This window comes from Somniosus microcephalus, chromosome 16 (assembly GCF_052327205.1).
Source record: "Somniosus microcephalus isolate GS21.2 chromosome 16, FLI_Smic_1.0, whole genome shotgun sequence".
NCBI lineage: Eukaryota > Metazoa > Chordata > Chondrichthyes > Squaliformes > Somniosidae > Somniosus > Somniosus microcephalus.
The window spans coordinates 44,687,772-44,831,950 of record NC_141002.1 but is presented as its reverse complement, the minus strand read 5'-3'; the positions used below and the strand labels follow the sequence as shown (position 1 = coordinate 44,831,950).

At 45.4% G+C, this 144,179-nt stretch overlaps 1 protein-coding gene across 2 annotated transcripts; it reads right to left on the bottom strand.

Annotated features, from left to right (window-relative positions):
- Positions 1–33,049: 33,049 nt before the first annotated feature.
- On the bottom strand, positions 33,050–139,553 carry LOC147106115 (adiponectin receptor protein 2-like). Of its 2 annotated transcripts, none has more exons than XM_086008896.1 (8): positions 139,267–139,553; positions 127,971–128,208; positions 65,817–65,930; positions 60,375–60,546; positions 54,333–54,519; positions 50,741–50,928; positions 36,681–36,874; positions 33,050–36,086 (listed from the first exon to the last, which is right to left on the bottom strand). In XM_086008896.1, the coding sequence occupies exons 2-8, from the start codon at positions 128,058–128,060 to the stop codon at positions 35,958–35,960; spliced, it is 1,074 nt and encodes a 357-aa protein (XP_085865022.1). In that variant the 5' UTR covers positions 128,061–128,208; positions 139,267–139,553; the 3' UTR covers positions 33,050–35,957. The 2 variants fall into 2 exon arrangements, with proteins under 2 accessions (XP_085865022.1, XP_085865023.1); XM_086008897.1 differs by lacking the exon at positions 139,267–139,553 and adding an exon at positions 138,946–139,246.
- Between the last annotated feature and the right edge of the window lie 4,626 nt (positions 139,554–144,179).

Genomic DNA, 144,179 nt, shown 5'->3' with positions numbered 1-144,179 from the left:
GATGTAAGAAAAAGGAGACTTACCATCAAGTAACTTTAAAGTAAGCTTTAAGTAACTTATAAACACACTATATACACAAGAGAGGTCTTTACCATGCCTCTGGTAGAAGCCTCTTACAATACTGAACAGACCAGTATTTATACCAGTCCAACAGGAAGTGACATATGACAGGAAGTGAGGTATGTACACAGTTCATAGTTCATAGTTCATAGTTCACAGGAAGTGATGACATAACTTCCCGGAAGTTATCATTTTTATCACAAACCTCATCAAGCTAGTGCTATCATTGACAGCACCAGTTGAGAAGCAGACAGTCATGGAGGAGTTTGCTGACGTTTTCAAAGGAATTGCATTATTCCCAGGTGAATGCACTATTCACCTTGACCCAGCAGCAACCCCTGTGGTTTGCCCACTGAGAAGGATACCCCTTGCTCTATGTAGTCACCTGAAGGAGGAGCTGCAGAGCATGGAGAATACAGAAATCATCATCCAGGAAACAGAACCGACAGAGTGGGTCAACGCGTTAGTAATGGTTGAGAAACCATGTACAGGCAAGCTCAGAGTCTGTCTCGACCCCAGAGATTTGAACAAGGCTATCAAACGCCCTCACTACCCTCTACCAATGCTAGATGACATCACACCCAAGCTAGTGGGAGCATGTTACTTCGGTGTAATGGACGCACGATCAGAATACTGGACTATCAAGCTCACGGAAGAGTCATCTAAGCTAACAACGTTCAACACACCATTTGGACGCTACCGATTTCTGTATTTACCATTTGGTCTTATCTCAGCTCAGGATGAATTCCAGCGGAAGATCGACGAAACCTATGAAGGCCTCGATGGAGTAGTCGCAATCGTAGACGACATCCTCATCTATGGCAGGAATAGAGAGGAACATGACAGGAACCTCCGTGCGATGCTACAAAGATCACGGGAGAAAGGTATCCAGCTCAACCCCGAGAAAAGCATAATCGGGTCCACCGAGATCAGTTATTTCGGGCATCGCCTCTCAACTGATGGCATTAAGCAGGATCCAGAGAAAATCTCCGCCATCAAGAAGATGGAGCCGCCAAAGAACCGTGCAGAGCTAGAGACAGTACTAGGCATGGTTAACTGCTTAGCCAAGTTTGCCCCGAGCCTCTCCGAAATCAACGCACCTATGCGTCAATTGCTCAAACAATCCAATGAGTTCCTGTGGGACAAACAACATGACACAGCATTTCAGAAAATGAAAGACCTAATCACCAGAGAACCAGGACCAGTTCTTGCCTACTCCGACCCCAACAAAGAGCTCAGACTACAAGTGGACGCGTCAAAGTACGGACTAGGCGCAGTATTACTGCAAGAAGGAAAGCCCATCGGCTACGCTTCCAGATCACTCACAGACAGTGAAATCAACTATGCTCAAATCGAGAAAGAGCTATATGCAATTCTGTTTGGATGAAAGCGTTTCCACCAGTACGTCTATGGCCGACAAGTCATTGTGGAATCCGACCACAAGCCCCTCGAGTCAATCATGAGGAAACCACTAGCCGCAGCCCCACCAAGGCTACAGAGAATGATCCTTCAGCTGCAGAAGTACGACTTCACAATCATTCACCGTCCAGGCAAAGACATTCCTGTCACAGACACGCTCTCCAGAAAGTCTCTTAGCTACCAAGACAGCAGCCTCAGTGAAGGCAAGGATGTGCAGGTGCACATGGTGTACAACAGCTTACCTGTGAGTGACTCAAAACTGAAGGAGATCCGAGCAGGAACAGAGAAAGGTGCACAACTCACATTGCTGAGCAAAGTCATACATGAAGGATGGCCTGAGGAAAGGAGGAAATGCCCTCAGAGCATATCTGAATTCTGAAACCACAGAGACGAACTGTCACAAATCAACAGAATCGTCTTCAAAGGGGAGAAAATCATTATTCCTACCAGTCTCAGAGAAGAGATGTTGACAAAAATTCATGCTGGACATATAGGCATGGAAAAATGCAAACAAAGAGCACGTGACATTATGTTTTGGCCCGGAATGTGCAACACATTGAGGACATTGTCGGAAAATGTTCCATTTATCTAGAACGCCGCCCATCAAATGTCAAAGAGCCCATGATACCTCACCGTATCCCAGACAGGCCCTGGCAGGTTGTGGCAACGGATCTGTTCACATGGAACAACGAGGACTACATAGTGACTGTTGATTACTACAGCAGATTTTTTGAAATGGACAAGCTTCACAGCACCACATCTGCAGCTGTGATCCATAAGTTAAAGGCAGCCTTTGCCAGGCATGGCATGGTAGAGACTTTAGTCTCAGACAATGGCCCCCAATACAAATCAAAAGAGTTCGAGTCGTTTGCCAAGGCATGGGATTTCACACATGTCACACCAAGCCCACATTACCCTCAAAGTAATGGCCTTGCTGAAAAAACTGTCCAGATTGCAAAAACACTCAGGGACAAAGCCAAAGCGGACAAAAGAGACCCCTACATCAGTCTCCTTGAGTACCGCAACACTCCGGTTGACAACTTCAAGTCACCAGCACAGTTGTTGATGAGCCGCAGACTTCGCTCAATCCTTCCAAGCACCAACCAGCAGCTGCAGCCAGAGGTCGTCAGCTGCAAGCAAGTGCATGCAAAACGTGTACAGAGACAGCAACACCAGAAGAGATACTATGACAGGTCAGCTAGACTACTGCCGCCGCTGCACAATGGAGAATCCGTCAGAATCCAAGAGCATGACTACTGGAAGCCAGCAGTCGTCATCCAGCCAGCTGACACTGAGCGATCGTATCACGTCTGCACCCCAGAAGGACAGGTGTACCGCCGCAATCGCAGGCACCTCCTGAACACCAAGGAACAACACCGTCATTCCGACGAGAGGATCAGTTCAACAGAGTGTGATGAACAGAGCAATACACAAAACACATCATACTTAACTGAACCTAAACCTGAACCTGAATTGTTGACTGATTCAGGAGCATGCTCAGTTCCATACCACACAAGGTCGGGACGAGAGGTCAAGCCTAGAGTTATCCTTGACTTATGAACTGTCAAAGGGTGTAGGCGGATCGCTGCCCTAAAAAAAAACTGTACATCGTTATTGAAACATTGAGATGTTTTCAGTGCTAGTTAAATGCTGAGTTTACTTATATGTTATGCTACCGAGAACATTATGTAGAAGAAAGGTTTAAAAGTAATGCATAACATTTTTCTTTTAAAAGAAAGGGGATGTAACATTTGCATATTGAATTATCATTGGCCCGCAGGCATCTGTAAGGAATACCTATTATATTCACATGTGATCACATGCTGAGTTGCCATTGGCCTGCAGGCATCTGTAAGGGCTACTATTGTTTTGAAGACCCAGGCTAGGGGTCCTAACGCCATGTTTTTCCCCCTGGAGCTGTATGAGTAAGATCAGACCTAATGCTTAATAAAAGAGTTTAAACTGTAATACTCCGTTGTCCTGCAAGTTATTATTTTTGTACAAAGTGTGCAAAACAAGACACATTCCAAGGAAAAATCTTAACTCAAACACATCCTGTGGCTTTGGAGCATTGATAACAGCATCAACCTTTTCCTTCACTGGTTGCAAGCCATTTGCATCAACTTTCAGACCAAGGTACACAACCTTGGGCTGCACAAAAGCACATTTGCTCCTTTTCAATTTGACGTTGTGAGAATTTAACCTTTGAAGGACTAAATCTAACACTTCTAGATTTCCTTCCTCACTGCTTGTTGCAATCAGCACATCGTCTTGATTGCATAAGCAATTTGGAACTCCTTGTAAAATATTATCCATCGTTACCTGGAAGATTTTGGGGGAGGACTTTACACCATATGGCAGCTTATCTGGTTATTTAATATACAGATAATTATTTTTATAGCACCATACAGCAGCTTGGTGTATGAGTACAGTCCCTTGTGTGTGTTGATGGTGAGATACTGTTGACTCTCTTTGTCAACATTCAGCTGAGCGTAAGTGTGCGACAGGTCAAGCTTGGAGAAAACCTTTGACCCAGAGAGTGCTGCATACAAATCTTGTGATGTAGGTAATGGGCACTGCTCATCGTCAACTGCTTGGTTGATAGTAAGTTTGTAGTCACCACACAAGTGTACAGTTTTGTCTGCTTTGGACACTACCACAATCGGGGTAGCCCATTCACTTTTATCAGTTTTTACTAGCACTCCGTTCTCTCTCAGCTTCACTAGCTCTTCCTCAACTTGACTTTTCAATGCATAGGGGACCAGCCTTGCCTTACAATAGACAGGCTTCGCGTTGAACTTCATGCGGATATGTGCGCCATACCAAGTGATGCCCTCATAACTGTCTGTGAACATGCTTTCGTACTTGTTCAGCATTGTGTTATAGGCAGCTTTACTGACTGGCCATTGTGTTGAACTGTACATTCCATTTGTCCACATGTCTCTAGGATTTCTCTGGAGTAGGTTTTTAACTCTACGGTACTCTTTGTAAGTGGTATTTGATTAAACTTACTCTCATATGTGTCCTTACTCATGATAGAGCAGTCCGCAACTGTGTCGATACATATATCAATATATTGCTCGTTGATCAAAAGTTTTGTACAGAAGTCTTTCTCACGACTGCTAGCGTTGCTGCTAATGGCATAGATACTGTAGATGCCTAGTTCTTCAACATCAGGTGTGTTCACTTCAATATTGTGAATTCCTCCCTTTTGTTGTCGCTGCTTTGCATTGCCACTAGAATGGTTCTTACCTCCTGCTTTCAATCTAGCTCTACAAGCTGTTGAAATATGGCCTTGCTTCTGGCAGTGAAAACACTTCGCATTTCTGTACTGGCAGGACTGTAGTGAGTGATTTTCATTGCAGCGATAACAATTCACTGAACTGCTCTCACTGACATGCTTTTGAGTCGGTCTCACAGCTTTAGATTCAGTGTTGGCTTTGTGACAGTAGACCTCAGTTGCACTAGTCACTTGAGTTGGACGGAGCTCCCTAGCATTCTTAGACGCCATCTCCATAGATGGGGCAATTTTGCATGCTTTGTCAAACATTAGATTTGGAGTGTTCAGTAATTTGGGCTGTGTGCGCTCATCCACCAGTCCACACACAAACTTATCTCACAACGTACAATCCAAAAATGTGCCGCAGTTACAATGTAAAGACAGGTTCTTAAGAGCTACAATATACTCACTGATGGTTTCAGTTTGTTTTTGGTATCTGGTACCAAACTTATAGCTCTCTGCTATTTCTAATGGCTTTGGGTTGAAATGGTCCTCGAGTTTCTCGACAATGTCTTCAAATGATGCATCCTTCGCTTTCCCTGGCGCGAGTAGGTTTGCCAACGTTCAGAGCAAAAAATAACTAAAAGATTAATTAAGAAAGGGAAGATAGATTATGAAAGTAAACTAGCAAAAAATATAAAAACAGATAGCAAGAGTTTCTACAGTTATATAAAAAGAAAAAGGGTGGCTAAAGTGAAAGTTGGTCCTTTAGAGGACGAGACCGGGAAATTAGTGGTGGGGAACATGGAGATGGCAAAAACGCTGAACAAATATTTTGTATCAGTCTTTACAGTAGAGGACACTAAAAATATCCCAACACTGGACAAACAGGGGGCTATAGTGGGGGAGGAGCTAAACATGATTAAAATCACTAAGGAGGTGGTACTCGGTAAGATAATGGGACTAAAGGTGGATAAATCCGCTGGACCTGATGGCTTACATCCTAGGGTCTTGAGAGAAGTAGCGGTAGGGATTGTGGATGCATTAGTGGTAATTTTCCAAAACTCCCTGGATTCAGGAAAGGTCCCAGCGGATTGGAAAACTGCTAATGTAACGCACTTATTTAAAAAGGGAAGTAGACAAAAGGCTGGAAACTATAGACCAGTTAGCCTAACATCTGTGGTTGGTAAAATGTTGGAGTCCATTATTAAGGAAGCAGTAACAGGACATTTGGATAAGCATAATTTAATCGGACAGAGTCAGCATGGTTTTATGAAGGGGAAGTCATGTTTGACAAATTTGCTCGAATTCTTTGAGGACGTAACAAACAGGGTGGATAAAGGGGAACCAGTGGATGTGGTGTATTTGGACTTCCAAAAGGCATTTGACAAGGTGCCACACAAAAGATTACTGCACAAGATAAAAAATCACGGGATTGGGGGTAATATACTGGCATGGGTGAAAGATTGGCTATCTAACAGAAAACAGAGAGTTGGGCTAAATGGTTCATTCTTGGGTTGGCAATCAGTGACTAGTGGTGTTCCGCAGGGGTCAGTGCTGGGACCCCAACTCTTTACAATCTATATTAACGATTTGGAGGAAGGGACCGAGTGCAACGTATCCAAGTTTGCCGATGATACAAAGATGGGAGGGAAAGCAGTGAGTGAGGAGGACATAAAAAACCTGCAAAAGGACATAGACAGGCTAAGTGAGTGGGCAGAAAAATGGAATATAATGTTGGAAAGTGTGAGGTTATGCACTTTGGCAGAAAAAATCAAAGAGCAAGTTATTATCTAAATGGAGAGAAGCTGCAAAATGCTACAGTACAAAGGGATCTGGGGGTCCTGGTGCATGAAACACAAAAAGTTAGTATGCAGGTACAGCAGGTGATCAGGAAGGCCAATGGAATCTTGGCTTTTATTGCAAGGGGGATGGAGTATAAAAGCAGGGAAGTCTTGCTTCAGTTATACAGGGTACTGGTGAGGCCACACCTGGAATACTGCGTACAGTTTTGGTTTCCATATTTAAGAAAAGATATACTTGCTCTCAAGGCAGTTCAGAGAAGGTTCACTTGGTTGATTCCGGAGATGAGGGGGTTGACTTATGAGGAAAGGTTGAGTAGGTTGGGCCTCTACTCATTGGAATTCAGAAGAATGAGAGGCGATCTTATCGAAACATATAAGATTGTGAGGGGGCTTGATCGGGTGGATGCGGTGAGGATGTTTCCACTGATGGGTGAGACTAGAACTAGGGGGCATAATCTTAGAATAAGGGGCTGCCCTTTCAAAACTGAGATGAGGAGAAACTTCTTCACTCAGCGGGTAGTAAATCTATGGAATTTGCTACCTCAGAGAGCTGTGGAAGCTGCGACATTAAATAAATTTAAAACGGAGATAGAGTTTCCTAGCTGATAAGGGAATTCGGGGTTACGGGGAGCGGGCAGGCAAGTGGAGGTGAGTCTAGGTTCGGATCAGCCATGATCCTATTGAATGGCGGAGCAGGCCCGAAGGGCCGTATGGCCTCCTCCTGCTCCTACTTCTTATGTTCTTATGTTATGTTCTTATCTGGTCCAATCTTTCTTAGAAAAATTGCTTTTTTCCATTCATGAATTATTTTATTTTGAGCTTGAACATTCTCATCTGCACCTTTGGTCTCAATAATGTTATTGGCCTTAAAAAAATCTCCATCCGCTCAGTGTAAGAACTGAATGGTTCGCGAGCTCGGTCATATATGCCGAGGCTTCCGATGAATCCCGTAGGCGTGGCCATGATTGTCCCGATCCCGTCGAACAGTGACTCAGCATGCTACCTGTGTACCTGTGAGAATCAGCGCCGCTGTTGCTGTGTATACATACACACGAAGGTGAAGCACAGACGATTCTGCATCAGCATTAACGGTGAAACATCGCAAAAATTTAGATTAGGAGTCACAAATTCACCTTAAACTTGTCCACTTGAAGGTTGAACACTGTGTCCTTCCATGATCCCTAAAAATGGCTTTGGGATCCCATTCTCATCGCCAAAATGTAGTATTTGTGGGTAGAACAAATGAAGGACAGAGACACGATGAGTTGCTAGTCCATGTGCTTGTTTACTAGGCCAGAGCAAACTGAGCATGCTCATACTAAACCATGTGACAAACAACATGTGACAAACCATGTGATAATAAATTACAGTCCCCACCGCTTACAGCTGGTGTGTTTGTGCAAACACGATTTGTCAACTATATGCGATGGCTGGGGTAATGTGGTACAATTACAGTTCACTCTCCTGTTATACCACCTTTCAATTTAACTATCTCCTTAACTGTATATTGAAACCGCCGTTTAAAAAAAATTGTTGTTGGTCACCCTGGTCTGTTACTTGGATTGTCTATCCAAGGTGAAACAAGAGCTGAGGCTGCCGAGCATTTAACGGAACAAATACCAGATAAGTCCCCTTCGTTGAGTGTTCAGTTTCTCAGCATTAACATTCCTCACATTGCTGCTCACAAATCAGAAGGGAAGTGAAATACAGAGGGTAGACTACTTCAACGTTATTAGGCACAGCTATTTCTACCTGAAATAAATAAAGCACTTAAGATGCTATAACCGGCAATTTTGAAATTGACGTTAATATAAATGGCTAATGGTTGTTGTCTTTTGGCCGATATAAGCGACTGCCCATTTTAAACGTGTAAATTTTGAGTGGTAGGGACTGTAATGATCTACATTGCATTACTGAATCAACACGCATCCCAGAAGTGGTAATATGTGTGTTTATCACAGCAACTCTCCTTTCAGGAGTTCCCGATGTCAGTCTCGCCCTAGGAAGGGAAGGGGGTAGAGTTAGCAAGAAAATAATTGTGCACCACCTTGTGAGTACTTGCCTCAAGACAAACAATAGCAAAGAGACCTAGGCCTAGACATTGTGTCACATACCGCCACGATCCAGTCGAAAAATGGCGGCCACCACTCCAGCGCCCTTCTCTGACACGGGATAGCAGCGCTGGAAATGTAAATGAGGAGAGAGTGACGTCAGTCAGTGTGCAACATCAGCTTAACATCACCTCAGCGAGCTTCAACCTTAGCGCTGAGTTCAACACTGGGTCCTAAGCTCGCCATGAAAACCCAGCATTCAGCAAACCGACAGAGATGCTCTCAACAGCTCTTAAAGGGAGACACACATCTTTCAGGTAAGTTTGCATTAAGCTTTTGGACTGGAATTTTTTTATTTTATTGTAGTGGCTTGGTGCAATATGTGTTCATAGTTTTTTTAAGAGTACAGGGAGCACTGTTGGATGCTTACAAGGCCTCGGATGATAAAGGAAGGCCACTGAGAAGACAGAAAATGCTGAAAATACTCAGCCGGTCAGGCAGCATCTATGGAAAGAGAAACAGAGTTCACATCTCAGGTTGAGATGCAGCCTGACCTGCTGAATATTTCCAGCATTTTATGCTTTTATTTCAGATTTACAACATCTGCTCGCAGACAGAAGAAGAAGACACAGCAGAGGAAAACACAGCAGGGGAAGACGTGGAAGAGGTGGAAGCAGAAAAGGAAAATGCAGAAGAAGAAGAAGCAGAAGAAGGAGACGCTGATGAGGAGGAAGGAGAAGAGGAGGAAGCAGAAGGAAGGATGCAAACCACACAGCCTCTTTCTGGAATCATCTGCCTGCGGTACCAGTTCCCCAATTCCTCTTTCAGCATTTGTCCCACACCTTACTTTCCCTCTGTCACTGATCATCACAGCATCCTCTTGGTCATAATGCTGAAATAAAAGCCACCACAAAGCAAACTTTCCAATTCAACTTTATATATCTATCCATCCAATATGACATCAAGAAATCAACTCACCACCCTTATGCATTCTCTTAGTGACTGTCTTGTGTGTGCCTTTGTCACTTGTAAGATTTTGTATCACAGGTCACACACAGATTACCCAAAGGGTCTTAGGAGTCATAGGTCATTTTATTAACGAGCGGCAGTTTAAATATAGTTAAATCAGGATAGACATAATAGACATACAACCCGTAACAGATGAGAACGGTTTACCGGCCCCGGAACGGACGGACGGGCAGATGCACGGAGGTTGAGGCTGAATGGTAGTCTCGGATCCCTGCAGCCTGCGGCAGCAGTCTCTTCCTCTTTGGTCGTCTCCCGAGCTGGTGGAGGTGTTAGGCCAAAGCTAGCATAAGATCTACCTCAGAGGAAGCTCTCCCACTCTCTCCCTCCCTGGGGAAGCTCTCCCGTTCTCTCCCTCCCCGGGGAAGCTCTCCCGCTCTCTCCCTCCCCGGGAAAGCTCTCCCGCTCTCTCCCTCCCCGGGGAAGCTCTCCCGCTCTCTCCCTCCCCGGGGAAGCTCTCCCGCTCTCTCCCTCCCCGGGAAAGCTCTCCCGCTCTCTCCCTCCCCGGGGAAGCTTTCCCCCTCTCTCCCTCCCCGGGGAAGCTCTCCCCCTCTCTCCCTCCCCGGGGAAGCTCTCCCGCTCTCTCCCTCCCCGGGGAAGCTCTCCCGCTCTCTCCCTCCCCGGGAAAGCTCTCCCGCTCTCTCCCTCCCCGGGAAAGCTCTCCCGCTCTCTCCCTCCCCGGGGAAGCTCTCCCGCTCTCTCCCTCCCCGGGGAAGCTCTCCCCCTCTCTCCCTCCCCGGGGAAGCTCTCCCGCTCTCTCCCTCCCCGGGGAAGCTCTCCCGCTCTCTCCCTCCCCGGGGAAGCTCTCCCGCTCTCTCCCTCCCCGGGAAAGCTCTCCCGCTCTCTCCCTCCCCGGGGAAGCTTTCCCCCTCTCTCCCTCCCCGGGGAAGTTCTCCCCCTCTCTCCCTCCCCGGGGAAGCTCTCCCGCTCTCTCCCTCCCCGGGGAGGCTCTCCCGCTCTCTCCCTCCCCGGGAAAGCTCTCCCGCTCTCTCCCTCCCCGGGGAAGCTCTCCCGCTCTCTCCCTCCCCGGGGAAGCTTTCCACCTCTCTCCCTCCCTGGGGAAGCTCTCCCCCTCTCTCCCTCCCCGGGGAAGTTCTTCCGCTCTCTCCCTCCCCGGGGAAGCTCTCCCGCTCTCTCCCTCCCCGGGAAAGCTCTCCTGCTCTCTCCCTCCCCGGGGAAGCTCTCCCGCTCTCTCTCTCCCCGGGGGAAGCTCTCCCCCTCTCTCCCTCCCCGGGGAAGCTCTCCCGCTCTCTCCCTCCCCGGGGAAGCTCTCCCGCTCTCTCCCTCCTCGGGGAAGCTCTCCCGCTCTCTCCCTCCCCGGGGAAGCTCTCCCGCTCTCTCCCTCCCCGGGGAAGCTCTCCCGCTCTCTCCCTCCCCGGGGAAGCTCTCCCGCTCTCTCCCTCCCCGGGGAAGCTCTCCCGCTCTCTCCCTCCCCGGGGAAGCTCTTGTGATGAAATATTCCATTCATCACTCATCAGTATTTCTCTGCCTGTGACTGTGGTTGGTTTCAGTTTCATTTCCATTGTATTGTACTGTGTGTAGGGCTCCGACCATACCTGGCTCCTATGTAAGCTGGCCCAGCCTGCAGCACATCCAGTACGGCAGACCTCTGGATGGAAGATACATTCTCCTCTGTGTGTTACCTTCTAAGTCAATAAAAGCCTTGTTTTGTTTCGCTAACATCGAGTCTCGGATTTATTGAAGCACATCAATTTTATTGACTTAATTTTCAACACAATGGATCAACTCTTGAAACCCGAACGTTTGGATTTGGACCAGCATGCTTCGGACGCATCGGCACGCTTCGGACACTGGTTTATGTGTATGGAATTCTTCCTGGACAATTCCGCAGCCGTCAAAGACGCTACGGACGCTGCGAGTATGAAACACGGAATTCTGCGGAATTGGGTAAGCCACCGGGTTTACCCCCTCATCCAAGACGCCGACACGTACCCGGCCGCCTGCGACATCTTAAAGGCGCATTACCAGCAGCCTACGAATGAGGCGTATGCTAGGCATCTGCTCGCTACTCGCGCACAGCGACCTGGGGAATCGGTGGAGGAGTTCCTAGGCACCCTGAAAACGCTTGGCAAAGACTGCAAGTGCCAAGATGTAAAAGCCGCAGTGTACACTGACGAGCTTGTTCGTGATGCCTTTATCACAGGCCTCAGCTCCACTTACATCCGGCAGAGACTGCTGGAAAAAACGGGATTGGACCTGAAACAGGCTGCAGACACAGCACGATCCCTGGATGTGGGCCAGAGAAACTAGGACGGCTACTCTTCAGCCCGCGCCGTCCACGCCGCCACGTGTGCACCAAGGGCGCCGCCATCTTGGAAGGCATCTTCCCCGCCCGGCAGCCCGACACCGTCGGGGCCCCGCTCTCCCCCCAGAAGCCCTACGACAGCCGCGATGCGTCGGGGACCCAACTGCTACTTCTGCGGGCAGCCGAAGCACACCAGAAACCTGTGCCCGGCGAAAGGCACCACCTGCTTTAAGTGCGGTAAGAAGGGGCACTTCGGGAAGGTGTGCAGAGGGAACCCCGCCGGAAAACCCGCCACCGCCGCATGTGCGCCGTGGGAGCGGCCATCTTGGACGCCATCTTGCCCGACCTCGTGGGGTCCGCCATCTTGTGAGCAGACAGCGTGGACGCCATCTTGTCTCAATCAGGGCCCTACAGTGGCATCGGTCACAGTGGACCAGACCAGGCCGCACCCGCTATCCAAATCAATGGTGGACATCGAGGTAAACGGGTGCAGGGTTAAATGTTTAATTGACAGTGGAAGCACGGAGAGTTTTATCCACCCTGAACTGGTACAACAACTCTCCCTAAAGGTGGTCCCTACTCGGGGTACCATCTCTATGGCTGATAAAACCCAGACATCGACCATTATGGGTTACTGCATGGTACAATTGTCCTTTAACGGAACTGTATACGATAATTTTAAAGTATTAATCATGAAGAATCTATGTGCGAGCGTGATCTTGGGCCTGGATTTCCAGTGCTACCACCAAAGCATCACGCTCAATTACGGTGGGTCCCAGCCGCCCCTCACAGTGTGCGGTCTGGCTACCCTGAAGGTAAAGCCGCCATCGCTATTCGCGAACCTTACCCCTAACTGCCGGCCAATAGTGACCAAAAGCAGGAGGTACAGCTGGGAGGACAGGCGGTTTATCGCGACCGAGGTAGACAGGCTCCTGAAAGAGCGCATTATTGAACGCAGCAATAGCCCGTGGCGCGCCCAAGTGGTGGTGGTAAGGGGTAGCGAGAAGAAACGGATGGTGATCGACTATAGCCAAACGATCAACAGGTACACCCAACTAGACACCTACCCGCTACCCCGCATATCAGAAATGGTGAACCAAATCGCCCAATACCGGGTGTTCTCCACCATCGACCTCAAGTCAGCATACCACCAGCTCCCTATCAGACCAGAGGACCGCCCGTACACCGCCTTCGAGGCGAACGGACGCCTCTACCAATTCCTCAGAGTCCCCTTTGGGGTGACGAATGGGGTCTCGGTCTTCCAGAGGGAGATGGACCGCATGGTCGATGACCACCACTTGCAGGCAACCTTCCCCTACCTCGACAACGTCACCATCTGCGGTCACAACCAGCAGGATCATGACTCGAACCTCGAGAGGTTCCTGAAAACCGCACAAAAACTCAACCTCACCTACAACGAGGACAAGTGCGTTTACAACACCACGCGCCTCTGCATACTAGGCAGCGTGGTGGAGAATGGGGAAATCGGACCAGACCCCGACCGATTGCGCCCCCTACGGGAGCTGCCCCTGCCCAACACTCCCAAAGCCCTGAAAAGGTGCCTGGGGTTATTTTCTTAATATTCCCAATGGGTCCCCAACTACTCCGACAAAGCCCGCCCCCTCTTGAAAGCATCCTCTTTTCCGCTCTCTGCTGAGGCCCATGCCACCTTCAAAAGCATTAAGCAGGATATTGAGTGGGCCACGCTACAGGCAGTGGACGAGAACACTCCCTTTCAAGTGGAAAGTGATGCGTCTGACTTTGCCTTGGCGGCCACCCTCAACCAGGCGGGGCGGCCCGTAGCTTTCTTCTCGAGGACCCTCCAAGGGCCCGAGATCAGACACTCCTCCTTAGAAAAGGAGGCCCAAGCCATCGTGGAGGCAGTGCGCCACTGGCGCCACTACCTAGCCGGCAAATGCTTCACCCTACTTACCGACCAGCGGTCGGTAGCGTTTATGTTCAATAATAAACAGAGGGGGAAGATTAAAAATGATAAGATTCTTAGGTGGCGGATCGAGCTCTCCACCTTCGATTATGACATCATTTACCGGCCAGGGGCCCTTAACGAATCCCCTGACGCCCTCTCACGAGGGATGTGTGCCAGCGCCACCGGGGATCGGCTACAGACCCTCCACGATGACCTCTGCCACCCAGGGGTCACGCGGCTGTTCCAGTTCATAAAGTCCCGCAACTTACGCTACTCGATTGAGGAAGTTCGGTCCCTGACCAGGAACTGTCGCACTTGCGCTGAGTGCAAGCCTCGGTTCTACCGCCCAGATAGAGCCCACTTAATCAAAGCTACACGGCCCTTTGAGCGGCTCAGCTTAGATTTCAAGGGCCCCCTCCCGTCCGTCGACCGCAATGTTTACTTCCTGAACATTGTGGACGAATACTCTCGTTTCCCATTCGCCTTCCCCTGCCCAGACATGAACAGCGCCACGGTCATTAAATGCCTCAACAGCCTGTTCTGCCTGTTCGGTATGCCGAGCTACATCCATACGGATAGGGGGGCGTCCTTCATGAGTGAAGAGCTACGCCAGTACATGCTGTCCAGGGGGATCGCCACGAGCCGTACCACCAGCTACAACCCCCGGGGTAACGGTCAAGTGGAGCGAGAGAACGTGACAGTATGGAAAGCAGTCACTCTAGCTCTAAGGACCAAAGGCCTCCCGAGACTCGATGTTAGCGAAACAAAGCAAGGCTTTTATTAACTTAGAAAGTAACACATAAGAGAGAGAGGTATCTTCCTTCTGGAGACTGAGGCCAGACTGAGCTCGCTTACAAAAGGGGCCAGGTATGGGCGGAGCCCTACACACACAGCACATTCCAGCACATTCCAATAAACAATACAATGAGGACTGGGGGAAGGGAAATGACACTGAAACCGACCACAGTCACAGGCAGTGATGAATGGAATATTTCATCACATTCACCCCTTCTATAGATTTAGTCTGTTCGGGGGTTTGATAGTCCTCTGCGACCGACGTGGCTGTTGTGGTGCCGCGGGTGTCGGCTGGGTGTCCCCGGTAGTCTCCTGGGTCTCTGCCGGGGGTGCCGCCAGGGTTGTTGAAGGGGTAGTTGGTGGGGGTGCCGTTGGTCGATGTTCTTCCGGGGGTGATGAAAGAGTAGTGGGTGGGTAAGAGTTGCTGTGATCGTTGTTGCTGCTATTGCCGTGGTTGTTGTCGATGCCGGCTGGGGCGACGTCTTTTATGGACACGGTGTCCTCCCTTCCGTCGGCGTGCCGGACATATGCGTATTGGGGGTTGGCGTGGAGTAGGTGTACTGGCTCCACGAGAGGGTCCGTCTTGTGGCCCCTCACATGCCTTCGCACGAGTACCGGACCTGGGGTGGAGAGCCATGACGGCATGGATACGCCTGAGGTGGATTTCCGGGAAAAGACAAACATTCGTTCATGAGGCGTGGCATTAGTGGCCGTACACAATAGCGACCGTATCGAATGGAGCACATCCGAGAGGACTTCCTGCCAGCGGGAGATAGGGAGGCCCTTGGTCCTTAGAGCTAGAGTGACTGCTTTCCATACTGTCCCGTTCTCTCGCTCCACTTGGCCGTTACCCCGGGGGTTGTAGCTGGTGGTACGGCTCGTGGCGATCCCCTTGGACAGCATGTACTGGCGTAGCTCTTCACTCATGAAGGACGCCCCCCTATCCGTATGGATGTAGCTCGGCATACCGAACAGGCAGAACAGGCTGTTGAGGCATTTAATGACCGTGGCGCTGGTCATGTCTGGGCAGGGGAAGGCGAATGGGAACCGGGAGTATTCGTCCACAATGTTCAGGAAGTAAACATTGCGGTCGACGGACGGGAGGGGGCCCTTGAAATCTAAGCTGAGCCGCTCAAAGGGCCGTGTAGCTTTGATTAAGTGGGCTCTATCTGGGCAGTAGAACCGAGGCTTGCACTCAGCGCAAGTGCGGCAGTTCCTGGTCAGAGACCGAACTTCCTCAATCGAGTAGGGTAAGTTACGGGACTTTATGAAGTGGAACAGCCGCGTGACCCCTGGGTGGCAGAGGTCGTTGTGGAGGGTCTGTAGCCGATCCCGGTGGCGCTGGCACACATCCCTCGTGAGAGGGCGTCAGGGGATTCGTTAAGGGCCCCTGGCCGGTAAATGATGTCGTACTCGAAGGTGGAGAGCTCGATCCACCACCTAAGAATCTTATCATTTTTAATCTTCCCCCTCTGTTTATTATTGAACATAAACGCTACCGACCGCTGGTCGGTAAGTAGGGTGAAGCGTTTGCCGGCTAGGTAGTGGCGCCAGTGGCGCACTGCCTCCATGATGGCTTGGGCCTCCTTCTCCACGGAGGAGTGTCTGATCTCGGGCCCTTGGAGGGTCCTCGAGAAGAAAGCTACGGGCCGCCCCGCCTGGTTGAGGGTGGCCGCCAAGGCGAAGTCAGACGCATCACTTTCCACTTGAAATGGAGTGTTCTCGTCCACTGCCTGTAGCGTGGCCCGCTCAATATCCTGCTTAATGCTTTTGAAGGCGGCGTGGGCCTCAGCAGAGAGCGGAAAAGAGGATGCTTTCAAGAGGGGGCGGGCTTTGTCGGAGTAGTTGGGGACCCATTGGGAATAATAAGAAAATAACCCCAGGCACCTTTTCAGGGCTTTGGGAGTGTTGGGCAGGGGCAGCTCCCGTAGGGGACGCAATCGGTCGGGGTCTGGTCCGATTTCCCCATTCTCCACCACGCTGCCTAGTATGCAGAGGCGCGTGGTGTTGAAAACGCACTTGTCCTCGTTGTGGGTGAGGTTGAGTTTTTGTGCGGTTTCCAGGAACCTCTCGAGGTTCGAGTCATGATCCTGCTGATTGTGGCCGCAGATGGTGACGTTGTCGAGGTAGGGGAAGGTTGCCTGCAAGTGGTGGTCATCGACCATGCGGTCCATCTCCCTCTGAAAAACCGAGACCCCATTCGTCACCCCAAAGGGGACTCTGAGGAATTGGTAGAGGCGTCCGTTCGCCTCGAAGGCGGTGTACGGGCGGTCCTCTGGTCTGATAGGGAGCTGGTGGTACGCTGACTTGAGGTCGATGGTGGAGAACACCCAGTATTGGGCGATTTGGTTCACCATTTCTGATATGCGGGGTAGCGGGTAGGCGTCTAGTTGGGTGTACCTGTTGATCGTTTGACTATAGTCGATCACCATCCGTTTCTTCTCGCTACCCCTTACCACTACCACTTGGGTGCGCCACGGGCTGTTGCTGCGTTCAATAATGCGCTCTTTCAGGAGCCTGTCTACCTCGGTCGCGATAAACCGCCTGTCCTCCCAGCTGTACCTCCTGCTTTTGGTCGCTATTGGCCGGCAGTTAGGGGTAAGGTTCACGAATAGCGAAGGCGGCTTTACCTTCAGGGTAGCCAGACCGCACACTGTGAGGGGCGGCTGGGACCCACCGTACTTGAGCGTGATGCTTTGGTGGTTGCACTGGAAATCCAGGCCCAAGATCACGCTCGCACATAGGTTCTTCATGATTAATACTTTAAAATTATCGTATACAGTTCCGTTAACGCCCAATTGTACCGTGCAGTAACCCAGAATGGTCGATGTCTGGGTTTTATCAGCCATAGAGATGGTACCCTGAGCAGGGACCACCTTTAGGGAGAGTTGCTGTGCCAGTTCAGGGTGGATAAAACTCTCCGTGCTTCCACTGTCAATTAAACATTTAACCCGGCACCCGTTTACCTCGATGTCCACCATTGATTTGGATAGCGGGTGCGGCCTGGTCTGGTCCACTGTGACCGATGCCACTGTAGGGCCCTGATCGATACAAGATGGCGTCCACGCTGTCTGCTCATAAGATGGCGGACCCCACGAGGTCGGGCAAGATGGCGTCCAAGATGGCCGCTCCCACGGCGCACACGCGGCGGTGGCAGGTTTTCCGGCAGTTGGTTTTCCGGCGGGGTTCCCTCTGCACACCTTCCCGAAGTGCCCCTTCTTACCGCACTTAAAGCAGGTGGTGCCTTTCGCCGGGCACAGGTTTCTGGTGTGTTTTGGCTGCCCGCAGAAGTAGCAGTTGGGTCCCTGACGCGTCGCGGCTGTCTTAGGGCTTCTGGGGGGAGAGCGGGGCCCCGCCGGTGTCGGGCTGCCAGGCGGGGAAGATGCCTTCCAAGATGGCGGCGCCCTCGGTGCACACGTGGCGGCATGGATGGCGCGGGCTGAAGAGTAGGCGTCCGAGTTTCTCTGGGCCACATCCAGGGATCGCGCGGTGTCCGCAGCCTGTTTCAGGTCCAACCCCGTTTTTTCCAGCAGTCTTTGCCGGATGTAAGTGGAGCTGAGGCCTGTGATAAAGGCATCGCGAACAAGCTCGTCGTGTACACTGCGGCTTTTACATCTCGGCACTTGCAGTCTTTGCCAAGCATTTTCAGGGTGCTTCGGAACTCCTCCACCGATTCCCCAGGTCGCTGTGCGCGAGTAGCGAGCAGATGCCTAGCATACGCCTCATTCGTAGGCTGCTGGTAATGCGCCTTTAAGATGTCGCAGGCGGCCAGGTACGTATCGGCGTCTTGGATGAGGGGGTAAACCCGGTGGCTTACCCAATTCCGCAGAATTCCGAGTCTCATCCTCGCAGCGTCCGTAGCGTCTTTGACGGCTGCGGAATTGTCCAGGAAGAATTCCATACACTCAAACCAGTGTCCGAAGCGTGCTGATGCGTCCGGAGCATGTTGATCCAAATCCAAACGTTCGGGTTTCAGGAGTTGATCCATAGTGTTGAAAAATAAGTTAATAAAATTGATGTGCCTCAATAATTCCGAGACTCGATGTTAGCGAAACAAAACAAGGCTTTTATTAACTTAGAAAGTAACACATAAGAGAGAGAGGTATCTTCCTTCTGGAGACTGAGGCCAGACTGAGCTAGCTTACAAAAGGGGCCAGGTATGGGCGGCGCCCTACACACACAGCACATTCCAGCACATTCCAATAAACAATACAATGAGGACTGGGGGAAGGGAAATGACACTGAAACCGACCACAGTCACAGGCAGTGATGAATGGAATATTTCATCACACTCCCTATCTCCCGCTGGCAGGAAGTCCTCCCAGATGTGCTCCATTCGATACGGTCACTATTGTGTACTGCCACTAATGCCACGCCTCACGAGCGAACGTTTGTCTTTCCCCGGAAATCCACCTCAGGCGTATCCATGCCGTCATGGCTCTCCACCCCAGGTCCGGTATTCGTGTGAAGGCATGTGAGGGGCCACAAGACGGACCCTCTCGTGGAGTCAGTGCACCTACTCCACGCCAACCCCCAATACGCGTATGTCCGGCACGCCGACGGAAGGGAGGACACCGTGTCCATAAAAGACGTCGCCCCAGCCGGTAAAGACAACAACCACGACAACAGCAGCAACAACGACCACAGCAACTCTTACCCACCCACTACTCTTTCATCACCCCCGGAAGAACATCGACCAATGATACCCCCACCAACTACCCCTTCAACAACCCTGGCGGCACCCCCGGCAGAGACCCAGGAGGCCACCGGGGACACCCAGCCGACACCCGCGGCACCACAACAGCCACGTCGGTCGCAGAGGACTATCAAACCCCCGAACAGACTAAATCTATAGAAGGGGTGAATGTGATGAAATATTCCATTCATCACTCATCAGTATTTCTCAGCCTGTGACTGTGGTTGGTTTCAGTTTCATTTCCATTGTATTGTACTGTGTGTAGGGCTCCGCCCATACCTGGCTCCTATGTAAGCTGGCCCAGCCTGCAGCACATCCAGTACGGCAGACCTCTGGATGGAAGATACATTCTCCTCTGTGTGCTACCTTCTAAGTCAATAAAAGCCTTGTTTTGTTTCGCTAACATCGAGTCTCGGATTTATTGAGGCACATCAGCTCTCCCGCTCTCTCCCTCCTCGGGGAAGCTCTCCCGCTCTCTCCCTCCCCGGGGAAGCTCTCCCCCTCTCTCCCTCCCCGGGGAAGCTCTCCCGCTCTCTCCCTCCCCGGGGAAGCTCTCCCGCTCTCTCCCTCCCCGGGGAAGCTGTCCCCCTCTCTGCCTGTTTTTCCGTTTCGGCTGCCCGTTTAAATACCTTATTTCAGGAGGCCGGTGGGTACCTTACATCAATCATTTGTTACCCATTCAAATGCCCAATTACAGGGGAATAGGTACCTATGACAAATGTTGCCTGTCCTCATGAGATCATTCCTCCGCTTATCTCTTGTTTGAATATGTTGCACTTTCTCCTAGACACTTTGTTTATCATAAGTTTTACTCAACCCCTTATCAGCACTTGAAGGCCTGTTTTGTGTTATGACCTTGCAACGACCTCAGCTCTTTGTACAACTCCCTATCTGGGGTGATTGGAATTTTTCTGTATCAGCAGCTTATCCTGACTGCTCAGATCAGATGAGCTTATTTGTTTTATAAAGCCATGGGACTCGATTTTGCAAGTGTGGGCGGGCTGGGACGTGTCAGGTGTTTTTAGAGTCCTGACCTCGACTCCAGTGTGATGTGGGGAGAAAGAGAGATTTTCCCCTAATTGGGCAATTGATTTCCAGAGTGTGGGAACCCCTGGCCCAATTAGTCTTTCCATCCTGAAAGTTGCCTCCGATGACGTCATCAGTGCTGCTGGATTTAAGGCCTGCAAGCAGCCTTGCTTCTTCTGCAGACTGGAAACGTTTTGGACATTGTATGAAAGATTTCATTTACCGACCATGTCCACCAGCAAGCAAAAGTGTGCACCTCGCTTTGACGAGCCCTTCCTCCAAGCTCTGGTGGAGGGAGCAAGATCTAATAAGGAGGTGCTCCTCCCTTCCTCAGGGAGAAAAAAGCCACCACAACAAACTAAAGCTGTGTGGCTGCAAGTGGCCAGGGAGGTCAATGCCATCTCTATGTTCCGCAGAACCTGGCTGCAGTGCAGGAAGAGGTTTCATGACCTTCTGCACACTGGAAAAGTGAGTATGACTTTCCCATCACCCTCAATCAGATCCCCATCGCCTCTCCTCACCAGCACTCTGCTTTGCCAACCGCTTCCTCCACATCCCACTTGACACTTACATCCCTGCACCCTTACCCATTCCCTCTCTCTCTATGGTCACATTCACTTAACTATTTGACCATGCAGCCCTCACACTCTCTATCACTGTGATGCAATGACAACTTACAACACACAGGGAGGGCCCTTTGTCTCCTTCTAAGCATCTATGCTATGGAATCTCTACACTCACTCCTTCATTCTCACTCAAACTCCACTTGTGTCCCTCATTGCAGGAAAAGAGAGCCCACAATAAGAGGGAAAGAGCAAGGACAGGAGGAGGGCCACCCTCAGTAGCCCAGCTCACCACCTCGGAGGAGGCGGCCCTGGAAATTGCCGGGATCAAGGACGATTCCCAAGTGGGGGACAGACAGGCAGGCGCATCACAGCAAGCTGGTGACAGAATAGTTTGGCATCTCTCTCATTGACATTGCATGAGTCACTGATAATGAATCTGATGCTCTAACAGATTGACTTATGATCATCTGCACAATTCAATGTGCATGTAACCTTGACCTCACATCTCTAACTCTTTCCTTTACTCCCCCACAGGACCATCGACAACCCCCGTCCCCACTGTCCTGGAGGAAGAGCCTGAGCTTCCAGACTCCTCAGAGGAAGCTGCAACCTCTGAGGGCGCTGCGCCAGCAGAATTAAGCACACACATCACCAGCGCAGACACTCACACCTTGGTAGGACCTTTGGGACCTAGAGTAGAGCTGTCACCTGGTGTATCACAGCTCACAAGTGGGCATCAGCAGATGGTGGAGACAGGGACAGCAGTGGAGAGTCCTCGTCGGAGGGCGCAGGACGCTCCCAGCTCAGCTCCGCTGCATGTCGACCCTGTGCCTCCAGGTCCATCCAGAAGGAGAGCGGTGCTGGAACTCCAGGAACAGGTGCAGGAGTCTCTGGCAGGTTGTCTCTCCAGGGTTGCTGCGAGTGTGGAGCGAATGGAGGAGTCCATCGCTAACATGAGCAGAGCCTTTGTGGAGGCGTTGGCGCATGAACGCATCACCACGGAAAGGATGGCAACCTCTGTGGAAAGGATGGCTACCGTAGAGGAGAGGATGGCTACGGCCATGGATGAGCTTAGTCGCCAGGGTCGTGAAAACATGGTCATTGTTCAGAATAGGCTGACATCTCTTGAGGAGCGATGGTCAGCTATTGAGCATACAAACCAGACATTCATGCAAGTCCTCGGGAGTAGGACTTCCAGTACAGAAATGGGTCCTCATGGCCCCCCTGAAGTGCAGCAAGGTGATGTCAAGCCACTTGCTAGCTCTGAAGTGGGGCTGACCCATGAGAGGGATGTTGGTGGCAGACAGCAAGGAAGTGGGGGCTCCTCTCCAATCGCTCACATGACCATGCCACTGCAAAGCCCTCGGTCAGAGCCCCGCCAGAGTCCCCACCCAACTGAGATCGGCATCTCAACCCCTGCACAGCCGCAGGAGCAGCAGACTGTTGCCGAGCCCTCACAGGTTCGCAACCCCAGAGGACGCCCGCCAAAGGTGTCGAGACAGGAGTAGCAGGAAAGTGAGCAAGGGGCCTCCACATCTGCTGAAGCCACAGGGGAAGCACCATGTAGGAGCATGCGTAAGAGGAAGATAATGCACAAGTAGTCACAAGGGTAGTCACTTGGGTGTAATGTTATGTTTAATGTTGAAAAGCCATCAGATGCTTATTGCCATTAAAAATTCTGATGGCAAACTGTTGCAGTTGTGGTGTGTGTCATATCGCTAATGGGACTTCCACATTGAGGGCTTAGGATTACTTGCAATTGTCAGTATGGTGGTCAGAGTGATAGGAATCCACAGGTTCTTGGCCATTGTCGAGGTTCTGATAAGAATGTGCGAGGCAAAAGTGTTTGATTGTGCAGGCTAAGCAAATCTGGCCAAGATGAGTGCGTGCCTTGCATCCCGGGCAGCAATGTGCTTGCATGCTGCTGCCGCTGGTTGATGTGCCTCTGCAAGCTGTTCATTGTTGCTCTCCTCCTCCTCAGCTGAGGAGGCTGTGATGAGCCATTTGTTCCTCAGGCATCTGCAAGCCACGATGCTGTGCCATGTTGTGAAGTGCACAGCAAACCACAACCATTCTGGAGACCCTGGCTGCTGAGTACTGTAGGGCTCCACCTGATCTATCAAGGCATCTGAAGCATATCTTCAGCAAGCCGATGGTTTGCTCTATTATGGATCTGGTGGACATGTGGCTGGAGTTGTAGCGCTCCTCTGCTTCGTTGGAAGGGCTCCTCAACGGCGTCATTAGCCGCGTCTTCAGGGGATAGCCCTTGTCTCCAAGTAGCCATCCGCAAAGTTGGTCTGGCGGACTGAAGAGTGGAGGCACACTAGACTGGCGCAGGATGAAGGAGTCGTGGCAACTGCCAGGGTATTTGGCACAAACATGCAAAATTTCCTTCTTGTGGTCACACACCAGCTGCACGTTGAGGGGGTGGAATCCCTTGCGGTTGATAAAAATACTTGGATTGTGATGGGGTGCCTTAAGGGCCACGTGTGCAGTCAACGACGCCATGCATCCTTGGAAAGCCTGCCAGATTGTCAAACCCAATCATTCGCGCAGTTACACTGGCTTGATCCTTGGAAAAATTGATGTGATTGTGCGCGATGGCAAAAAGGGCATCGGTTACCTGCGTGATGCAAGTGTGTGCAGCCACCTGGGAGACGCCGCTGATGTCTGCTGCTGATCCCTGGAATGAGCCTGAAGTGTGGTGGTGACTTTGACGGCCACTGATAAGGGGTGTCCACCTGCTCCTCTGGGCTCCAGGTCTTGCTGCAGCATTGCGCAGATGTCACCCACTACCTCTCGTGAAAGTCTGAGCCTCCTTTGGCACTGCTGCTCAGTTATGTTGAGGTAGCTCATCCTCTGCCTGTAGACCCTTTTTGGGGGGTATCTCCTGCACCGACGAGCTTCCATGCGCTGACGCCTTCTGGCCTGTGCAGCTTCAGGTGGGTGAGCAGCAGCTTGGAGCTCCTGCTGTTGCTCCTGCAGTTGGTGCTGCTGTTGGTCAGGGTTCTGCTGCTGCCGCGGCTGGTCCTCGTTCGAATCTGATGTCCAGGAGGAAAGGAAATAAATAGTTCCCATTCTTCTGGTATATACCTCAGTTGAGGAAGCGCTCAGTCAAGGTGGGGAGAGGGATTTCCCAGGAGGTCACACTGGAGATGGGCGTCAGGCTCCAAACTTCCAGAACAATGAGTATGCCTGCTAAAAGTTCCCCCAGACATGAGACAACAAAGTTCTACCACCTGCAAATGATGATTGGTGAAAACTCCTTTATAATGGTGGCGCTGCAGCTGTTAGTAAGCAGTCCACTTGTGAAGTCGCCAGGATTCACTGGCGTGTTCCAGAGGGGGCGTGCAGAACGTGGGAAAAGGGTTAAAATCGGAAAGGCCTCTCAAAATGGGATTATAGAGGCAATTAAGTGGTTGTTAAGGGCCTTAAGGGCCTATCCTGCTTCTTGGAGGTGGGATGGAGACGGGGTCAGAAAACTCGCATGTGGGATAATTGCTTGGAGGCGGGATCGGGCCCCCCGCCATTTTTTGCGATTTTAACACCTCACACACCTCCAATCTTGCCTCCTCGGGCCTGGCAAAATCAAGCCCATTATTTCTTATAATTCACAATTTCTTACACTATCCTACTGAGGTCATGCAGTGCTACCCCAGTGGCTGCAGCATTGCTGGTGGAAGGCTGCTGACTTTCAGTGGGGGACACTGCAAATGGCCTTGCTGGTCAACCTTGAGGAGCTGGTGGCTGGGAGTGTGAAATCGAGTGATGGTCTTTCTTCTTCTTCTTCACTCTCCTCTCCCTCTTTTTAGTCACCCACTGGCTGGGCGGGCTGCATTTCTTGGGTATGTGAAATGAGGAAGGCACAAAGGTGGACTTGTGGTGAGAGGAGGGCGGGAAAGCAAGACGCGCATGCACGAAGGAGGATAACGTATGGGGATGACAGTATCTTGTATCCTTTCAGCCCCACCACTGGCCAAGGGCTCAGCCCTGCCAAGAATGGCCAGCACTATCTCCTCCAAGGGATGAGGTGTAGCTAGGAATGGGAGATGTGCCTTGTGTTTGTTACAGATTGTTGGTAGGTGATTGATTGTGGGGGAGGGGGAGTGGTACATTGAGCAGTGTGCAAGGCTAGTGGTGCAGTTGGTAGGAGACGACTTTTGAAGATGCATTCAATGACCTTGACCACTGGTCTGAGGTCATGAGGCTTCTTTGGGCACTAGAGCCAAGTCATGGAGGCGACAGTGACAGCCTCGATGATGTGGTTCCACATCATTCTTTCTGAAGGGCCTCCTGGCCCCTGTGGGTAGAGGACCTTTCTTGCAGTGTTGACCCCCTGCACAAAGCTGGAGTGCTGCGAGCGAGACCCTGGGGACCCTTCCCTGGTTTGCTGAGCCAGAGCCATTTGTGTTAATACAGGTAGACTACCCTTTATCCGGACTTCCGAAAACCGAAACCCTCTAAAAACCGAAGGTTTTTTCGTTCAGCGTAAGTCGTGCGTACGACTTACGCTGAACGAAAAAAACCTTCGGTTTTTAGAGGGTTCCGGTTTCGGAAGTTCGGATAAAGGGTAAGTCGTGCGCACGACCCCCCGCCGACCCCCCCGCCGGCCCCGACTCCCACCGACTTACGCTGAGCGTCAGCGTAAGTCGTGCGCATGACCCCCCGCGGACCCCGCCGGCCCCGACCCCCCCGCGGACCCCCCCGGCCCCGACAACCGCCAACCCCCCCCCCGCCGACCCCCCCGTGGACCCCGCCGGCCCCGACCCCCGCCGACCCCCCCGCGGACCCCGCGAACCGCCGACCCCCCCGCAGACCCCGCCAGCCCCGACAGCCGCCGACCCCCCCGCGGACCCCCGCCGACCCCCCCCCGCGGATCCCGCCGGCCCCGACAACCGCCGACCCCCCCGCGGACCCCCGCCGACCCACCTTCCGAAATCCAAAATTCTCCGAAAACCGAAACTCGGCTGGTCCCGAGGTTTTCGGATAAAGGATAGTCTACCTGTACTGAAGCACTTTTCTCATTTTTTTTTTTAGGTGCGGAATGCGGAAGGGAATTCAGCTTTAAGAGTTCTTTTTAATGTTAATTTTTTTTCCAGAAGGCAGCTGAGCTGTAAGGGCTAAAAACTGCCTATTTTTACATCATTTTTATGTTTTTCATTTCCGAAGTCATTGCCCCTTTAAGAAAATGACAATGCTTTCTGAAATCACAGCCTTGCTTTCAGAGAGGCTGTTCTAGCTGCAACAACGCTAGGGCTATGCTACATTGGAGCCTCCTGCTGCAACCAACGCTACCAGGGTGACGTTGCACTGTGAGTTAAGCGCTGGGCTGACGTTAATTAGTCCCCAGCGCCAATTTTTCGGTCCTGCCAGCACCACCATTTTCGGCGACCATTAACACCCGGCCGCGGTGGCACAACAGCTTTTGTGGCGGCCACGAATTTCTAGGCCCTAGAATCATAAAGTACGTGATGAGTTGATTTATTGATGTCATATTGGATGGATCGATGTAGAAAGTTGGATTGGGAAGTTTGCTTTGTGGTGGCTTTTATTTCAGCATTGTGGCCAAAAGGATGCTGTGATTGTCAATAACAGAGGGAAGGTAAGGTGTAAGACAAATGTTGAAAGGGGAATTGGGGTTGTGTTCACTGGTACCGCAGATGGATGTTTCCATCCCAAATATCCTGGCCAGAAAGGAGCTGTCTGGGTTGCATTCTTTCTGCTTCATCTTCCTCTTCTGTCTGCGAGCAGATACTGTGAATCTGAAATAAAAGCATAAAATGCTGGAAATACTCAGCAGGTCAGGCAACATCTCACCCTGAGACGTGAACTCTGTTTCTCTTTCCACGAATGCTGCTTCACCTGCTGAGTATTTCCAGCATTTTCTGTCTTCTCAGAGGCTTTCCTTTACCATCCGAGGCCTTACAAGCATCCAACAGCATGCCCTGCACTCATTAAAAAAAACTTTTAGCATATATTGCACCAAGCAATAAAATGTTTAAAAATCCAGTCCAAAAGCTTAAATGCAAACTTACCTGAAAGATGTGTCTCCTTTTAAAAGGTGCTGACAGCATCTATCAGTCTGCTGAATGCTGGGTTTTCATGGTGAGCTTAGGTCCCAGCGCTAAGGTTGAAGTTTGCTGAGGTGACATTAAGTCGGTGTGCAACGTCATCCTTTCCTCATCTACACTTCCAGGGCCAACGCTGCTATCGGCAGTGCTAAGGCCCTCACCAAAATGGCAGCTGCCGAGTCCCAGACCAGAGAAGGTGGTAGAGTGGCAGCTGCCATTTTTCGGCCGTATTGCGGCAGTAACTCATGGTGGTAAGTGGCCCAATTTCTAGGCCAATGAATCTTACTGCACAGCAGGAGGCCATTTGACCAGTTGTGCCTGTGCTGGCTCTTTGAAAGAGCTGTCCAATTTAGTCCCACACCCCAGCTTTTTCCCCATAATGCTGCAAATTAGTCCTCTTCAAGTACATGTCCAATTGCCTTTTGAAAGTTACTATGGAATCTACTTCTACCACCCTTTCATGTGGTGCATTCCAGATCTTAACCAACTGTGTAAAAAAAATTCTCATTTTCCCTCTAGTTCTTTTGCCAATTATTTTAAATCTATGACTTCTGGTTCCTGACCCACTTGCCAGAGGAAACAGTTTCTCACTACTTTCTCAATCAAAACCCATCATAGTTTGAATTAGGTCTCCCCATAACCATGGTTCTGTCTTCACAAAGGAGGACACAAATAACCTCCCAGAGATGTCGGGGAACATAGGGTCTAATGAAAGGGAGGAACTGATAGAAATCAGTATTTGTAGGGAAATGCTGTTAGAGAAATTGACGGGATTGAAGGCCGATAAATCCCCAGGGCCTGATAATCTACATCCTAGGGTACTTAAGGAAGTGGCCCTAGAAATAGCAGATGCATTGCTGGTCATCTTCCAAAATTCGATAGACTCTGGAACAGTACCCATGGATTGACGGGTAGCTAATGTTACCCCACTGTTCAAAAAAGGTGGTAGAGAGAAAACAGAGAATTACAGACCGGTAAGCCGGACATCGGTAGTGGGGAAAATGCTAGAGTCCATTATAAAAGATGTAATAGCAGAGCACTTGGAAAACAGTGACAGGATCGGACAAAGTCAACATGGATTTACAAAAGGTAAATCGTGCTTGACTAATCATCTGGAATTTTTTGAGGATGTAACTGGTAAAATAGATAAGGGAGAACCAGTGGATGTGGTGTATTTGGACTTTCAAAAGGCTTTCGATAAGGTCCCGCATAAGAGATTAGCGTGTAAAGTTAAGGCACATGGGATTGGATAGAGAACTGGTTGGCAGACAGAAAGCAAAGAGTTGGAATAAACGGTTCTTTTTCCAAGTGGCAGGCAGTGACTAATGGGGTACTGCAGGGATCGGTCCTTGGATCCCAGCTATTCACAATATATATTAATGATCTGGACGAGGGAACTAGATGTAATATCTCCAAGTTTGCAGACGACACAAAGCTGGGTGGGCGTGTGTGCTGTGAGGAGGATGCCGAGAAACTCCAGTATGATTTGGACAGATTGGGTGATTGGGCAGAAGCATGGCAGATGCAATATAACGTGGATAAATGCGAGGTTATCCACTTTGGTGTCAAAAACAAGAAGGGAGATTATCTGAATGGCAATAGATTGGGAGAAGGGGAAGTGCAACGAGACCTGGGCGTCCTTGTGCACCAGTCGCTGAAGGTAAGCATGCAGGTGCAGCAGGCGGTTAAGAAGGCAAATGGTATGTTGGCCTTCGTAGCGAGAGGGTTTGAGTACAGGAACAAGGATGTCTTGCTGCAGTTGTACAGGGCCTTGGTGAGACCACATCTTGAGTATTGTGTGCAGTTTTGGTCGCCTTATCTGAGGAAGGATGTTCTTGCCATGGAAGGAGTGCAGCGAAGATTCACCAGGCTGATACCTGGAATGGCAGGAATGACGTATGAAGAGAGATTGGGTCGATTGGGCTTATACTCGCTGGAGTTTAGAAGAATGAGAGGGAACCCCATTGAAACTTATAAAATTCTAACAGGACTAGATAGACTAGATGCAGGAAGGATGTTCCCGATGGTCGGGGAGTCCAGAACCAGGGGTCACAGTCTAAGGATAAGGGGTAAGCCATTTAGGACAGAGATGAGGAGGAATTTCTTCACCCAGAGAGTGGTGAACCTGTGGAATTCTCTCCCACAGAAGGCAGTAGAGGCCAATTCATTAAATATATTCAAGAAGGAGTTGAATATATTTCTTAAGGCTAAAGGGATCAAGGGATATGGGGAGAAAGCAGGGACAGGGTATTGAATTTGGATGATCAGCCATGATCGCATTGAATGGCGGAGCAGGCTCAAGGGGCCGAATGGCCTACTCCTGTTCCTATCACAGAATCACAGAAATCACAGAAACCCCACAGTGCAGATAGAGGCCATTTCGGCCCATCGAGCCTGCACCGACACATATCCCACCCAATCCCCGTAACCCCTACACCAACACATATCCCACCCTATCCCCGTAACCCCACGTATTTAATCCCCCTAACACTAAGGGTCAATTTATCATAGCCAATCAACCTAACCCGCACATCTTTGGACCCACACAACATATCTTCTATGTTTAACCCTCTCTGCTCGAAGGAGAACAATCTCAGCTTCTTCAATCTCTCCACATAACTGAAGTCCCTTATCCCTGGTATAATCCTAGTAAACCTCCTCTGTACTCACTCCATAGCCTTGACATCTTTCCTAAAGTGTGGTACCCAGAACTGTACACAATACTCCACCTGAGGCCTAACCAGTGATTTTTAAAATTTAGCATGACTTCCTTGTTTTTGTATTCAATGCCCCATTTACAAAGCCAAGTATCCCATATAACCGCCTTAGCAACTTGCCCTGCCACCATCAGAAATTTGTGAATATGCAGCCCCCGCAAAATAGTACCATTTAGATTATACTGCCTCTCTATGTTGTTCCTCGCAAAGTGCATCACTTCAGACTTATCCGCATTAAATTGCATCTGCCATTTGTCTGCTCATTTCACCAGTCTATGTTGAAGTCTGCTACTATCTTCTTCACTATTTACTATGTTGCCAAGTTTTGCATCATCCACAAACTTTGAAATTGTACCCCCTATACCAAAGTCCAGGACATTTATATACAAGAAAAGCTAATACTGACTCCTGGGGGATCCCACTGCATATTTCTCTCCAGTCAGAAAAACATCCATTCACCACTATTCTCTGCCTCCTAATTCTTGGTCAATTATGTACCCAATTTGCTGGAAATCCCAAGGAAACTAATATTGAATCAGGGACTCAATAAAATTAATGCAAGTAAAATAACAGTAATGAAGAAAATAATGGCACTAAAGAGTGACAAATCCCCAGGACCAGATGGTTTCCATCCCAGGGTTTTAAAAGAAGTAGGTGAGCACATTACAGATGCCCTAACTATAATCTTCCAAAAAACAACAGAAAATGCTGGAAATACTCAGCAGGCCAGGCAGCATCCGTGGAGAGAGAAACAAGGGTGGAGGTAAAAGGGCATGTGTTGCATCTCCTGCGCTTGCACGGGAAGGTGCCAGGTGAAGGAGCAGGGCTGTTGGGGGTGATTGAGGAGTGGACCAGGGTTTCGCGGAGGGAGCGGTCCCTTCGGAAGGCTGAAAGGGGAGGTGAGGGGAAGATGTGTTTGGTGGTGGAATCACGTTGGAGGTGGCGGAAATGGCGGAGGATGATCCGTTGAATGTGGAGGCTGGTGGGGTGAAAGGTGAGGACAAGGGGAACCCACGGTAGAAGGGAATCCTCGGTTGAGGAAAAAGGAAGACATACTAGTGCTTCTGACGTCCTCCTTTTTCCTCAACCGAGGATTCCCCTCTACCGTGGTTGACACGGCCCTTGACCGTGTCCGTTCTATTTCCCGCACTTCTGCTCTCACCCCTGTCCCTCCCTCCCAGAACCACGATAGGGTTCCCCTTGTCCCTCCGCGAAACCCTGGTCCACTCCTCAAAGCGCAGGAGATGCAACACATGCCCTTTTACCTCCTCCCTTCCCACTGTCCAGGGCCCCAAACACCCCTTCCAGGTGAAACAGCGATTTACTTGTACTTCTTGCAATTTAATATACTGTATTCGCTGCTCACGATGCGGTCTCCTCTACATTGGGGAGACCAAACGCAGATTGGGCGACCGTTTTGCGGAACACCTCCGTTCAGTCCATACGGGTGACCCTGAGCTTCCGGTCGCCTGTCACTTTAATTCACCGCTTCACTCCCACTCTGATCTCTCTGTCCTCGGGCTATTGCATTGTTCCAATGAAGCACAACGTAAGCTCGAGGAACAGCACCTCATCTTTCGATTGGGCACTTTACAGTCTGCCGGACTCAACATTGAGTTCAACAATTTCAGATAATTATCCCTGCCCCCATTTTTCATGTAGTATGATTTTTGCCATTCCCATTTGCAACATTTTATCTTTCCTGCCTCTTACAAAAGTACAGGATGTTCTTTCGACTCCTTCCTCCCCTCCTAACCCCCCCCCCCCCCCACCCCGTCTCTGCACCTGCTTAATATCTGTTACATCTCCAGCTTTTTCCAGTTCTGATGAAGGGTCCCAGACCTGAAACGTTAACTCTGTTTCTCTCTCCATGGATGCGGCCTGGCCTGCTGAGTATTTCCAGCATCCGCAGTATTTTGCAATTATATAATCTTCCAAAGTTCTATCAATTCAGGAACTGTTCCTTTAGATTGGAAAGTTGTGCATGTCATTCAGCAATTTAAGAATGGAGAGGGAAACCAGGGAATTATAGACCAGTTAGCCTAACATCTATTGTCAGGAAATTGCTGGAGTCTATAATTAAGGATAGGGTGACTGAACATCTCAAATTTTCAGTTATCAGAGAGAACCAGCATGGATTTGTGAAAGGTGGGTCATGCCTGACAAACCTGATTGAATTTTTTGAGAAGGTGACTAAAGTAGTGGACAGGGGAATGTCTATGGATGTTATTTATATGGGCTGTTATTCAAAGTAGAAGCCAAAAGAATTGAGGGCAAATTATTGACCTGGTTAGGAAATTTGCTGAGCGGCAGGAGACTCGAATTGGCAGGCTGTGACTAGTGGTGTCCCACAGGGATCTGTGTTGGGACCTCAACTATTCACAATATTTATTAACGACAGATGATGGCATAGAAAGTCATATATCCAAATTTGCCAATGGCACAAAGATAGCTGGCTTTGTAGGCAATGTAGATGAAAGCATAAAATTACAAAAGGATATTGATAAAGTGAATGGGCAAAACTGTGGCAAATGGATTTCAATGTAAGCAAATGTGAGGTCATCCACTTTAGACCTAAAAAAGGACAGAACAGGATACTTTCCAAATGGTGAAAAGCTAAAAACAGTGGAGGTCCAAAGAGACTTGGGGGAGGATCCAGGTACATAGATCATTAAACTGTCATTAACAGGTACAGAAAATAATCAAAAAAGCTAATGGAATGCTGACCTTTATATCTAGAGGACTAGAATACAAGGGGGTAGAAGTTATGCTGCAGCTGTACAAAACCCTGGTTAGACCACACCTGGAGCATTGTGAGCAGTTCTAGGCACCACACCGTAGGAAGGATATATTGGCCTTGGAGGGAGTGCAGTGTAGGTTTACCAGAATGATACCCGGACTTCAAGGGTTAAGTTACAAGGATTACGCTAATTAGGGTTGTATTCCCTAGAATTTAGATGGTTAAGGGGTGATCTGATTGAAGTTTTCAAGATATTAAGGGGAACAGATAGGGTAGATAGAAAGTATTTCAGCTGGTTGGGGATTCTAGGACTCGGGGGGGGGGGGGGGGGGGGTGGGGGGGAAGAGGCAATAGTCTAAAAATTAGAGCCAGACCTTTCAGGAGTGAAATTAGGAAACACTTCTACACACAAAAAATGGTAGAAGTTTGAAGAACTCTTCCACAAACAGCAATTGATGCTAGATCAATTGTTAATTTTAAATCTGAGATTGATAGCTTTTTGTTAATCAAAAGGTATTAAGGGATATGGGTCAAAGGTGGGTATATGGAGTTAGGTCGCAGATTAGCCATGATCTCATTGAATGGCGGAACAAGCTCGAGGGGCTGAATGGCCTACTCTCGTTCCTATCAAGTCAAATCGATGCTGCAAAACCAGACCAAAAAATTATAATTATTATTTTTATTAGTTGAATTAAATGTTACATCAAGTAAAAATCCAATTATGCACCCTCAGCCAATATATACTTAATCTAGAGACACTCAAAACTAAAGCAATGAAAAATAAAATAAACAAGGCCTCCTTTTATTTGAAAATGAAATATTATGGACTATAAAACACTCCTCACAGCAAGCAAAACACTGATCCTAATAAGGCATAGGGCAAACTCTTGGGACATCTTAGCCGAGCTAAGCAGCAAGTGCTGTGCATGTAATACAAGAAAACCAAGTACAGTAGATTATTTTTTTTATTTTTAAACAAGGTTTCTCATCTTGGACAGTTAATTTGTTTCCAGACCGCGTGTGCGTGCGCGCGCATGTATTTTTTTTAAAGTAGTGTTTGACCAAAAGAAAAATTAGGATCTAGTATGATTCCAATCATTCAGATCTGCTCATGTATGTGGCATGACAACATTCCAGCACACCAAAAGTCTAGTATCTGACTATTTCAAATCTACCTATTCTCAGGTAATTCACAGGGGGCAAAGGTACAATTTTTTGGTGCACATGCGAGTGAATCTTGGAGATTGTGAACATTTTTGCGCATCTCTGGATATCTCAGAATAACTCATTTCAAAGCAATTATGTGCAATATAAGCAATTGATCCATCGCATTTAATGCTCAGATTCATGTCAGATCTGCTCTTGCCAAAAACCTGACATCAACTTTTTTCTACCTGTAGGGTAATGGTTTAAAGACTACATTCCAAGTTTGATACTTTCACTAGTATTCATTCTAGCTGCATGACAGGATGATACACTGGTGTCTTTTTTTTTTGGAGGGGAGGGGGAAGGAAACAAAAAGATCAAGTAATATTAAATGCTGTAACCACTATAGCCTTTTATTTTAATTTTATGAACCTGAATGCCTTTAGAAGATGCAAGTTGGACAAGAGTACCTCCAGGTTGAGGGTACTTCATATTGTTGGAGCTACTGAGCGAAGACTTCACTTCTCTTTTTTTCTGTTGCTCTTTTCTTTCTCCCCTTTTACCCATAATTCAACCCTTTAGTCAGTATTGCAGGCTTTTTCATAACTGCAGTCAACATTACCTCATGGTCAGCAGACAGAAACTATGTTTGTTGAATGAGGATAGTCATCGTTCTTTCTCTTGCCTCCTCCACCATGGTAAGCACTCTACTAAGCAGTCCAGTTTGAACTAAGCCAAACACCAGGGTAACTTCAATAATTTGGGAAGAGGTGGAAGAGACGGGGGAAGGGAAGTAGAAGATTACCCATGGTAATCCAGTGCCAAAACAAGCACTAATCACCTTACAATACTGAGTAACTCAACTGTCCTTTATCTGAATAAACATTTTTCCCACCATTTCCACTGAAAACTTCCAACCATAAAAATTGTAATTGCCATTATTACAGCTGTGCAGCTAACATAAGCTGTAGTAACTGAATTCAAAATAGGAGCGTGTAGTGAATGAGTTAAATGGTTTAAAGTGGGCAGATTCAAAGAATTTCAGATTTGTTCAAAACATACATCTTAAGTGGAAACCTTGGTGCTTATCCTCACTACTGTTTTAAGGTGCTCTGGTCAGAAAGTAGGAAAGAAGCAATTTTGCACCATAGTCCTCCAACAATAAAGGAAACTATAAACAGGCCTGCCTATTTATTTATTTTAGATTTGCTGGAACATCCACACAGTAACAAAATAAACTGAAAACATGTTTTAAAGCTGATGATTTCCAATTCTAACTGAACCTGAAAGCAAACTGCATCAGTCCAGTTACATCACGTTACACCAACCATTTACAAACTAACCAACAAATGTAGTGACAAGACCCAACCCCCCCATCCCATGCACAGAACATCACAACAGTCAAAATAAAATTGCTCTTATATATGCATGAATATGTATATAGAACATATGTATACATATATATGCACGTGATTCCTTACAAGTTGAAGTGGGAGCACAATCAATAGAAATTTGCGCACACCTGCTTCAAGTCGATTTCACCGGTCACTGCTATCTATTAACATAGCATACGGCAGGATAGAAAATAAAATTACCAGGCCTCACAGCACACTTAGTGGGCAAGCCATCACAAGGAAGGCTTTTTTGCATTGCTTCTTATACTAGCATCTTTCTACTACCTGAAGTGATGTCTACCAATATTTGTGCAATGTAAGTTAACAGTGTGTGGTACTCTTGCGAATGCTTTCTGTACAAAAGTCTTTTATAATATAAATTTTCTAATTAACTGAAAGTTAGAAATCTTATTTACAAGAATTTTTTTTTGTTATAAGCAGCCAGACCCTGCTCAGAAGTATTAACTCCTTCAAATTATTCTTCCACTTTATATCTTTTCATAGAAATAAATATGGTATTCAGTAAAAGCAGAACTTTGCTTCAGATTCAGCAATTATGTAAATTACATACCAGCTTATAATTTATAATTTACATATTTTAATTGGGATTTTACGACTAGTTGAACGATTGCATTGGTAACCCTTCATTTGCTGACATCGCAACATAGTGGCTTTGTTCTTCTCTACTATAAGAGTTGCTTCCTTTGAACACCCATGATCACCGTGGAAAACATCGTTGTGATGCAGCCGTAGTCCTGTATTCCCGATGAAGCTCAAACTAGTTATTCACCCTTCCAGTTGGTTCGTGTTCATCTGGTTACCATTGGTTTCTAGACGTAGTTGGATATTACAGCATCATCCAAAACAGGTGAGAAAACTGATCACTAGTCGTGAAACACGCAATATTGGACTGATTCACCCAAATTACAACTGTGGTAAGAATTTTGATCAGAACAGGTCTTTCAGTTATTCTATCACAAATTCCAGTAACATTGATCAAAGTTCCACCGCACACCTAATTGGAGATCAGTTTCATAGCAAGTCATTATCTGTGCATCCACCACCAACACCATGACGAATCTCCTGAAGGTTTGAGACTCCATGTAAGTGGACAAATGCACCAGCCACAACCAGAACATGGAACAGCTGATGAGAATGGAACTGTAGAAACAAAAGCAGGATCGACAGTTAAAATCCAAGAACATAAACTAAGTATCAATGTCTATATCCGATCAAGCAGTGCACTAATTTTAAATCTGCAGCTTTTCTACTGTAAGCTAGTTTCTGAACATCTTGAGAGGTCATCTATCTGAATTTTTACATAAACCTAAAAGTTATAAAAAGTGTGATATCTATAGTTACTGCTATATCCACACAGTAACAAATCAACCTTTTTTTCCTGTGTTTTCAATGATAAAACTGAAAGGTCAGAAACATCTATTTTGTCTCTCCAGTGATATCATAAATTGTGATTGATGCACAGAGCTCTCCAGAGCTTCAGGTCATCGTGAAAAGAGGAAAGAGGAGCTATTTAAAGAAAATATCAAACGAAGCAGGGGGAAATTCAGATTTGATTGCTTAGAACTTCAGCAAAAAAGTGTTGAACAGCTTAAAAATGTCTTCTAGAATTAGATAATTCTCTTTCTGTACAATGCCTACCCATTACTTTTCAGCAGAAAATTCTCCAGTATCCCAAAGATTTATAAAGTCACAAATGGAACAAAAGGCTAAGAAGAGTATTCACTAATTACTCACCCAAATGTCACACTTTCCAGGGAAGAAACGCTCAGGGATACGGGCAGCATATAAGGCAGCTCCTGTGATATACAATGCTGCCATTAAGAACAACCAGCCAATCTGTCCAATTGTAGCAGCCCTGAAAAATCCTTCAGCTATCATAAAGTGCAGGGTAGGCACAACTCCACTCAGTCCCAATCCTACAAATACTCCTAGAGGTAAACACAAATAATTGGCAAATGAAGTTCAACACAGATAAATGTGAGGTATTACATTTTGGTAGGAAGAATAGGGAGATCACATCACTTGGACAAATGTAAGAAATCACACAACACCAGGTTATAGTCCAACAGCTTTATTTGAAATCACAAGCTTTCGGAGCGCTGCTCCTTCGTCAGGTGAAGTGGAGAGATGCATAAAAACACAGCTTATATAGTCAGAGAATAATGTCAGATGTTTACAGGTAATCTTTCTAACTGCCATTTATCACACCTCGGCAGAGAGATAATCACAGCAATCAAAGGTGTAAATGGTGTCCAAACAGGTCAGTCAGGAAAACATTACATCAAAGAACAATGAGGTGGGGTCACAAGGGGTCAAATGTTGCAGATGCTGGGGTCTGTATGGAAAACAAAAAAAGACAAAAAACATTTTTTTTGCTGGAAATCACAGCAGGTCCAGCCGCATCTGTGTGGAGAGAACAAGCCAATGACGACTCGAGTCTGGATGACCCTACGTTAGGTGGGGTTACATGATGACGTAGGGTCATCCAGACTCGAGTCGTCGTTGGCTTGTTCTCTCCACACAGATGCGGCCGGGCCTGCTGTGATTTCCAGCAAAAAAAATGTTTTTTGTCTGTTTTTTTGTTTTTCCATACAGACCCCAGCATCTGCAACATTTGACCCCTTGTGACCCCACCTCATTGTTCTTTGACGTAATGTTTTCCTGACTGACTTGTTTGGACACCATTTACACCTTTGATTGCTGTGATTATCTCTCTGCCGAGGTGTGATAAATGGCAGTTAGAAAGATTACCTGTAAACATCTGACATTATTCTCTGACTAATGTTTTTATGCATCTCTCCACTTCACCTGACGAAGGAGCAGCGCTCCGAAAGCTTGTGATTTCAAATAAAGCTGTTGGACTATAACCTGGTGTTGTGTGATTTCTTACATTTGTCCACCCCAGTCCAACACCGGCATCTCCACACCACATCGCTTGGAGGGTGCGAGTCTAGGTGGGGTAGAGGAACAAAGGGATCTAGGAGTGCAAATACACAAATCACTAAAAGTTGCACCACAGGTTAGCAAGGCCATAAAAAAGCAAACCAAGCACTAGTGTTTATTTCTAGAGGGATAGAATTGAAAAGTAGGGAAGTTACGCTAAACCTGTATCGAACTTTGGTTAGACCACACTTAAGAGTACTGCGTGCAGTTCTGGTCGCCATATTATAAAAAGGATATAGAGGCACTGGAGAGGGTGCAGAGAAGATTTACAAGGATGATACCAGAAATGCGAGGGTATACATATCAGGAAAGGATAAACAGTCTGGGTCACTTTTCTCTTGGAAAAAAAGGCTGAGGGGTGACCTAATAGAGGTCTTTAAAATTATGAAAGAGTGGATAGAGAGAGAACGTTTCCACTTGTGGGGAAGAGCATAACTAGAGGCCATCAATATAAGATAGTCACCAAGAAATCCAATAAGGAATTCAGAAGAAACTTCTTTACCCAAAGAGTGGTGAGAATGTGGAACTCGCAACCACAGGAAGTGGGTGAAGCGAATAGTATAGATGAATTTAAGGGGAGGCTAGACAAGCATATGAGGGAGAAGGGAATAGAGGGTTATGCTGATAGATTTAGATGAGGAAAGACGGGAGGAGGCTCGAGTGGAGCATAAACGCCGGCATGGACTGGTTGGGCCGACTGGCCTGTTTCTGTAATCCTATATAAGACATACAATGAGGTAGTCTAAATGCAAAAATGTCAAGCTAGAACAGCTTTATTGTAAAACCACTCACTTCACGTTATTTACTCAAGTGTTGAGCACTACCAATATCAGATGCCTGGCAACTATTCCAGGAATGTTATTTAATTTAAATTAGTGTATTCATGTGTATTTAACAAAGCAGTAGTATCGCAACATGAATTATTATAGAAAACATGCTGGGGGCACAGCAGCGACAATGCTAAGGTACGAAACCAGGGCTCAAATCCCAGTTTTGGAAGGACATTTGGGCTTCCCAGAGGGCAATTTCCAGTATATGCCAGGCACCATCCCAGATTGTTCAAAGGGTCAACCCTTGTTTGTTCTTACAGGTGAATCCTGCTGCCTTTACCTCAAAGTGTCCTAAATAGAGACAGATGACCTCAGAATTAATCTCTTGCTTCCAATTCAGAGTACTTTCTTTTATTTACATAGCTTATTCACATCTACACTGAATGCAAGTTATGATCTTATGAATTTTTCATGACAACAATGCACAAAACTGATCAGTCTATGGGCAAAAGTTAGTTGAAACAAGAACTGAAACATGCTGATTAAGGAAATAATTTTTAAAATATGGCAGTTAAATCAATTTGAACTCAAGCTTGTTGTTCTGACAATATCCCCATCGATAGCTCATGGAATTGAAGGGAAATTGTTGAGCTTGCTAGGAGGTTAGTTAGGTGCTAGAAGACAGTAGGGATTATGGGTATGTACTTCAATTGGAAGGAAGTGATTACTGGTGTCCCACAAGGATCTGTGTTTGGGCCCCAGCTATTCACTATATTTATTAATAACAGATAACACAAGAAAGCCATATATTCAAGTTTTCCGATGACACAAAGTTTGGAGGTATAGTAATTAGTGTAGACGGGAGCATAAAATTACAAAGAGACACTGACAGATTAAGTGAGTGGGCGAAATTGTGGCAGATGGATTTCAATGCAGATAAGAGTGAGGTCATCCATTTTGGACCAAAAAAAGAGATCCGAGTATTATTTAAATGGTGAAAAGCTAGAACAGTGGAGGTCCAAAAAGAGATTTAGGGGTCCATGTACACAGATCACTAAAATGTAGTAGTTGGGTACAAAAAATCATCAAAAAGGCGAATGGAATGTTAGCCTTTATAATTAAAGGGTCAGAATATAAAGGGGAGGAAGTTTTGCTACAGCTATGCAAAGCCCTGGTTAGACCAAATCTGGAGTACTGTGTACAGTTCTGGCCACCACATCTTCTGAGGACATATTGGTCTTGGAAGGAGTGCAGGCACAGATTCACCAGAATGTTACCAGGGATCCAAGGACTAAATTACATAAACTAGCATTCCCTGGAATATCGAAGGTTAAGGAGTGATTTGATTGAGGTTTTTACGACTTTAAAAGGAATGGATAGGAGAGAGAGAGAATCCTTTTCCACTGGTGGGAGAGTCTGGGACAAGGGAGCAGAACCTTGAAATCAAAGCTAGGCCATTCAGGAGAAGTCAGGAAACACTTCTTCATGCAAAAAGTGGTTGAAGTGTGGAACTCTCCCACAAAAAGCAGTAGATGCTAGCTCAATTAAATTAAATCCAGAGATCGACAGATTTTTGCTAGCCAAGGGTATTAAAGGATATGGAGTTAAGATACTGATCAGCCATGATCGCATTGAATGGTGGAACAGCTTGAGGGGCTGAATTGCCTACTCCTGTTCCTATAAGTGGAAATTTGTACTGGGTTATAATTCTGCAGTATCTGAATTCTACCACTGGATGCCAACACCATATATTTACTTTAATACAGTTAAACCAGGATTAGGTCAGGGATCTCAAATGTCTACACTACTGAAATTTTCAGATAGCAATCTGGTGATCACCTGTCAACAAACAGGATTAATGTACTCTGCTGGTTAGATAGATCACTTAAAGTAGGATCAGTATTCATACTGGGGCTCAATAGCTACAATGCTAAATGACTTGAATTCTAATCAGAAACCAGGGAACAGAAGAACATAAGAAATAGGAGCAGGAGTAGGCCATATGGCCCCTTGAGCCTGCTCCGCCATTCAATAAGATCAGGGCTGATCATCGACCTCAACTCCACTTTCCCGCCCGATCTCCATATCCCTTGATTCCCCTAGAGTCCAAAAATCTATCTATCGCAATCTTGAATATACTCAAAGACTCAGCATTCACAGAAAATTCTAAAGATTTACAACCCTCAGTGAAGAAATTCCTCTTCATCTCAGTCTTAAATGGCCTACCCCTTATCCTGAGACTATGTCCCCTAGTTCTAGACACTCCAGCCAGGGGAAACAACCTCTCAGCATCTAACCCTGTCAATCCCCTTCAGAATTTATGTTTCAATGAGATCACCTCTCATTCTTCTAAACTCCAGAGAGTACAGGCCCATTCTACACAATTTCTCATCATGGGACAGCCCTCTCATCCCAGGAATCAATCTAGTGAACCTTCATTGCACCGCCTCCAAGGCAAGTATACCCTTCCTTAGATGAGGAGACCAAAACTGTGCACAGTACTCCAGGTGTGGTCTCACCAAGGCCCTGTACAATTGTAGCAAGACTTCCTTACTCTTATACTCCAACCCCCTTGCAATAAAGGCCAACAAACCATTTGCCTTCCTTATTGCTTGCCGTACCTGCATGCTAGCTTTCTGTGTTTCTTGCACGAGGACACCCAAATCTCTCTGAACATCAACATTTAAAAGTTTCTCACCATTTAAAAAATATTCTGTTTTTCTATTCTTCCTACCAAAGTGAATAACCTCACATTTCCCTACATTATACTCCATCTGCCACCTTGCTTCCCACTCACTTAGTCTATCTATATCCCTTTGTAGACTCTGTGTTCTCCTCACAGCTTACTGTCCCACCTAGCTTTGTATCGTCAGCAAACTTGGATACATTACACTCGGTCCCTTCATCTGGGTCATTGATATAGATTGTAGATAGCTGAGGCCACAACACTGATCCTTGCGGCACCCCACTAGTTACAGCCTGCCAACCTGAAAAAGATCCATTTATCCTTACTCTCCGTTTTCTGTCCGTTAACCAATCCTCTATCCATGCTACTATATTACCCCCAACCCCATGAGCCCTTATGTTGTGTAATAACCTTTTATGTAGCACCTTATCGAATGCCTTTTGGAAATCCAAATATATTACATCCACTGGTTCCCCTTTATCTACCCTGCTAGTTACAATCTCAAAAGCTCTTAATAAATTTGTCAAACACTATTTCCCTTTCATAAAACCATGTTGACTCTGCCTAATCATGTTATGATTTTCTAAGTGCCCTGATACCACTTCCTTAACAATGGATTTAAGCATTTCCCCCGACAACTGAGATCAGGCTAACTAGCCTGTAGTTCCCGGTTTTCTCTCTCCCTCCTTTCTTGAATAGCGGTGTAACATTTGCAACCTTCCAATCCGCTGGGACCATTCTAGAATCTAGGGAATTTTGGAAGATCAAAACCAATGCATCCACTATCTCTTCAGCCACCTTTTTTAGAACGCTTGGATGTAGGCCGGCAGGTCCACGGGATTTGTTGGCTTTTAGTCCCATTAGTTTCTCTGGTACTTTTTCTCTACTTATATTAATTACATTTAAGTTCCTCACCCTCATTCGACCCTTGGTTCCCCCTTTTGCATCTTCTACTGTGAAGAGATACAAAATATCTGTTTAACATCTCCGCCATTTCCTTATTCCCCATAATTTCTCCTGTCTCAGCCTCTAAGGGACCAATGTTTACTTTTGCTATTTTCTTCCTTTTTACATACTTGTAGAAGCTCTTACAATCTGCTTTTATATTTCTTGCCAGTTTTCTCTCATTCTATTTTTTTCCCTTTTTATCAATTTATTTGGTCATCCTTTGCTGGTTTCTGAAACTCTCCCAATCCTCAAGCTGACTACTATTCTTTGCAACATTATAAGCTGCTTTTTCCAATCTAATGCTATCCTTAACTTCTTTAGTTAGCCATGGTTGGATCACTTTTCCCGTGGAGTTTTTGTTTCTCAATGGAATGTATTTTTATTGAGAATTATGAAATATTTCGTTAAATGCCAGCCACTGCTTATCTACCGCCATACCTTTTAATCTATTTTTCCAATCTACCTTAGCCAACTCGCCCCTCCTAACTATGTATTTATTTAAGTTTAAGATTCTAGTTTCGGACTTAGACAAGTCATTCTCAAACTTAATGTGAAATTCTATCATATTATGATCACCCTGCCCCAGAGGATCCTTTACTATGAGATTGCTAATTAACCCTTTCTCATTACACAATAGAGATCTAAAATAGCCTGTTCCCTGGCTGGTTTCATGATGTACTGTTCTTGGACACTGTCCCGAATGCATTCCATGAACTCGTCCTCCAGGCTACCTTTGCCAATTTGAGGGAAGCCACTGCAAACAAAATCCTTCCTAGATATTACAGAATTTAAGCGGATCAAACATAACTTATGCTTTATAGATTTAAGTCCATTACAAAGTAGCTGGTCTGATAAATTTAGAATTGGATTATGGCTTATAGAGACCTAGAGGATCAAATGTTTATAGAGTCACAACGGCACAGAAGGAGGCCATTCGGCCCATCGAGTCCGTGCCAGCTCTCTGTAGAGCAATCCAGTCAGTTCCATTCCCCCGCTCTATCCCCGTAGCCCTGCAAGTTTATTTCCCACAAGTGCCTGTCCAATCTCCCCTTGAAAACATTGAGTGTCTCCACTTCCGTCGGCAGCAAATTCCAGGTCATCACGACTCGCTGTGTAAAAAAGTTTTTCCTCACATCCCCCCTTGTATCTCTTGCCCAAAACCTTAAATCTGTGTCCCCTAGTCCTTGTACCATCAACTAGTGAGAACAGCCCTTCCCCGTCTAGCCTATCCAAACCCGTCATAATCATGTACACCTCTATCAAATCACCCCTCAACCTCCTTTACTCTAATGAAAACAAATCCAGCTTCTCCAAACTGTCCTTGTAGCCAAGATCCCCCATCCCCGGAACCATTCTGGTAAATCCCCTCTGCAGCCTCTCGAGAGCTTTCACATCCTTCCTAAAGTGTGGTGACCAGAACTGGATGCAATACTCCAGTTGTGGCCTAACCAGCACTTTATATAAGGTTCAGCATAACTTCTCTACTTTTGTACTCAATACCTCTATTTATGAAGCCCAAAATCCCATATGCTTTGTTAACCACTCTCTCAATATGTCCTGCCACCTTCAGGGACCTATGCACATTAACTCCCAAGTCCCTCTGTCCCTGCACACGCTTTAAAACTGTGCCATTAAGTGTATATTGCCTCTCCCTGCTCCTTCTGCCAAAATGCATCACCTCACACTTCTCTGTATTCAATTCCATCTGCCACTGTCTGCCCATTCTGCTAGCCTTTCTATGTCTTGTTGCAGTCGATTGATATCATCATCACTGTTTGCCACACCCCTAAGTTTGGTGTCATCGGCAAATTTAGAAATTCTACTCTGTATTCCAATATCCAAGTAATTTATATACATCAAAAAAAGCAGTGGCCCCAGCACTGACCCTTGGGAAACACTACGGTCTACCATCCTCCAGTCTGAAAAACTGGCCATTTACCACAACTCGCTGTTTTCTGTCCTTAAGCCAATTCCTTATCCAAGCTGCCACTGACCCACCTATTCCATGAGCCTCAATTTTGTTAACCAGCCTTCTATGTGGTACTTTGTCAAACGCCTTCCGAAAATTATTGTAGACAACATCCATTGCATTCCCTTCATCAATCCTCTCTGTTACTTCATCAAAAAATTCAATTAGATTAGTCAAACACGATCTTCCTTTTACAAACCCGTTTTGACCTAGATACACTAGGCGTGGAACACTACCTCAAAAGGTAGTGTTTAGCTGGTCCTCTACAGATAGCAGCACATCTGGTGGAGAGTGTAAACAGGCATCATTCAGTGTGCATGTCATTTTAGCCTACCCATACAGGCTAGCAATGAGGTTTTCACTTTGGTAATAGAGAGACCTTCCCCCATCCATCTGGTGACTATAAAGTAGTCATCATAAATATATATTAAAAAGCACACAGTAGCCGTAGTGTAATGGAAATGTCACTGGGCTAGTAATCCAGAGGCCTGGACTAATGATCCAGAGACACGAGTTCAATTCCAACCACGCCAGCTGGGGAATTTAAATTCAGTTAATTAAATAAATCTGGAATAAAATAGGATAGGTAACCATGAAACTATCAGATTGTTGTAAAAGTCCATCTGGTTCACTAATATCCTTACCACATTGTGGTTGACTCTTAACTGCCCTCTGAAATGGCCTAGCAAGCCACTCAGTTGTAACAAACCGCTACGAAACATAATAAGAATTAGGTCATGTCCGGACGGACCACCCGGACACGTCAACGGCACACCCAGCCCAGTTAACCCTGCAACGTCCTCCTCACCAACATCTGAGGACTTGTGCCAAAATTGGGAGAGCTGTCCCAGAGGTTAGTCAAGCTTGACATAGTCATACTCACAGAATCATACCAATGAAATACTTTCAGCCAACTCCTCTGGCACAGTGGTATACAGTCGGGAAGGAATGGCCCTGGGAGTCCTCAACATGGACTCCAGGAAGTCTCATGGCTTCACGTCAAGCATGGGCAAGGAAACCTCCTGCTGATTACTGACCGCCCTCCCTCAGCTGATGAATAAGTACTCCTCCATGTTGAACACCACTTGGAAGAAGCACAGAGTAGCAAGAGCGCAGAATGTACTCTGGGTGGGGGACTTCAATGTCCATCATCAAGAGTGGTTCGGTAGCACCACTACTGACCGAGCTGGCCTGAAGGACATAATTGCCAGTCTGGGACTGCGACAGGTGGTGAGAACACCAACACGAGGGGAAAACCTACTTGACCTCATCCTCACCAATCTACCTGTCGCAGATGCATCTATCCATGACAGTATTGGTAGCGGTGACCACCGCAGAGTCATTGTGGAGACAAAGTCCCGTCTTCACAATGAGGACACACTCCATCGTGTTGTGTGGCACTACCACCATGCTAAATGGGATAAAATCAGAACAGATCTCGCAGCTCAAAACTGGGCATCCATGAGGCCCTGTGGGGCAGCAGCAGAATTGTATTCCACCACAATCTGTAACCTCATGGCCCGGCATATCCCTCACTCTACCACCAAGCCAGGGGACCAACCCTGGTTCAATAAGGAGTGCAGAAGAGCATGCCAGGAGTAGCACCAGGCGTACCTAAAATGAGCTGCCAACCTGGGGAAGCTGCAACACAGGACTACATGCATGTTAAAAAGCAGAAGCAGCATGCTACAGACAGGGCTAAGTGATCCCACAATCAACAGATCAGATCAAAGCTCTGCAGTCCTGCCACATCCAGTCGTGAATGGTGGTGGACCATTAAACAACTAATGGGAGGAGGAGGCTCCATGAATATCCCCATCCTCAATGATGGTGGAGCGCAGCACATGAGTGCAAAAGACAAGGCTGAAGCGTTTTCAACCATCTTCAGCCAGAAGTGCCAAGTGGATGATCCATATTGGCCTACTCTTGAGGTCCCCTCCATCACAGAAGCCAGTCTTCAGCCAATTCGATTCACTCCACGTGATATCAAGAAACGGCTGAGCGCATTGGATACAGCAAAGGCTATGGGCCCCGACAGCATCCCGACTATCGTGCTGAAGACTTGTGCTCCAGAACTAGCCTCTAGCCAAGCTGATCCAGTACAGCTACAACACTGACATCTATCGGACAATGTGGAAAACTGCCCAGGTATGTCCTGTCCACAAAAAGCAGGACAAATCCAACCCGGCCAATTACCACCCCATCAGTCTACTCTCAATCATCAGCAAAGTGATGGAAGGTGTCATCAACAGTGCTATCAAGCGGCACTTACTCACCAAAAACCTGCTCACTGATGCCCAGTTTGGGTTCTGCCAAGACTACTCGGCTCCCGACCTCATTACAGACTTGGTCCAAACATGGACAAAGGAGCTGAATTCCAGAGGTGAGATTGACTGATCTTGACATCAAGGCAGCATTTGACCGAGTGTGGCATGAAGGAGCCCTAGTAAAACTGAAGTCAATGGGAATCGGGGGGAAAAGGCTCCACTGGCTGGAGTCATATCTAGCACAAAAGAAGATGGTTGCTTCCCTCCAACATAAGGTCAGAAATGGGGATGTTCGCTGATGATTGCAGTGTTCAGTGCCATTCACAACTCCTCAGATAATGAAGCAGTCCATGCTCGCATGCAACAAGACCTGGACAATGTTCAGGCTTGGGCTGATAAGTGGCAGGTAACATTCACGCCACAGAAGTGCCAGGCAACGACTATCTCCAACAAGCAGGTGTCTAACCACCTCCCCTTGACAGTCAACAGCATTACCATCGCCGAATCCCCCACCATCAACATCCTGGGGGTCACCATTGACCAGAAACTTAACTGGACCAGCCACATAAATACTGTGGCAACAAGAGCAGGTCAGAGGCTAGGTATTCTGCGGCGAGTGTCTCACCTCCCGACTCCCCAAAGCCTTTCCACCATCTACAAGGCACAAGTAAGGAGTGTGATGGGATACTCTCTGCTTGCCTGGATGAGTGCAGCTCCAACAACACTCAAGAAGTTCAACACCATCCAGGACAAAGCAGCCCGCTTGATTGGCACCCCATCCACCACCTTAAACATTCACTCCCTCCACCACCGGCGTACCGTGGCTGCAGTGTGTACCATCTACAAGATACACTGCAGCAACTCGCCAAGGCTTCTTCGGCAGCACCTCCCAAACCCGCAACCTCTTCCACCTAGAAGGACAAGGGCAGGAGGCGCATGGGAACACCACCACCTCCAAGTTCCCCTCCAAGTCACACATCATCCTGACTTAGAAGTATGTCGCCGATCCTTCATCGTCGCTGGGTCAAAATCCTGAAACTCCCTACCTAACAGCACCTTCACCACACGGACTGCAGCGGTTCAAGAAAGCGGCTCACCACCACCTTCTCAAGTGCAATTAGGGATGGGCAATAAATGCTGGCTTTGCCAGCGACGCCCACACATCACGAACAAATTTTTAAAAAATCACAGGACTTGCAGCGTCACCACTGGCAGTGGGAATCCACCTTGTAATGTAAATGGTCTGGACTCCACAGCATTAGCAGTCTCAACATATTACAGAACCACTTTCCACTTGATGTGGCTCTGCAATATAAAAGGAAGTCTTGGTTGGGCCAGTGTCCAAATTAGCTCATCTGAAAACTACTGATGATGCTTTATTAAGAGTCAGTTTATGGAACAGAAAGAGCTCTACTCTACCAAGTGTTTAGAACTCAAAAAAAGGTGAGCACAGCCTCCAAACATCATGACAGTGAGTTTTTGCTTGACGTCCCATCACAGTAAATGGAATATCAATTTATGTTCGCAGCAATGCCACATAGAAACTTAGAAGATAGGAGCAGGAGTAGGCCAGTCGGCCTCTCGAGCCTGTTCCGCCATTTAATGAGATCATGGCTGATCATCCAAATTCAGTACCCTGTCCCTGCTTTCTCCCCATATCCCTTTAGCCTTAAGAAATATATCTAACTCCTTCTTGAATATATTTAATGAATTGGCCTCAACTGCCTTCTGTGGTAGAGAATTCCACAGGTTCACCACTCTCTGGTTGAAGAAATTCCTCCTCATCTCTGTCCTAAATGGCTTACCCCTTATCTTTAGACTGTGACCCCTGGTTCTGAACTCCCCGCCATCAGGAACATCCTTCCTGCATCTAGTCTATCTAGTCCTGTTAGAATTTTATAAGTTTCAATGAGATCCTCTCTCATTCTTCTAAACTCCAGTGAATATAAGCCCAATCGACCCAATCTCTCCTCATAAGTCATTCCTGCCATCCCAGGTCTCAGTCTGGTGAATCTTCGCTGCACTCCCTCCATGGAAAGAACATCCTTCCTCAGATAAGGTGACCAAAACTGCACACAATACTCAAGGTGTGGTCTCACCAAGGCCCTGTACAACTGCAGCAAGACATTCTTGCTCCTGTACTCGAATCCTCTCGCTATGAAGGCCAACATACCATTTGCCTTCTTAACCGCCTATTGCACCTGCATGCTTACCTTCAGCGACTGGTGCACAAGGACACCCAGGTCTCGTTGCACTTCCCCTTCTCCCAATCTATTGCCGTTCAGATAATAATCTGTCTTCCTGTTTTTGCCACCAAAGTGGATAACCTCGCATTTATCCACATTATACTGCATCTGCCATGCATCTGCCCAAATCATATTGGAGTTTCTTGGCATTCTCCTCTCAGCACACATGCCCACCCAGCTTTGTGTCGTCTGCAAACTTGGAGATATTACATCTAGTTCCCTCGTCTAGATCATTAATATATATTGTGAATAGCTGGGGTCCTAGCACCGATCCCTGCGGTACCCCACTAGTCACTGCCTGCCACTCGGAAAAAGACCTGTTTATTCCAACTCTTTGCTTCCTGTCTGCCAACCAGTTCTCTATCCAAGTCAATACCTTACCCCCAATCCCAGGTGCTTTAACTTTGCACGCTAATCTCTTATGTGGGACCTTATCGAAAGCCTCTGAAAGTCCAAATACACCACATCCACTGGTTCTCCCTTATCTATTCTACTAGTTACATCCTCAAAAAATTCCAGTAGATTAGTCAAGCACAATTTACCTTTTGTAAATCCATGTTGACTTTGTCCGATCCTGTCACTGTTTTCCAAGTGCTCTGCTATTACATCTTTTATAATGGACTCTAGCATTTTCCCCACTACCGATGTTAGGCTTACTGGTCTACAATTCCCCGTTTTCTCTCGACCACCTTTTTTGAATAGTGGGGTTACATTAGCTACCCTCCAATCCATGGGAACTGTTCCAGAGTCTACAGAATTTTGGAAGATGACCAGCAATGCATCTACTATTTCTAGGGCCACTTCCTTAAGTACCCTAGGATGTAGATTATCAGGCCCTGCGGCAATTACTAAACAGATCCCCAACAATTCTGTGCTGTAAACACTTTGTACTACTTTGAATAAGCCAGCAGTCAAAAGCATAGATTGAAATTAGAAATCAGCTCTATTTCACCAGAAAGGACTATTTGCTGCAAATGTTCACCTATTTTTAGTTCTTTCATGCACATCATTTTCACAAGGGCAGAGATGATAGGACAAATTATCCTTTGTTCCATACTTCCATTTTAATGGTACTTCAGAAGGAATCCACACCATAGTTACATTGTATTGTGAAATTATAAAGCATAAAGTAGAACAAGGTTGACAGACACCATCACGTATACAAGCTTCTTTCTTATTCCATGTGCAAGTTTGCACGTGCTTTTTTTAAAGAATCAAATAATTAATTTCTAGCCTCCGGACCTTTCCAGATGGATGGGGAAAGTGTAGAGCAGAAATGTGAAAATCTTACTCCTAGCCTGTGGGTTAGGCGGAGTAGCCAGAAAAAAAGAGACAACACACACTGCCAGTGGCAGCTGGTCACACTTGCTACCAGATGCATTGCTACCTGCAGGCAACCAGCTAAACAGCATTTGTTGAAGTAATATTTGGTGAAGTTGGGGCTTGTGACAGCAGCAGTAGAGAAACTTCATTTACATTAAAGCTCTGCACTTAAGTTGGGGCAGGTGTTAGTGATAAAGTGCTGCGTATTAACAATTGTTTTTTTAAATGAGCAAACCAGCAGGTTTTAGTGAAGTGTGGCACAGAAGTACAAGTTGCAGCTGTGTGGTTAAATCCTATCTGTCCCCTACCCAGCATAACATATGCTAGAACATTATTACAGAATACTGCACAAGATAAAGTGAGGGTGACCTCAAAGGCAGTCCAAAAGATTGTGACAGACTTTGGTACATTAAACTTGTTTAAGCAATTCAACTTTTAAACAACCCAATTGCTTTTTTTTTTTTTTTTTAAGTCTAGCATTTTGAGGCAAAGCAAAGAAACTAACTCGCCTCACCCCCAAAAAATCTTATACACTCTCACAATGAATATTCTGGTGACAATATGACAGAAGACACAAAGATAGGTCACCCTCAAGTGTACATCAGCAAACCGCATATAAAAAGGAAATTTCAATTAACTTACCAGCTCGTACACCTCTGTACTGTGGTGTTGCAAAATAGTCCCACTGGGAGACTATGATTGCCGTGATGCCAAGTACACAGACAACAAGCAAGTAAATGAAACATGGCTGTGGGTTACAGTAGAAGGAGTAATACAACCATGGCACAAAACTGCCCATTATTAGAAGAGCTATACCAGAATAGTCCAATCTGAGGAAACAAGAGAGGGACATACATCAAGTTCATTGTAGCAATGCAAAACTCTCATAGGTATGATATATTTACATGTAAATGAGCAGCAAACAAAGAAATTTAATACAGGCAACCCAAAAGAAAGAAACTCCAGATTCAACCACAACATTTTGTAGTGAATACTTCTAAAACATCCGGTTTGTTATACCGACTCATTTTATTAGCACAGTGGAAAAAAAATCAAGTTTCAGACTGGATGTTTCAACTTGCCATATTGCAACCTTGTGGATCAGTGACAGCTACTGAAATGTAGGCAAGTAGGAGAACTAAGATGTGCACCATTTCTCACAAAAGGAGCAATTAGGCCTATTTGAGTACAAGATGCTAATGCCATTCCCATTCTCTTTCTCCTTACTCTTTCCTCCCAATACAAAAAACAGTACACTATCAAAAAAAACTTCTGTGAGCTCTCCAAATTAAAACAATGCTGAACTACATGGGAGATCAGTAATGTCAGCCTGCAGCATACAATCTGGAATTAGAAGAAAGAGTTGCTAACTAACTTTTCAAAGCATCTAATGGTTACTGAAAAACAAGTGAAAACATCCAGCCAACAAAGTTACAAAAGCAAAATACTGCAGGTGCTGGAAATCTGAAATAAAAACAGAAAATGCTGGAAATACTCAGGTCAGGCAGCATCTGTGGAACAAAAGCTCATCGACCTGAAATGTTAACTCGGTTTCTCTCTCCACAGATGCTGCCTGACCTGCTGAGCATTTCCAGTATTTTCTGTTTTTATTTCAGCCAATAAAGTTACTAGCTGTCAAATGGAAAAATAAATTACACAATAATCCAGTTTTCAGTATATTATATTTTGAGGGTATGAGTTATCTCCTTTTGTCTGGCTTTAAGTATGCCCTCCATCCTTAGCACACACTTCTTGTATCCAAGATGTAGAGTTGCATGCTATCTGTCCTCAGTCACCAAGGAGGTCAGAGTAGCCCTGGGGAGATCACCCATAGAGTTTCCCTATTCCTATATGGAGATTCCTGGCTACTGCGTGAGTTGTACATCAGGTTGCCTAACCTAAGAAGTATTTAAACCAGATAAGGCTGGTTACCAAAATTTTGCAGCTAAGAACTATTGACAGCAAAGACAGCACAAGGTATTTTTGGATTGAGTGAATTTGAACAGGACCGAAAATTAATTCCTAAAAATATAGGTAATGGAAGCTACTGCTTCTTGACTGGTTTACAATTTGTTCCCTGGTTCTTCATTCTGAGGACGGTTATTAAATTACACATCCTCCTACCATGCGAGCTGTCTCCACCACTTTAAATGTAAACTGGTCACACAGGGATATGTAAAAAAATCAATAGACTTAGTTCATTGTTCATAGAAGTGCAATAGAATCAATCATAGGAGTTTATGGCACAGGAGGAGGCCATTCGGCCTATCGAGACGGTGCTGGCTTTTTGCTAGAATGATCAAAAACTAATCCACTCCTCTGGTCTGTCTCCATATCCTCCTCTACTTTAGATATTTATCCACTTTTCCCTTACAAAATACAAATGGTCCCTGCCTCAACTACTCAATGGGGTCTGGTTACATGGACTAAGTTGATAGACCAAAAATAATCAGCATTTAGCTGGCTGAAGATTGAACATACATGGACTTATGTTCGAAGTTTATGTAAATCAGTTCGTTGTGATTTTTTTTATTTTTTATAAAGTCGTTAAAATTTCTAGCTGTCGTTCACATTTGTCAATAAGGAGCGTATGCTAGTTGTGAAGCTTTCAAATTGCAAGTCAGCACATACCAGAGTACTCAATCACCTCACTGCAAAAACAAACCTGGTTAAAAACAGCAAGTTGTGTCCATCATAGGAGCTGCAGGGACAGCTTGACTATGCTTTAAACAAACCTACTACAGGAAACTCTCGATTTACCGGCACCTAAATAACCGGAAATCTCGGTTAACCAGCAAAATTCAGGAGTAGGTTCAGGTAAGTTTTACTTCATATTACTTGCCTTCCTCGATCTGTTGCTGTGCAATCGGGTGTGGCTGCAGCTGTTGCTGTTGCTAAGCTACAGAGACGCTTGGAACTTGTGGCCATTGTTCTGCACCTGTTGCTAAGCAACAGGGTTTGTTGCTTTATACGGAGCTCTCAGCTCTCCGTATCTTTTACTATAGCTCTCGGTTATCCGGAATTTTTAATGAACTGGCACGTCGGTCCCGCATAAAAAAAAGAGTTTCCTGTACTACTATTCGTCACCAATATTCTGCAGTTATTGTCAGATCAATTATGTTGTGTCTCCTGGTAGCTACAGAAAGAATTGGTTTTCGCTAATCAACTAGCAGAAATTACCTAGAAGATGAGTATTGGCTGTGAGATAAAAGCAGCTACTGTGAAACACAACCAAAAAAAGTAGGCTTTAGAGTTAAAACAAACTCTGATGGCTCACTAAACAATTATTTGCATTTAATGACTGAAAACAGTTAACAAGGATAGTCAGCTCTTTTCAATCAATAAAAAAAAAATCATGCTGGCAGTGAGGGGTCAGGTTGCAGCACTATGCCGTTAAGTCCTACCTCAGCCAACTTCACAAAAAAAAATTGACAAACCTAGGCAAGAAAGCAAGATACACTGTACAGCAAAAGTTTAAATGGCACACAACATGCAGGTCTGAGCTCACCATCCTGAGACATTTGGGCAGGTGATAATGGCAACAGGCAAAACTAGAGTCAAATCTGCAGCTCCTAGTCAGTAAAGCTCAGTGTTTACATAGTTTCGGTGGAAAAGGCCATAGAATAGTAACAGCAAAGGCCAATGAAATCCTTTTTGAAGTTGGGGGTGTGGGGGGGGGGGGGAAGTCTATAGTTCAACTCACTATTTTAACACAACTTAGGCAGAACAGCTAGATTAATAGTGAAGTTGGGGAAAAAAAATAGAACTTTGTAAAGTTTAGTTAAAATTTAGTTCACCAGGCCTGCACATCCAATAAGGGGATTTTATTCTGCAATCAGCATTTACAAGTCAGGCAACATTAATGCTTCAAAGTTAATATTGGAGAGCTGCATTGAAAGAACCTATAACATCCAATTACCAATAGAGTTTGAGCATTGTTCATAGACATCTAATTTATATTGCCAGGCTTGATTAAAGATGGCAGGATTTTAATGCCCAGCAATTTTTTTTTCTTTTCTTGGTTGGGGTGGGGAAGCATGTTTTTTGTCAAACACAGCCAAGTGTTCTGCTTTCAATTCAACGTTGATTTCAGCAAAGGAAAATGATCCTCAACAGGTTCAAAACATCCAGAATAAATATCCCTCAATAGTACAGTTCTAAAGTGCAAATTAAAATTATCAATGCCAGATTATCAATTTACTTCGAAATTCTCATTTTACAAATGGTTACTTACTTGGAGAATACACGTGAAACATTTTCTGAATGGCAGTAGAATGTATGAAACAACCAAGAGAAACTCAGGCAGAGTATGGCCCCCAGGAAGAATGCCCCAAATACGACTTTCTCCTGCACAGGAGCCACAAAGGATATGTTCGGCCTAAACATGTAGAAAGTTCCAAGACCCAGGAAAAAAAGACAACCTAAAAGAAAACATTAACATGTATAGTAAACTTATGCAAACAAAAACACTCAAACAATGAATGGCACCATATAATCCATGAACACGTCTTAAAGGAATGATTTAGTCGATTCATGTTTTGTGGTACATTACAAACATTTTAGGGATCAAATTTCGTATTATTTTTATTGGAGCTAACGACATGTTTACTGAATGTAGAGGAGACAGTGGACACATATTTTTAAGCACGCCAGCAAAATAAATGGGGGGTAACAAAGTGGAATCTTTCTTAAATGGTTATACAAAAAGTTCAGAAATGATCATGTTATTTATACAGCCCTCCTCACGGAAGAAGAAAAGTCTCAGAGCACTTAACAAGGCAGAAAGGTGGGCAAAGATGAAAAGAAGGAAAATATGGGGTGGAAAGTGACCCAAGTTAAGTTCACAGAAGATATTTTTCAAGGCTCCTGAAGGCACAGAAAGAAACAAAACCAAATTCAATAAAAAGCAAAAAACTGCAAATCTGAAACAAAAACAGAAAATGCTGGGAACATTCAGCAGGTCAGTCAGCATCTGTGGGGAGAACAGGCAAGTTAATGTTTCAGGTGTAACCTGTCATCAGAACTGGAAAAAAATTACAGATGAACAACATTTAAAGAGAAACAGAACGAAGGGAAAGGGGGGGGGGGGGGGAAAGAAACACACACGGAAATAGAACAACCTGTAAAGTCCTTTAAAGACAAGATAGTTAAATGGTTAAAGTGATTAAAGACATTTAAGAGGTACAGAGAGCATCAAATAGCAGATGCTTTGGGAGGTAAGGAAGGTCTGAAATGGAAACAGGAAAAGCTGATAAGTTGAAATAGAATCCAGCAGCTCGAGAAGAAAAAAGAAACAGGCCGTCACCAAGGGTGCATAATGCCCTGCCAGCACGGTGTTCCAATGGAGGGTCCAACCCAAGCTGAAGTGATTTGGAAAACAAAATAAGAGATCAAGGGGCCTAGTGACTGAAGGATCTGATGGTGTAGCAGGGGAAGCAGGGACCAAACAGTAATTCAGGGTCAGAACAGTGGAAAAGGAATCTATGGCTTTTCATTAATTAATCTAAGTTCTGATGATGGCAGCATCATTATTCTCTTAGTTCCTAGCCCCAAGAAATACCAGGTTAGCTCTTTATTTCAGTTACTGAGGCACAATCATTGACAAGGTTTTGTAAATAAAGATGGCAAATCTCTGCATATTACTATACATTAAGATAACAGTAGCATAGAAGAATATGGTTTCATAGTTAGTTAGTTTTTAAAGATAATGCATCAACATCATTGAAAAACAGAAAGGATACGAGTAGTAATGACCATGAAATCAAGGTAATAACAACAGAAAATGCTGGAAAAACTCAGCAGGCCAGGCAACATCCGTGGAGAGAAAATAGAGTCAAAGTTTCGGGTCAAACCCTTTGTCAAAACGCTTTGGTAGCAACTACCCATTTTAATTCAGCTCAATTAAACATTGGCTTAAACAGGTTTTTCAGAGAAAGTCCCTTTTGGCTCTACAGCTTAAATATTCTCCTGATATCTGACAAAATATCAAAAGTAGATTAATTAGTTGTTCTAAATTTTCTGTTCATGGGAGCTTGCTGTACACAAGTTGGCTGCTGCACTTGCCTACATAACTACTATGACTAGGCTTTAATAGTAATTTATTGGTTGTGAAGCACTTTGGGGACATCACGAGGATATAATAAGATGCTTATATAAATACAAGTTCTTTTCAAAAGTGGTGCTACAGTTGGTCTGTATTTCCCACTGGAAAGGGAGAAAATAGGCTAGGGTGCTTTCTCCTGCTATTCAGTGACCCCTCTGCAAATGTTCACTTGTGTGAATGTGCAATGAGGACATCTTTGTGATGCAAGTGGCCATGTTTCATGTGCAAGCATAGTCAACAGCTATTTGATTTTGAAAGGCAGTGCAGCGGACTTCTGCAGATGTTCATGTTCCAGCAGGATCATTGTAATGCAATCAGGGGTAAAAACCTTTGCTGATGTTTCCCTTTCCTAGCCCAGGGATGCAGAGGCTACTTGCAGCATTCCCAATTGCTTGGCCATTTGATATCTCTAGCTACTGCAAATACAATGGTGATGCAATAGTTTCACAACTATTATCAGATGTTATTTTTAGTACAACATGGATTTGCATTCACAATTCTAGAGTCTCATCTACCTTCCAACTAACAGTAAGATGGACAAGCAATACATCCACTTGTTCACTCATTAGGGAATGATGCAAAGGAGAAAGGGAAAATCAAGGCAGTTAAAGCAGGCTTGGACTTGCCAAGTGTTCTGATATTTCTTTCCCAGTGCTGAGCCTGTAGTCCATGTGGGGTTATCTTGCACTACTCAGGAATACTCAACTCCAGTGCCTTGCTTAAGCTTCAAAGTTTATCTGGTTATGTACTAAAATTATTAGCTCCATATATACAAAGGGAATACCTCGGAAAATTATGCAGACTCAAGTGTTCAGTTTTCAATGTTATCAAAGCTAGCTTTGTGTAATTCAGCAAACTCTGCCAAAAACTAAGTAAAGTAAGATGCAGTTCTCCCATGGGTCATCAATTGAAATAAACAGCTGCGCATTGGCACAGTACATTTCCTTTTCCTACTGCCAAATCAACATGTCAAATTTTAATGTTGTAACGCAGATTTTCTGCGTCACACATTAGTAAGAGCGTTAATGTGCATCTTTTACAAATGCCAGTGGTTAAGTCAGACTGGTGAGACACACATGTACATTGGAAAAAACATTCCAAGTCTGTTTGAAAATGGAGAGCTGAATTAGGTATTAAATAACTCACAGTTTAAGTCTGTTTTATTTGTTACTCTGTTGCTATTAAACTTACATAGGATATACAGCACAGAAACAGGCCTTTCTGTCCAACCAGTCCATGCCGCCGTTTATGCTCCACTCGAGCCTCCTCCAGTCTTTCCTCATCTAACTCTACCAGCATAACCCTCTATTCCCTTCTCCCTCAGATGCTTATCTAACCGCCCCTTAAATGCATCTATACTATTCACTTCAACCAATCCCTGTGGTAACAAGTTCCACATTCTCACCACTCTCTGGGTAAAGAAGTTTCTTCTGAGTTCCCTATTTGATTTCTTGGTGACTATCTTATATTGATGGCCTCTAGTAAGGCTCTTCCCCACAAGTGGAAACATTCTCTCTATATCTACTCTATCAAAACCTTTCATAATTTTCAAGATCTCTATTAGGTCACCCCTCAGCCTTCTCATTTCAAGAGAGAAAAGAGACCCAGCCTGTCCATCCTTTCCGGATAGGTATACCCTAGCATTTCTGGTATCATCCTTGTAAATCTTCTCTGCACCCTCTCCAGTGCCATATTATAAAAAGGATATAAAGGCAATCAGAATTGTACACAGTACTCCAAGTGTGGTCTATACAAGATTCGATACAAGTTTAGCATAACTTCACTACTTTTCAATTCTACCCCTCTAGAAATAAACTCTAGTACTTGGTTTGCTTTTTTTATGGCCTTGCTAACCTGTGTCACTACTTTTAGTGATTTGTGCATTTGTACTCAGATCCCTTTGCTCCTCTACCCCACCTAGACTCGCACCCTCCAGATAATGAGTGATCTCCCTATTCTTCCAACCAAAATGTAATACCTCACATTTATCGGTGTTGAAATTCATTTGCCAATTACATGCCCATTCTGCAAGTTTATTAATGTCTTCCTGCAATTTGTTGCAGTCCTCCTCAGTATTGACTATCCCAATTTGGTGTCATCCGCAAATTTAGAAATTGTGTTTTTGATTCCAAAATCTAAATTAATATAAATTGTGAACAACAGTGGGCCCAGCATTGATCCTTGTGGAACACCACTTCTCACCTTCTGCCACTGTGAATAGCTACCCATTACCCCTACTCTCTGCTTTCGGTCTTGAAGCCAGATAGCTATCCATTCTGCTACTTGTCCCGACTCTGCATTCTCTGACCTTATTCTTCATTAGTCTATTGTGGTACCTTATTGAAGGCCTTTTGAAAATCTAGATAAATTACATTTACTGAATTACCCTTGTCTACTCTGTTATCTTCTATTCTGTTTACAGTTCACCTGCAGAATCTGAAGTTAAATATTTTGATTAACATGAAATATGAAATGGTAAAAATATTCTGATTTCAGGTTTTCTATCAATGGTTCAGCAAGTTTATCCAAGGAATAGCTGACCCATACAGACCAGTTTGATCCTAGGCTTATGCGGAGTTAACGGATCCCAGCTGAGACAGCAGTACAGCTGCAAAGCCTTTGGAGTTGGGGGGGGGGGGGGGGGGGGGGGTGCTGCGTGGGGATGACAAAGAAAGGAGAAAACAGGGTTCCTGCTCCTGATAGTTAGCCAACTGGAAGTGGATGTGTGTTGACATCTGGCGAGGGCAGGTGGGATTTGCTCTGCTGACTCACTTTCTCGTTTCCCCCATCCAACTGCTGTATGTGTGGACAACAGTGGGCTTGACTGCAATGCACCTCACTGTTGAGCAGCCTGATGACAGGTGAAGGCACTGGAGAGTAATGCCATCCATAGAGCCGTACCCTAGCAAAGAGTCAATGCCCTCAGAAGAGGGAAAGAGAAAAGTCTGGAGAATAAAGTCTCGATATCCTTTATTTTCCTTCTCTCAAGTTTGAGTTAATTGCTTTATTATCTTGCATTTCATGTAAATGAATGAGTCCCAAAAGGCTTATTTAGTTTAGTGAAAAAGAGAAGTACACTTGATGGCCTTCTCCAACCCTTTCAGATCTCAGCCACGATGAGGATGAGGAATATGCGAATGAGAAGGACGATAATGAGAAGGGCACAATGATAAAACTGTTCCTACGGCATTGTTGGATCTCTCCTAGCAGCTGGCTCAGGGATAACACTGGACATTGACAAATGCTTGTTACATACGGCTTGGGGAGAACAGGGATTTATCCTTCCTCATTAAAATGAGAGAAAAAAAGATCTTGTAGTTATACAAGTGTTTTTCACATCCTCAGAAGATCACTGCTTCATAGCCAATTAATTACTTTTGAAATGTACTCCTGTTGTTCTGTAGGCAAACATCACAGCCATTTTGTGCACAGAAAAAAGTGCCATAAACAGCAATGATATAAATGGCCAGTTAATCATTTTTTGCTGGTGTTAGTTGAGACATGAATGTTGGCCAGGACACTGGGCAAACTTTCCTGCTCCTCTTTGAACAGTGCCATAGGATCTTTTATGTCTCGGTTTGTCTAATCCAAAAGAAGGTACTTCTGACAATGCAGAACTCCCTCAGTATTGCAATGAAGTGTCAGCCTAGATTATATACAAGTCCAGGATAGAGCTTCAACCAAAACCTGAGGCGAGAACGCTACCACTGAGCCAAGTTGGCAATTTAAGATCCATGGTAGTTTACAACACAAAAGGAGGCTATTCAGCCCATTGTGCCTGTGCCCACTCTTTACTGTAGCCATCAAAACTATTCCCACTGCCCCACTTTCTCCTCATAACATCTGTGGGTTTAATATTTTCCTCCAATGCACCACACAGCCAGTACTGAAATTTTCTCCACTCAGATGCCTTTAAACTGGCATCCAAGGCTAGAAGGGATGTCCATCTTTACAGAGCCATTTGCTCATGCTGTTGTAGCTGCATCAGCTGAGTCGCTGCCTGCAGGGAGGGAAGAACCAAAATTACTCTATATGGGATTAAAACATTTACCCAAACAGACTAAATCCAACAAACTATGCCGACAACCATTCATTATATTCTGCCGCTTGTAAGATTACGAACTAGTAGCTAGTAGGTTAGTGCTGAGTCAGCTGCTTTGCAGTATACTGTACCTATGAGATGTGTCCAAATATTCAAGGTTTCTGTGTGGATCCTAAAGATACTTCTTAAGCAGGCACGAAAAGATGGCATAGGTGGCCTGTGACCATGCAGGAGGTAGTCATTGTCCTTCAGCCAATCAGGAAGTACATCATGGGGGATGACACGCCATCGCCCCTCCCACACCTGCAACAGGAACAGCTTTAATAAACAGCACTATAAAGTTCCCTTTAGTACATATAGCCTATTTTCCAAGTTCTAATTCGGAGATCATATGGGTAATTTTCAACTAAACTGATGGAGCAGTTTTAGAACACACCTGATTTTAGCTCCATTGAAATCAAAGGAATGAAAATCTGGCAGGTTCTAGAAGGGGCAGGTGATCCCCCTCCACCAGGTTACCACCCAGGTGACAAAGTTAAAAATTACCAACATTTTCTAGTCAGTTGTTGGGTCAGTCGAAAAATTGGCATTAAAAAAACTCAAATGAACACTAGAGTCAGTGAACTTTGGAAGTAGGTTGCAAACTCTGCTCTATATTTTAAGCAAAACATACAAACACAAAAATATACTGATAACAATTCAAAGCTTTACAGATTGGGAAAAAATGGCTACCACATTACCTTCAACCAAATCAACGGCATTTTCTGCACAAATCCGAGAAATTTGCAAAAATAAAGTGTAATACTTGCATGCAAAACAAACATTAAATCATCTTAGTAGCTTCTTTGAGGAAGCTTAGGAGCTTATTTCTTACATGGTGAAATATGTGCACTTCCACTTTTTGGCTGAAGACCCGATGAATGAAAACATTCAGATCCTTTCTCCCTAATGCTGCAGTTCTGAATTTCTGCCACTATTAACCCTGTGAACTACATAAATGGAGCTGTATCGGATAGTCAGTGGAAGGGAGACTGTAGGTGTAGTAGATGGGAACATGGAACAATTGTTAGAGATAGCTGTAGAAAAGGAATTGATTCTGAAAAAAGTAGTGGCGCTCAGGATAGATAAATCACTAGGCTATTGATAACGAGGATCGGGAAGGGGGGAGGGAGAGCGAGGATCGAGAAGGGGGGGGAGGGGGTGAGGTAAAGACCACGGAGAGGACAGTGGGGATGGGGGATGAACGTGATCCAGATCTAAGGGGGGGGGGGGGGGGGGGGAAATGAGAGTGAAAACATGATCCAGATGGTAAGATGGATCCCGTTCTTGCAACCCCACCCCGTTCTCCCTCTCCTCCCCCTCGACCTGCTGGATTTCTCGGAAAGCTCAGTGTATGTATGGCATGTGATAACAGTGGACTGGATGAAATCCGGAAGTCATGACACTGTCACTATTCACTTCATACCCAATAAACCGGTTAACAATCTACACACAATGCCACATCTAAGTTGGGGGGGGCGGAGAGGAGGTCAGGGACTTGTTGGGGGTCTTTTGAGGGGTTGGGCGCGGCGAAGAGACAGTCAGGTACCCGGGGTGGAGGTTGGGGGAGGGGGCGGGCACAGAAAGAGAGAGGTTTTAACCCGTGAGGGTGAGCCCTGTCTGTTCGATGTGAGCACTGTCTGAAGCCTGGCAGTCAGAATGGCTCGAATTACACTTTGCAAAGTACTTCATTACTTAGGCAGGCAGGATCTAATTACACATTCCAGATAAACTGCTGGGTGTTGCTTGTCCTCTAAGAGGACCAAGCAGAAATCAAATCTTGTCCTCCAACGTGACCAATCAGAAATCTGGTGTTAGAAATAAACACAAGCATTAATCTTAGAGGGATCTCAGCATTTTCTATAATGAATGTGAAGTGAGTAAGCAGAGTTTGATTCTTGCAAGAGTTTAGTACTCAGACTAACGATATCTACATTTTTAAGATATACACAGAGTGGCATGGTGGGAAACCCTCGGAGTGCAATATGTAGGCCATCGTAGATCCTCAGTATATCCAGGAGCAGAACATTTGTACTAATGGTCAGAAAATTGCATCCAAGTTTTTGTCTTTGTGGATCAGATAGGTATGTACAATGGAGCCTTGGGGCCACATATAAATGTTGAATCTCCAATTAATTTCAAGTTGCTGAGGTTAACAGATTTTAGTGCTTCGATTTAGAATTTATCAACCAAGAGCCAACAATGCTATCAGTCCTTTGCAAAACTCCAGGCCCACAAAATTTTAACTATTTTAACCAATGCTGTTTTAAAATTGTTTAATATTTTCTTCCACTTCTCTTTCTGTATCCTATCAAAACACCTCAAACCTGTTGCTCATTTCTAAGCATATCTCTGAATATTCTAATAATCTTTAAAACAAAGCTAATCCTTTGCAAAGTTGTGCTCTGGTTGGTAATTTTGAGCTCAATACTTTGTTTTTAACTTCTGAGTTATGGCCTGAGTTACAGTCCACATCATGTTTTATTTTCATTATTTCTTTGAGTTTTGGTGCTGCAGCCTCCACTCAAATCAACTGCTGCACCTGTGCCCCAAACTGTTGTTAATGCTTCATCGATACAAATACCACTGAAGTTAACACTTCTTTTGAAGATGAATTCAATAAGGGCCAATATTGCTGGTGCATTTCTCTTGATCTTGTTTCAGGACAAATCATGGTATTATTAATTACAATGCCTGCTAAGAATCATGCCAAGTCAAAATGACTCCCACACCCAATTTCTACTTTGGTAGAATGACATCTTAGCTATGTAATAGAGTGTATAGATTTAAACATCACTTACATTTGGTTACACTGTTTTAACACAGTTAAGCAACTCAAAATAAAATTGATCAATAGTTGCATCCCATTTTAATTAAAAGGAGCTTTGATTTTACTCATTCCTATTAGGTTACCTGGGAAGAAAAGTCTACAAATAATAAACTTTGTGAAAGGTATAAATTATTTATCCTTGGGCTTGCAGTCAATTTATCAGTTCCCTCCTGGTACTGCGACAGTGTTGTGGCTATTTACTAGTCATGCCAAAACAAGTCCAAATATTTTTGAACATTTGCAGTGCGTAGACGAGAAAACAAGTATACAGGTTTAGTTACAAAAGTCAGGATTACACAAAAATGGAGAAACAAATTTAGTTGGTTGTTCTTTTAACTTTAGGCGTGTTACTTCACACAAATTAAATACTTAAAAAAAAAAAAAATAGTTCTTATCCAGTGGTATAACCAAGACTCCGTTTGGTACATTTCAATATGTACTCCTGGAAGACACATACAAGAGCAGTAACAAACTATTTTACTTTGGAACCAGAGAGTTGTGTACAGGAATTGAATAGAATTGGACTCATCTTGCTGTGACTGTTGAGTGAACCTGAACCTGTGGGTGCACTTGAGACCATTGCAGTACAAGGAGTAAACTGACTCCACTAAATTGGCTGCAAGCCTAAAGACAAGTAATTTATACATTTCACTAAGTTTACTATTTGCCTATACAAATTATTGATTAAAAAAAATTATATTTTTGAAGTACATCTAAATGAAAATGGGGTTTAAAAGTGCATCCTATACAGCATTTTTTTAAAATAAAAGGAACAATTGGACATGGATTCATTTATGGACAGATATAAAATATTGGGCTACAGGAACAGTTTACACTTAGATTGCCATTTTACAGGCATTTTTATTAAAACATGCAATCAGACTTAGTGAATAGTCATTGTGACTACATACAATAGAGGCCTGTTCATGGAAATGTAGACATAGGAAATTCAATTGGTGATGCAATTTAATATGATCTGTTGTAAACACTGAATAATAGCAGCTGCACTTTCCTCCTCTACCTATCCTAAATATTATTTTCCCTTGGTACAACTGCAACAAAATGCAACCATGTGCATTTAGGGTCAAGTGAGTGTGTGACATCATCTTGGCAGGCGTTATGGAAGAGACGGAGTGAAGAAAAGTTTGGGACAGACAAACTTTTTTTTTTTTAGTTCAATTGGATCCATGCAAGACACGATTGGCTGCCGAACGTATGGGACAGAGTCAAACAGCTGTGTGGAACCGAGCCAACAGAGTAGGAGGAAGAGAAGTTGAAACAGCCAAATATACACATCTAAAAATATTTTCTGGTTATGCAGTTTGCCACCATCCGCCTCAGAGCCCAAACTGTCAGGCCAGCCCCTTGTCTCACCCCACCAGCCAGACTGACTTGCCAACAGGTTCATACCACCAGATAGCCTTGACCACAGCTACTAGGCCAACTTCCCCCTTCAGCCAGACTCAGGACACCCATCATCAGGTTATCAAGTACACTCTGGCTTCAGTGAAGCTGCCTTCACGAAGACCATCTATGCTGCTGCCTCTGCCACTTCCTCCCCTTCCCAGACGCCAACCACCACCAGGCTCGCACCCCCAGACCAATACTCCAGTTTTGTTGCAGTTTCTCACTCATTATACCCACCCACCCCCCACCACCTCTTCATCTTGTCCACAATAAACATCTCCTCCTCCCTCAAATCATCTCTCCATTCAACTTCCCTTCCTGGCCCCTATGCCAAGCTGATGTAGTCAATTGTTCCCTCCTTTCAGGCACTGTCCCTGTCCTTCAAGACCACTGTCTGCATCACCCTCTTCGCACCTCTCCAACCACTGTCCCATTTATATTTTCCTTTCCTCTCCAAGGTCCTCAAACATAGCATTGCCTCCCATTTCTGTGCCTATCACTGCTGAAACTTCTGTTCAAATCCCTCCAGTCCAGCTTCCGCCCTTCTCATAGCACCAACACAACCCTGGCCAAAATCAGACAACATCCTCTGGTGAACTACCCCTCCTCATTCTCCTCCACCTTTCTGCAGTGTTCCATACAGTTAACCATGCTATCTTCCTCCAAAGCATCTCCTTTGTCGTCCAGCTCCATAGGACTATCCTTGCATTGTTCCCTTCCTGCCATCACATCTCCAGCAATAACTTCTGGGATCCCACAAGGATCTATATTAGGCCCTCTCCTCTTACTTACCTACATGCTGTTCGTTGGCAATGTTATTCACATGCATGGACTGGATGTCATAGGTGCTGATGATATCTAGCTCTACCTCTCCACCATTTTTCTCAACCCCTTAACTGCCTCAGACTGCTTGTCCAACATACTAGTCATGACTTGATCAGTGACAAAATACATAAAACTTTCTTTCATCTATTTTCTGCAAAAGTGATTTCCTAGAAATTTCTACAGCAACACGTCATAAAGTAGAATTAGATAAATTAATATTTCAATTTGTTTAAAATCAAATTTACTGTTAAGAGTGCACAGAAATGTAAGGTAACAGAAGTATTTTAAGAACGTAATACTAGTGAAAGGTAAATTTAGAATACATATTGGTCTTGAAACAAAGGGTTCATTAGAAGAATCAACAGGAACATTTCATGAAAGCAATTGCATAAAACTTTTCTACTGAAGATGACAATTATTCTTTCAGAATAATAGAATTTACATGCAATAACCTTTACTCAGATTAACTTACCTTGTGGACAAACTCCTCCATCTTTTCCATGGCATGATGGGCCTGCAGCAGTGGGGCAATGCTCATGAACCCCTCTTCTTCAACAGTTTCAGTTTCTTCGGATTCCATATTATTCTGAAAGAAAACAGCATATTTTTAAAAAAAAATTTTTAAACGACCTAAACCCTGGTTTCTAGCCATTCTTACCAGCAATGTTAAACAATATCTATGCATCATTTAGCCTAGTAGGTTAAACAGGATTTCCCCCACTGCTTTAAAATCTCTACATTATTCCTCAAATTCACAATGAAAACTCCTTGTATGTATAGTCATAACTTCTATTTCAACTGCTTTTCACCCAATACGATCGATCATTTGTCCTAATTGTGGACTCAAGGCAAGACATTCACAGCAATGTATACTCAAATATACAGGATATTGCTCACAAAAAAGTGGATGTATTAAATAGCATTAATTAATAGTGAGTTTGGAAAATTTATAGGAACTGCAATTACTTTTAAATATCAGGTTTCCATTGGATGCTAAGCTTAAACAATAGTTTGTATTCAGGCAGTTTCAAATGGACAACAGCACGCCTCCACTAATATCAATATAACCTACTCAGCAGGTCAGGCAGTATGACCTTTCATCGACCCGAAACATTAACATTGTTCCTTTCTGCACAGATGCTGCCTGGCCTGCTGAGTATTTTCAGCATTTTCTGTTTTTATTTCAGATTTCCAGCATCTGCAGTATTTTGCTTTTGCTTCAATATACCCTACATCGTTTAAGGCTTCATTAATAAAAGACACTGTATAAACACCTATTTTCAATATTTTTGTTAAAGCACACTTCTCATATCTCCCAGCTACAGTGATGAATGGACAATCGTGGTGATTTAGAGTTTGCCGTCAGATTTTTTATTTTTAAATTACCCCATTGGTTTTGTGAACAATTCACATCACAGAAGTTCTAATGACTTATGCCAGGCCAAAACAACATAGAAAGCGGTTTGGCTGTGCATCTTTCTTGGAATGCTTCTGGTTGTAAAATGCACAGGCTTACGCTGGATTCCTCATCAGACCTGCTGCTAGAGGTGTGCCTTTTGGTCGAATCAGTCATAACCACAGATCTCAACCTAGAAAAAACAAATGTGCACACACTCTGGACCAAGGGTAGTTTCCTAGCAAAGGAAATAATTGAGCCAAGCTCTTTTGTTCATTTGGAGCAGGCTTCACAAGATGATCGAATAGAAACCAGAAACCAATGTGAACAGTTGCCACACATCAGTCAAAGATTTATAATACTGGACACAAATTTTTTAAATCAGAGAATCAAACAGGCACAACTGAATATCTCAAGACTGTATGAGGTTAACTAAACTGGATTATAATGATCTGATGCATCCTAAAGCCATTAGAATCACATTTCATCAACAATGCTAATGAGTCACTGTAGCAAATAATCTGTTTAGGCACCAAGTATTAGAGCCACCTTCACAGCAGCGAACAGACTTGCATCCAGTCTCAATTCCAGTGTCTCTTTTATGGCATGTGAACATCTGCAGAAAGTACTGTACAATGCAATTACACTATACACATCAACTAATACAGCTGGGATGCACAATCCAGAACCAAAACCAGTTTGCAGTTTTGCTGCTGTCGGATTATGCTGGTTTAATTTTCTTTCTGGGCAATTGTGAAACTAACCACAGTAGTTAAAATACAAACTAGGAACCAGGCATTACCCATTTCTGAGCCATTCGTGTCCTTCATACAGCCATGGTACGAGTAGAGCACACATCATCAGGAAACCATTGAGTGCAACTTACAATCAAGAAATGAGATTGATGAATGCGGTGACATCACAGTTGTGCACAATCCTGTAGTCACTTGATATCCACACACTGGCACTTCGCCCTGCCCCACAATATTAGCATCTATTGTCAGCACCAAGCACTCCCATGTAAGGTACAATATTGGGTCATGTGCAAAATAAATCCAATTAAAATAATGCTGTTAATTTTTCCGAAAGACCAGCTTCACACTAACAAGCTGGTGAATTTGTGCCCAAGAATCACAGTTTGTTGCTCTTCCTGCAAGGAACTGTTGGGGAAGGTCTAATTATCTGACCTTACTTGCAACTATGAAACCACCTAAAAGCATTAGAGTTTTTCAGTCCATTTTTTGAATAACTTAAATCACTGAATCATAGTATCAGGTGAAATGCTCCAGACTCGTGACAGTTCGATAATTCAGCTCCATTCCAATGCCCATTAGTTAGAATTTCTTCCTACCCATCATCCCCAAATTCCAAAAGAAAAAATGAAATAGAAACATAGAAGATAGGAGCAGGAGTAGGAGTAGGCCATTCGGCCCCTCGAGCCTGTTCCGCCATTTAATGAGATCATGGCTGATCATCCAAATTCAGTACCCGGTCCCTGCTTTCTCCCCATATCCCTTTAGCTTTAAGAAATATATCTAACTGCTTCTTGAATTAATTTAATAAGTTGGCCTCAACTGCCTTGTGTGGTAGAGAATTCCACAGGTTCACCACTCTCTGGGTGAAGAAATTCCACCTCATCTCAGTCCTAAATGGCTTACCCCTTATCCTTAGACTGTGACCCCTGGTTCTGGACTCTCCCGCCATCGGGAACATCCTTCCTGCATCTAGTCTGTCTAGTCCTGTTAGAATTTTATAAGTTTCAATGAGATCCCCTCTCATTCTTCTAAACTCCAGCGAATATAAGCCTAATCGACCCAATCTCTCTTCATACGTCATTCCTGCCATCCCAGGTATCAGTCTGGTGAATCATCACTGTACTCCCTCCATGGCAAGGACATCCTTCCTCAGATAAGGCGACCAAAACTGCACACAATACTCAAGGTGTGGTCTCACCAAGGCCCTGTACAACTGCAGCAAGTCATCCTTGCTCCTGTACTCAAATCCTCTCGCTATGAAGGCCAATATACCATTTTCCTTCTTAACCGCCTGCTGCACCTGCATGCTTACCTTCAGCGACTGGTGCACAAGGACACCCAGGTCTCGTTGCACTTCCCCTTTTCCCAATCTATTGCCGTTCAGATAATAATCTGTCTTCCTGTTTTTGCCACCAAAGTGGATAACCTCGCATTTATCCACATTATACTGCATCTGCCCAATCACCCAACCTGTCCAAATCATACTGAAGTTTCTCTGCATCTTCCTCACAGCACACACGCCCACCCGGCTTTGTCTCGTCTGCAAACTTGGAGATATTACATCTAGTTCCCTCATCTAGATCATTAATATATATTGTGAATAGCTGGGGTCCTAGCACCGATCCCTGCGGTACCCCACTAGTCACTGCCTGCCACTCGGAAAAAGACCCGGTTATTCCAACTCTTTGCTTCCTGTCTGCCAACCAGTTCTCTATCCAAGTCAGTACCTTACCCCCAATCCCATGTGCTTCAACTTTGCACGCCAATCTCTTATGCGGGACCTTATCGAAAGTCTTCTGAAAGTCCAAATACACCACATCCACTGGTTCTCCCTTATCAATTCTACCAGTTACATCATCAAAAAATGATTTACCTTTTGTAAATCCATGTTGACTTTGTCCGATCCTGTCACTGTTTTCCAAGTGCTCTGCTATTACATCTTTTATAATGGACTCTAGCATTTTCCCCACTACCGATGTCAGGCTTACTGGCCTATAATTCCCTGTTTTCTCTCTACCACCTTTTTTAAATAGTGGGGTTACATTAGCTACCCTCCAATCCATGGGAACTATTCCAGAGTCTATAGAATTTTGGAAGATGACCAGCAATGCATCTACTATTTCTAGGGCCACTTACCCTAGGATGTAGATTATCAGGCTCTGGGGATTTATCGGCCTTCAATCCCGTCAATTTCCCTAACACCATTTCCCTACAAATACTGATTTCATTCAGTTCCTCCCTCTCATTAGACCCTATGTTCCCCAACATCTCTGGAAGGTTATTTGTGTCCTCCTTTGTGAAAACAGGACCAAAGTATGTATTTAATTGGTCTGCCATTTCTTTGTTCCCCATTATAAATTCCCCTGAATCTGAGTGCAAGGGACCTACGCTTGACTTCACCAATCTTTTTCTCTTCACATATCTATAGAAGCTTTTACAGTCAGTTTTTATGTTCCCTGCAAGCTTACTCTCATATTCTATTTCCCCCCTCTTAATTAATCCCTTTGTCCTCCTTTTCTGAATCCTAAACTGCTCCCAATCCTCAGATTTGCTGCTTTTTCTGGCCAATTTATATGTACTCTCCTTGGATCTTATGCTATCCCTAATGGTGTGTTCAATGCTCATTTTTTTCTTTAAAGGGCAGAGAGGGGAAACTGATGGAGATATATTGCTGTAAATGGACTGAGCCTTCCACGTATCAGTTTGACTCAGTTGGTAGTACTCTTGCCTCGGACTCAGGTGGTCATGGGTTTAAGCTCCACTTCACGCACATAATCTAGGCCAACACTTTCATGCAGTAGTGAAGAAGTGCTGCATTGACAGAAGTGCAGTCTCTTGCATTAGATGTTAAACCGAGTCCCATTTAGATGGAATTGGAAGATCCCATAGAACGATTTGTTGAGCAGCATTCTAGGATGCAAAACACTTTACATGCATCTGCACTAAACTTCAGCTACCATTGTTTTGTTCAGTTATGTATTTTGTACAATCTATTCTGTAATATAGGAGCTGCTTCTTCCCATTCCACTACCTCTTCTAGTTTGGTATAATCTGCAAATTCAACTATTTTGTATTGAATTTCTGAATCCAGGTCATGTATGTAAATTAGAAACAGTTATGATTCCAGTATAGAGCCAAGGACCCCATTCAGTAATATCCCCCTACTCTTTAACAAACTCCTCTAACCAATCGTTCATCTTTCAGCCAGTTTCTTATCCATTCCCAGTGTTTACCCTGGATCCCACAGCTTGAGTTTAATTAGTAATATTTTGTGTGGAAGTTAAAAGCCTTTGGAAGTCAAGGTACACCATGGCATTGGACTTCCCACAGTCCACTTGGATTGTCACTTCCCCAAAGAAGTTGAGGAGATTGGTCAGGCAGAGTCCTCCCCATCTGCATCCATGTTGACTGTTGTTAATTAGATTATTGAAGTGCAGATATGATCCTCATATTTACCCTGATAATCAATTCCACATGGAATGGTCTGTAACTCCCCCTTCTATTTCGTCATGATTTTCAATATGGGGAAGACATCTACTGGTACTGTCCAAGGTTCCATTAAATCCCTCAAACAATTAATACCTCACAAATCTCTTCCCTAGACTTTTAGAACTTTGGGATAAATACCATCTATCCTTAAGGATTTGTTTGTTTTGAGTCCATTTAGCCTGTCTAGGACTTCCATGTCATTCATGGTGAATTCACTGATTATACTTGGGATATTTTTGTTTGGAGAACACATGTTACTCATGTATTCCTTTGTGAATATTCAGAGGAAGCAGTCAGTCACTATTTTGTGCTCAGCCTCAGTTTCAAGCCCATTTTCACCTCTTCTCTAACTGCCCTCTTGCTGTTGTGGTGCTGCGATTTTTTTTTTACTGTTATCATAGAATGATGCACAGAAGGTGGTGGTTCAGCCCATCATAACTGTGCCAACTCTTTGCAAGAGCTATCCAATTAGTCCCACTCCCCTGCTCTTTCCCCATAGCCTTGCACATTTCCCCCAAATATTTATCCCATTCCCTTTTGAAAGTTATTATTGAATCTGCTTCCACCAACCTTTCAGGCAGTGCATTCCAAATCATAACTCACTGTGTAAAATTTTCCTTACGTCGCCTCGGGATCTTTTGCCAGTTATGATTAGCTTCAGCTGCTATGTCTTTTGCCAGGTCTCTCTTTGCCCCACTGATTACCCTTTAAACTGTTTCTGCATTTTCTTAATTCCAGCGAGCCCCTTTTCATTCCTCCCTGCAGGATTTGTACAAGCCATTTTTCCTGTTTGTTAATCCATTTAGGGTTGCATTTACTTAACTGGTACATGTTGGCTTTGGGAATGTATTTATCCTGCATGCTCAGCATTATACCTGTAAAGGTGTCACATGGATTCATAAACAAACAGATAAAAGATCTCCTAGCAATGCTAGAATTTACACAACAGCAAGAAGTTTACATAAAATAATGTTAAATATAAACAGTTTTTATTTAGTAAGTTATTCTTAACCACTTCAAAGCAGGATAAATCCAGTTTATCAGTTCTTGCACAGATGATTTAAACATCACAGTACACGTAGCATGTTGACAAATATCACGATTACAAATTAGAGTCTGTGATCGATACTTTTTTGGGTTCAGTGGTGTCAGTCGGTACCATAAGTCATCTAAGCATCTTTCTTTCATAGTCATTAACTTACACTGCCTTGTATCGATTTGCATGACAGTAGGGCTCCTTTGTGACCTAAACCAAATATCCATATATTTTGCAAATGTATTTCTTCAACCTCTCCAAACATTACAAGTATTACAATAGCCTAGGTTTGCGGTCAGTATGATGGCGTACTCTGAGTATGAGAGTATGCTGTCATGCCGCCTTTGAAATGGATCGCAAGCTCGGAATTTCCACATGCGCATGCACTAAATCCCAAACATGCGATCTGTGAAGTACCGACTTGACAGATGATCTGCAGACAGGAAAATCCTTATTGCTGGTGCAGAGTTGAGCTAATTGCCCACCAACTGCCCAGCAATTACGCCTGAAAACTTTACAGCTGGTGCAAACAGGCGCAGGGCTGGAAATAGAAGCATTTAGGACTTTGTCCATGAAAAGTATTTATTGTCCATGAAAAGCTCGGAGGAAGCGGTTGCTACATTGAGGCTTTTATTTTTTTCTGCATCTATGTGGAGCATATGCTTAAAATAAATCCGTGCAGAAAGTGGAGGAAAGGAAAAAAAAACGTCATTACTAAAGCTTTCCGAGATTTAATGTGCATAAATATCTATGTTATAAATAATGAGACTTCTTCCGTTTGCTGATTGGAGCACCGGCCCACGATGCCAAGTACGCCTACACACACGGCGCGCCCCTGGGATCCGTGGGCCACTACACTACCCTCTACTATGCAGCGTCAAACAGCAAGTTCTCGAAGGAGGGTCCCCATCAGGTAAATTTGCGTTCCGTTCAGATGTCGGCGGCGTAATCAGTACTTACACCACCGACCTCAAAATCCAGGCCAATGTATTTACAGCACAGAAAAGGACCATTCGGCCCAATAGGACCATTCCGGTGTTTGTGCTCCACACGAGCTTCCTCCCACCCTTCATCTAACCCCATCAACACATCCTTCTATTTCTTTCTCCCTCATGTGCTTATCTAGCTTTCCCTTAAATGCATCTATGCTATTCGCCTCAAATACTCCTTGTGGTAGCGAATTCCACATTCTAACCACTCTCTGGGTAAAGAGGTTTCTCTTGAATTCCCTATTGGATTGATTAGTGACTGTCTTTTATTTATGGCCCCTAGTTCTGGTCTCGCTCGCAAGTGGAAACATCTTCTCTACGTCTACCCCATCAAACCCTTTCATAATCTTAAAGACCTCTAACAGGTCACCACTCAGTCTTCACTTTTCTAGAGAAAAGAGCCCCAACCTAATATTTCCTGATCGGTATAATCTCTCAGTTCTGGTATCATTCTAGTGAATCTTTTTTGCACCTTATCCAGTGCTTCTATGTCCTTTTTATAATATGGAGACCAGAACTGTTCACAGCACTCCAAGTGTGGTCTTTAAATTGTCAGACACACAGTTCTGGATGAGCAGAAATTTTCTGCAGTTAAATGTTGGGAAGACTGAAGCCATTGTTTTCGGTACCCGCCACAAACTCCGTTCCCTAGCCACTGACTCCATCCCTCTCCCTAATATTTGTCTGAGGCTGAACCACACTGTTCGCAACCTTGGTGTGATTCTTGACCATGAAATGATCTTCCGACCACATATCCACAGCGTGACTAAGACTGCCCATTTCCACCTCCGTATCATCCGTCTACACTCCTGCCTCAGCTCATTCGCTACTGAAACCCTCATCCATGCCTTCGTTACCTCTAGACTTGATTATTCCAATGCACTCCTGGCTGGCCTCCCACGTTCTACGCTACGTAAACCTGAGGTGATCCAAAACTCGGCTGCCCGCGTCCTAACTCACACCAAGTCCCATTCACCCATTACCCTGTGCTCGCTGACCTGCAGTGGCTCCCGGTTAAGCAACCCCTCTATTTCAAAATTCTCATCCTCGTTTTCAAATCCCTTCATGACCTCGCCCCTCCCTATCTCGAATCTCCTCCAGCACCCCCAACCCGGAAATATCTGCCCCCTTGAGCATCCCTGATTATAAATCGCTCAACCATCGGTGGCCATGCCTTCTGTTGCCTAGGCCCTAAGCTCTGGAATTCCCTGCCTAAAGCTCTCCGCCTCTCTTTCCTCCTTTAAGATACTCCTTAAAATCTACCTCTCATCTGCCCTAATTTCTCCTTATATGTCAACATTTATTTTTGTCTTGTAATACTCCCGTGAAGCGCCTTGGGATGTTTTACTACGTCAAAGGCGCTATGTAAACACAAGTTATTGTTGTCTAACCAAGGTCCCATACAAGTTTAACACAGATCTGGTCAACACTGAATGAGGCAAGACTTGGTTTGAATCATTAATCGTAAGGAGCATGTACAGAGCAGTATTTTATGATCAGAACGGTTTAGTTCAATCGATACAACTTTTCTCCACATATGAAAATAACAAATGCGCTATCCTACTCCGTTTCAATGGGTCATCTTCGTTAATTTTAACTGAATCTACCTCTGCATTCTGTCCTACAGTAGAACCTCCTCTCGCTACAATCTCTTGCTGCCCAACTGCCTACACAGCATCCTCTTTCCAAAAACCCAAGTACTGTCTCTATTCTTTTTAAGCCCTGGTTCAGAGTGGAAGTGAAAAAGAAAATTAGAGGGGCAAAGAGAAAGTATAAGAATAGATTGGCAGCTAACATAAAAGGGAATTCAAAAGTCTTCTATAGGCATATAAATAATACACGGGTAGTAAGAGGGGTGGGGCCAATTAGGGACCAAAAGGGAAACCTACACATGGAGGCAGAGGGCATGGCTGAGGTACTAAATGAGTACTTTGCATCTGTCTTCAGCAAGGAAGAAGATGCTGCCAAAGTCAGTGAAAAGAGGTGGTAGTGGAGATACTGGATGAGATAAAAATTGATAAAGAGGAGGTACTTGAAAGGCTGTCTGTACTTAAAGTAGCTAAGTCACCAGAACTGGATGGGATGCATCCTGATGCATCGGGAAGTTAAGGAGGAAATCACGGAGGTGCTAACATAATCTTCCAATCCTTAGATATGGGACTGCGCCAGAGGACTGAAGAATTGGAAATGTTACACCCGTGTTCAAAAAAGGGTGCAAGGATAAACCCAGTAACTACAGGCCAGTCAGTTTAACCTCGGCAGTGGGGAAGCTTTTAGAAACGATAATCAGGGACAAAATTAACAGTCACTTGGACAAGTGCGGATTAATTAAGGAAAGCCAGCACAAATTTGTTAAAGGCAAATCGTGTTTAACTAACTTGATCGAGTTTTTGGATGAGGTAACCGAGAGGGTTGATGAGGGCAATGCGGTTGATGTGGTGTACATGGACTTCCAAAAGGCGTTTGACAAAATGCCACATAATAGGCTTGCGAGGAAGGTTGAAGCCCATGGAATAAAAGGGACAGTGGCAGCATGGATATGAAATTGGCTAAGTGACAGGAAAGAGAGAGTAGCGGTGAACGGTTGTTTATCAGACTGGAGGAAGGTATACAGTGGTGTTCCCCAGGGGTCGGTACGAGGACTACTGCTTTTCTTGATATATATTAATGACTTGAACTTTGATGTACAGGGCACAATTTCAAAATTTGCAGATGACACAAAACTTGGAAGGATCGTGAACAGGGAGGAGGATAGCGATAAGAGTTCAAGACGACAGACAGGCTCGTGAAATGGGTGGACACGTGGCAGATGAAATTTAAACGCAGAAAAGTGCAAAGTGATATATTTTGATAAGAACATAAGGAAATATAAACTGAAGGGTACAATCCTAAAGGGGGTGCATGAACAGAGACCTGGAGGTATATCTGCACACACCGTTGAAGGTGGTTGAAAAAGCATACAGGATCCTGGGCTTCATAAATAGAGGCATAGAGTACAAAAGCAAGGAAGTTATGATGAACCTTTATAAAACACTGGTTCGGCCTCAACTGGAGTATTGTGTCCAATTCTGGGCACCGCACTTTAGGAAGGATATGAAGGCCTTAGAGAGGGTGCAGAAAAGATTTACAAGAATGGTTCCAGGGATGAGGGACTTCAGTTACGTGGATAGACTAGAGAAGCTGGGGTTGTTTTCCTTCGAGCAGAGAAGATCGAGAGGTGATTTGATAGAGCTGTTCAAAATCATGATGGGTCTAGACAGTAGATGGAGAGAAACTGTTCCCATTGGCGGAAGAGTCGAGAACCAGAGAACACAGATTTAAGGTGATTGACAAAAGAACCAAAGGCGACAGGAGGAAAACCTTTTTTACGCAGCGAGTGGTTAGGATCTGGAATGCACTGCCTGAAAGGATGGTGGCAGCAGACTCAATCGTGGCTTTCAAAAGGGAATTGGATAAGTACCTGAAGCAAAAAAAATTGCCGGATCACAGGGAAAGAGCAGGGGAGTGGGACTAGCTGAAGTGCTCTTGGAGAGCCAGCACGAGCTCGATGGGCCAAATGACCTGTGTGTGCTGTAACCATTCTATGATTCACAGTCAGACCAAGGTCAAAGGGTATTGCAACATACTGTCCAAGAGGTGCTTTTCTATTTACCCAAGAACGTTCTCTTTCTTAAACTAGTGAGAATACATTGCATTTAAAAACGCAAAGATAAAACTCTCCCCCCGCACCCCCCCCCAAATCCTCTAGAAAAAGGGTCAGAAAATCCTGAAATATGACAACCATGAGTGTGTTTTTACTCCTTTCCGTTTCAAATCGCACCATTGGCACTACTCACTCACAAAATACTATGTACAGTACTGTGTATGAATCACCTAATTAACACAGTTTGAAGAAGATCATTAACCTCTATTTTAGAACACTGCATCGCCGATATGTTGTACTGTGCAACATATTTCTAGACAACAAAATGGAAAGGTTATGAGGACAAAGAAAGTTGGAAATGTCTATTAGTTGAAGGTTGCATTACAGTACTACATAACTTAGAAAAAAGGACAAATTAAACCTTACAAATTCATTTCTTTAAAAATAAGCCTTATTGGCTCAATAAACAAATACAGATTTATTTTGCTTCTATGTTAGATTTTGAGTATCAGTGATTTTTGGGAATGCTTACATCAGGGATCTGTTGGGAGGTCTCACTGAAATCAGACAGTGATATCTCTGCACAGCCATACAAAATTATTAACCTAAGCTACTTCAACAATAATGTATTTTTCCATTGTGCCTGTTAATCAAATCAATCAAAAATCAAATCAACTTTTATTGTCATTGTTAGTGCACAAGTGCAGTACAACGAAATGTAGGCTTGCGGCTCCCGAGAGTGTACATTTGGATTAAGACATTTAAACATTCAACATACATTTGGCTTGTAGTATATTAACATAAACATAATAAAGTGCATTGGCAGATGTGCAGGCTTTAGAGTTTATTTGTGGAGTTCAGTGGGATGACAGCACTGGGAAAGAAGCTGTTCCTAAATCTGGTCGTACGGGTGCGAATGCATCTGTAGCGTCTCCCAGATGGCAGGAGGGCGAACAGACTGTGGCCTCCGTAGGCAGCGTTTCTGGTATATGTGCTCTATGGTCGGTAGCCGGGTGCCGGTAATGCGTTGGGCAGTTTTGACTACCCGCTGCAGGGCTTTCCGGTCATAGTAGCTACAGCTGCCATACCATACTGTGATACAGTTTGTCAGGATGCTCTCTATAGTGCAGCGGTAAAAGTTAGAGAGGATCAGGGGTGACAGGTTACATCCCTTCAGCCTCCTTAGGAAATATAGGCGCTGCTGGGCCTTCTTCACCAGAGAGGAGGTATTGAGGGACCAGGAGAGGTCTTCCGTGATGTGGACTCCGAGGAACTTAAAGCTGTCCACCCTTTCCACCACAGCCCCATTGATGTGGATGGGGGTGTGACTTCCGCCTTTGGACTTCCTAAAGTCCACAATGATTTCTTTGGTTTTCTTGATGTTAAGGGCCAGGTTTTTATCGGCGCACCACTTCACGAGATGCTGGACCTCCTCCCTGTAGGCTGACTCATCGTTGTTGGTGATCTGGCCTACTACCGTGGTGTCATCCGCAAACTTGATGATGGTGTTGGAACCATGAACGACACAGTCGTGGGTCGATTTCATCACACTGCCAGGTTCATCAATTTTCCTAGCCTGTTCAAAGAATTATGTAAACAGCACTCACCATTTAAACAAAGCTTTCAAACACAGAAAAAACCAAGAATATAATTATAGGAAATTTTTAACAGGAACTGAGTAGCATAGTGGGTTAGCACATTGTCGTTCTGCCTCTGGGACTAGAGGTCTAATTTAGTTCCAAATGATGAAATTAAGGTCTTGTCTGTTTCTGACAGCTGAAAGTGGTCCTATGTAAAATGACTTCTGGCAGTCTCAACTTGGTCCCCGTTGGGTCCTACAGCAGTTTTTTCCTGATTTGGCACCAATTGGCAAATGCATTCAGACAACTCACAAAAGATGACTGCTGTGGGAAATGACATCACCACACTGGTGTAGTGGAATGTGCTCTTCTGAAATAACAGAAAACGCTGGAAAAACTCAGCAGGCCAGGCAACATCCGCGGGGAGAGAAACAGAGTTAAAGTTTCAGCTCTTCTGAAAGTTGGAGTGAAGGTAGATTCCCGGGGCATTGTAGAGGCAGCATTACTCTTGATATAACCCATTCTATTCCCGAGCTGGAATATCTGTGCTGACATTGGTGTTTCACCCACTGCACTGGCATTCTTCATTTTGAGTGTAAAAGCTTTCTAAAAGCAGTCAACGTTTCTCCCTGCCCTACCCATGGCCTGGTGGGTAAATGCACACTTAGTATAGCACCAATTGATACAGACTAGAAGGTTCAAGGTGCCGCAATAACCACTTCCATTTATAGAGCACTTGTGTGGGAAGGCTCTACAGGACACTTTATAAAAAAATTTTTTTTAATGGATTTTGTGGACATCGACCATGAATAAAAACAAGGAAACTAAGAGACTAGGATAGGGAACCAATTCATAGAGAAGTGTTTTGAAAGCAGGGATGGAAGTGGCAAAGCAGAGGGAACTCAATTGGGAATTCCAGGGGCCAGGAGCATTGTGGCTGAATAACCAATTAATAGTGGAACAGAGGAAGCAAGAGGCAAGAAGTCTGATGTCAGAGGAGTGGAGGGTGTATGTCGTAATGTAAGGTCGAGGGAGATAGCTCAGAGAATCTATGGTCAGTTAGCTGATCTCTGCTGAGGCAGCAGTGGACCACTACAATTGGCCTCCAAGCTCCTAAACTATTGACATGGGGAGGATGGGGGAAACATTGTTCCTGCTTTTGATCACTATCTGATGATTCCTGCTGGTAAACACGTATGATGTTAAGCAAGAACTGAAATGGGCTCAGCTACAATTGTTTTAATTATTGAATATTACCAACACTTACAAGATACTGGAGGCCGTTAGCACTGTTTCTCAATAAGAGTTAGCAGCTTGAGGGGAAGGAAAAAAAAGTGAGGAAGTTAAATTTATGCAAGCGCATACTAATGACAAAAGTCAGATGCGAGGCAACAAAGTTAACTGTGGAGCAACACCACATTTTAACCAGCTAGAGAAAGACCTAACCAGATTTTACCATTAGCTCTTTTAAGTAGTTTTCATTTGGGGATTATCTCCCTCCTTTGCTCCCCTGCCCTCCCCATACCCCAACTCCCCAGAATTACAGTAATCTCTCTCTCCTGGTCAGAAACATTTCAGAACAGGTTTTGGATTACTTCCAACACCAAACTCTGTATATGCAATAATTTCTATATTATCATGCGAGGAAACACAAGCTGGAACTGTAATGATTTAGTTCAGGATTTTAAACCAGGTCCAGCTTTTTCACTACTGCAATACTAAAAATTTGATCTTTGCGACAATCCATTTTGGAGGCATTATCTACACCACAAAAAGGTTGCTTCAAACAGCAGATCGAAGACAACTTCGATTTATATAACCACTTAATTATATAACCACTATCTTTGAGATAGTCAAGAATTTTTGGTAACCAAAATATATTATATATAAGATACAATACAAACCGTATGCTAGTGCTGAACTGGTTGAAATAACTAGATACAGGAAACTTTGTGCTATCCGGAGGTCAGGAATCCGGCATTTTCGAGCTACCGGCAAAACCGCGCTCTGAAAACCGCACCTCAGTAACCGGCAATGTTGCTGGTTACGAGTCCGAGTCTCCAACGGTTGCCGAGTTCTCCAAACTGCCACTACTCGGCCTCTTGGCGCTATCGGAAGTCAGAACACCTCAGAAACCCTGCATGTGGAGTCTCACTCTCCCATGCTGCCGGATAGCCTCTTCTGATCAGTCATTTTTCAGGGTTCCAGTCCAGTACTGTGTTTCTCCAACGTTGTTACAACTCATTGGGTTGAATTATGGAAATCCCAAAAGATCATCCAACCAAAAGGAAGAGAGTGGTGTTAACTTTAAAGCAGAAAATCGATATATGTAAACGACTAGAATTGGGAGCGAAGCGTGCGCACATTATGAATGAATTCAAAATCGGTTCATCAACAATGTACGACATCAAAACGCAGAAGGATAAGCTGCTCAAGTTTTATGCAAGCTCGGAGACACCTAACAGTGTAGAGAAACGGCACACGCTTCATAAGCCTAAGCTTGAAGAGCTGGATACCGTGCTTTATGAGTGGTTTTGTCTGAAGCGTTCAGAGGGTGTTCCGATTTCCGGACCCATGCTAATCGAGAAAGGGAAGGATTTCTATGCAAAGATGGAGCTCACTGAGAAGTGTGCTTTCTCTGATGGATGGCTATCATGCTTCAAGGCACGGCATGGGATACGACGACTCGATGTTTCCGGGGAGAAGAAATCAGCTGATCACGACGCCGCAGAAGAATACTGCGAATATTTCAATCAGATTGTGAAGCAACATAATTTGTCGCCAGCACAGATATACAATGCCGATGAAACTGGCTTATTTTGGAGGTGTTTGCCAGAATCAACACTTGCTGGGGCTAGTGAGGCTAATGCTGCAGGTTACAAGAAAAATAAGGATCGTGTAACCGTGCTAACATGTGCGAACGCTGCTGGATCACACCGGGTTAAACTTCTCGTCATTGGGAAGTATAAAAATCCCCGTGCATTTAAGAATGTGAAGCACTTACCTGCTGAGTACAAAGCTCAAACAAATGCATGGATGGATAAGGAAATCGTTTCAAATTGGTTCCATCATACTTTTGTTCCATCTGTGAGGGGACATTTCCGTAGAATAGGGAAACCTGAAGATAGCAAATGCATTTTATTGCTTGATAATTGTAGAGCCCATCCGCATAAATCAAAGTTGGTTTCGGGAAATATTTTCACCATTTATTTGCCACCAAATGTAACTTCTCTCATACAACCCAGCATTCAGCATTATCCAAAATCTGAAGTGTCATTACAAGAAAGAGACCTACATAGACTGATAAACCAAGATGACAATACAGGTATACAAGCATTTCAGAAGGCATACAATCTTAAAGATGCCATCTTTAATGTTGCATGTTCCTGGAAATTGGTGAAAGGTCACACTTTGAGACAAGCCTGGTGCAAATTGTTGCCTTCTGTAATGTTTGCTGAAGGTTCTTCTTCAGAGGAGGAATTTCATGGGTTCAATCTTCGTCCACGGAAGACTGCAGTAATGGAAATGGCTGACATGGTGAATGATGTAGGCCCAGCAAACCCTCTACGTCACCTCAGTGAACGTGATATTCAGCAGTGGGTTGATGCAGATAGAGAAATTGCTGTTGTGCATTCGCTAAGTGATGATGAAGTAATGGATAATGTTTTGAATCCAAAGAAAAAAAAGGAAAGTGTGATGGAAATTGACGAGGATGAGATTTATGAAGTGAGAAAGGTTTCTTGGGCTAAAGCTGCAGAATATTTTGACGGATTACTTATATTTGCTGAAAGCCATTCTTGCTATTCTGCCCAAGAAGTTATGCAGCTCCATGTTCTGCATTCCAACTTTCTACAAAAAAGGCAAGCGTCCACGAAGCAAGCAGACATCCGGGACATGTTTAAGAAACCTTCCAAAAGAGTTGGAGCAGTGGAAGTGCCTGAAGAATCTGTTGAAGTGCATGATCCTGATGACCCAGCTGGCATGGATATTCCTGATGAAATAGTTGTCTTGGAATAAGTGTACAGTCAACCACCGTACAGTACTTTATACTGTACTGTACAGTCGTTTAAGTTTTGGTGCACTGCACAGTCGTTTATAAGTTTTGTTTTACTGTTAAGTTAATAAAGAGTTATGGACTACCATCAACTGGCAGTACTGTACTTAATCAAGTATCTTTCACCATCCATTTAACACAACATTCTGTAGGTGAGTACAGTACCCAATTACTGTATATTGCACATTTCTTGATTTTTAAATTTTTCTTTGTTAAAAATAGCCTGGGTAGATAACCCGCTCAGGCATCCGGAGCTTTTAAAAAATCGGCAGTAGCTCGGTCCCGTCGGTGCCGGATAGCACAAAGTTTCCTGTATTACCACAGAAAACCAAAAACGAGTCTATGTGTATGCATTTTAAAGATTCTAACTTTTGTTAAATCCATCTTTAATACTTATCCAGAATAACTTTGTTGGGGTATTTTAAGAATTATAAAAGGTTGTACAGGTATTTGATAGAAATCTGGAATGGCAGCATTTCATTATAGGCATCTGAGATGTGTTCAAGAGGCAAACGGTGAGAAGTTTAAGACTATCACATGATGCTTAAGCCATAAATACTGTGCTATAAGAAATGGCAAAAACAAGCAAAAGAAAGCATTGTTGAAAAGAAAGTGAAAAGTAGCAAGTTTAAAAACAATAAAAATGTGAATGTGTTATTAATTCATATTATACTGATGGAATTTTCATATGAAAACACCTGTACTTCACTCTTTGGGGCTCAAGTTCCTCAGTTGCAAGACTAGAATGATACCTTGTACTCACTCCCAACTACCCATTAGTTAATTGGAGCTGTTAATACAAAGCCAAATGTTGTGTGTTGATGGATGCAGGTCTGTATGGATGAAGCAAGCTATTTCGTGGACTTCCATAGACATATGCACATCAGTTGCATATAACACATTTGAAAATATAGTGTGAAAATTGATTGTGAAAATTGTGGTCTTTGTATGTACCAGAACTGTTTTACATGATCACACTATAGTCTCCCTAATGGGTCGGGTTTCTGTCAAACTTGGATATTTTATACCTTTCCTTAAATGTTGTAACTGAAGTACATGTGCAGACACGCATTGCAGCTTTTGATCACTATCAGGGCTGAGATTTTTTTTTTATAAATTGCTCCTTCACCAACAGAGAATTGTTAACCACCCCTCAAAACACCACAGCGCTTTGCTGTTACTGTCACATTCTAACTAGCACAGAATAACATGGGGACAGAGAAACAATAAGGCGGTTCAGCAAGTTTGCATTCAAAGCAAGGAAAGTATATTTCATAATTTATGGAATGTATACCATATTCCAATAAGTGAATTAGATGAAATACAACTCTCTAGGCTGCAATGTTTCAGAAAAGCTAACTTGTGGCCACTGTACCCGACAGCATTAATTAAGGGTTGCTATTCTGGAAAGACTTCCTTCATCCAAATTTATTTTGTGATGGAAACTGGAGCATTAATTACTAAAATATTAAACCCTTTCACAAATATATCTTGAAAATTTTTGAGAGTTCAGTTACAAAGCTTCTATTGGTTCTGAAGGTAAACCTGATAAAGCTGATTTGTTGTGAAGCTAAAATATATGGTATGAGAGTTTGTCACAAGCAGGTAATTCCCATTTCCATTGAAAGTAATAGTTTTATCTCGGAAGAGCAAAAACACACAACTAAAAGAAAGACCTGCATTTATATAGCGCCTTTCACGACCTCAGGACACCCAAAGCGCTTTACAGCCAATGAAATACTTTTTTTTGGAAGCGTAGTCACTGTTGTAATGTAGGAAATGTGGCAGCCAATTTGCGCACAGCAAACTCCCACAAACAGCAACGTGATAATGACCAGATAATCTGTTTTAGTGATGTCGATTGAGGGATAAGTATAGGCCAGGACACCACGGATAAGTTCCCTGCTCTTCTTCGAAATAGTGCCACGGGATCTTTTTTACGTCCACCTGAGAGCAAACAGGGCCTCAGTTTAACAACTCATCCAAAAGACGGCACCTCCGACAGTGCAGCACTTCCTCAGTACTGCACTGGAGTGTCAGCCTAGATTTTTGTGCTCAAGTCTCTGGAGTGGGACTTGGAACTCACAGGCGAGAGTGCTACCAATTGAGCCATGGTTGACATGAAAATGCTGCTGCATCCGTACCAAGACAAATAGTCAGGCAAGTCACTCTCACTGAATAATAAAATTTGATCCATTATTTTGTAAGGCTGCCGAGTGTCAGGAACAAACCATATTAACTTGTGTTTAAAATTACAAGAGTTGTCATACAACAACTGAAGCTCATATTTGACAACTATATGCGTGGACAATGCACATTCAAATGATCTGTTTCAAGTTCTACTTCAGAGCACAAATAACAGCAACTTCTATGTCGACAGTGTAGTGAATTTTCTTGAAGTCAGCTGACATGGGAACAATTAAATACATGAAAAGCAGAAAAATACATAAAATTTCAGAAAATAGTGCACTCCAGCTTTTCAAACAAAGAACAAATACATATTATACAGCATCAGTGATTGAAACTAGATCAATTGTTAATTTTAAATCAGAGATGGATAGTATTTTATTAACCAAAAGTATTAAGGGATATGGGCCAAAGGCAGGTATATGGAGTTAGGTCGCATATCAGCCGTGACCTCATTGAATGGCGGAACAGGCTCGAGGGGCTGAATGGCCTATGCCTGTTCCTATGTTTCTATACAGCATCTTCTCACAAATGTCCCAAAGTGTTACACATTTAATGAATTACCTTGTGCAGTTCAGTCACTATTACTGTGTGGCAAATCTGGCAGCCATTTTGAACATAGTAAGGTCCTATAAACAACAATGAGCCAAGTGACCAATTAATCTATTTTTCGTGGTGCTAGTTGGAGAGACTAAGACACCAGAAGAACTCCTTGATCTTCTTCAAATAGTCTCATGAAATTTTTAACATCTACCTGAACCACCATAACAGGCAGATGGGGTTTTAGTTTAAAGATTAATCCGCAGGATAGCACCTCCCACAATGCAGCATTCAGTCAGTACTGCACTGGAACGTCAGCCTGGATTATCATAGAATCTTACAGCAGAGAGGCGGTCATTCGGCCCGTCGTGCCTGTGCCGGCTCTTTGAAAGCTGTCCAATTTACTCCCACACCCCAGCTTTTTCCCCATAACCCTTCAAATTAGTCCTCTTCAAGTACATGTCCAATTGCATTTTGAATGTTACTATGGAATCTGCTTCCACCACCCCCTTCAGGTAGTGTGTTCCAGATCTCAACAACCCTCTGAAAAAATCTCATTTCCCTTCTAGTTCTTTTGCCAATTATTTTAACTCTAAGACCTCTGGTTACCAACCCATTTGCCAGAGGAAACCGTTTCTCCCAACTAACTCTACCAAAACCCATCATCATTTTGAACAACTATTAGGTCTCCCCTCAACCCTCTCAGCTTCTTCAATCTCTCCACATAACTAAAATCCCTCATCCCTGGTATCATCCTGGTAAAACTTCTCTGTACCGGCTCCAAGGCCTTGGCATCCTTCTGAAAGTGTGGTGCCCAGAATTGTACACAATACTCCAGCTGAGGCCGAACCAGTGATTTGCAAAGGTTTAGCATGACTTCCTTGTTTTTGTATTCAATACCCCTATTTACAAAGCAAAGTATCCCATACATAACTTTCTTAACCGCCTCAGCAACTTGCCTTGCCAACTTCAAAGACTTGTGAATATGCACCCCCAGGTCCCTCTGCTCATGCACCAGCCCCCTCTCAAAATATCACCATTTAGATTATACTGCCTCTCCATGTTGTTCCTCCCAAAGCGCATCACTTCACACTTATCTGCATTAAATTGCATCCGTCTTGTGTCTGCCCATTTCACCAGTCTGTGTATGTCCTCCTGAAGTCTGCTACTATCTACTCACTATTTACTGTGTTGCCAAGTTTTGTATCATCCGCAACTTCAAAATTGTACTCCTATGCCAATGTCCAGGTCATTTATATACACAAGAAAAGCAATGGTCATAATACCTACCCCTGGGGGACCCCACTGAATACTTCTCTCCAGTCAGAAAAACATCCAATCACCACTACTCTGTCTCCTATTCCTTAGCTAATTGCGTACCCAAGTTACCACCATCCCTTTAATTCCATGTGCTTCTATTTTTCTGAATAAATTTGTTAATGTTATACTTTATCAAATGCCTTTTGAAAGTCAATTTTTACATCTACTGCACTTCCTTCAGAAACTCTCTCGGTTACTTCATCAAAGAACTATATCAGATTAGTCAGACACAATTTGCCTTTAACAAATCCATGCTGACTGTCGCTTAGTAACCTATTCTTCTCCAAGCGAGAATTAATTTTGTCCTCGACAATGGTTTCTAGTAGTTTTTCCATCACTGATGTTAGATTGATTGGCCTGCAGTTACCAGGTATATCCCTGTGTTTTGAACAGGGGTGTAACATTTGCAATCCTCCAGTCCTCTGGCACCACGATCATAACCAAGGAGAATTGAAAGATTGTGGTCAGAGCTTCTGCTATCTCCATCCTCGCTTCCCTCAGCAACCTAGGATGGATCCCATCTGGATCGGATGACTTGCTAACTTTGAGTGATGTCAACCTATTTAGTGACACTTTTAAGGTGGCACTGAAAATCCAACCCTAGCAGCATGGCAGCGCAGAGACGGGGCAGGACTAGAAGTTTAAAATTTTTATATTCTGTGCCCCCAACCGAAAGGGTCACCACACAGTAGCCGCCGACGTCCATTGAATGGGACTTGGACGCCATAGAAATCCGATGGCGCGTCGGCAGGACCGTGAGGGAGTGGCTACGTACCGTGTCTGGGTGAATAAAACTCTCTGTGCTCCCGCTGTCGATTAGGCAAGTGGTGGCGCGGCCGTTTACCGTGATATCCATCATGGAGCTGGATAGATGATGAGGGAGGGCTTGATCCAGCGTAATGGAGGCCAGTGTATGGCTTAGTGAGTCGGTATGGTCGTCCGACGAGACGGTGGTCGAGTCCGGAGACGAAGTGGCGGTTGAGTGCGGCGGATAAAATGGCGGCGGCCATGCGGCCGGAGGTGCACAAAATGGTGGATAAGATGGCTGCCCCCATGGTTCGCACGCGGCGCTGCTGGCGTTCGCTGGTTTCCCCCTGCAGGCGTTGGCGTAATGGCCTTTCTTCCCGCAGCCCGAGCAGGTAGCGGTCTTAGCCGGGCAGTGCGCTCTAGGGTGTTTTAACTGGCCACAGAAATAGCATTTTTGGGCCTGGTTACGGGGCATCGCTGCGGTTCTTACCGGGGGCGGCTGTCCCAGTTGATTTCGGGACATCGCTGCAGCAGTTGGTGCCGGGGGCGGCGGTCCCATGGTCGCGATGGCCATGGCGCGGCGCCGTTACGTGAGTATGCTTCGAGGTTTCGGTGGGCCGCATCTAGCGAGAGCGCAAGGGCTACGGCCGTCTTCAGGTCGAGCTCCTTGCTTTCGAGCAGTCTCTGCCGGGAGTAGTCGGACTGGAGGCCCCTGACGAAGGCATCACAAGTAAGTCCCTCCGCGTGCCCCGCAGCCGTTACCTCCTTACAGTCGCAGTCTCTGCAGAGTGTCTGTAACGCCCGTAAAAATGCCTCTACCGATTCCCCCGGTTGCTGCCTGCGGGATCCCAAGAGGTGTCTGGCGTAAATCGTGTTCACTCGGCGCGTGTATTGCCCTTTTAGTAGTTCGAGGGCCGCCGTGTACGTAGTAGCGTCCCGGATGAGCGTATATACTTGAGGGCTCACCTGGGCGGTCAAAACTTTTAGTTTGTTCTCCTCCGATGTCACGGCGGAGGCTCCTAGGAAGGATTCAAAGCAGCTCAGCCAGTGTTCGAAATTGGTTGATGAACCCGCTGCTTGAGGGTCGAGGTCCAGGCATGCCGGTCTGAGGGCTCGCAGCAACGCCTGCTGTTGTTGCTGTTCAGGTGTCGCCATTTTACTTCTAGTTAATAAAATTGATACGCTTATCAATTACTCCATAAAAGACGATGAATCAGGAAGGTGATGAAAAGGCTTTTATTAACTAGAGAACAGAGCATGCCTCTCGTAGGTGGCTGGTTCCAAGAAGGAAGTGAGTCGGCGAAACCCCCACCTTTATACCTGGTCATGTGGGCGGAGTCAGCTGAGGCATGCCTTGGTACACAGCGCCACCCAGAGGTAACAATATACAATAACAGCGGTTTACCACACACCTTTCTATCTATTTTTATCCTATCCAATACATCTACTCCCACCTTCTCAACTGTGATATTAACGTCATCCTCTTCCTATGCAAAGTACTCATTCAGTATCAGTCATGCCCTATGCCTCCACAGAAAGATTTCCTTTTTTAACCCTAATCAACCCCACCATTCCTTTAACTATCCTTTTACTTTTTATATGTTTATAAAAGATTTGTGTGTTCCCTTTTATATTACCTGATCTTTTTTCGTATTCTCTCTTTGCCCATCATTGTATCCTTTCAATTTTCCCCTTAGCTCTCTGTATTCTGCATTTGACAAACCTTTTTCTGTTTTATTTAAACCTCTATTTCCTTCGTCACCCAGGGAGCTCTAGTTTTGGATGCCCTATCTTTCCTCCTTATGGGAACATGCTTGGTTTATACCCAAATTATCTCCACCTTGAAGGGGGGGGGGGGGTGGGGGGAGGAAGGAACTGAAGGGACAGTCTGCTAGGATGAAAGGCAGGAGAGATTAAATGTTGCAAATGGGGATGGCAGAATCATCAACAGCTGCCGCCTGAAAAAATGGGGGCAGGGGTTATAGTCGGAAATTGTTGAACTCAATGTTGAGTCCAGAAGGCTGTAAAGTGCTTAATCGAAAGATGAGGTGCTGTGCCTCGACCTTACGTTGAGCTTCATTGGAACAGTGTAACAGGCCGAGAACAGAGAGGTCAGAGTGGGAGTGGAGTGGAGAATTAAAGTGACAAGAGACCGGAAGCTCGGGGTCACCCTTACGGACTGAACGGAATGGAGAATTAAAATGACAAACGACCGGAAGCTCGGAATGCTGCCGGGCCTGCTGAGCGTTTCCAGCATTTTCTGTTGTTATTTCAGATTTCCAGCATCCGCAGTATTTTGCTATTGTATGAACAGAAATTATTCTATTTGATTCTTTACACCATAAGCAATTTTAAAAGCGCAAAAACCTTCAGAAACCACCGTCCCCTGAAATATGCTGGATATGTCTACAGTTAGTTATCTAAATCGGTTTAAAACTATCCAAAGCAGATAGAACTAAAACAACTCTCTGACATCAGGTTTCAAAGTACAGGTCCTTTGCTACCAGCTCAAGTCCCAACTCCACCTGACCATGAGGCAATAAGTATAATATTAAATACATATATGTACATTGAACAAAGTAGTTGTCTTAAGACACTATCAAATCCTATCCTTTTATAGTAAACTAGCTGGAGTACCTGGCGTTGCCGAGGGAAATGAAGAAACCTCTGCCATGTTTATAAAACTGCTGGGATTGAAGAACTCTTCCTAAGCACCCAGGAGGCTGCGTCCAAGTCTGTTACGTTTTTGAGGGCATGCTGTTATGAAAAAGGAACAAATGGGGAAGGAGAGAGAGAGAGAGAGAGAGAGAGGGGGGAAGGAGAGAGAGAGAGGGGGGGAAGGAGAGAGAGAGAGAGAGGGGGGAAGGAGAGAGAGAGAGGGGGAAGGAGGGAGAGAGAGAGGGGGGGGAAGGAGAGAGAGAGAGAGAGAGGGAAAGAGAGAGAGAGGTAAGGGGAGAGAGAGAGAGAGAGAGAGAGGTAAAGAGAGACAGGAGAGACAAGAGAGACAGAGACAGAGAGACAGAGAGGAAGACACCTCGGGGAAGGGGTTGGACTCAGAGCCCGGCCGCGGTGACCCGGAGCCCCCGTGCGCGGCCTAGCGCCTCAGGCCCGGCCCACCTCAGCTGAGCTCCCGCTCAGTGTATCTGTTTTCCCGGTCCCGCACTCACGGCAAGAGAGAGAGCGGGAAGGAGAGAGGGAGAGTGTGAAGGAAGGAGATGGAGATAGAGAAGAGAGGAAGACACCCCGGGGAAGGGGTTGGACTCAGAGCCCAGCCTTGGTGACCCAGAGCCCCCGTGCGCGGCTCAGCGCCTCAGGCCCGGTCCGAGTCACCCCAGCTCAGCTGACGCTCCGGCTCGCCGCTCGCCCGCTGTCTCTCGGGCCGCGCGGTTCTCTCTGTGTAGATAAATAGGAGGGGGGGGGGGGGAAGGGGAAGGAGAAGGAGAGGGGGGGGGGGCGCGCAGGTGTATGTGTCTGTGTGTGTATGCTCTCTGTCTCTCGGGCCGCCTGGTTGTCTGTCGATGTCTGTGTATCTGTTTTCCCACTCCCGCACTCACGGCAGGTTTTCCCGCTCCCGCATGCGCGGCAGGATTAGGCCCCGCCCACACACGCCATGAAACGTCCCCCGTGACGCACCGCGCTTCCCCCGTAGGACTGGTCAACCATCACGTCACTCAACGCTAATGAGCGGATTTTGTCCGTTTTTTGTATACTGTCAGAGCAATTTTTGTCTGACCAAAAAGTAAAGACGCCTATGACACTCCCCTAATCATAAGCTTTCTTTTGATATAACACATGTGTAGGTACGCTCTATAACTTTAGAGAGAGAGAGACAGAGACAGAGAGAGAGACAGAGACAGAGACAGAGAGAGAGAGAGAGGAGAGACAGAGAGGAGAGACAGAGAGGAGAGACAGAGAGGAGAGACAGAGAGAGAGAGAGGAGAGACAGAGAGAGGAGAGACAGACAGATAATAAACATCCAAAAACGAGCACTAAAATTCCTAAATCACCTCAAAACTAGCTCCCCAGACACCCTTCATTTTAAAGCCTTCCAGACCCAAGAGCTAAACCCAGAAAAGAGTCCCCTGAGTCAGCTGCTACTGAAACTAAGTACTCCTACTCAGCCGGACCCTGACCAGTCCCAGACCAACACTGCCGTCCAAACACCAATCCGAGTGAACCAAATCATTAAACAATGCAAAGAAACCTACCTGGAACATTGGAACAAAATAACCAAAAGCCAAAGCAGATTAGAATGTTACCGGGCCCTAAAAAGAGAATATAAACTGGCAGACTATCTCTCGACCATCAGAGACACAAAACAGAGACAGACCCTCACCAGGTACAGACTAATCGACCACCAACTGGCAATTGAAAAAGGGAGATACAAGAAATCCTGGCAGCCTAGAGAGAATAGAATATGTGATCAATGTCTGACCGGCGAGGTTGAAACAGAAATGCATTTCCTCCTAAAATGCGAAAAATTCAACACATCAAGAAACATATTATTTAACAAGCTCAGCCAAACAACCCCAGATTTCAAGGAATTGAATGACCTGTCAAAATTAAGATTAGTCCTGGGAGAAGGAGACAGACCATACCTTGGTGCCAAATATGTAACAACATGTCACAACCGGAGGACTGTTTAAAATTAATACTGAATGTACCCAATGATGTACAAAGACTGTTTAAATTAATATTGTTTAAAGTAATATTGTATGTTCCCAACGAAGGTCAAAATTGTTTGACACCTACAGAATGTTGGAAAACTGTACTTTTTTGTTGTGAAAGCTTTGGCAATATGGTTCTCTGTAAACTTTCATGCCAATAAAGCATTTGAATTGAATTGAATTGAGAGAGGAGAGACAGAGAGAGGGAGGACAGAGGGAGGAGAGAGAGAGAGAGAGGAGAGAGAAGAGAGAGAAGAGAGAGAAGAGAGGAAGAGAGGAGAGAGAGAGGAGAGAGAGAGAGAGAGAGAGAGAGAGAGAGGGGAGAGAGAGAGAGGGGAGAGAGGGGGAGAGAGAGAGAGGGGAGAGAGAGAGAGAGAGAGAGAGAGAGAGAGAGAGAGAGAGAGAGAGAGAGAGAGAGAAATGTGGAATAACCTGAGTACAACACAATTGCAAGCATTACCAATCCAAGATGGCGACATCTGGAGAACACATTTTGAAAACCTCTACAAAGACATCCCAATAAACGAAACAAACCCAAGTCAACATCAGGTCACAGAAAAACTCCACACATTAGAAGCAACAATTAAAGACAACCAAAACCCTCTAGACTCCCCAATCACATGGAAAGAACTGGCCACAAAAACAAAATCTCTCCACCTAAAGAAAGCCTGTGGCCCAGACAACATCAAAAATGAAATGCTCAAGTTCAGCAATATGGAGATGCAGGGTGCGATACTCAAATTATTCAACATCATATTACGTTCAGGCTGTTTTCCCGATATCTGGTGCCAAGGACTAATCTCCCCCATATATAAAAGTGGAAACAAATCAGACCCAAATAACTACCGCGGCATCTGTGTCAACAGTTGTCTAGGGAAGTTATTCTGCAGTATTCTAAATAGTAGATTACTTGATTTTCTTAACAAACATAATATCCTCAGAAAAAAACAAATAGGCTTTCTTCCAAAACACCGCACCGCCGACCATATCTATACCCTTCACACGCTCATTGAAAAACATATACACCAAACAAAAAATGGGAAAATATTCGCCTGTTTCATCGACTTCAAGAAAGCTTTTGACTCTATATGGCACGAAGGGCTCTATTATAAACTTCTTCAGTGTGGAATAGGGGGCAAAGTCTATGACCTTATTAAATCAATGTATCTGAAAAACAAATGCGGGGTCAAAATTGGAGACAAACGCACCGATTTCTTCACCCAGAGAAGAGGCGTCCGGCAGGGCTGCAATTTGAGCCCGACCCTGTTCAACATATACATAAATGAATTAGCAGACATGCTGGAGCAAAGCGAGTCACCAGGTCTCCGTCTCCTGGATGGAGAAGTGAAATCCCTGTTCTATGCGGACGACCTGGTTCTGCTGTCTCCCACAGAACAGGGATTACAGCAACAACTAGACCTACTCGACAAATACTGCCAAAATTGGGCTCTAACAGTAAATCTAAAGAAAACCAACATCATGATTTTTCAAAAAAGGCCCAGATGTCAGGAAAACAAATACCAGTTTACCCTCAGTGATACCACTATAGGACACACTATGAGCTACACCTACCTTGGTCTAACTATTACAGCATCAGGGAGCTTCAGCATAGCAGTGAATACACTAAAAGAAAAAGCACGAAGAGCCCTATATGCAATAAAAAGAAAATTCTACAACATCCAAATCCCAATCAAAATCTGGCTCAAAATATTTGACAGCATAATCCTGCCCATTGCACTATACGGTAGTGAAGTATGGGGCCCGCTAAATCACCAAAGCTACACTAAATGGGAAAAACACACAATAGAAGCCCTACATGCAGAATTCTGCCGAAGCATCCTTCGCACCCAAAGAAAAACGCCAACAAATGCATGCAGAGCCGAACTAGGCAGATACCCACTGATAATAAACATCCAAAAACGAGCACTAAACTTCCTAAATCACCTCAAATCTAGCTCCCCAGACACCCTTCATTTCAAAGCCTTTCAGACCCAAGAGCTAAACCCAGAAAAGAGTCCCCTGAGTCAGCTGCTACTGAAACTAAGTACTCAGCCGGACCCTGACCAGCCCCAGACCAACACAGCCGTCCAAACACCAATCCGAGTGAACCAAATCATTAAAAAATGCAAAGAAACCTACCTGGAACATTGGAACAAAATAACCGAAAGCCAAAGCAGATTAGAATGTTACCGGGCCCTAAAAAGAGAATATAAACTGGCAGACTACCTCACGACCATCAGAGACACAAAACAGAGACAGACCCTCACCAGGTACAGACTAAGCGACCACCAACTGGAAATTGAAAAAGGCAGATACAAGAAATCCTGGCAGCCTAGAGAGAATAGAATATGCGATCAATGTCTGGCTGGCGAGGTTGAAACAGAAATGCATTTCCTCCTAAAATGCGAAAAATTCAACACATCAAGAAACATATTATTCAACAAGCTAAGCCAAACAACCCCAGATTTCAAGGAATTGGATGATCTGTCAAAATTGAGATTAGTCCTAGGAGAAGGAGACAGACCATACCTTGGGGCCAAATATGTAACAACATGTCACAACCTGAGGACTGTTTAAAAGTAAGACTGTTTAAAATTAATATTGTTTAAAAGTAATATTGTATGTACCCAACAAATGTCAAATCGATTGACACCTACAGAATGTTGGAAAACTGTACCTTTTTGCTATGTAAGCTTTGGCAATATGGTTCTCTGTAAACTTTCATGCCAATAAAGCATTTGAATTGGAATTGGAGAGAGAGAGAGGAGAGAGAGAGAGAGAGAGGGAGGGGGGGAGAGAGAGGAGAGGAGAGAGAGAGAGAGAGAGAGACAGAGAGAGACAGAGAGAGAGAGACAGAGAGAGAGAGACAGAGAGAGAGAGACAGAGAGAGAGAGACAGAGAGAGAGAGACAGAGAGAGAGACAGAGAGAGAGACAGAGAGACAGAGAGAGCTTTAAGTGATAGAAAAAAGAAAATAGAACATGCATTTATAAAGCATCTTTCAAGTACTCAGAATGCTCAAAGTGCTTTACAAAGAAAGAATTACAGGAAACTCTCTTTTTACCGGCACCTAAATAACCGGAAATCTCTCTTAACCGGCAAAATTCAGGAGTAGGTTCAGGTAAGTTTTACTTCAATTAGTGGCCGTGTAACCAGGGTTCCTGCACCTTTGCCATGCAACAGGGACGCCTGGATCTGTGGCCGTGTACGGGGCTCTCTTACCTTAGTAAGTATACCTCTCTGTAATCCGGACTTTTTGATCAACCGGCACCACGCCGGTCCCCGTCGGTGCCGGATAAAAAAAAGTTTCCTGTATGCTGAAGTGTAGTCAAAGACAGCAGCTAGTTTGTGCACAAGGTCCCAGAGCAGTAATGAGATGAATGACCAATTAATTTGTTTTGGTGGTGTTGGTTGACAGAAAAATGTCAGCCAGGACACCGAAAGAATTCCTCTGCTCTTCTTCGAATCGGGTCATGGAATCTTTTACATTCATTCAAACAGGTAGACAGGGCCTCGGCATCAGCGTAGGTTGTGTCCTCAAGTCCCTGAAGTGGGACTCAAACTCAACCTTCTGACTCACAGGTGACAGTGCTACTACTGAGCCAAGCTGATTTCTGTGCATACCACAGCCAAATAGAATCATACAGCACAAAAGGAGGCCATTCGGCCCTTCATGCCATGTGCTGGCTCTTTGGTAGAGCTATCCAATTAGTCCCACTCCTCTGTTCATTCTCCATAGTCGTGTAAATGTTTTCGCCAAGTATTTATCCAATTCCTTTTTCAAAGTTACTACTGAATCTGCTGCCACCACCCTTTAAGGCGGTACATTCCAGATCACAACAACTTGCTTCTTTTGCTCCCCACGTCGCCTCTGGTTCTTTTGCCAATCATCTTAAATCTGTGCCCTCTGGTTGCTGACCCTTCTGCCACTGGAAAGTTTCTCCTTATTTACTCTATTAGAACCCTTCACGATTTTGAACACCTCTATCAAATCTCCTCTAAACCTCTCAGGAGAGCAACCCCAGCTTCTCCAGTCTCATGTCTGGGGCCACTCTTGTAAATCTCTTCTGCACCCTATCTAAAGCCTCGACACCCTTCCTAAAGTGTGGTGTCCAAAAATGAATACACTACTCCAGCTGAGGTCTAACCAGTGTTTTATAAAGGTTTAGCATAACTTCCTTGCTTTTGTACTCTACTCCTCTATTAAAGACAAGGACCCTGCAATCTTTAACAGCCTTCTCAACTTGTCCTGCCACCTTCAAAAATTGTACATACACCCCCAGGTCTCTCTGTTAATGCACCCCCTTTAAGATTATACCATTTAGTTTATATTGCCTCTCCTCATTCTTCCTACCAAAATATATCACTTCACACTTCTGTTAAACTTCATCTGCAATGTGTCTGCCCATTTCACGAGTCTGTCTATATCCTCCTGAAGTCTGTTACTATCCTGCTCATTGTTTGCAACATTTCCGAGTTGTGTGTCATCTGCAAACTTTGAAATTATGCCCTATATACTGCAGTCCATCTGGTTCACTAATGACCTTTAGGGAAGGAAATCTGCCGTCCTTACCTGGTCTGACCTATAAGTGACTCCAGACCCACAGCAATGTGGTTGACTCTTAACTGCCTTCTGAAATGGCCGAGCAAGTCACTCAGTTGTAACTAACCGCTACGAAACATAATAAGAATGAAACCGGACGGGCCACCCAGTATTGACCTCGGCACCAGCACACCCAGCCCAGTCAACCCAGCAAAGTCCTCCCCACCAACATCTGGGGACTTGTGCCAAAATTGGGAGAGCTGTCCCACAGACTAGTCAAGCAACAGCCTGACAGTCATACTCACAGAATCATACCTTTCAGCCAATGTCCCAAACTCCTCCATCACCATCCCTGGGTATGTCCTGTCCCACCGGCAGGACAGACCCACTAGGGGTGGCAGCACAGTTATACAGTCAGGAAGGAGTGGCCCTGGGAGTCCTCAACATTGACTCCGGACCCCATGAAGTCTCATGGCTTCAGGTCAAGCAAACCTCCTGCTGATTACCACCTACCGCCCTTTCTCAGCTGATGAATCAGTACTCCATGTTGAATACCACTTGGAAGAAGCACTGAGGGTAGCAAGGGCACAGAATGTACTCTGGGTGGGGGACTTCAATGTCTATCACCAAGAGCGGCTCGGTAGCACCACTACTGACTAAGCTAGCCGGGTTCTGAAGGACATAACTGCCAGTCTGGGCCTGCGACAGGTGGTGAGAGAACCAACACGAGGTAACAACCTACTTGACCTCATCCTCACCAATCTACCTGTCGCAGATGCATCTGTCCATGACAGTACTGGTAGCAGTGACTAGGGTTGCAAAATTCTGGGAATTTTTAAAAAGAGGAAACTTTCCATGGGAATTTTGAGTTTTTTTGCACACTGATGGTTTTTGTCTCTGACCCTTATATTATCTTTGTCGCCAAAATAGACATACTGTTCCATACAAATAAAAACAGGCTTTCAAAACTTTATTTAGGTTATAATTTTGAACTTTATTGAACCTCCACAAAAAAGACCCATCTAAAATAAAATAAAAAGAGCATCAGCTTATTTAGCCTGTAATTTGTCCTTATTTTGTCCCTTTGAGTCTTCTACTCCTCATTGCTCCTCCTGATTCTCTGACTCTGGCGTGTCCATTTCCTCCTCTGTGTCAGTGTCTAGCTGTGTGGTGGACACTTCTGTATCTGGCTCAATAAGTTGTAGGTTCGCCCGGATAGCCACCAGTTTCTCCACTCTCTTGTTAGTCAGCCTGTTGCGCACCTTTGTATGCGTATTCCCAAAAAGTGACCAGTTTCGTTCAGAGGCCGCTGATGAAGGTGGGATTTGGAGTATCACCGATGCAATAGGTGACAGGGCCTCAGATGCACAAAGTCCCTTCCACCAGGTATGTGCACTGATATCCCATCCCCATTCCAAAGACCTTGCTTGGTAGAGAACTTTGCCAGACTTCCCAGAACTTTGCCCACATCCAGATTGAGATGGTGTGAGAGGGTAGAAATCACACTGTAAGCGCTGTTGATCTGTTCTCCAGAAAGTATTGGTCTCCCAACATGCTTTGGGTCCAGCATGTATGCTGCAGCATGAATCGGCTTGACACAAAATTCTTGACGCGTCTGTATGAATTGAACAATTGCCTTCTCCTCTGCTTTGAGCAGCAGGGATGTGGGTAGGGCAATGCTGATTTGTTCTTTTAAATCAGTAAAAAGCCTGAGAACATCTGACAAGACAGCGTCATCTCCTTCAATCTGAGCAATTGCAGATGCTACTGGTGAGAGTAGTTTAAGGCTGCTAACCACTCTCTCCCAAAACACATCATCCAGCAGTATTTTCTTGATGGTGGTTTCCATATCCCCAGACTGGGATATTGCCATTTCTTGCAGCGACTCCTTACCCTCCAGAAGGCTGTTGTACATTATGACAACACCACCCCATCTAGTGTTGTTGGGCAGCTTCAGTGTGGTGTTCTTGTTCTTTGTCATTTGCTTGGAGTTGTAGGTTGCTGCAACTACCTGTTATAGAAACATAGAAGATAGGAGCAGGAGTAGGCCATTTGGCCCTTCGAGCCTGCTCCGCCATTCAATGTGATCATGGCTGATCATCCAAATTCAGTACCCTGTCCCTGCCTTTTCCCCATATCCCTTTAGCCTCAAGAAATATATCCAACTCTTTCTTGAATATATTTAATGAACTAGCCTCCACCGCCCTCTGTGGCAGAGAATTCCACAGGTTCACCACTCTCTGGGTGAAGAAATTCCTCCTCATTTCAGTCCTAAATGGCTTACCCCTTATCCTTAGACTATGACCCCTGGTTCTGGACTCCCCGGCCATCAGAAACATCCTTCCTGCATCTAGTCTGTCCAGACCTGACAGAATTTTATAGGTTTCGATGAGATCCCCTCTCAATCTTCTAGACTCCAGTGAGTATAAGCCCAATCGACACAATCTCTCCTCATACGTCATTCCTGCCATCCCAGGTATCAGCCTGGTGAATCTTCGCTGCACTCCTTCCATGGCAAGAACGTCCTCTCTCAGGTAAGGCGACCAAAACTGCACACAATACTCAAGGTGCGGTCTCACCAAGGCCCTGTACAACTGTAGCAAGACATCCTTGTTCCTGTACTCGAACCCTCTTGCTACGAAGGCCAACATACCATTTGCCTTCTTAACCGCCTGCTGCACCTGCATGCTTACCTTCATGTTTTCCCCTGACATACTTAACAACTTGCTTGGCTCTCTTGTACAGTGGTTCCATGGTTCTCAAACCCATGATGTCCTTGAGGAGCAGGTTAAGCCCATGAGCTGCGCACCCAATAGACGTAATAGGAGGGTAGGCCTCCTCCACTTGAGCCCAAGCAGCCTTCATATTCGCAGCATTGTCAGTAACTACTGCAAAGACCTTTTGTGATCCAAGATCGTTGATGACCACTTTCAGCTCATCAGCAATGTATGTGCCTGTGTGTCTGTTGTCCTTCGTGTCTGTGCTCTTGAAGAACACTGGGAGAGGAGTGGAGACGATGTAGTTTATGATGCCCTCCCCTCGTACATTTGACCACCCATCTGAGATAACTGCAACACAGTCTGCCATCGCTATCGTTTCTTTGAGCTTTCCTTGGACTCTGTTATACTCAGCCTCCAGCAAATAAGTAGACAAAGCATGTCTGGTGGGAGGACAGTATGCAGGGCGAATAACATTGAAAAATCTCTTCCAGTACACATTGGCTGTGAGCATGAGGGGTGAGCCTGTTGCATATACAGCTCGAGCAAGGCACTCATCTGCATTCTTCTGGCTATGGTTATCCATTGTATCAAAGAACCTTCCAAGTGGGCCAGGAGTTGCTGATAAGGAGCCTGATGCTGAATGAGAACCATCATCTTCTTGAATGGAAGCAGAGGAACTCTGGGCTGACTGCTGTGAGCTTTGAGTGAAGTTGTTGCATTTGGATAAATGCTGCTGCATCTTTGTGGCATTCTTTACATATGGCTTTCTACAGTGTTTGCACACGTACACAGTCTTTCCATCTTTAATGCCTGGGGTAAAATCCTTCCGCACATCCGACGGTAAACGTGGCATTGTTCTATGCAGAGAAATAAAGGGCATTCATCTCTGTGTCGAACTGCGGTCGATCAGCACGATTGCAACAGGGCGAGTACATTTTTGCTGATGCTCCATGTGATGGAAGCATGACCTGTACACACACGACGCTACATCACCAATAGTGTATTATTTTGTATATTTTAAATTGAAGGACAACAGAGTTCAACAAGTAACTGGTTTATTTGGTATAAAGTCTGATTTACTTACTGCATCATCACAACATCAGCTGAAAACAAAATGACTTCCCTCAGGACCCCTAACCTGGATCTTAAAAAAACTATAGATGTCTTACAGATGCCTGCAGGCCAATCACAATTCGATATGCAAATATTACAAATAGAGGGAGCTAATCGCTCATCCACTCATCCAACCAATCAGGACACATTTGTTCACAGTCACACACAAAACTTGTAATTATTAAAACAAGCCAAGTAAGAAGATAAACATATATTGATTAAGAAATTCCTTAATAATTAAGATTCCATCTCTGTTAGTAATTTTAAGAGAGGACCTGTGGAAAAAAAAGAAAGAAATACAAAAAAAACAATATTATGCTAGCATGTGCTTTTTTGGGCAAAATTCCCCAAATTCCCAAGCTAAACTTCCCGTGGAAAATTTCCGGAAATTTACCGGAAACTTTCCACCCCTTTGCAACCCTAGCAGTGACCACCGCAGAGTCATTGTGGAGACGAAGTCCCGTCTTCACACTGAGAACACCCTCCATCGTGTTACAACCATGTTAAATGGGATAGATTCAGAACAGATCTAGCAGCTGAAAACTGGGCATCCATGAGGTGCTGAGGGCCATCAGCAGCAGAATTGTATTCCACCACACTCTGTAACCTCATGGACTGGCACATCCCTCACTCTACCATTACCACCAAGCCAGGGGACCAACCCTGGTTCAATAAGGAGTGTAGAAGAGCATGCCGGGAGCAGCACCAGGCCTACCTAAAAATGAGGTGCCAACCTGGGGAAACTGCAACAAAACACTACATGCATGCTAAAAAGTGAAAACAGCATGCTATAGACAGGGCTAAGCGATACCACAATCAACGGATCAGATGTGGCAGTCCTGCCACATCCAGTCATGAATGGTGGTGGACCATTAAACAACTAACAGGAACTAGAGGCTCCATGACTATCCCCATCCTCAATGATGGTGGAGTCCAGGACATGAGTGCGAAAGACAAGGCTGAAGCGTTTGCAACCATCTTCAGCCAGAAGTGCCGAGTGGATGATCCATATCGGCCTACTCCCGAGGTCCCCACTATCACAGAAGCCAGTCTTCAGCCAATTCAATTCACTCCACGTGATATCAAGAAACGGCTGAGCACACTGGACACAGCAAAGGCTACGGGCCCAGACAACATCCCGGCTATCGTGCTGAAGGCTTGTGCTCCACAACTAGCCACGCCTCTAGCCAAGCTGTTCCAGTACAGCTACAACATTGGCATCCATCCGACAATGTGGAAAACTGCCCAGGTAGGTCCTGTCCACAAAAAGCAGGACAAATCCAACCCGGCCAATTACCGCCCCATCAGTCTACTCTCAATCATCAGCAAAGTGATGGAAGGCATCATCAACAGTGCTATCAAGCTGCAGTTTGGGTTCTGCTAAGACCACTCGGCTCCCGACCTCATTACAGCCTTGCTCAAAACATGGACAAAGGAGCTGAATTCCAGAGATGAGGCAAGAGTGACTGCCCTTGACATCAAGGCAGCATTTGACAGAATATGGCATCAAGGTGCCCTAGTAAAACTGAAGTCAAAGGGAATCAGGGAGAAAACGCTCCACTGGGTGGAGTCATACCTAGCACCAAGGAAGATGGTTGTGGTAATTGAAGGTCAATCATCACAGCCCCAGGACATCACTGCAGGAGTTCCTCAGGGCAGTGTCCTAGGCCCAACCATCTTCAGCTGCTTCATCAATGACCTTCCTTCCAACCTAAGGTCAGAAATGGGGATGTTCGCTGATGACTTCAGTGTTCAGCTCCATTCATGACTCCTCAGGTAATGAAGCAGTCCATGCACATATGCAACAAGGCCTGGACGACGTTCAGGCTTTGGCTGATAAGTGGCAGGTAACATTCGCGCCACAGAAGTGCCAGGCAATGGCTATCTCCAACAAGCAAGAGTCTAACCACCTCCCCTTGATATTCAACGGCATTACCATTGCCAAATCCTCCACCATCAACATTCTGGGTGTCACCATTAACCAGAAACTTAACTGAACCAACCACATAAATACTGTGACAACAAGAGCAGGTCAGAGGCTAGGTATTCTGTGCAAATGTCTCACCTCATGACTCCCCAAAGCCTTTCCACCATCTACAAGGCACAAGGAAGGAATACTCTCCACTTGCCTGGATGAGTGCAGCTGCAACAACACTCAAGAAGCTCGACGCCATCTGGGACAAAGCACCCCGCTTGATTGGCACCCCATCCACCACCTTAAACATTCACTCCCTCCACCGTGGCTGCATTGTGTACCATCTACAAGATGCACTGCAGCAAGTCGCCAAGGCTTCTTCAGCAGCACCTCCCAAACCCGCGACCTCTTCCACCTAGAAGGACAAGGGCAGCAGGCGCATGGGAACACCATCACCTCCACGTTCCCCTCCAAGTCACACACCATCCTGACTTAGAAGTATATTGTCGTTCCTTCATCATTGCTGGGTGAAAATCCTGGAACTCCCTACCTAACAGCACTGTGGGAGTACCTTCACCACACGAACTGCAGCAGCTCACCACCACCTTCTCAAGAGCAATTAGGGTTGGGCAAAAATGCTGGCCTTGCCAGCGACGCCCAGGTCCCATAAGCGAATAAAAAAAGTAGTCCAGGTTATTAATATATCAAAAAGCGCAGTGGTCCTAATACTGACCCCTGGGGAACACCACTGTATATTTTCCTCCAGTCTGAAAAACAACCATTCACCACTAGTCTGCTTTCTGTCCCTTAGCCATTTTCATACCTACGCTGCTACTGTTCCTTTACTCCCAGAAGCTTTAAGTTTGCTAACAAGTCTATTATGTGGTACTTTATCAAACGTCTTTTGAAAGTCCATATACACAGCATCAACCACACTACCAAAGAATTCAATCAAGTTAGTCAAACACTATTTGCCTTTAACAAATTCGTGATGGCTTTCATTTATCAGCCCATCATTTTCCAAATACCAATTAATTTTGTCCCGGATTATAATCTCAAAGTTTCCCCACCACTGACATTAGGCAGACTGACCTATAATTGCCAGGTTTATCCCCCTCTCCTTTTTGAACAGGGATGTAACATTTGCAGTCCTTCAGTCCTCTGGCATCACCCCCGTATCGAAGAAGGATTCGAAGATTGTAGCAAGTCTCCACAATTTTTACTCTTACGTTCCTCAGTAACCTAGCATCCCATCTGGATCGGATGACTTTTCTACTTTGAGCACTGCCAACCTTTTAAGTTCCTCCTCTATCTATTTTTATCCTATCCATTATTGCTACGGCCTGAAGTATAATTTACTCAGAAATTGGAGTAATTTTGGAAATGCATTAGCTAAAATAAATTTATTTCAACAAACTGATGCATAAAGCGCTTTTGTTGCAATTAATACAGGTGTATGATTGTAATCATACCTTCTGGGCTAAAAAAGAAAAATCACTGCCAGTTAATTAGTTCACTCACTCAAAGTTTCTCTTTGAAAGTAGGCAAACCTCACTAGATTAATTAGATCACAAAAATGTATATATTTATGTTGTTTATTCTTCAATAATTATAATTGCTCCAGTTGAACCAAAACATCTCATTTGAGTGGTTAAACTCATTACAAACTTACTCACCCTGTCAGATGTTGAAAGAGTTAAGAGGTACAACGTAGATAGGCAAGTAATCATATAGCTTGATGCACTGCAAAAATGTAAAAGTCAATTATATGAGCACAAGCAACTAGGTTTTCTGAAGCAGGCATAAAAATAAGCCCTTGCTCTTGCACATTTTTCAAAAGAAATTCAAAATATTCAAACTTTCATAATTTCAGAGACAAACACACAAAATGCTTCATGGTATGAAAGATGCTTCCCTTCCTCACCAAAGTTCTTGAGTGTGTTGTCGCCTCCCAAATCCGTGCCCATCTTTCCCACAACTCCATGTTTCAACCTCACCAATCAAGTTTCCGCCCCTGCCACAGCAGTGAAAAGGCCCTAATCAAAGTCAAAAATGACATCTTCTGTGACTGTGGTAAACTATCCATCCTCATCCTTCTCGATTGCTCTGCAGCTTTTAACATGATGACACCATCCTCCTCAAACGCCTCTCTTCAGGTTTCCTGCTGACGGAACTGGCCATGCCTGGTTCCACTCTTACCTATCCAGGCATAGCCAGAGAATCTCCTGCAATGGCTTTGCTTCCCACCCCCGCGTGGTTACCTCTCGAGTCCCCATGAATCTATCCTTTGGCCCCTCTTATCTCTCATGTATATGCTATCTCTCGTCGTGTCTTCAGATGATGTTGCCATCAGGTTCCACATGTACACTGACAACACCCAGGTCTACCTCTCTACCACCTCTCAGGATGCCTCCACTGATTCAGTGTTGTCAGACCGTGTCCAACATCAGGTCCTGGATGAGCCAAAATTTCTTCCAATTAAACCTTAGGAAGACAAGAGCCGTTGTCTTCTGCCCCTACCACAAACTCCAGATTCCATCCACCTCCCTAGCTATTGTCTCGGCCCAAACCACACTGTTCACAACCTCGGCGATCTATTTGACCCCGAGCTTTGCTTCCAACCCCATATTCTCTCCATCACCAAGACCGCCTACTTCCATCTGTGTAACATCACCCATCTCTGCCCCCGTCTCAGCTGATTTGCTGCTGAAACCCTCATCCATACTTTTGTTACCTCCAGACTCGACTATTCCAATGCTCTCCTGGCCGGCCGGATTGGAGAGATGGAGTTAGAATCTTAGAACAGCACAAAAGGAGGCCATTCGCCCAGCGAGTGTACACCAGCTCTTTTGAAGAGCGATTCAGTTAGTTCCACTCCCTGGCTCTTTCCCCGTATCCCTGCAATTTTTTCTCCTTCAAGTATTTATTCAATTTGCTCTTGAAAGCTAGAATTGCAGGAAAGATGGGCATGGATTTGGGAGCCAACTTTGTAGAGGAAAGGCAAGTTGGACATGGGACAATATTTGCAAGGACAGCGAGGTCAAGGATGGGTGTTTTGAAGAAGGGAATAATGACAATTATTTTGAAAGGGAAGGGGACAGTACCCAAGGAGAGGTAACCATTTTCAATGTCATCTAGCATGGAGGCCAGGAAGTGAAGTTGTGCAGTCAGTAGTTTAGTTGAAATGGGGTCAAGGATGCAGGAGGTAGGTCACATGGACAAGTTGAGCTCGGGGAGGATAGGAGAGAAACTGAAGAAAGATACAAGATCAGGCTAGGGCAAAGGGAAGGTTTGGCTTGCTGGGCAGGGAGAAGTGGAGGGAAAGCAGCAGATGCAGCTAAACAGATGGTCTCAATCTTCGTGACAAAGTCCATCAGCTCCTCACACCTGTTGGTTGAGGTGATGGTGGAGGGGACAGGACAGAGGTGTTTCAAGAGATGGTTATAGTTGAGAAAAAGAAGCCAGCGTTATCTTTGCTCTCTATAATGATCTTGGGAGTAGTGGGTGCTTTTGGCAGAGGAGATTGAAGCTCAACAATGCTTTATGTGGCCCAGTCAGGTCTGGTGATAGATGGCTAAACCAGTTGTGTGCCAAATTAGTTTAAATCTTCACCCCTTAGATTTGAAGGAATGAAGGTGGGAACTATATGAGGGCGAACAGCAAAGAAAGGGGGAGAGAGTAAAGGCTTTCCTGGGAACAAGGGCAAAGGTGGAGTTGAGGAAGTGATTGAGCAGATTGACAGCTGTAGAAGTATTGCAGCAAATGGATAGCCAAAGGCTAGGCAGTTGGCAGTTTGAAAGTGGAGTGAAAAGTGATTTGAGGAGTCTTCTCCAGGGGCAGACACAGAAGAAAGTGAGGTTTTAAGGGGGTAGGAAAATGTGAGTGATGAGAGATCCAAGTGGTCAGAGATGGCTAAATTTGTGATCGAGACCACGGGAGTAGGGATGGTACGCGAGATGGTACGGTCAAGGAGTTGGCTATGAATATGGTTAAGAGAGTTTAGAGGGAAGGAGGAGAGGTTTAGAGAGGACAGCAGGGGCCAGTGAATTCAGAGAGAAGGCAAAGTCAGTTGAGTTGGAAATTGAAATCACTGAGGATGAGTCGTCGCTCAATGCAGAGGCCTAGAGGAAAGATACTAAGGAAGGGTCTGGGGGTGGGAGCAGTAAAAACAAAATGAGGAATTTAAAGGACAAGGGAGAAGGGTGGAACAAGGGGAGGTGCTCAAAAGAGGAGCCGGCGCGAAGAGTTAGGGGAGAGATCAATGTGTTATTTTGGTGATAAGGGTTAACCGACACTACGGTGGTTTGGACAGGGAAGGTAGTGGCAAGCCAATGTTCCCTGTAATTTTTTTGGGCTGCACGGCCCATTCAAAAGTCCGCGCATGCGTGGTTTTTTTCAATTTAAAAGCCGGCTCACCGGCTGCGCAGGACTTAAAGGGAACATTGGTGGCAAGTACAGCCATTATATTTATTTTAGCAGTTGCATACTATTTTCAGTAAACTGGTCCCAAAAATGTAGATTACTTCCCACCATTGTCCCTGTAGTCACGAGAGAATCTCCAAGTGGTGGCCTAAGAGCAGTTTTATTTTAGCCCAGTGACAGTGCACCTCCTCTCTAACAAATCCACACTGCCTTCAGATGACTGAGCGGTGCTTAGTGGAGCTATGCAAAGTCAGCTTTTGTTTGGCAAATGTGTAACCTATTATGTCATTTTTAACTACAGGATTTTTAGAATAACTGCTTTTAGCTTGAAACCAGTACAAAAGAAGCATATTTTGTAATACCAAAATAGAAGTTGAAAGTTGAAGTTAATAGGGCATGTGTTGAATTAATAAAATTGAAGAGTTCTGAAGTCAAGCCACAAATGGAAGCGCAAGTACTATGCAATTAGAAATCTTAATACATACTGTACAAAGGGCTATCAGGGGAAAAGAATCACTGCTCAATTGAGGTTACTGAACATATTTTCCTGTTAGTTCCTTTAACCAGATTTCCTCAAAGTAGGATCCCAATTTGAAAGTAAAATACGGAAATCTAATGTATACATTACTAGCTGAAGTGCCCGGCGGTGCCGAGGCTTTTTCGAGGGAATGTTGTTGTTGGAAGAGAGAGAGCGAGCGACTGGGGGGAAGAGAGCGCGACTGGGGGGGAAGAGAGAGAGCGACTGGGGGGGAAGAGAGAGAGCGACTGGGGGGGGAAGAGAGAGAGCGACTGGGGGGGGAAGAGAGAGAGCGACTGGGGGGGGGGAAGAGAGAGAGCGACTGGGGGGGGGAAGAGAGAGAGCGACTGGGGGGGAAGAGAGAGAGCGACTGGGGGGGAAGAGAGAGAGCGACTGGGGGGGAAGAGAGAGAGCGACTGGGGGGGAAGAGAGAGAGCGACTGGGGGGGAAGAGAGAGAGCGACTGGGGGGGGAAGAGAGAGAGCGACTGGGGGGGAAGAGAGAGAGCGACTGGGGGGGAAGAGAGAGAGCGACTGGGGGGGAAGAGAGAGAGCGACTGGGGGGGAAGAGAGAGAGCGACTGGGGGGGAAGAGAGAGAGCGACTGGGGGGAAGAGAGAGAGCGACTGGGGGGAAGAGAGAGAGCGACTGGGGGGGAAGAGAGAGAGCGACTGGGGGGGAAGAGAGAGAGCGACTGGGGGGGAAGAGAGAGAGCGACTGGGGGGAAGAGAGAGAGCGACTGGGGGGAAGAGAGAGAGCGACTGGGGGGAAGAGAGAGAGCGACTGGGGGGAAGAGAGAGAGCGACTGGGGGGAAGAGAGAGAGCGACTGGGGGGAAGAGAGAGAGCGACTGGGGGGAAGAGAGAGAGCGACTGGGGGGAAGAGAGAGAGCGACTGGGGGGAAGAGAGAGAGCGACTGGGGGGAAGAGAGAGAGCGACTGGGGGGAAGAGAGAGAGCGACTGGGGGGAAGAGAGAGAGCGACTGGGGGGAAGAGAGAGAGCGACTGGGGGGAAGAGAGAGAGCGACTGGGGGGAAGAGAGAGAGCGACTGGGGGGGAAGAGAGAGAGCGACTGGGGGGGAAGAGAGAGAGCGACTGGGGGGGGAAGAGAGAGAGCGACTGGGGGGGGAAGAGAGAGAGCGACTGGGGGGGGAAGAGAGAGAGCGACTGGGGGGGGAAGAGAGAGAGCGACTGGGGGGGAAGAGAGAGAGCGACTGGGGGGAAGAGAGAGAGCGACTGGGGGGAAGAGAGAGAGCGACTGGGGGGAAGAGAGAGAGCGACTGGGGGGAAGAGAGAGAGCGACTGGGGGGAAGAGAGAGAGCGACTGGGGGGAAGAGAGAGAGCGACTGGGGGGAAGAGAGAGAGCGACTGGGGGGAAGAGAGAGAGCGACTGGGGGGAAGAGAGAGAGCGACTGGGGGGAAGAGAGAGAGCGACTGGGGGGAAGAGAGAGAGCGACTGGGGGGAAGAGAGAGAGCGACTGGGGGGAAGAGAGAGAGCGACTGGGGGGAAGAGAGAGAGCGACTGGGGGGAAGAGAGAGAGCGACTGGGGGGAAGAGAGAGAGCGACTGGGGGGAAGAGAGAGAGCGACTGGGGGGAAGAGAGAGAGCGACTGGGGGGAAGAGAGAGAGCGACTGGGGGGAAGAGAGAGAGCGACTGGGGGGAAGAGAGAGAGCGACTGGGGGGAAGAGAGAGAGCGACTGGGGGGAAGAGAGAGAGCGACTGGGGGGAAGAGAGAGAGCGACTGGGGGGAAGAGAGAGAGCGACTGGGGGGAAGAGAGAGAGCGACTGGGGGGGAAGAGAGAGAGCGACTGGGGGGGAAGAGAGAGAGCGACTGGGGGGAAGAGAGAGAGCGACTGGGGGGAAGAGAGAGAGCGACTGGGGGGAAGAGAGAGAGCGACTGGGGGGAAGAGAGAGAGCGACTGGGGGGAAGAGAGAGAGCGACTGGGGGGAAGAGAGAGAGCGACTGGGGGGAAGAGAGAGAGCGACTGGGGGGAAGAGAGAGAGCGACTGGGGGGAAGAGAGAGAGCGACTGGGGGGAAGAGAGAGAGCGACTGGGGGGAAGAGAGAGAGCGACTGGGGGGAAGAGAGAGAGCGACTGGGGGGAAGAGAGAGAGCGACTGGGGGGAAGAGAGAGAGCGACTGGGGGGAAGAGAGAGAGCGACTGGGGGGAAGAGAGAGAGCGACTGGGGGGAAGAGAGAGAGCGACTGGGGGGAAGAGAGAGAGCGACTGGGGGGAAGAGAGAGAGCGACTGGGGGGAAGAGAGAGAGCGACTGGGGGGAAGAGAGAGAGCGACTGGGGGGAAGAGAGAGAGCGACTGGGGGGAAGAGAGAGAGCGACTGGGGGGAAGAGAGAGAGCGACTGGGGGGAAGAGAGAGAGCGACTGGGGGGAAGAGAGAGAGCGACTGGGGGGAAGAGAGAGAGCGACTGGGGGGAAGAGAGAGAGCGACTGGGGGGAAGAGAGAGAGCGACTGGGGGGAAGAGAGAGAGCGACTGGGGGGAAGAGAGAGAGCGACTGGGGGGAAGAGAGAGAGCGACTGGGGGGAAGAGAGAGAGCGACTGGGGGGAAGAGAGAGAGCGACTGGGGGGAAGAGAGAGAGCGACTGGGGGGAAGAGAGAGAGCGACTGGGGGGAAGAGAGAGAGCGACTGGGGGGAAGAGAGAGAGCGACTGGGGGGAAGAGAGAGAGCGACTGGGGGGAAGAGAGAGAGCGACTGGGGGGAAGAGAGAGAGCGACTGGGGGGAAGAGAGAGAGCGACTGGGGGGAAGAGAGAGAGCGACTGGGGGGAAGAGAGAGAGCGACTGGGGGGAAGAGAGAGAGCGACTGGGGGGAAGAGAGAGAGCGACTGGGGGGAAGAGAGAGAGCGACTGGGGGGAAGAGAGAGAGCGACTGGGGGGAAGAGAGAGAGCGACTGGGGGGAAGAGAGAGAGCGACTGGGGGGAAGAGAGAGAGCGACTGGGGGGAAGAGAGAGAGCGACTGGGGGGAAGAGAGAGAGCGACTGGGGGGAAGAGAGAGAGCGACTGGGGGGAAGAGAGAGAGCGACTGGGGGGAAGAGAGAGAGCGACTGGGGGGAAGAGAGAGAGCGACTGGGGGGAAGAGAGAGAGCGACTGGGGGGAAGAGAGAGAGCGACCGACTGGGGGGAAGAGAGAGAGCGACTGGGGGGAAGAGAGAGAGCGACTGGGGGGAAGAGAGAGAGCGACTGGGGGGAAGAGAGAGAGCGACTGGGGGGAAGAGAGAGAGCGACTGGGGGGAAGAGAGAGAGCGACTGGGGGGAAGAGAGAGAGCGACTGGGGGGAAGAGAGAGAGCGACTGGGGGGAAGAGAGAGAGCGACTGGGGGGAAGAGAGAGAGCGACTGGGGGGAAGAGAGAGAGCGACTGGGGGGAAGAGAGAGAGCGACTGGGGGGAAGAGAGAGAGCGACTGGGGGGAAGAGAGAGAGCGACTGGGGGGAAGAGAGAGAGCGACTGGGGGGAAGAGAGAGAGCGACTGGGGGGAAGAGAGAGAGCGACTGGGGGGAAGAGAGAGAGCGACTGGGGGGAAGAGAGAGAGCGACTGGGGGGAAGAGAGAGAGCGACTGGGGGGAAGAGAGAGAGCGACTGGGGGGAAGAGAGAGAGCGACTGGGGGGAAGAGAGAGAGCGACTGGGGGGAAGAGAGAGAGCGACTGGGGGGAAGAGAGAGAGCGACTGGGGGGAAGAGAGAGAGCGACTGGGGGGAAGAGAGAGAGCGACTGGGGGGAAGAGAGAGAGCGACTGGGGGGAAGAGAGAGAGCGACTGGGGGGAAGAGAGAGAGCGACTGGGGGGAAGAGAGAGAGCGACTGGGGGGAAGAGAGAGAGCGACTGGGGGGAAGAGAGAGAGCGACTGGGGGGAAGAGAGAGAGCGACTGGGGGGAAGAGAGAGAGCGACTGGGGGGAAGAGAGAGAGCGACTGGGGGGAAGAGAGAGAGCGACTGGGGGGAAGAGAGAGAGCGACTGGGGGGAAGAGAGAGAGCGACTGGGGGGAAGAGAGAGAGCGACTGGGGGGAAGAGAGAGAGCGACTGGGGGGAAGAGAGAGAGCGACTGGGGGGAAGAGAGAGAGCGACTGGGGGGAAGAGAGAGAGCGACTGGGGGGAAGAGAGAGAGCGACTGGGGGGAAGAGAGAGAGCGACTGGGGGGAAGAGAGAGAGCGACTGGGGGGAAGAGAGAGAGCGACTGGGGGGAAGAGAGAGAGCGACTGGGGGGAAGAGAGAGAGCGACTGGGGGGAAGAGAGAGAGCGACTGGGGGGAAGAGAGAGAGCGACTGGGGGGAAGAGAGAGAGCGACTGGGGGGAAGAGAGAGAGCGACTGGGGGAAGAGAGAGAGCGACTGGGGGAAGAGAGAGAGCGACTGGGGGGAAGAGAGAGAGCGACTGGGGGGGGGAAGAGAGAGCGACTGGGGGAAGAGAGGGGGGGAGGGGAGGGAGGGGGGAGGGGCAGGGGGGAGGGGGAAGGGAGGGCGGGGGGGAGGGGAGGGAGGAGGAAGGGAGGGAGGGGGGAGGGGGAGGGCGGGGAAGGGAGGGCAGGGGGAGGGAGGGCAGGGGGAGGGAGGGCAGGGGGAGGGAGGGCAGGGGGAGGGAGGGCAGGGGGAGGGAGGGCAGGGGGAGGGAGGGGGAGGGGGAGGGCGGGGGAGGGGGAGGGCGGGGAAGGGAGGAAGGGAGGGGGGAGGAAGGGAGGGGGGGAGGAAGGGAGGGGGGGAGAAGGGAGGGGGGAGGAAGGAGGGGGGAGGAAGGGAGGGCGGGGGGGAGGGAGGGCGGGGGGGAGGGAGGGCGGGGGGGAGGGAGGGCGGAAGGGATGGGGGGGGGAAGGGCGGGGGGGGAGAAGGAGGGCGGGGGGGCGCCCCCCCCCCCCCCCGAGGTGAAGACCGCCGATTGCGGCTGTGCGAGACGTCCGGCGGGCCCGGTTGCCAGGGTAACGCTGGACGCTCAGCAAGCCCCGCCCCCGGCCGAGCCAGAGACGTCTCAGCTCCTGCTGCGCGCGCACCCTAGCGGCGCTGGGCTGAGGCTCGGCCCTCCAGCCTTCGAGTGGGGCCGGGAGGTGCCTAGCTCGGGCGTGGGTGCGGAGGAGACGCCGAGGCTTCTAGGCCTACCTGGAAAAACAGGGAAAGGTAGGAAAATTAATGAGATTAGATAAGTTAATTACTTTCTAAATCATTTTTTTAAAAAACAATATGTGTTTTAAAAGCAACGTTTTTTTTTAAGACGCAGAAAGCGGGAAAAAGAAAGGAAAAGTTTGGAATCAAGATGGCGGCGACTCACCTCGGTTCAGAACGATAAGGCCCGGCCACACACACACCGATTGGCCCGGCGGCACACGCCAGCAACCCGGCGTACGATTGGTCGAGCTCGAGGTCACTCTGTCGCTAATGAGCGGATAATGAGATGCTAATGAGCGGAACGTTGAAGGTTTTTGGGATACCGCGGGCGGGATTTTAGCCCGGCCGAAACGTAAATACGCTTAAAACCGTCTCGGAAGCGTAAGCTTTCTTTGGAGGTAACGCGCGCATAGGTACGCCCTGTAACTTTCGAGTGCATACCCATAAGCACACGCGATGACAGACAGATAGACAGACAGAATGACAGAAGTACCGATTTATATATATAGAAGATAGATGTACACAAATCAAGAATGATGATCCAAACCTGTAAAACTTCAGGAGGTTGTAAACGACACAGGCCAAGTGCAACAGTTCATTTTATGTGTGGTTTTCTTCATTAAGTAGAATTACCAGCTAACAATCCTGTTTGCATTATTTTGCAGGGCTAATCTGCCAATTTTTGGCAGTTTTGTCTCTTCTGCCCGCTACAGTTGCCAAGTTTCGTAGTTCACTACAAAGTTATCAAATGGGTTCTCATTTTCCTCTTAAATGCAACATAAATTTACTTCAGGAATCATAGGTCAGTTTAAAATCAGCACAGGTTCTTTGCCTAGCACAGGAGACTTTGGTTTATCCGGAGGTTGTATGTCCGGAAACCTCGATCTACTGGCAGAAATCAGGAGCCGTTCTGTTAGGTTGTTTTTCTTCTCGTGGCTTTTTTTTTCCAACAGTCAGGCTTTGGAAAGTCTCTCTGAAGCTGTTGCTAAGCTACAGAGACGCTTCCAAGGTACGGGCCGACTGTTTGAAGCTGTTGCTAAGCAACAGTGTTTGTTGTCAGATACGGAGATGAAAAGCTCCGTATGCTTCAACATTAATTTTGTATGTCCGGCAGTTTTGACAGCTCGGTCCCGTCGGTGCCGGATATAGCAAAGTTTCCTGTATTGTGTTGGGAAACCAAGGTCAGACCTTGGAATAAATCAGACCTCCTTTTGGCATTTTTGAACATGGTAATTAGTTAAAGTTATTCATTGCAGTTTAGTTACAGGAACAAATCAGAGGATTACACTTCTTTATGCAAGTAGTCTGAGCTTGTAGAAGTGCCCACTGTACAGTCCTCATGGAGACCAAGTCTGGTCGTCATACCAAGGACACCCTTCAACGTGTTATGTGGCACTTCCACGGTGCTAAGTGGGATAGAATAAAAACAGATCCAACAGCTCAAAACTGGGCATCCATGAGGCACCGTGGGCCATCAGCAGCAGAAACAGAATTGTACACCACACTAACATTATGGCCTGCCATATCCCTCACCATCAAGCCACGTACCAACTCTGGTTCAATGAAGAGTGCAGAAGAGCATGCCGGGAGAAACAGCAGGCATACCTGAAAATGAGGCGCCAACCTGAAACTACAACACAGGACCACATGTATGCTAAACAGCATAAGCAGCATATTATAGACAGAGATAAGCGACCCCACAATCAACGGATCAGAACAAAGGTCTGCAACCCTGCCACATCCAGTCGTGAACAATTAAGTAACTAATGAGTGAAGGAGGCTCTATGAACATCCCCACCTTCAACGATAGCCAAGAGTGCAAAAGACAAGGTTAAAGCATTTGCAACCATCTTCACTCAAAGTACAAATTGGATTCTTTTAGGCCTCGTTCAGAGGTTTCCACCATCACAGATACCAGTCGTCAGCTAATTTGGTTTACTCCACATGACATCAAGAAACGGCTGAGTGCAAAAGAACGCCACAGACTATGAGCCCTGATAACACCTCAGCAGTAGTGCTGAAAGCACACTATATACAACTAGCCACACCCCTAGCTAAGCTGTTCCAGTACTGGCATCTACCAGACCTCCTCCATCACCATCCCTGGGTATGTCCTGTCCCACTGGCAGGACAGACCCACCAGTGGTGGCGGCACAGTGGTATACAGTCGGGAAGGAGTGGCCCTGGGAGTCCTCAACATTGACTCCGGAACCCATGAAGTCTCATGGCTTCAGGTCAAGCAAACCTCCTGCTGATTACCACCCACCGTCCTCCCTCAGCTGCTGAATCAGTACTCCATGTTGAACACCACTTGGAAGAAGCACTGAGAGTAGCAAGGGCACAGAATGTACTCTGGGTGGGGGACTTCAACATCTATCACCAAGAGTGGCTCGGTAGCACCACTACTGACGGAGCTGGCCGAGTCCTGAAGGACATAGCTGCCAGTCTGGGCCTGCGACAGGTGGTGAGAGAACCAACACGAGGGGAAAAACCTACTTGACCTCGTCCTCACCAACCTACCAGTCGCAGATGCATCTATCCATGACAGTATTGGTGGCAGTGACCAGCGCACAGTCCTTGAGACGACGAAGTCCCGTCTTCACACTGAGGACACCTTCTATCTTGTTGTGTAGCACTACCACCATGCTAAATGGGATAGATTCAGAACAGATGTAGCAGCTCAAAACTGGGCATCCATGAGGCACTGTGGGCCATCAGCAGCAGCAGAATTGTATTCCACCACAATCTGTAACCTCATGGCCCAGCACATCCCTCACTCTACATTACCATCAAGCCAGGAGACCAACCCTGGTTCAATGAGGAGTGTAGAAGAGCATGCCAGGAGCAGCACCAGGCGTACCTAAAAATGAGGTGCCAACATGGCGAAGCTGCAAACCAGGACTACATGCATGCTAAAAAGCAGAACAGCATGCTATAGACAGGGCTAAGCAATCCCACAATCAACAGATCAGATCAAAGCTCTGCAGTCCTGCCATATCCAGTCGTGAATGGTGGTGGACCATTAAACAGCTAACGGGAGAAGGAGGCTCCATGAATATCCCCATCCTCAATGATGGTGGAGTCCAGTACGTGAGGGCAAAAGACAAGGCTGAAGCATTTGCAATCATCTTCAGCCAGAAGTGCAGAATGTATGATCCATATCGGCCTACTCCAGAGGTCTCCATCAGACGCTAGTCTTCAGCCAATTCGATTCACTCCACGTGATATCAAGAAACGGCTGAACACAGCAAAGGCTATGGGCCCCAACAACATCCCAGCTATCATGCTGAAGACTTGTGCTGCAGAACTAGCCTCGCCTCTAGCCAAGCTGTTCCAGTACAGTTACAACACTGACATCCATCCGACAATGTGGAAAACTGCCCAGGTATGTCCTGTCCACAAAAAGCAGGACAAATCCAATCCGGCCAATTACCACCCCATCAGTCTACTCTCAATCATCAGCAAAGTGATGGAAGGTGTTGTCGACAGTGCTATCAAGCGGCACTTACTCACCAATAACATGTGCACTGATGCCCAGTTTCGGTTCCGCCAAGACCGCTCGGCTCCCGACCTCATTACAGCCTTAGTCCAAACATGGACAAAGGAGCTGAATTCCAGAGGTAAGGTGAAAGTGACTGCCCTTGACATCAAGGCAGCATTTGACCGAGTGAGGCATCAAGGAGCCTTTGTAAAACTAAAGTCAATGGGAATCGGGGGGGGGGGAAAAACGCTCCACTGGGTGGAGTCATACCTAGCACAAAGGAAGATGGCTGTGATGGTTAAAGGTCAATCATCACAGCCCCAGGACTTTGCTGCAGGAGTTCCTCAGGGCAGTGTCCTAGGCCCAACCATCTTCAGCTGCTTCATCAATGACCTTCCCTCCAACATAAGGTCAGAAATGGGGATGTTCATTGATGATTGCACAGTGTTCAGCGCCATTCACAACTCCTCAGACAATGAAGCAGTCTGTGCCCGCATGCAACAAGACCCGGACGACATTCAGGCTTGGGCTGATAAGTGGCAGGTAACATTCGTGCCACAGAAGTGCCAGGCAATGACTATCTCCAACAAGCGAAAGTCTAACCACTGCCCCTTGACATTCAACAGCATTACCATCCCAGCCGAATCCCCCACCATCAACATTCTGGGTATCACCATTGACCAGAAACTTAACTGGGCCAGCCACATAAATACTGTGGCAACAAGAGCAGGTCAGAGATTAGGTATTCTGCGGAAAGTGTCTCACCTCCCGACTCCCCAAAGCCTTTATACCATCTACAAGGCACAAGTCAGGTGTGTGATGGAATACTCTCCACTTGCCTGGATAAGTGCAGCTCCAACAACACAAGAAACTCGACACCATCCAGGACAAAGCAGTGCGCTTGATTGGCACCTCATCCACCACCTTAAACATTCACTCCCTCCACCACCGGCGTACCGTGGTTGCAGTGTGTACCATCTACAAGATGCACTGCAGCAACTCGCCAAGGCTTCTTCAGCAGCACCTCCCAAACCCACGATCTCTTCCACCTAGAAGGACAAAGGCAGCAGGTGCATGGGAACACCACCACCTCCAAGTCACACACCACCCTGACTTAGAAGTATATCGCCAATCCTTCATCGTCGCCGAGTCAAAATCCTGGAACTCCCTACCTAACAGCACTGTGGGAGTACCTTTACCACACGGACTGCAGCGGTTCAAGAAGGTGGTTCATCACCGCCTTCTCGAGGGTAATTAGGGATGGGCAATAAATGCTGGCCTTGCCAGCGCCGCCACATCCCATAAACAAATTTTTAAAAAGACAATGTGGAAACTTACCCAGGTATGTCCTGGCCCCAAAAAGTAGGACAAATTCAACCCAGCTCCCAATCATCAGCAAAGTGATGGAAGAAATAGTCAACAGTGCTATCAAGCGATACTTGCTCACCAATAACCTACTCATTGATATTCAGTTTGGGGTCCACCAGGCTTCAGAGCTCATTACAGTCTTTGTCCAAACATGGACACAAGAGATGAATTCCAGAGATGAGATGAGTGACTGCCCCTGACATCAAGGCAGCATTCAACGGAGTGTGGCACCAAGGAGCCCTGGTAAAACTGAAGTCAATGGGAATTAGTGGGATAACTCTCCAGTGACTGGTCATGCCTGGCACAAAGGAAGATGGCTGTGGTTGTTGAAGGCCAATCATCTCAGCCCCAGGACATTGTTGCAGTGCAGCGTCCTAGGCTCAACTATCTTCAGCTGCTTCATCAATGACCTACCCTCCATCATAAGGTCAGAAGTGGGGATGTTCGCTGATGATTGCAGTGTTCATCTCTAGTCGCAGTCTATGCCCACATGCAGCAAGACCTGGATAAAATCCAGGCTTGGGCTGATAAGTGGCAAGTAACATTCATGCACACAAGTAGCAGGCAATGACCATCTCCAACAAAAGAGCAACTAACCATCTCTCCTTGATATCCAATGGTATTACCAATGCCAAATCCTACACCATCAACATGCTGGGAGTCACCATCGACCTCACTGATCAAGAGCAATTAGGAATAGGCAATAAATGTCAGCCTAGCCAGCAATGCCCACATCGTAAGAACGAATGAATTAAAAAAAAGACTGGGCTAGAAAAAGCGTAGATCCTAGATCTGAAAGAGGGCACCTCCAACAATGCAGCACCTCCTCAGTACTGCACTGAAGCATGAGACATTAAAAAGTGAGGCCCTGTCTGCCCTCAGGTGGACGCAAAAGATTCCGTAGCACTTTCCAAAGAAGAGCAAGGTGGTCTTCCTAAACATACAAGAAAATAAATCATCTTCTGAACATGAAGGCACCAGAGGCCCATCTTTAGTGCTGTTGGCCCAATACATAAATATCTTCAGCAATATATGCAAAATTAAATCCAAATCACTGGTGGTTACTGACATACCTTCCTTTGCACACAAAAAAAATTACACCACTAAACTCTTTCAGAAACAAAGTTCACTGTGTATAAAGATCACCATAGGCTTAATGGTGCAACTCAAAGTAAAGTATTTGGAAAGAGCAACACACTGAAGTAGGAAAAAGAAACTGCTGTTGCAAAGCAAACAAGTCAACACAGACAAATAGGACTACAGCAGGATCTGTCAATAGCTAAAACTTGTTATACTACATAAAGATCCATTCCAAGCACACGATCAATGAAGTATGGACGTAGTATACTGCTTGTATTATTTTTGAGCCCGCTTAATAATTTGAAAACAGAAATAGTTGGAGTTCAATTATATTAAATATATACTGGGTAAAAGACTGAAGGAACACTGTTCACAATTTACTTTCAGAAGCTGTAATGCCTTATATATGCAATTTAATTTGAAGTTTATAAATAAACCTAGTTACCAAGTTGATATACAATAACACTGACAGCCCAATAGGCTTGGAATATTTTAAAATTTTAAACCTGGATTCCCCTACAACATGCACACTTAACACAAAGTGCTCTGCCCTATAGTTCTGGTTCAGCACTTGGATGGAATCAATCTTTCAATTCTTAACTCGGCATTGATCCTAAACCCTAATATGCAGCTGAGAGCCAGAACCATTAACAAATACTCAGAATTAGGGACATTAGCTAGAATATAAAAATAAGGAGCAAGAGGAGAATGGGGGAGAGCCAGAAGTGTTTAAAATAGTTTAAATGCTTAGCACAGTGATAAAACTGCTCCTGACATTGAGTAACATGGCCATTACACTAGAGGTTGTTGAAGCATTAGTACTTCAACTGGACGGTCCAGGCAGCATGGAGTTCCCAGGCCTGCAAGGGTTAATTGCCAAGCTGCACCTGGCATATTGATTGCACAAACCATTACAGCTTTAATACAGTATTTTTATGAATAAAAAAAGATGCAGTATTTCAACAAGCAGCCTTCAACTACTGAACCTTTTTCCTACTTCAGTGTGTTGCTCTTTCCAAATACTTGACTTTGAGTTGCATCATTAAGCCTATGATGACCTTTATACATCGTGAACTTTGCTTCTGAAAGAGTTTAGTGATGTAATTTTTTTTGTGTGCAAAGGAAGATGCGTCAGTAACCACCCGTGATTTGGATTTCATTTTGCATATACAGGTAGACTACCCTTTATCCGGACTTCCGAAAACCGAAACCCTCTAAAAACCGAAGGTTTTTTCGTTCAGCGCAAGTCGTGCGTACGAACGAAAAAACCTTCGGTTTTTAGAGGGTTCCAGTTTTGGAAGTTCGGATAAAGGGTAAGTCGTGCGCACGACCCCCCGCCGACCCCCCCCCCCCGCCGGCCCCGACCCCCCCGCGGACCCCGCCGGCCCCGACAACCGCCGACCCCCCCCGCGGACCCCGCCGGCCCCGACAACTGCCGACCCCCCCCGCGGACCCCGCCGGCCCCGACCCCCCCGCGTACCCCGCCGGCCCCGACTGACTTACGCTGAGCGTCAGCGTAAGTCGTGCGCACGACCCCCCGCCGACCCCCCCCCCCCGACCCACCTTCCGAAATCCGAAATTCTCCTTTATCCGAAACTCGGCTGGTCCCGAGGTTTTCGGATAAAGGATAGTCTACCTGTATTGCTGAAGATATTTATGTATTGGGCCAACAGCACTAAAGATAGTTAAGTAATTTCATGAAGTTCAAATCCCAATAAAATAAAAGAGGTGTAGAATTACATGCAAGCTGAAAGATGCTCACAAGGTTTTTAGTCACATTTCCCACATATTTTTTTTAATTCATTCTTGGGATGGGGGAAGTCATTGGCAAAGCCGGTATTTATTGCCCATCCCTAGTTGCCCTGAAAATAGTTTTGATACAACCGAGTGGTTTGATATCCCACTTTAGAGGGTAGTTAAGAGTCAATTACATTGTAGGGGACTGAAGTCACGCATAGGCCAAACCAGATAAGGAGGGCAAGTTTCTCTTTTGAAGGACATTAGTGAACCAGTGGGGTTTTACAACAATTCAACAGCTTCATGGTCACTTTTACTGATAGTGTTTATATTTCCAGATTTTTTAAACTGAATTCAAACAGGTATTTCAACTCATGTGCTCTTGAATATTAGTCCAGGTGTTTGGATTACTCATCCAGTAACATAATCACTATACTACGGTACCCAGACAAAGGACCAAAGGCATGATATCAAATTGTACGTAATCGAGAACCCCACACTGGCAAACCATTACAATAAAACATATGAAGGTCACATTTCTAGACTGATTAAAAGTTAAATCTACATGACATCCTTGTCAGTTACCTTCGTTTCCCACGCTCCACAGAATCATGCGATTTTTCCAAACCAAGAGGATGAGTTGGCAATGTGCTCAGTCTCAGGCAATCCTGCTCTTTAACTAGCTGCCAAATTCACCAATTTCCTTTGTAATGGGGAAAATTCTCCCTGTTCTCAACATCTTTCCTATATTCAGTTATAGTACACATCTGGCATTGGAGTAACAGAAAATTTTGCATCATATGAACACCAAACTTGCACTATAATGCAATTGCTCAGAAAATAACAGTGAGGTATCAATAATCAGAATAAGTGTCCTAACTATAATGCAGCCAGTGCGGAGATGGCTTTAAATTTACAGATTAAAAAGTGCTCATGCAGACCGTTGAAACTTCTTTAAATAAAAAGGAACAGATGGAGCTAGCCCAATGATTCTGTGCATAGGTGCACTGCATGATATAGTACTCAACCACAGAGACCAAGATCATCCTAGATTAAACCCTGATGTAGGCTTGGCGGATCTCAACCAGGGTGGCAGTGGGGTTGCAACAATTGACCCGAATGTTCCAATCTTTGGGGAGAAAAGAGGTGGAAGAATTTTTATTTAAAAAAATAGGATTCCCACATCTAGGGGTCAAAATTCTCCAGCATAATAATTTTAGCAAAAATGTCATGCAGACTTTTCTGCTAAAATTATTGGCAGAAGGAATTTAACACCTATGATCACTATCCACAGGCCTTTGCTGGTGACCACGTGTGAACAGCAACAGACTTGACTGTAATGCATTCCAAACAGATTGCTGGCACTCATTATCTGGACTCACATCTGAAGAATGACCACATAGACAATACACCGGAAAGCAGTCCACACCTGTGGAACTAAAAAAAGTATACGGTACTACCTTCCAGAGAGAAGTTGCGAAAATTGAGGAGGGATGGTAAACAAGATGAACTACTCTCTAGTAAGGGTTAAGTGAAATGTGCAATGCACAATTTGAGTTTGAGAACAATGAATAAAACATGTGATGTTAAAAATACAATCTTTTTGCATTTCAACTTTCTGCACTCAATTTATTCTATATACTTCCTGGATCATAAAAACAGTGTCAGACAAGATGTAAACAAACACATTACCGGTCTAGGTACCTACACAAGTAATGATCAAGCTGGAACACCAAATAACAGTTTGTATTTACAGCAAGTAGAAAAAGATCTATAAGGCTGAATTGGAAAGCATGAGCCCTACAAGAATGCAGCAATGGGCACTGGCAGGACACTGTTGTTATCCGAGGATTCCAGCTATCTGTGGAGTGGATAAAAATCAGCAGTATTGTGTTCTAAAACAAACCGGCATCCTTGTTGAAATTCCAGGACTCACTTTCAGTTTATCATTTCAGAGATAATGAAGGCAACTATTCCACAACTGATTTACTGAAAAATTACTTGTCTTCATTGTGCTACGCCTACAGAATTTTAATATATTGAAAATATCTTAATATTTACAATTAGGGGGAATTTTCATTTCCATTTCAAATACTACAGAATTTCAACATCCTCTTTGACAAGTCTCTAAGGATGTGTTTATTCTGTAACTCTAGCACAGCCATGAAGCACTTTGCAGCGATACTAACTATGCAGAATTACTCTGGAATCCGGTCCTGTCCCTAGAGGAAGTGGGCTCAAATTACAGGGGTTTCACACTGCCTGGAGTACATTGTTCAACCTAGTTTAAAAAAAAAGGTACTAAAGGGTCTTTTTTTTTAAAACTTAGAATTGATTTAAATGTTTACAGAGCACAGGTATTCCCTGATGCACTCAAGATATTTAAAATATAATGGTTAGGAGGAGAGCACAAAGTTTTGCATCGTTGAAACGGATACTGCAGCTCCCAATTATCAGTACATAATTTACCATTTAAAAATGTGTTTGAATTAACGTCACTAATTGGCAGAGTGGCAAATGTTGAGCATTTATATAAATGAGGTTTCAAAAGAAACATCATTCTTGGCCAGTGAGGTGCCACAGCCTATTCACAACAATGAGCAATAAAGGTGCCTTCCGACAGGCAGAGTATTATTGACTGGATAAATGGGTGACAGTTCTAAACTTAACATAGCAAATATAGCCAGTAAGAACTAACATTGATCGCAAATGCTCCCACTGCCAATATTGCCTTGCACAAACACAGACAACAGAACCCAACTGATTAGAGACCCTCAACAGGACCCTTATGGCGTTTACAAACATGCAGTAACCACTGCTGTCAAGCGCAAACTTGCACAACATAGGGTACTTGCCTAGCATTACCATACCTTGCTGAACTCTGTTACACCATGCTCCCACTGTTCATAGATGAAGCAGAATTATATTCAAACTTAACCATAAAATTAGATAACTCAGCTACGAATCATTTGGAAAACTGCTAAAGCAGTACAACTAAACGATCAGCGACAGCAAAATTAAGAAAAACCAAATTGCCAGTGCCAAGACTGACAGCCCCATTCCCCATCAGCAGCAGACTTTGTGTTAAAGAAAATGGGAGAATAGAGCTAAGGTCTCAAGTTGCTAAAGTCAGTGTTCTGACCCAAAGGCTGTAGAGTGCCCAGCAGAAGCACAAGATACTGAAGCTTACGTTGAGGTTGGTTCACAGAATCACAGAAACCCCACAGTGCAGATAGAGGCCATTTCGGCCCATCGAGCCTGCACCGACACATATCCCACCCGATCCCCGTAACCCCTACACCAACACATATCCCACCCTATCCCCGTAACCCCACGTATTTAATCCCCCGAACACTAAGGGTCAATTTTATCATAGCCAATCAACCTAACCCGCACATCTTTGCAACCTAACCCGAACACTGATGGGCTATCGCGCCTGCCACTGCCTACTGTGGAGGAAGCACCAGCAGTGGACCCTATCGAGATATTTTATTCGTCGATAATTGAACGATTGCCAGTAACAAACGCGGATATAGAGAAGGAGACCCGCAATGATCCGACGCTGTCACGGGTATATGAATTGACCGTGAGGGGATGGCCAACACATGGCGACTCACTGTTGCCAGCATTCTCATCCAGAAGAGAACAGCTGTCAGTATGCCAAGGGACAGTGATGTGTGGATCCAGAGTGGTGATTCCACCCAAGTTAAGGGAGAGAGTGCTAAATGAGCTACATGAAGGTCATCTGGGGGGAGTGAAAATGAAAAGCCTAGCTAGAGCTCATGTGTGGTGGCCGGGAATCGATAAACAAATCGAAGACCTAACTAAGAGCTGCTTAGGATGCCAGAAGGTCCAAAATGCACCACCACATGCCCCTCTACACCCATGGGAGTGGCCCTCCTCTCCATGGCAACGGGTGCACATTGATTTCGCTGGTCCATTCATGGACTCAATGTTCTTAATAGCAGTGGATGCTCATTCAAAGTGGCCTGAGGTGATAAAGATGTCTTCAACCACTACAGAGAAAACAATTGCAGTCCTACGGACCATATTTGCCAGAAACGGGTTGCCAGAGCAGATCTGCTCTGATAATGGACCACAGTTTGTGTCCGACGAGTTCCAAAAATTTATGAGAAGGAATGGGGTAAGGCATTACACATCCGCCCCGTATCATCCAGCCACCAATGGATTGGCTGAGAGGTTCGTACAAACCTTTAAGAAGGCGATAAAGGCCATGTGCGACGAGGAAATTCCACTACAGCATAAGATGGACAATTTCTTATTAGCCTACCGAAACGCGACACATGCAGTTACCAACCAGACCCCGGCCATGATGTTCTTTAACCGAAGGTTGAGATCGCGTCTGGACTTGCTCAGACCAAATGTGCGAAGGAGGACAAACAATTCCAGCACATCAACGAGAAGCCGACAAGGAGCTTCAATGTAGGGCAACCAGTCTTGGCCCGGGACTATCGAACAGAGAAGTGGCAACCCGGAACGATATGTACAAGGCAGGGGCCATTAATGTACACAGTGGATGTCGGGGAGAACATTGTGAGACGCCACGTCGATCAGATCTTAGCATCACAGGAATGCGTCAACCCCATGTCTCGAGTACCTGGGGATGAACCCAACATACCGGTAGTATCTACTTCAGACCCAGTAGCAGTGGAACCCGATCAACTACCCGATGAAAGGCGGTCAGAATTGCCTCTGCACCAAGAACAAGAACCTCCGGAAAGGCGCTATCCCGAAAGGGTCAGGAAGCCGCCCCAAAGACTGAATCTATAAATGGACTTTTGCTATTGAATGTACATGTAAAATGTAATTGTTATTTGAATATTAAGGGGGTATTATTAATCTAAAAAGGGAGGAATTGTAGTGTATGTGCTTTAAGTCAGAACTACTTTTTACAACTCCTGTATACTGTGGTACCGGCAGTGACCACACCGGTATATAAGCTGTGCGCATGCCTCTGTACCCCAGTCTAGAGATTACCCTCCTCCAGTAAAGACCTGTTACTTGTTTATATACAGCATCCGTGTAATTATTTATCCACTGAACCACGGATCTAACAAGATGGTACTCAGTAAAATAATGGGACTTAAGGTGGATAAATCCCCCGGACCTGATGGCCGACATCCTAGGGTCTTGAGAGAAGTGAGGTAGGGATTGTGGATGCAGTGGTGATTATTTTCCAGAACTCCCTGGACTCAGGAAAGGTCCCAGCAGATTGGAAAACTGCTAATGTAACACCCTTATTTAAGAAGGGAAGTAGACAAAAAGCTGGAAACTATACACCAGTTAGCCTAACATCTGTGGTTGGCAAAATGTTGGAGTTCATTATTAAGGAAACAGTAACAGAGCATTTGGATAAACATAATTTAATAGGACAGAGTCAGCATGGTTTTATGAAGGGGAAGTCATGTTTGACAAATTTGCTCGAATTCTTTGAGGATGTAACATACAGGGTGGATAAAGGGGAACCAGTGGATGTAGTGTATTTGGACTTCCAAAAGGCATTTGACAAGGTTCCACACAAAAGATTACTGATCAAGATAAGAAATCACAGGATTGGGGGTAATATACTGGCATGGATGGAAGATTGGCTATCTAACAGAAAACAAAGAGTTGGGATAAATGGTTCATTCTCGGGCTGGCAATCAGTAACTAGTGGTGTTCCGCAGGGGTCAGTGCTGGGACCCCAACTCTTTACAATCTATATTAACGATTTGGAGGAAGGGACCAAGTGCAACATATCCAAGTTTGCCGACGATACAAAGATGGGAGGGAAAGCAGTGAGTGAGGAGGACATAAAAAACCTGCAAAAGGACATAGACAGGCTAAGTGAGTGGGCAGAGATTTGGCAGATGCAATATAATGTTGGAAAGTGTGAGGTTATGCACTTTGGCAGAAAAAAATCAAAGAGCAAGTTATTATCTAAATGGAGAGAAATTGCAAAGTGCTACAGTACAAAGGGATCTGGGGGTCCTGGTGCATGAAGCACAAAAAGTTAGTATGCAGGTGATCAGGAAGGCCAATGGAATCTTGGCTTTTATTGCAAGGGGGATGGAGTATAAAAACAGGGAAGTCTTGCTGCAGTTATACAGGGTATTGGTGAGGCCACACCTGGAATATTGCGTGCAGTTTTGGTTTCCATATTTAAGAAAAGATATACTTGCTCTCGAGGCGGTTCAGAGAAGGTTCACTCGGTTGATTCCGGAGATGAGGGGGTTGACGTATGAGGAAAGGTTGAGTAGGTTGGGACTCTACTCGTTGGAGTTCAGAAGAATGAGAGGCGATCTTATCGAAACATATAAGATTGTGAGGGGGCTTAATCGGGTGGATGCGGTGAGGATGTTTCCACTGATGGGTGAGACTAGAACTAGGGGGCATAATCTCCCTTTCAAAACTGAGATGAGGAGAAACTTCTTCACTCAGAGGGTAGTAAATCTATGGAATTCGCTACCCCAGAGAGCTGTGGAAGCTGCAACATTAAATAAATTTAAATTGGAGATAGACAGTTTCCTAGCAGATAAGGGAATTAGGGGTTACGGGGAGAGGGCAGGGAAGTGGACGTGAGTCTAGATTCGGATCAGCCATGATCCTATTGAATGGCGGAGCAGGCCCGAGGGGCCGTATGGCCTACTCCTGCTCCTACTTCTTATGTTCTTATGTTCTTTTATGTTCTCCCATTCCGCTCGAGCGCCAAATACATTCCCTTCATCCTCCCTGCAGCCCCACTGTATTAAAATAAAGACTGATTACACCTTGTCCCACTCAAACTCATTCTTTCCACAGGACTTTAGTGCAGTTGCTACAAAGCAAATGCTCACAACTTTACTAATCTGGCTGCAGATTTTTCCTGTCGTCAGTGGAAGCAATGTCAAACTTGGACTGAGATCGTAGCCTGCCTGTGGCCAAAATAAATTTTTAGTCTCAACTGCAAACACCAACAGGACAAGGGGTCCGAGACACTGCTCCTAGTTCTCATCTCACTGAGTACTTACAGTACCAATCCTTGATTTTCTCACCAGGTTTCCAAATTTGGCCTTTTGGCATTGAATCTTTTAAGGTTAGGAAAAGACTTTGCACACCACCTTCAGTCCTGGAACTTCAGTCTTATTGCCATGCACTCCCAGACCAATGACTTCCCGTTAAAAGTGTAGGTAAGTTTATCAGGTTTCTGCCGGCATATGCCAAACCCACCACTTCACAAACACCTTTCTTAATTGCTGCCACCAAACTCACATGCCTTTTCACTACTACCAAACTCTCCCACTACGCTGCCACTCTTGCACCCATCCATCTTACTGCTAGAATGGATGTGGGCACTGTACCCCCATCCATTCAGATATAAACCCAGAATAAAATCTTCCCAGTTAGCGCTGGAAGTACTTGGGTTTAGGGTAGAGCCTGGATGAATTAATTTCAAGGCCGATTATTCCATTGAAAGAGATTATTTAAAGGGGGAGGCTATGCACCAGATGAAAGAGGGACAGCTTTGATATGGGTGCAAACAGACACATTTCATGACATGCATTATGTATGCTTATAGGTTTCATTAGTGAAAAGATTTTAGATTTATGAAAATTACATTGGTAGATCAACACCAACTTGTTATATTTTTAATAAATTACTCTACTCTCATTGTGAGTTTGACCAAGCACTTGGGTCATCCTAAAGGTTGTTGGGTAGAATGTGTCCTAACAAAATCCACTTTCAGTAAACTACAATGTATTTAGTATATGGTTTGTAAAATTCCTTATCCAAGAATAATATTCTCAAAATTATCTAATTTTACGCTTTAGAACACATTAGAAACAAACCCCAATTTCATGTAAACCAGATTTGTCTGTTGTTTTAAAATTAAATCACTGAATAACTGATAAAGGATCCAATACTGGTTTGTCAGTGGGTACTTTTCACTTTTGCAACAAGAACATTTCAATCAAAACATAAGAAAACTCTTGGTGAACTGTTGCAGTGTTAAACTATACTGAAAATAATATTCATAAAGATAAAGAGGGTAGCTAGTTGTTCATTTTCATCATTCAACACAGGACATTGCAATCTCTAGACCTTCCAGCAACCAACAAGTAAACTCCCATGTAATTTAAATTATATTTGAAAGTATCCATCATGCTTTTAATGGGTCAAACATAAGTTTAAATTACTGACAAAATAACATGTTACAGTATTACCAATTTGCATTTTATACTCACATCCAGCAAGTCAGAATCATGATTCACAAATGGATTCACTTCATTCAACTCAGAGCTTGGAGTATCACACTGTTTTTCTTGAGATGACATCAGGTTTCTTACTCCTTCCCTCCGATTCCTTAAGCCTGAGCTTAGGTTCTCGTCTAACCGTGGGCCTTCCAGTTTGTCAACAATATAAAGTACTTCTTTAAAAATAACTGGTTATTTTTTGTTCAGAAATGCAGTTGATTTCAAAAACCTGTTTAAGAAGAAGAGACAAATTTAGTTTTTATTCTGTATTAACAAGTTGTTATTCTTAAGATGTGCAGTAAGCTAATACTTTATTGATACTATGGCTATCTTTTTTGCTATCATACAAAAGAGAAAGACTGATTTTAATAGTTAACTTCTCAGGCATTCTCGATCAGTGTGATGATGAAGGGGTCCAAACTATTTAATTGCCATTCTGGATTAAAGGCCTGATGCTGATGCTCGCAAGGATCACCCCCCCACTTCAAAACACTACGCCTGCTATGGGTGATGCTGAGCAACAGTCGGCTACGTGTCCATTTGGGCAACAAAGTCAGCTTGCCCTGGTTCAACAACAGACCGAGTACCACCAACAAAGTGGTCAAATTTGCATATGCGGATGACCTTGCCCTGGCAACGCAAGCAGCCACCTTCAACGGCATCGAGTCCACCTTGAACAGGAACTTAAACATCATGGAGGTATACTTCTGGAAATGGAAGCTCAAGCCAAACCCCCACAAAACAACAGTCCCTGCATTCCATCTTGAGAACAGGAACGCGAAGCGCATCCTGAAAGTAACCTTCTGCAGCAACACTGTGCGACATAACCCCACTCCGATCTATCTCGGGGTAAAGCTGGACCACACGCTAACCTTCCACAACCACCTGAAGAAGGTAAGCCAAGACAAAGACAAGGACCAACTTTGTCCAGAAACTGTCAAGCACAAGCTGGGGAGCATCAGCGCTATGGACATCAGTGTTGGCCCTTGTGTACTTGGTAGTTGATGAGACTTCAACCCTGATGATGCTTGGAAAGCCAAATGGTGTTCACAAGAAGCCACGTGAAAGAGCAGACACGGAAGATCCCAGGCTTCAATCTTCTGTGAATTATGGGTAGCCCTAAACCGCATCTACACAAACTACGGCAGATGCGAATACTTGATGCACAAATGGAGAATTTAAAACTTTCCAGTGTGCGACCGTGGTCACCCAGAACAGACCATGGAAGATACAACGATTCAATGGCCAGTTCACAAATACAAAGGAAGCATCACAGCAATACGCTCCGCTACTCCTGAAGCAATTATCTGGCTTAACCACCTTAACCACCAATTATAATTGTTGTTCTACATCAGCCATTCGAAGTGCCTGTAGTAGTATTCATTGTCATGATAAAAGTCTCTCTTCCCAAATCTCCTCTCTTCATGGCACTGATTTTTGCTATGGTACAGGTCTCTAGGTGTCAGCAGCCCTCTGGTATTTTGTTCAAGTTGCCATACTTTAGGTGTAAACTTAGAGTGTCAGCAGACTAGTGCACCATGGAAGGGCATCACAGATACTTTCAGCACTTTCTAACAGGGATCACTGGATAGCAATTAGTAGCAAGAACCCTGCTTATTTACCGCCTGCCTATCCCAGGGACAGTGAAGCCAAATACCAGAATGCAATTTAATAAAAAGGGAATTTGACTGTAAATCAGTGGCCCTGTGTTATTCCCAATCTGCCACAACAGAATTTCACTACTATGTCTACTACTCTGTTAAAAAAAAAAACGTATCAATCCCACACGAGATGAGCAATCTCAGCAAAGACTGGGAATCAAACCTAGGACCTATGATCAACATGCCTTTGCATTATACTAGAGAAAAATCGAGAGAGAGACAGACAGATAGACACAAACACACATACAGGAACCAATCGCAAAACACCAAATTAAATGTTTACAAAGATCCATTAGAAATCATAAACCAATACTGTCTCAGGCACACGGGATCTCCCCTCCAGCCACCCACTGCTATGAGGCCCGTGACCACTCCTCACCTCACCACTGAGACACACCAGGAATTCATCGAGACAAACCTCTCATTCCTTGTTCTACCAAAGCTTTGATGCCAGATCAAAGGAGCCCCCATGCTACCAAACCCTATGACAACTCCCTAGTGCTACCAAAGCACAGGACTACCCCAAAGAGTTGCTAAACCTCATTTCCCCTTGCAAGTACTGCCAAATATCAGATACCTACCTCATAGGATTCATTTTGCACATCATCTTGCTATGTATTCTCAACTTTAAATATGGTAAGAGATAAAAATGAAACACATAGGTAATGGTATCTATAACATGTAAAGGCCATTGCTATAGTTTTTAGTGTAATAGACACGGTGGTGAAATTCAATCCCCAAAGCATCAGTAAAAATACCAGAATACAATTTAATAAAAATGGAATTTGACTGTAAATCAGTGGCCCTGTTATTCCCAATATGGTGCAAACAGCCCTACTATTATACAGCAACTAATCTTTTTGATTCACTGAGCAACGCTACAAAGGAATCTGTTGTAATACATAAAAAATCTTGCATCTGCACAAACTCCCCAACACTTTTCCCCTCCCATTATAAATTCCTATGTCAACATTTAAAATGGAAACTGCTTACGGAAACATTTATAATGGGAATTTATATGTAAACAGTTTCAATAGGAATCCCAATGTAACTGCAAGCCTCCCACCACTGGTGGCACTGGGGCACGCGTTGCCTAGCTCCTCTCTGTTTTCTCCTTCATTTCACAGGTAAATTTGATTTTAATTTCATTATCACTTTTTTTTTAATGTAATTTACTTATTTTCATTATTTATGCTGTCTGGCTCTTCCACTCGCCTCGAACAACTCTCCCAAATTTTTATACACTGTACTTCTGGCCCCGCTCCACCTGCCTCCATCACTGACTCCATTTAAGTCTCGTTCTCTCCATGCCCTGCTTTTTTTTTTTTTTTTTAAAAAGAGCCTGTGGACCAGCTCCTTGCTAGCTGGCCATTTTAAAGAAAATCGACTTCGGGCCTACAGCTCCGTTCTGCTCCTGTTAACTGAATCCCATGGCTCCATTCCTTGCTGACTGGTTCTTTAAAAACATTTTAAACTTAAGAGCCTGTAGCCCAGCCTCCCTCAAAAAAAATTCACCTATGCAGCCCTGTCCAAGCCCGTAACTCACTTCCTGATGTCACTGAAAAAAAGTTTTAGCAATTCAGCCCCCGATATTGGCTTTAAAAAATACAAATTATAGTCTCATCATGAACTCACAGACTGCTGTACCTGTGGAAAAAACCCCACAAATGCACAAACTAGACATGGTCTGTGTTCACACCTACATAAATCTCTCTTTAAATGCAGCTCCATCGGGAACCACTCTCCACTCTTCCTGGCTCCAGTTCGAAAAGAAAATGTAAAATGTTGCCCTGCTCTTTACTCTTTGCCCAGCTAAAGATTTTACCTGCTCCCCATATACTACCTCCATTTCAAATCCAGCATCATCCAGCCCTGAAAATAAAATTACAGCCTTACTCCCAGATGTGCTACTAGCTGGAAATAAAAAATTCTAAAACTCCAGCCCCATTCCCTCCTCTGCGATATGGACTCATTAATTTCAACAACTGTTTGCTGCTCCTAACTTTTAAAAAATAAATCTGCAGCTTCACTGCTAACAGTACTCCCTGCTGAAAAAAATTACATTAACAACCTATCATAAAATCTCTCATGCTCCAACTGACCATGACCAACCCAATGGAAAATTCACATAAATTTACAAAAGGAACACAGGAGCATCTGAAAAATGATTAAAATGTGACCATGATAGTGTCTGTATCAATAGGCCTTCAAATACCTATAGTTAAAAGTGACCTTTGCATAGTGTGGATTAATACATTTTAGTAAAGTAAACATGCATCAGGAAATTACAAAAATGACACCAAGTTTGATTAAAGCAAATAAAAATAAAAATAAAAAATGCACAGTATGTTCCTCAGCATCTAAAAGAGAAAAGATAGGTTAAATGATTCAGGTGGGACTTTTCATCAGAACTCCGCTCTGATTAGACAATCTTCTAATCCAGAGCAAGAACACGATGTCACTCATCCTCTTGACGATCCGTAAAGTAGCCAGTTAAGACAAGACACATTACAGATACTGTGGAAAAACTTCTTTGCTGATAAATATATACGTTAAAATATATCTTCCCCAAACCAGTCTAGAATCATAGAACGGTTACAGCACAGGAAGGAGGCCATTCGGCCCATGCCGGCTCTCTGCAAGAGCACTTCAGCTAGTCCCACTCCCCCGCCCTTTCCCCATAGCCGTGCAATTTGTTTTCCTTCAGGTACTTATCCAATTCCCTTTTGAAAGCCACGATTGAGTCTGCCTCCACCACCCTTTCAGGCAGTACATTCCAGATCCTAACCACCTGCTGCGTAAAAAAGTTTTTCCTCATGTCGCCTTTGGTTCTTTTGCCAAACACCTTAAGTCTATCCTCTGCAATAATGCAATTACACACTACAAAAGCTTTTGATATTCAACTAGTGCATGGCTTCATGGCCATTTGAGCCAATTATAAATCTAACACAAAAATGTCAAACTACTCCTGTATTATATGAAGACTGAAAGATAATTGTGTTGTAAAACTATTATGTAAAACTTACTACAGGAAACTCTCAATTTACCGGCACCCAAACAACCGGAAATCTCGGTTAACCAGCAAAATTCAGGAGTAGGTTCAGTTAAGTTTTTCTTCATATTAGTGGCCGTTTCTTGATTCTTGGCTGTGTAATCGGGGGTTTCTGCACTTGTTGCTAAGCAACAGGGACGCTTGGTCTGTGGCCGGGGTTCTTCCAGCTGTTGCTAAGCAACAGGGAAGCTTGGATTTGTTGCTGTGTACGGCGCTCTCGTACCTTTTAACTATAACTCTCTGTAATCCAGACTTTTTGATAAACCGGCACCACGCCGGTCCCGTCAGCGCCGGATAAAAAAGTGTTTCCTGTACATTTTTAATGCACACCATAGACCGAGATAAATGGGTAGTCCCACCCAGCTGCACTCACCTGGTTCCATTCTTATCTGTCCAGTCGTAGCCAGAGAATCACCTGTAATGGCTTTTCTTCCTGCACGGTTACCTCTGGTGTCCCCCAAGGATCTATCCTTGGCCCCCTATTTCTCATCTACATGCTGCCCCTCGGCGACATCCACATGTACGCTGACGACACACAGCTCTACCTCACCACCACCTCTCCCAACCCCTCCACTGTCTATAAATTGTCACACTGCTTGTCCGACATCCAGTACTGAATGAGCAGAAATTTCCTCCAACTAAATATTGGGAAGACCAAAACCATTGGCCCGCGATCTCTGTGGAATCGATTTCACCTTTCCCAACATTTATTTCATTCTGGTGCCACCTATTAGGAGATCTCTGGCGCCCAGCAACAGTGATGTCATCAAGCAGGCTAAGCAGCCAATCACCTTGAAGTAGTCTCACAGACAGCAAACCAGGAAGTAAAAAGCACTGATTATCCTTCACATTTTACAGACAGCAAAATAAAGATTGGGACACACACATGGAACTAAGATAGAAGCTGAAATATCAAAAAACTTTTTTTTTTTTTTTTAATCTATGGAATTTGTATCATAATGGAGAAATTTGGCATTCCACAAATATGAAATTAGTTTTTCAGGGCCAGAGAGGTTGTTCAGCAGTAATTATGACTTGGTACACCATTAAAAACCCAGTTATACCTTATTCAACAAGGCTTTTGGGGTTTCTTTTACACCGAGATTAGAGCATAAAAAGTGAAAGTGTACGTCAATTCAAGTGGTTACTAAGATTTCCATCTGCGAGAAGGTCAACTGTTCCTGCACCCTGTGGAGGAGCGGGGAATCACTGTCAGAAACAAGAAACATCTGGAGCTCTGCGTTTAACTGCACATGTGTGGACGCCAGAAGTTACTGTCAGTTTCATAGAGTAATGACAGCGAACACTGACAGTTGCGCATTCACCCTCCTTAAACTTGAGGTCATCCAAAACTCTGCTGCCCCTATCCTAACTCGCACCAAGTCCCATTCACCCATCACCCCTGTGCTCGCTGACCTACATTGGCTCCCGGTTAAACGACGCCTCAATTTTAAAATTCTCATCCTTGTTCGCAAATCTCTCCATAGCCTCGCCCCTTCCTGTCTGTAACCTCCTCCAGCCCTACAACCCTCCAAGATATCTGCACTGCTCCAATTCTGGCCTCTTGAGCATCCCCAATTTTAATCGCTCCACCATTAGCAACCATACCTTCAGCTGCCAAGACCCTAAGCTCTGGAATTCCCTCCAAAAACCTCTTCGCCTGTCTACCCTCCTTTAAGACACTCCTCAAAACCTACCTTTTTGACCAAGCTGTTGGTCATCTACCCTAATATCTCCATGTGGCTCGGTGTCAAATTTGTTTGAGAATGTTCCTGTGAAGTGCCTTGGGATATTTTACTACATTAAAGTTGCTATATAAATACAAGTTGTTGTTGTTGTTAATATGTAGGTGACCCAATCATATACAAAACAGCCTCTGCACAAAAAGTCAGAATATGTTGTTTCACAAACATGCAGTATTTTACAATAAATGTCAGTAAGTCATTACCAAATAATGCCTCACTTAGAAAGCACTTCACAATCTGGACAACTAACAATGTAATAAAACAGACAAAAAAATGTTAGGAGTAAAATTGGCTAGGAGCCTGAAGTTTACAGGTCATTGGGTTGTAATGTGTATTTATGAGCTCTAATCAATAGGGGTAATAAATTCTATTAACCCTTCCCAAGCCAAATTTTCAGCAAGTGAACTGCATTAAGTTACGCCTAGAAGACAGAGGTTGGCTACTACCAAAACTGAAATAGACAAGCTTAACACACAAATGTAAAAGGACTTAGCTAGTACAATGAACGAACATAAACACGCGACATTGTTAAATTACTTGTCTGCACTGCTAATGTGGCTTAGACATTGATCATTAGGTCTGAATGATTGCTACTCAGATAAATCTAATCACATTTTAAGTTTCTCAAAAGTTAAGAAATTCATTTTACTGGCTCTCCGGTGTTTCAAGCAAATTAACTTTTGAATTCAACTCTTTTAATTCACAGAACACACTGAAGCTATCTAAAAAGCGAGACTGCAAGTAACAGTATACTGTGATATAATACATTTGCTAAAATTCCATTGCTTACAGCAATTCCCTACATTATAGAGCTTGTAATCCAGTAATGTTATTCTTCCATTTCAAAAATCTCATCTCCCACAAGATTTAGCATGTCAGATTTATTTCACCCAGTATTCCTTTGATTTCTCAGCTTTGTACCTTTATTTTAAGCAATACTCAATACACTAAAATAAAAATACAAAGCAAATATCCAGTCTACTTGAGCACTACTAGACTGATTTTACTGCTTCTATTGTACTGCACAGATGTTAAATTTAGTTTTAACCCTACTCACGATTAACTGAAAGATAAAACCTGTAGAGGGAGAAATTCAGTATAGCCCGCTTGGGGCGCTAACTTCGCCGGGGTGCTAAAAGTAGCGCCTGGAAAAACTAGCGCCCCCGCGCCGGAAATTGGTCAGTTGCGCCCCAAAGGGAAGCGGGGCGCTACTGGAGGCACCCTGCCTCCCTCTTGGGGCACTGCGAGTGAATATCGTGGCGCTACATGCCGCAGCGCCACATGCTGCGGCACGTCGCGCTGCGGTATTGCAGGCCTTCCTCCCCTTCTTAAAGGGGAGGGGCCTTGTGCAGCGTGATCTGGGGCCCAGCTGGGCCCCCGGGGATCGGGAGTGCAGGCAAAAGAGCCCGGCACCCAAGAGAAGTGCCGGGCTCTTGGAGCGCAGCCGGCACTCCGCAAGAGGGGGGGGGGGGAGTCCGGAGGCCAGGGACGGGAGCACAGGCAGGTGCTGGCAGGCGGCCAACAACAAAAATGGCCACCCCGCACCTCGCCTTTAATTTGCGCCTCCCCGGCCGCAGGTATGTCACTCTGACCCTGTCGGACATAGCGTCCGGCGGTAAATCAGGGGGCGCTCCCAAAGATCGTGGCTGGGGCGTGAGCAGGGCGCTGAACACACCGATGAAGTCATCGCCAGCGGCGCAGCGCTAACGGTTAACGCCACCACTAACCTCCCGCTGAATTTTGCGGGAGGCGTGGGCAGTGCCGCGCCTGGGCGCCAGTTGGTTTGTGCCCCACTTAGCGCCCTCTTAAGGCGATAACGGGTGGCGCAACCAACTGAATTTTTCCCCGGACATTTACTTTGGGTGGACAGCTTAACCACTTTTAATACTCGACAGTGACAGAATGGTCAACTGGATAACTGTTCCTAGTTCTTACCTCTCTCAAATGGGTTACTCATTGGGACTAAAATGTGGTTGTTAAGGAATTGTCCAGTCCATCTTGCGAGTAATTAGTTTTTCCTTGCACCCTCAGAGCAACTTCACCAGGATAGATGTTCAAATTAGATTTATAATCCCTTTATTCAGAACAAAATCTTATTTTTCCTTTACAGGAGTGCCATGCTCAGTTTAAAGTGAGCACCAACATATCTGCATTTTAAACTTTTAAGTACACAATAAATAACTTGTCATTTGCCTCTACACTTCCTCACAACTGCACATGTAGTCTTTGAACCAAGAGGATAACTGCCATTTATTTCTAACATCACCAACATCAGTCTTCAATTTCACCAGCTTAAAATATGTCAACAGCAACAGAATAATAATGGTGCTTTATACATCAATGTTCTGACAGATTTTTATCTCATCACTTGAAATCAACTTGTCCCCACACACACACACACACTCTTAAATTGGGAGTCAACTACAAAAAAAGCTCTAAAACATCTGTTTTTGAAAGCCTGACACCAGGTATGTTAAGCTACAGTACAGACAACGCAAGTTAGTTACTAAAGAACAAAATGATATGGTACGCTTGTATCAACACATAATTTGCTGATTTTGATAAAATTATACAGTACAATTCATTTAATGTGATCACCTAAAGCAAATGCCACTATAATAACAAGGAGGAGATTTTTATTCTGGCTAAAATTAACTACCGCTCACACCAAGCCTATTAGTTTCTAACAATTTCACTTGTGGATTTGGTAGTTCAATTTTTGGGGGTACATATATAACAAAGGAATGTTTAGGAGTATTATACAACTAGATTAAGCAAATCATCCATTTTATATTCACTAAAAACAAGTCACTGATCATAGCACCATTGGACATAATGGACTAAGCATTACAGTCATTCAGCTTCTCAGAAATGATTAAATACATTTCTCCTTCAAGATTAATTATAAAACTTATGCACAGCAAACTATTCTGAACTTCTGATGCACCAACTTCCAGCTCATGTGTTTTGTAGGCACAACAAAAAGATTTATAACTTTTTCCAATTGTGCCCTAAAGCAACACACGTTGGCATCCAGGTGCATACCTCAAATTTCTCAACCATAGATTAGTAGCAGCAGATTCCTCACTTGGGCCAATGTTAATGGACGTCTATTTTGGATTCTGCATTGTGAAATTAGCAAGAAGTGTTAACATGTGGATAGGTTCACTGTCAGCTTTGATACACCTCCCCACCATGGTTAAATAACCTGCTGACATGTACCATCTCAGCTGAGGAACCGCCACTTCAATGAGGTTCTGGAAGGCTGAATGTCCTGGAAGTATAGTGAACAGTGAGGAGGATCGAGATAGACTTCAAGAAAACATGGACAGGCTGGTGAAATGGGCAGGCACATGGCAGATGAAATTTAATGCAGAAAAGTGCAAAGTGATACATTTTGGTAGGAAGAACAAGGAGAGGCAATATAAACTAATGGGTACAATTCTAAAGGAGGTACATGTGCACAAATCGTTGAAGGTGACAGGGCAGGTTGTTAAAAAAGCATACGGGATCCTGGGCTTCATAAATAGAGGCATAGAGTACAAAAGCAAGGAAGTTATGATGAACCTTTATAAAACACTGGTTCGGCCTCAACTGGAGTATTGTGTCCAATTCTGGTCACCAAACTTTAGGAAGGGTGTGAAGGGCTTAGAGAGGGTGCAGAAAAGATTTACGAGAATGGCTCCAGGGACGAGGGACTTCAGTTACGTGGATAGACTAGAGAAGCTGGGGTTGTTCTCATTGGAGCAGAGAAGGTTGACAGGAGATTTGATAGGAGGTGTTCAAAATCATGATGGGTCTAGACAGAGTAGATCTGGAATGCACTGACTGAAAGGGTGGTGGAAGCAGATTCGACCGTGGCTTTCAAAAGGGAATCCTGAAGGGAAAGAAAATGCAGGGCTACGGGGAAAGGGCGGGGGACTGGGGCTAGCTGAAGTGCTCTGGCAGAGAGTCGGCACGGGTTCAACAGGCTGAATGGCCTCCTTCTGTGCTGTAACCATTCTACGATTCTGTTTACTGTACCCATCCCGACCAAGTCACTGGTTACTAAGATGGCAGGAGATAATTGGACAACAGTGCATCAATGCCAATGCCATCAATTACACTAGAATGTTTACAATCTTACATTTAAAAGTTGCATGCTTCCAGCTCAGTTCCCAGTCCGTTCGGTACTAATCTCCTCATTTAGATTTTTAAAGAGAACGTTTTTTTAAAAATCGAACTAAATGCCAGTGAATTCCAATAATATTACCTACATCAGACTTAAAGGACAATAATGTCTCTCTCATTTTAAAGCCACTGCATCACACAAACCTTACATATGTTACTATAACTTCTGCATCTGTGCCACCTCACGGCTTCTATTTATACCATGTATTTTTTTTTCTTTTTGATTGATCTCGCTCCCCATATTCCGATTCATTCTCTCTCTCTTTCTCAAAGTCTCAAATTTAACGACCAAAAGCAAGAATTAGTGCCTCAACCCCCAAAGATGTCTCTGCATTTACCTGTGTGGCAGCGTTGCGGATGCACATGGGGCATGTGTTGTTTGATATTACTAGTTCACCGGTGTCCCCCGGTCTGTTCTTCCACCTGCCCGCCTCCCCCCTCCTGTCAGTTGGGTCTCTCGCTCGCTCGCGCTTCCTCCTGTCAGTTGGTGTTCTCGCTCGCCCCGCACCCGTTGGCTATCTCAGACCGTTTGACCTCGGCAACAATGAATCCCTCTCGTTCCCAGTCCGTTTGCTCCTAATCTCATCAACCAGATGCAAGCGTCAATGCGGTTACGCCGGCCACTCGTAATTGCTGGCACAGCTGGCTGTTAACATTACCTGTCCGATGAAGAGGCCGTTAATTCTCTGTATGTTCCGCTTCCCTGAAAAACAGAAAAAGAAGAAATCGCTACCCGTCACTGTTCTATATCCTTATCTCTTTTGGTTTGACTCGGTTGCTCCGCGGCGTCAGACATCTCCTGAGCGGCTCGTGACCAATCGGAATGCGCCGTTGGCGCCACGAGGTACATCACTTCCGAAGGCGGCTGGAGGGAGAGGAAGTGGTGAGCTTTCTGGGAGCTGAAGTTCCAGATGTTTTCGTAATCTAAACAATGTAATGGTTTCTCCTATTCACAATATAGCCAGTGGATTCTGAAGTTTTTGATTCACAAAACACATAGCTGTGAACTTATTCAGTCCTTTTGTTTGCTTAAAGGAAGAGCACCAATCCGGAAAACTAGTTAAAAAAATGCCCAACGGCTTCAAAGAAGTTGACAACTCAAGAACGGGCTTGAGATGTGAAAACAACGGGTTTTGTACTATAAATGGTAAATATGCGCAATATTCCTACGCCTTCCCCAAGATTCTCCTCTGCCTTAGTCTTGAACCTGCAGCTTCTTTAGTTTCACTCGTCTCCCCTATGCCCTCGCCAAGCTCACCTTACTAACAAAACCCACATCCCGCTCACTTAACCCCATTCCTACTAAACTGCTAACCACCAGACTTCCCTTCCTGGCCCCTGTGCTAGCTGACATTGAAAATGGTCCCCTCTCCGCAATTACTGTCCTCTTCCCTTTCAAAACAGCCGTCATTATCCTTCTCTTCAAAAAACCCACCCTCGGCCCCGCTGTCCTTGCAAACTACTGCCCCATGTCCAACTTCCTTTTCCTCTCCAAAATCCTTGAGCGTGTTGCCGTTCACCAAAATCCATACCCATCTTTCCCGCAACTCCATGTTTGAATCCAATCAGGTTTCTGCCCCTGCCACAGTGCTGATGTCACGCAAGCTCTGACTGCTGCTATCATGACTGGGTCTACCACCGTCAACCGGGGCTTTCACGGTTTCGCAGCAGGCCAGCAATCTGTGCTCCAACAGATTGCTAGGGATGCTGAGGTGCTGCCCCGGGGGAGTGGCAGTGGGTCAGTTGAGCAGGAATGTGTTGTCCTCTCTCAGGATGACAGCATTCCTGCTCCCATCACTGCCACTCTGCCATTGCCCTTGTTGCTGTCTGTCATCCAGCCAGCCCAGACTGCTGTCGCCCATGCTGAGGTGGTGCAGTTTACAGCCGGGCCTTCCAGGCCCAGAGCTGATCATGGGCATCCTGCAAGGCCATCTCAAGTCTCCTGCACGGACGCTCAGCAGCCTTCCACCAGCCGTGCTGCAGCCATTGGGCCAACACCTCGTAGGAGCACTAGAGTAGGCAAAGGCACAATAACAAGAGGCACTAAGGGATTGCACAAGGGTGAATAGTTAATATTTTTGTTGTAAGTATGTGTTCACTGATTTTTGATAAATTTATTAATTCAATTTAGATTCTTTTGTGGTGTGTCTCATTTCAGCTTTGCACTGTGATATGGCCTGCGACAGGGATGGAATGATGGGGATGTGGTGAGCAACGGGGATCTAGGGTTTAATTCATTCAAACTGCAATCTGATGAGGCGATCACGGACCGCCCTTCCGGAAGACCGATTGAGTGCCTGCCTCCTCCCTCGCTCCTGTTCATCACTGAGAGGGTGCAGAGCATTTTGAGGGGGGAAGGGGAACAGCCAGAAGTCATAGTCCATGTGGGAACCAATGACATAGGAAGGAAAAGGGTTCAGGTCCAGTAGTCAATGTTTCAGGAGCTAGGGAGGAAGTTAAAAAGCAGGACCTCAATTTCTTCCCCAATGTCTCTAAAAGTTTCCCCACCACCGATGTTAGGCTGACTGGCCTGTAATTGCCAGATTTATCCCTCGCCCCTTTTTTAAACGGGTGTAACATTTGCAATCCTCCAGTCCATCTATTTTTATCCTGTCCAATATCGTTACTAACTCCTCCTTTGCTGCTACATTGGCAGCATCCTCTTCTCTAGTGAAGACAGATGCACTGTACTCATTTAGTACCTCAGCTATGCTCTCTGCCTCCACAAGAAGATCTCCTTTTTGGTCCCTTAGTGGCCCCACACTTCCTTTGACTACGCTTTTACTATTTACATGTTTATAAAGACTTTTGGGTTCCCTTTCATGTTAGCTGCTAATCTATTCTCATATTCTCTCCTTTCCCCTCTTATTCACTTTTGTAGATCTCTGTAGTTTCTGTATTCAGCTTGGCTCTCCACTGTATTATGAGCCTTACATTTGTCATAATCCTCCTTTTTCTGTTTCACTTTAACCTCTATGGGGGCAAAATTCATCCCCTTAGTGCCACCCGTTAACGCCAGTAGATGGTACTAATGTGGCATTGAGAGCTGTAACAACAGCTCCTGTCGAATCCAGCACCGCACGCCAAATCGGGACCCCCCCCCCCCCCCAGCGCTGCCGATAACAGTGATCGCCAGGGACTTCAATGCCATGCAGATCGTGACGTCAGTGAGTGTGTAACTCACTGACCGCCCGATCTGCCAAATTGCTTCTCGCCACTTACCTCACCACCTGGAGTTAACAACAACAGGAAGAGCTGGTGTGCAGCACCAGGAAGCCGGCTCCAGGGACGTTATTTAAAGGGATTAGCCCCAATCACTCGCACCTGACAGGTTAGTGAAGTTTCAGTGCCTGTGTGTTAGTTCCTAATACTGCAACAGCTTTATTTCGTGATTTGAAGGTTCTTTGGTATCAGGAGTGTTGTGGCAAGTAGAAAAGTGCAAAATTTATTCTTGAAAGATTCAACCTACAACACTTACTAAAAGTCATGGGGGCTATATTGGCAGTCCACCTCACCCTCCAGGATCTATGGCAGAGGGAGCGGAGGCAACGAGGAAGATGGGAACATGTGTGCAGAGGGAGGAGGAAGAAGACGAGGAACAGGAGGGAGGGAGGAGGCAGTCGGACAATCAGGCTTCCAGACGGGCGGTCCGTGACCGGCTCATCAGACTCCGATTTTAATTAATGAAACCCCAGATCCCCGTTGCTCACCACATCCCCATCATACCATCCCTGTGCCATGCCCTATCACAGCATACTCCCGGGTGCAAAGGTGAAATGAGAGAGACCACAAAATACTCCAAACACTAATAATAAATTTATGCATAAACATATCACACATATCGCATGCATTCTAATAACTAATGACCCTTCTGCCTGCCATAGTTGAATAACTGTCATTGTGTGCAAGGTGTGAGATGTGGGTGTGAGTGTTGGTAGGTAGAGATTGTTGGTGGGTGAGTGCTGGGGGTGTGGTGCATTGAGCAGTGTGTGAAGCTTGTGGTACAGATGGTGGTATGTAGCATTTGTTGATAGCGGATTGGTTAACGGAGAAAAAACAGATAGTAGGGATAAATGGATCTTTTTCAGGTTGGCAGGCTGTAAGTAGTGGAGTGGCGCAAGGATCAGTGTTGGGGCCTCAGCTATTTACAATCTATATTAGTGACCTAGATGAAGGGACCGAGTGTAATGTATCCAAGTTTGCTGATGATACAAAGCTAGGTGGGGCAGTAAGGAGGAGAACACAAAGAGTCTGCAAAGGGGTATAGATAGATGAAGTGAGTGGGCAGTAAAGTGGCATATGGAGTATAATGTAGGGAAATGTTTGTGTTCAGAGCGATTTGGGTGTCTTCGTGCAAGAAACACAGAAAGCTAGCATGCAGGGTACAGCAAGCAATAAGGATGGCAAATGGCATATTGGCCTTAATTGCGAGGCGGTTGGAGTATAAGAGTAAGGAAGTCTTGCTACAATTGTACAGGGCCTTGGTGAGACCACACCTGGAGTACTGTGCACAGTTCTGGTTTCCTTATCTAAGGAATGATATACTTGCCTTGGAGGCAGTGCAACGAAGGTTCACTAGATTGATTCCTGGGATGAGAGGGCTGTCCTATGATGAGAGATTGTGTAGAATGGGCCTATACTCTCTGGAGTTTATAAGAATGAGAGGTGATCTCATTGAAACATACAAGATTCTGAAGGGGATTGACAGGGTAGATGCTGAGAGGTTGTTTCCCTTTGGCTGGAGTGTCTAGAACTAGGGGGCATAGTCTCAGGATAAGAAGTAGGCCATTTAAGACCGAGATGAGGAGGAATTTCTTCACTCAGAGGGTTGTGAATCTTTGGAATTCTCTGCCCCAGAGGGATGTGAATGCTGAGTCTTTGAGTATATTCAAGGCTGAGATAGATAGATTTTTGGACTCCAGGGGAATCAAGGGATATGGAGATCGGGCGGGAAAGTGGAGTTGAGGTTGATGATCAGCCATGATCTTATTGAATGGCAGAGCAGGCTCAAGGGGCTGTAGGGCCTACTCCTGCTCCTATTTCTTATGTTCTTATGTTGAAGCCTTCACTCACCCTGACCACCCGTGTGAGTTCGTTAAACTTCCTTCTGCACTGCGTGTGGGTTTAAACTTAAACTCTGTGGTTTATATTTTCTAAGCTCTCTGTGGTGTAGCGGGGACTGTTGGTAAACTAGGGCCCTTAATTATATCATTTAACTGCAGTGTAATTGGTGGGATTGATTTGATTTAATTTAATTTGAATTAATTAAAGGGTAAGTCATGGCAGGAGAGCTCGGCCCCGTGATATGCTCCTCCTGCGCTATATGGGAACTCAGGGACACCTCCTGTGTCCCTGACGACCATGTGTGCAGGAAGTGTATCCAGCTGCAGCTACTGGCAGACCGCATTGCGGCGCTGGAGCTGCGATTGGATACATACTGGACCATTCGCGATGCTGAGGACGTCGTGCATATCATGTTTAAGCAGTTGGTCACACCGCAAGCAAAGGATACACGGGCAGAAAGGGAATGGGTGACCAACAGGCAGAGTAGTAGGCACATGCAGGTAGTGCA

Excerpts from the sequence above, each read along its gene's own strand:
- LOC147106115 (XM_086008896.1), bottom strand. The coding sequence starts at position 128,060 with ATGTCATCTCAAGAAAAACAGTGTGATACTCCAAGCTCTGAGTTGAAT. Across the intron at positions 60,547-65,816 it reads TGGAGGAGTTTGTCCACAAG|GTGTGGGAGGGGCGATGGCG; the intron begins GTAAGTTAATCT and ends TTCCTGTTGCAG. Across the intron at positions 50,929-54,332 it reads GTTTCACGTGTATTCTCCAA|ATTGGACTATTCTGGTATAG; the intron begins GTAAGTAACCAT and ends TTGTTTCCTCAG.